At 36.5% G+C, this 144,179-nt stretch overlaps 4 protein-coding genes across 7 annotated transcripts; 2 read left to right on the top strand and 2 right to left on the bottom strand.

Moving 5' to 3' along the window:
• Nucleotides 1–11,504: 11,504 nt before the first annotated feature.
• Nucleotides 11,505–39,855, bottom strand: LOC129283075 (protein henna-like). Its single transcript, XM_054918914.2, has 13 exons — nt 39,294–39,855; nt 38,499–38,612; nt 33,587–33,767; nt 26,281–26,369; nt 25,232–25,299; nt 23,982–24,178; nt 22,582–22,717; nt 20,699–20,768; nt 19,172–19,228; nt 17,951–18,046; nt 16,349–16,482; nt 15,485–15,600; nt 11,505–14,306 (listed from the first exon to the last, which is right to left on the bottom strand). Exons 1-13 carry the CDS (start codon nt 39,381–39,383, stop codon nt 14,263–14,265), a joined length of 1,392 nt encoding a protein of 463 aa, XP_054774889.2. The 5' UTR covers nt 39,384–39,855; the 3' UTR covers nt 11,505–14,262.
• A 524-nt stretch (nt 39,856–40,379) lies between these two features.
• Nucleotides 40,380–65,968, bottom strand: LOC129283287 (protein henna-like). 2 transcript variants are annotated; one of them, XR_010296577.1, is made up of 13 exons: nt 65,554–65,907; nt 57,607–57,754; nt 56,936–57,024; nt 56,420–56,487; nt 55,509–55,705; nt 54,596–54,731; nt 53,627–53,696; nt 52,612–52,668; nt 51,513–51,608; nt 51,084–51,217; nt 49,809–49,925; nt 41,619–42,625; nt 40,380–41,007 (listed from the first exon to the last, which is right to left on the bottom strand). XR_010296577.1 is itself a non-coding variant. In XM_064113773.1 (12 exons), exons 1-11 carry the CDS (start codon nt 65,596–65,598, stop codon nt 49,817–49,819), a joined length of 1,149 nt encoding a protein of 382 aa, XP_063969843.1. In that variant the 5' UTR covers nt 65,599–65,968; the 3' UTR covers nt 40,380–42,625; nt 49,809–49,816. The 2 variants fall into 2 exon arrangements, 1 of the variants encoding a protein (XP_063969843.1); XM_064113773.1 differs by having other exon boundaries at nt 40,380–42,625; nt 65,554–65,968.
• Nucleotides 65,969–91,867: 25,899 nt separating this feature from the next.
• LOC129282389 (uncharacterized) lies at nt 91,868–103,653 on the top strand. 3 transcript variants are annotated; one of them, XR_010296582.1, is made up of 7 exons: nt 91,868–92,068; nt 93,218–93,550; nt 95,493–95,624; nt 96,813–97,045; nt 97,516–97,659; nt 99,247–101,490; nt 102,113–103,653. XR_010296582.1 is itself a non-coding variant. In XM_064113804.1 (6 exons), the coding sequence occupies exons 1-6, from the start codon at nt 91,873–91,875 to the stop codon at nt 99,778–99,780; spliced, it is 1,572 nt and encodes a 523-aa protein (XP_063969874.1). In that variant the 5' UTR covers nt 91,868–91,872; the 3' UTR covers nt 99,781–103,653. The 3 variants fall into 3 exon arrangements, 1 of the variants encoding a protein (XP_063969874.1); XR_010296583.1 differs by having other exon boundaries at nt 99,247–100,636; nt 102,139–103,653; XM_064113804.1 differs by having other exon boundaries at nt 99,247–103,653.
• A 26,769-nt stretch (nt 103,654–130,422) lies between these two features.
• LOC129283170 (uncharacterized) lies at nt 130,423–137,292 on the top strand. Its single transcript, XM_054919006.2, has 2 exons — nt 130,423–130,998; nt 135,280–137,292. The coding sequence occupies exons 1-2, from the start codon at nt 130,898–130,900 to the stop codon at nt 136,433–136,435; spliced, it is 1,257 nt and encodes a 418-aa protein (XP_054774981.1). The 5' UTR covers nt 130,423–130,897; the 3' UTR covers nt 136,436–137,292.
• The last annotated feature ends 6,887 nt before the right edge of the window (nt 137,293–144,179 follow it).

The following is a 144,179-nucleotide window of genomic DNA, read 5'->3' on the forward strand; positions in this document are numbered from 1 at the left end:
TAAAGGGTTAATTAGTTACGCTTTAGAACGCTAAATATTGCTTCACAGCCAAGAGTTCAAAATGACGTTTTAAAATGGTTGAGATCAGTTACCGCTTAAAGGGAAACTCCAGGCTAAAGTGATATGATATGAACAGATAAGGAAAAATCAGTCGAACAAAACACTGAAAATTTGATCAAATTTGGACAAGGAATAACAATGTTTGGACGTTTTAAAAATTTGCAGTATGTCGGTGAATGTCTAAAGTTCACGAATATTAAATGAGCAAATTGATGATGTCATATCCCCACTTGTTCTTTTGTATTTTATTACATAAAATGATCTTTTATTCAGTTTTTTTTTCCTCCAAGAACTGCAAAAATTGGATTGACAGCTGATTCAATGGTATTAGATATCCATTGTTATAACAGGGGCTGTAGAACCGGGGGGAGCAGAGGTGCACACAAAAAAATCCCCATAGGAAAAAATGCCCTTTTTCAAAATAGTAAAAATGAAATGTGCCTTTTTCAAAATGAAATAGCCTTTTATAGTAAAACATAATACAGTTTAGGTTAGAAAAAATTACAAAATTTTTGGCTCGCGGTTCGCGCTCGCATCAGTTATTGGTTAGTAAGTACTCTTCATGTTCATGGTTACAAAAAAACATGAAATGTTCAGTTTTCAGGTTGGAATATCATTTTTTTTGGCTCGCGTTTTGCTTTTATAGCTTTTATGTTGTGTGTAAATCAATTTTGTTACGTGATTACAAGGGAGTAGAGAATAAACCAGTTAGTTTGAAATGTTTATTTGCATCTGAATTTCGTTAGAGGCTAGACATGAACAAATATTTTATAGGTAAACCTTTTTATCCATTTGTTTTATATCCGTATATGAAATCTATTTGTTGTAAGAAAGAAAGAAAAGGAATGAGATAAACAATAAAACATTGGAAACCAAGAAAGACAATCTTCGCTTAATGGTAAATTTGATCAGAATCATGCACATATTATATAATATCAACCGCGCCCGGACACCCAGGGGAAGATCGTGCCATACTGTTTCTAATGACTCAACATAGTGATTGTTGCCTGTACACGACAACAGCGAGTTTTTGCAACACTACGTAGACACTTTCTGGAACGTTGATAATCTATTGAAAATGCTCATCAAAATCACAATGAACGGCTTCGAGGTCATTGTCGAAAATCTGTGAATCGGACCGCAGATCGTCCAAAGATTCGGAGCTTATGAAAAATTGTAAATATGTCGTTTGTCCTGAGTTCTGTCGAAACTAATTTCCGACAAAGGCTTCTTTGTTCTAAAGGGCTTTCGACAATAGATCATCAACGTTCAGGAAAGCGTCTGCGTAATTGTTGCTCAAACTACTTATTATTGAGGATTCTATATAGGGTAAGTAAGAATCTTAGGGTACACGGAAGTGGGGGGGGGGGAATACCCTTTCACCCAGATATTGGCAAGGGGGTAGCGATTGCAATGGTTTTGGTAATTGCACATGCAAGTGCATGCACTCTAAAAAATATTGGGTAAAAATGCTCCATGAGGGTAATTAGGTGTCCAACCAACATTGGGCATTTCTTTTGGGCATTTTTATTTACCCAGTGTGATGAAAATTTTGCCCATTCTTAAGTGATTCTTGCTTATTTTTTAACCGTACTGGACAATATGCTTCCCGCATTGGGTAAAATACTACCCCAAATTGGTTAGACATATAACTACCCTCGTGCTGGTTAAAATTTTACCCAAATTCTTTTACAGTGTGGGCACATGCTGAGAACCCCCCGCTCCTGAACCCGCAATTTTAATTCACTGAACCACGAAGCTTCTAAGAAGGGGGTATATTTTTGAATATTTTTTTCCGTTGATACCTATTATTAATCAGCAAACAATTGTTAAATAGCAATTAGCCTAAGGTCATTTCACGAATTCATAATCGTGTAACCGTTCTTAAAGGGCATTAACGGCCTATGGTCTCCTCTCCTGATTTGAAATTCAAATCTTTTCTTAGTAGCTGCTCAATATAGACAAACATTATTGATTATTACGCAACCTCATTAGATTTGAGTTGGGGTAGCTTTAATCCCAAGAACTGAAGTCAACAACCTTCAGTTGGTATTATTAGCAACCTTTAAAAGTATCCAGAGTAATTGCGAGCTGTCAAAATTGGAAATTAAATAGACTGAATTACACACTTGTCAATGGGAGAAGTAAAAATAAGATGTTGATGTTATATATATAATTTTATCAATGTTTTGTAATCGTTATCGAAGAATGAAAAAGTCATAAATTAACACATTTTTCTATATACATATGCAGTTTTTAAACCATGTTTTTTTTAAATTATGATTGACAGTAAACAAAAAAAAGTATACATAATAAGATGTTGGTGTTATGTAGATTGATATTTTTATATTTATCAAATAATGAAAAGGTCATAAATTTGCACATTTTTCCATACCCATATGTTATTCTTGAAACATTTTTTTTTAATTATGAATGACAAAGAACCCCATAATTTGTACATAACAAGGAACCTGATTGGCATGCTGATCCTTTCAATATTTCCTCACTAGACCGTTGTAAAGTTATATATTATTTTTAATTACACGTACTTTATTCAACTTCTTTTTAATATGTATTGCAATATTATATTTCAAATGTTATATGAATCGAAATTTCCCTTGAAATGTAAAACTCTGTATTTATTTTGCTGTTATTCTGGAAATAGTCGAATTGAAATGAAATGAAATAATCTATAGCGTGGTTTCATAAAGACTTGTTATAATAACAAATACACAACTTCTTTAACAAATTTTCCATCGACCAATCAGATTGAAGAATTTCATTAGCTTTAAACTGTTATTGCAAACTTGTTATTATAACAAGTTTTATGAAACGGGCCCGAACTTTTAAAATAATTGTCCACTAGGCCGGTCCACTATATATAGACGCGTGGAACGCACAATACTCGGAGTGAAATTCTTGAGGCCGAAAGCGACCGCAGTCAACTATAATTACAAGATTCTGAAAAAAAAAACTGTCATCTGAAGAAAAGGTAATCAATTCTATTGATCTTCCAAATGAATTATGCATATACTCTGATTTTTAAACCAACGAAAAATTCCAACGACATCCACACCGGTCTACAAAAACGAAAGTCAAGGATGTTGTTCCTTGAAGTGTTTTATCCGATTCCTCTGAACTTTCCGACAGGGGCTACCCGAATATTCCCGTGATCGTTCAAACCTGATTTCACGGTCTTGCATTCGAATGCCGGTTCGAGGTCAAGTGCAAAGAGGCTCTCGACCACGGAGTCGTGGAAAGCATCCAGAATGCTGCATTATTTAAGCCTACAGGTTCGGAAGACCAGAAGTTCGAAGATCGAGAAGTTGTCGTCAGTAGTTGATGGTGGATTTTCCTCCGGATGGTGTATATGGAACGACACCTTTTCATTTACATTGTTGCCAACGTTATTTTGGGCATCAGGTTGTGTTACGGGCAGGGGCGGAAATCTCTCCCAAAAAGTAGAGGGGACACAGGGGTGGATCCAGCCTTCGCCAATAGGGGGGGGGGGGGGGGGCGGAAATTTGTTTCAGCCATATTTTCCCCGATCGGCAGCTCGAAGATGATTTTTGTTTGTCTCTTTGAAGGGGTAGTCCTCATTAGTCACTTCTTAGCTTTATTCTTATAAATTAATATATAATATCATAATCCTTATTTATATGATGCGAGCGCAAAGCGCGAGCTAATTTTTTTTGAAATTTTATGTATTTTTTCCTAAAATTTGAACATTCAGGGCAATGTTTGTTATCCTGAAAAAAGATGTGCCAGTGTATGCAACCAAATAATTACTACGAACGCAAAGCGCGAGCAGAAATGAACTGATAGAAAATATACCTGTTAAAGACTGCTTCCGTTTAAATTGTTGTCAACGTTATTTTGGGCATCAGGTTGTGCTACGGGCAGGTGCGGAGGGGGGGGGGGGGGTTGTGTATACTATTTTCAAGAAATTGACATGATCAAAGAAGGCATAGAAAGTGAAAGTAAACAAAATATTATTGAAAAGAGTGTGCTGACTCATTTGGTTATCATGATTATGTAATATCCCTATTTTAGCAGTGTTAGAAAAAAAAATCATATTTCGTAACTTTGCCACCCCTTCCCCTCTAAAGATATCTTTGCGTCGCCGTCTCTGCTGATTCCTATGCATTCATTCGAACTTGATGGCAAGTAAGGCAGCAACAGATTGTTTTGATGGGTTTTTTCTTATCCGAAAAGTGGGATTTTTTTTCGTTCCCAAGTAAAGGTTCAATAACAATTTAGTATTCAAAAATCTGTATCATAGGGTTTAGAACAAAAAAAAATCAAACACGTAACTGTAGCAGATACAACATCTGTTACATCCCTATGTTTGGTCAAGTTGTAATAAAGCGGTCTCTAAATGAACACTTTTAATTAAATCGCGTGGGTTTGTTGCAGTTAATAGTTTATTCAATTTTGTCTTAAAATACACCCACAGCTGTGCATATCAGGTGCCCTATATGTTATCGGTTTCGTTAATTAGGGTTACACAAGAGAATATTGCATCATTTTGTGCAGAAGAATTGAGCGGGATCATTAAAGACTCATTTATACGGCTCTGGTGGTTGGAGGAGTTAATCAAGTTTGTTTGTTGGGTGATTTACACCACTTTGGGTTGATGCAACAAAGATTTAAACAGAACCGGAAGTGGTGAACAAATATATATTCGTTACCCAACTTTATAACATCTATCTGTCTATTTGTCTCTGACCCCTTTCTCTCTCTCTATCTCTCTATTTCTTCTTCTTCTACTTTCTTCTTCTCCTCCTTCTTCTTCTCCTCCTTCGTCTTCTTCTTCTTCTTCTCCTCCTCATCCTCCTTCTTCTTCTTCTCCATCTTCTTATTATTATCATTCTCTTCTTCTTCTTCTTCTTCTTCTCCTCCTCCTCCTTCTTCTCCTCCTCCTCCTTCTTCTTCTCCATCTTCTTCTTCTTTCTCTTCTTCTTTTCCTTCTTCTATTACGTCTTCTTTGCATTCGTGAGCATGCGCGTGTGTGATGATAGCTTACACTAACAATAAATTAGTAAAAATTTAATTTTCTTTCATAGATGTGAAGGTGTGCGAAGCAAAACAAGTAAATTCCCAAAAAATGCACACAACCTCTCACCCACAAATCACATACCGCCATACAAAAATATTACATTTCCAGGTAGGGAGATTTCCTGATTCTATCGTGTTAAAATAGTCTTTCTGTAAATGAAGTTCAGTAAAATGGAAATATTACCAAAGGCCACTGATATTATGTGGCAATTATAGCTTTCAAAATAGCAACACGACATTCGCGAAAAATTAATGTTGATCCATGTGTTAGAATCAAATTTCAGAGTAATTACCACATTAATGCATGTCTATTCTTCTCTTCTTACCTTCATTTGTTTGTGTAGTAATTAGTTTTGATGGGTAAACAATGAAGCGATTAAATGGTGAAGAATATCAACAGAAGCTGAGAGTGTGGTGGCAAGAACATGAATGAGGGAATGGACACAAAAAAGAGAGATACTGTATATAGGTTGAAAATGATGTAAGTGGGAAGATGAAACGAAGGGGGGGGGGGGGGGTGAGTCGAGTCAGAAACCGGAAATGAATTTATATTTTTCCATTTTTTTCTCTTTAGGCTTTTATTGGACCTAAAACAAACATGCTTGATACTCAATTTTGCCACGGTAAGGTCTTTTTTAATTCTTTAATCCACCATTCCAACACGTGCATTCATCAAGAGTGATTAACAATAATGACAAATTACACATTGTACATAAATCAAAGTCCAATTTTTGAATATGACACCCGTCTCCAATCAGAAAGGAAAACTTGTTGAATGTTAATCAAGAAAAAATGTTTCATAGGATCTTACCACTTCATCGAAAGACTTGGAGAGTTTCTCAAAAGGAGTCCGCTTGGGTTTTCCCGCCGTAAACCGGGTCTGGGGCTTCACCGCGCCAATCCCAGGAATATCACCATTTTTGGCGCTTTTCGCGTTCTCTTCCACAAGTGACATCTTCAGCTTAAACTTTCACCTGTACACTCGAGGAAATGGCAAACGGTCTCTGATGTAAATATCTGCAACTTCGTCCGGTTCTTTAAGTTTCGTCGATGTACTTTGGAATCCACACAAATGTAGGCCTTATTTCACTTTAAATATGAAATGGTCGATAATCAAAATGTGAACGTTGAAGTTTATACTAATTGGAAGATCTTGGAAATGTTGATTGAAGCTCGAATAATTTGCCTTGTCTGTCAAAGGTTATTCATATACCTTGTCTGTTCAATGAGAATCGTTAAATAAGGCGAAATTATGGTATCGAATAAAATGCGTATTTCAATGTTAAAACGAGATGTTCGATGATCGGAAGGAGTAGAATTTCTTATTTCTGTAAAGAGTTTCCGGAGATTTCTTTTTAACTTGGAGGAGGAGGAGTAAGTTATTGCTAGTGATTCTGGTTTTGAAAGTAAAGCGTGCACCAAAAAAAGAAGAGCGAAAGTAAATTCTGACCGAGCATGCAACAGGTTTGGTGATCATTCGACGAGGGCACACGCGTCATGTAATCGTTTGTCGGCGCGTCGCTCAGAATTTTAATAAAAGCGAGCCTCTTAGCTTGGCTCTTATTATCGCTCTCTCTTTCTCATAAATCTTCTCTTATGTACCTCATCATCTGGCCATCTTCTGAGCTTGTCGCTGAATTACAGATTGGCTTTGGATTAGTACAAGGGGTCTCGCGTGGCGACGATCTATCAATTTATATCAATTAATAACCCGGGGGGCAAGCGCAAATCGATATTGCGCCTATGGGCTGCATCGAGAGACGGTGCTTTACCCAAATCTGGGGGAACCTCGCTATTGGTTGAGGCTTATTATCGCTTCGTCTGGGAATAGTTTGAAATCGAGCGTCTTTTGAATATTCATGGTTGCAAAAATTAAAGTTCGAGAATTCCTGATGCCGTTTTGGCTGAATGCAAGAATGGTACCTCCATTGATTCACATTTGACGGCTCTTCCGGTCACGGGTGCAACGCCATTCTGTTATGTCTATATACATGTATAACATTTTATTAAAACTAGTTAAAATCGAGGAAAACTGTTCGTATTTTCTATAGTCCGGTTTAACATAGGCCATGGTTAAACTCTGTGCTAGAGTATATTATTTATTCAATTTGTATTTATTCAATATGTATATTATTTATTCAATGTAGAACTTTTTGTTCATGCTTTTATTTAAATTGAATTGATTTATCATGTAATTATTTGTATTATGTTGAAGAATGAAAAATAAATTGAATTGAATTGAATTTGAAGTTAAAAAGTCAGATTTTTTTTTCATATTGTACGTTCCTTTTAATTCTTTGTTTTTCGTTTCCCATGTTCTAATGATGACGAAAACTACTTCTATTCCCAGAAAGTTATGAATGATTTGTGTGTAATAAAGTGGCTTGTACATTTGCTCTACGTATGATTTGTGCAAATCTCGTTCTCCGTAGTTAAAGGGTAATTAAACCTTTGGAACAAGTAGGCTTATGTCGAAACAGAAAAATCAAAGAATAAGAACAAAGAAAGTTTCAGCAAAATCGGACAAATAATGAGAAAGTTATGAGCATTTGAATATTGCAATCACTAATGCTATGGAGATCCTCCGACTGGCAATGCGACAAGGATGTGTGATGTCACATGTGAACAACTTTCCCTTTGGACTATAAAATACCCCCAAAATGTGTCTTTTTGCTTTTTCTTACGGTGATACAAACTCTTTATCCATGATGTATTCTTTAAAAATCTGTATTACATGCCCTCCTGTAGAAAGAACACATGAACTACTGATAGATGTGATAAAAGAAGCAGTTTAACTGAAATATATACTAAAGTGATGGGGAGAGTTGTTCACAAGTGACATCACATATCTTTGTCGCATTGCCAATGTGAGGATCTCCATAGCACTAGTGATCGCAATATTCAAATGCTCATAACATTCTCATTATTTGTCTGATTTTTCTCAAACTTTCGTTGATCTGTTTCTTTGATTTGTCTATTTTCACACAAGCTATCTTGTTCCAAAGGTTTCATTCTCCTTTAAACCACAAATTTAGACCAAGGTTTAGATCAGAATAGGGCCTTTGACTTAGTGCTCGGTACTAAATTAGAAAGTACAATCATAATTATTGGGCATGTCTAGCATCAATAGATTCCTTGAGCAATATGATACCAAACTATCTTGTAATAAAGACACACATGTTATCATTAATTCAAACGTATACATATTTTGACAAGAATCGTTCACTTTCTCATAGAAATCATAATGAAGTGGCCCAGTGATCTATTCAACTTTGAATAGATTGTTTCTAAAGTGGATCTCTTTTCCTTTTCCCTCTCTCACTCTCTGAGATTGATTTTACGTCATCTTCAGGTACGTCATTATTATAACATTTTTTACGTAAGTGATACTGGTAAATATGACGTCATCGCGTCCTTGGCATGCTCGGGATATTGTTGTTTTGGCAGGACGTGGAGTCTTTTGTTCCGCAAAATTAACATTTACGCGTAATAATTAACGGTCAGTGTGACAAAATAATTACCTCAGCCAATGTTATATAACATTATGGTTATAGAGCAACCGATAAAATCGACCTCATATCTCCCCTCTCCGTCTGTCTCTCCCTCTCTCTCACTTCCGCCTGACCTTTCATTCTATTTAATTTAAATAAAATGAACAAAAAGACGCGTAGTTTTAAGTCATTCATGAACAATAAAGCTATTCTTTTGATATATTTGTATTTTTCGTCATATATATATTTAAAAATCGTTACTGAATTAGTGTAAAATCTTTATATGAAACTGTAAATATTCAAATTGTTGTTCTGATTGTAAAAGCAAACTGATGGGTTTCTTCAATACCCATTTCGGGTGACGTGAGAACATAGAAAAATCACATTGTCATTGTCAGCTTTACGTCGCGCCATCCCAAATCTGTGAATTATTATGACATCACAACAGACGCAGTCATAGTCCTGTGTCCCTATGGCCTGTTGTGACTAGGTCTGGATAGTTAATATTTATAAATGAATGTTATGATTTTGAAATTAAATCAAAGTAGACCCAACATACTTTCGTAGTGGACTCTTGGCATTCTTGGTGACTTTCTGTCAAATGTAATGCTGTATGGGTGAAAATCGTTGATACATGAAAATGGATCGCGAGGACCGCGGTGCAGTTGATGAAGTTATCTTGAAGAGGTATTGTTCTTGGTTTATTTCCATTCCGTCTAATAACCAGTTGGTCCAATAGCCATTTAGTCCATAAACCATTTGGTCTAATTAAACTGAAGTGTTAATTGTGCAAAATCAATGACAAGAAAATGGGTAGACCAATTGGTTACTAGACGAAATGATAATAGACGAACTGGTGATTAGACGAAGTGATAATTGACCAAATGGTTGTTAGACGAAATGTTGATGGCCGGAATGGCATTGGACTAAATGAAGGTAGACCATGTGGTGTGTGGACGAGTTGGCAGTGGATGAATGGGCAATTTACCATTGAATGTGGTTCTTTTTCCATATAATAAGGTCAATATTTCAACCCCTTTATCTCCCCCCTCTCTCTCATGCACTCTGTCCGGTTCCCTTTTCTATGAAATACATGTATCTCTTCTACGTTCGATTTTAGATTTCATTCTTTCTTTATTCCTTGATCCCTTTCTTTCTCAATTCCTTCCTTCCCTTCTGTATTTCTTTGTTTTATTCTATCCTTTTCTTTTTATGTCTCTCTTAGTCTTCATTTCTTTCTTTCTTCCTTCCTTTCTCAATTCCTTCCTTCCCTTCTTTATTTCTTTGTTTTATCCTATCCTTTTCTTTATATGTCTCTCTAATAGTCTTTGTTTGTTTCTGTTTCTTTCTTTCTTCCTTTTCTCTTTTTCCGTCCTTCTTTCTTTCCTTTCATTCCTTCTTTCCGGATGGAATATTGAATCCCCTCTCATTTCTTTATCATTAAGGAACTAAGTAAAAAGTTTTATACTACATACATTGTACATATACCACTGGGTGGATGGGTAATGATTTAATGCTGACATAAACCCCCAAAATGAATAACATCCATAGCCCCACATAACTGATTCATTTACATTACATACAACAAAAACAGTTCAAAGTGAAACATTATTTCAAAAGTTTCGCATAAAACATAATATAGACAAGAAGTAAAAGAGAAATAAATCACATCAAAGGTAACATGCATAACACTCCATGCAAAATTCATTCCACAATATCATTATATTGAATACTATATAAAATATAGATGTATACATTTATATTGTAAATTGTAATTAGAATATGAAAAAATATATATATTTTTTAACTTTATACCAATATTTGTGCAGTTATTCAGTAATGAATACAAAGGCGGATAATTCATAAGAATACTTGATAGATAAATAATTTATGTAATGAACAGCAAAGTGACAATATAATTCAAATGGTTGAAAATGCAACAACCAGGAGCCTGAATATCAATGAAGTTGCAAGCTACTGCATGTAGAGTAAAAGATGATTTCAAAAATTTTCAGTTACCTACTTAAATTTTTTGTTATTAATTCATTAATCATCATACATGCACATGTATCAAAAACTGAATGGAGTATATTGAATTATGTGCTTTTAATGGGAGCATGGTTGATTGTTACATTTGAAAGAATACAGAAAAAAAAAATGAATGCAATATAGAAGCCCAACTTTGAAGAGGTGGTATTCCATACCAGGAAATCTAAGTCGATTCATTTTGGTTATTCAGTATTTTCAATGATATTCTGTAATATTAGATTTTGAGTTGCATTTTCATTTAACTTTAACCTGGCATTGGAATTGGATTTGAAATTGAAACTGAGTTTAAAGGTCGAGTCCACCCAACAAAAATGTTAATTTGAATAAATAGAGAAAAATCAAACAAGCAAAATGCTGAAAATTTCATCAAAATTTGATGTAAAATAAGAAAGTTATGACATTTTAAAATTTTTCTTATTTTTCACAAAACAGTGATTGTGCACAACTCAAATGAGACAGTCAATGATGTCCCTCACTCGCTATTTCTTTTGTTTTTATATTGTTTGAATTATACAATATTTCATATTTTATAGATTTGACAATAAGGACCAACTTGACTGAATCATTAAACAATGCACATTCCACATGTTCAGGGAGGAATTAATTGTTGTTTCACTTGACAATGAGGAGAAAAATAGGATATTCCCTACTTTGTATAATAAAATACAAAAGAAATTGTGAGTGGATGACGTCATCAGTCTGCTCATTTGCATACCCAACAGGATGTGCATATAACTGTTTTGTGAAATTAAGCAAAACTTTAAAATGTCATAACTTTCTTATTTTACATCCGATGCTTGTTGGATATTTCTCTTTTTATTCAAATCAACTTTTTGTTGGGGTGGACTTGTCCTTTAAGTTCGTATTGAAATGTGAACCTTTTTCATACATGTACACCTTACTATTGTTTTCATATGAAAGTGAATTTGGGTATATTCATCTCCATGTACTGAACAAAATACACCCTTAGTAATGTATTCTCCATTTAGGCAAAAAAATATTTTCTCATGCAGTATATCCTATATCTTTATACACAAATATGATACTATGAATTAAAAACTCTTAAATGAATAATGATTTATAGCTGCCAATAATCATAAACAGCTGCACACCATAATAAAATTAAGCTGCAAACTACAATACTACATGTACATTATCAGCCTGACATAACCACACACAATACCGTCTAAAAACTAAACTTTGTAATACCCTAGTCATATCAATGCGTTGCTTTTAGGAGTAAGAGGATACAATAATCATGAGATCTTTCATATTTTCATCACTTTGCAGAACCAATTTTTCCATGACTAAAAAATCACAATGGACGGGTACATTATACATACTTTAATACAGTCGAGTGTGAATTAGAAGACTTCCATATAAAGTCAAATCGTTTTTGTTTTCAGACCACAAAATAAACCACATGAACTTGCTTTTTAAACTCTAGTAAAGTGTAAATTAACCTTACCAATGTGAAACAGATGTCTGTGGTTGCTAGAAATTTGACTTTTACTTCATAATGGAAAAGTGTAGCTTCCAGGAAAAAAAAGCCAATATGACATAAAATATGTTTATTCTCAATTCACATTTTAGTCAAGGTTGGTCGGAGTGGGAAATACAGTTGATTAATACTGGCAAATGCTGCCTCAGTAGTTTTTCAGGAAAATGGGAATGACTTGAAAATGCAGAGAAATATTACGAATATTTTCAGGTATTACCAAGAGTATTCTGGTATTCTGAAAATTGCCTTTAATATTCTTGTAACTCAGCAAGATAACAGCTTGCCAAAATTGTCTCAAATCGGTATTCTGAAAATTGTCTTATCTCTGTAAGGACGTCCCCTATTTCATGCCCAATATTTTATCATCAACCAATCAATATAAGCGTCTCTTCTGAAAAATAATTGTGCGCATTACTGATATGATGCGTAATTTCCTTGCGCCCAGACGCTTATGCTTGTGCGCTTCTGTGCTAAAAAAACACACGGCTGTTCTCAAAGACATATTTTCTTTGAAAAGATTCATCATCTCAAATGCCAATTTTAATTGCTGAAAAGTCTACCAATCCGTCGTTATGTCCTTGGAATGTCTCCTTTTGTAAAAGCATGATATTCTTGTGGGATGCAGGAAGAAATTACTGTTGCAGACAAAATATTGCATGCAAACATTAAGCTACAATAGCCCCCTACATGTACCTCTTGTAAATTTTCTTGTGTTTTGCAAGGAAGTTAACAGAATGCAAAGACAAGAGAATTTTCAGAATACCTCTTATCTCCATATGTTATCTTGCGCACAGAGATATTTTGCGCCGTTTTAACTTTACGCATAATTCTAACTCTGACATCATACGCGCTCAGCGAAAGTTAGGTGAAAATTTACAAGAAAAGATACATAAATTTTCATAATATGGATTGTATTGTGACTCTGAAGATACAAAATTATTTTTCTTTAATTTTTTTTAGAATACGGCCTTGGGTGTTTCTCAAGCATATTCCAGCATTTCCCTGTACATCTAACATACTTCCCAACCTCTACACGTTTCTTTCCCAGTATCCCCCACCCTGGGGGGAAATACCTAAATTCCCTAAGAATTCGCCAATCCTGGTTTGAGAAAGTAAATCCATCGATTCTGTGAGAGTTAATTTCACGATTCTTACTATTCTACATAGATCTCAATAGAATGTACTGCAACATAATTTGAAATGCATGCACAGCTCAAGATATTTCTCGATTAACTTGCATTTTGTAAGTTTCACAATTGATTCAAAACTCTTTTAAAGAAAATTTTCAAAATAGGAGATAGAGAAATATGTATACACTGTACATATGGCAAAACAAAACAAAAAAGGTAATATTGAAGCACACTGTAGAGTATATATATATGGGGAAATATATAGTCTGTATAATGATTATTTTGATAACATACATTTTTCTTTTCCTTTTTTTACAATAATAAGCATTTGAATACTCCATATTCCCATTTTTATGACAGTATATATTCATGTAGACTTGAATTTCAGCCTATTCAACCAATTTCATCAGGGTTTTTTTCAAAAAATATATGAATATAAACTGAATTAGTAAAAAAAGGAAGTTGTATAGAATGAACTTAATGTACAATCTTACCTCACTCACTTCAACAAAATACATATAAAAATTTAATCGAAACGAGATTAAATATGAGGACATTTGAACATTACTACCTAATTTGTTATTCTACTAAAAAAATGAATCATACTCATCCACCTGATACCACTGATAGCATTATCTTTCGTAACAAAACCAATGAATGTTGAAATAATGAATGTTAAAACCTAACCTCCACCAGTCGTATTGACTGATCGAGGCATTACATTACTATTTCAGGCCAAAACATAAAAAAGGAATGATTGAGGACAAACATAAACTTTTCACAACATAAAATCAATGGATATCTTGATGGGAATGCAAAAGTTGTTCTTGTGAAAAAAAACCTATTTATTACAAATTTTTTTAAGATAAAACAAAATATACATTTTGTGTCATATTACAATTTGTGCTTGTATTAGATGTAGGAATATACAAAATTTGGTCCCTCTGAAAAGGATATCTTGCTCACCCCTCCTCTAATTGATCTTGTCCAAAGCCTCATTCAGGATGCTCAGTTCACCTGATAATAAAAACACATAATTTGAACTATTGAAGTAAAATTCCTGTTGATTCACACATAGAACAATAATAGATAGATTGATAGATTTGTACAATTGTAGAAAATACAGATAAAAAGACAGATGGAAGGAGATGTATATGTAATAATATTAATAGATAGACAGGTAGTTTAACAAATAGAAAAATAGTAAAATAATAGATAGATAGATGGATAGATAGATAGTTTGATAGATATAGATAGACAGGCAGACAGACCGACAGACAGACAGATAGATAGATAGATAGAAAAAAAAGATAGATAGATAGATGTATATAGATAGATATAACAGACAGACAGATAGATAGATAGATAGACAAATGCATGTAGATCCATAGTATACTAATAATCAATGTTGATGAGTGCGATCGTTCCAAATATTATATGAGTGTGCAAGTTAAAAGAGTCTATTCAATGACGTGAAGCGAGTTGAATTCTTGGAATGCACTGAGCACCGTTGAAAAACTGGTAGCTCGAGCTAAAGCCCGAGTAAATGTAAATAATAGCAGCGCTTTGTATCCTCAGGCAAAAAGTGCTAAATAATTGAAGCTATTATTGTTATTAATATTCAATATTATCATTTATATAGTCTTTTAGCAATACATGAAATAACGCGTATTTTGATCTGCATCAATTGCCCGTTCAATACCAGAGCATATCCCCAAAAGGACGAAAATCCGATGAATATCCCATAGGCTCCTGTACAAAACTTCTTGTTGAATATGAGACCGTATTCAACAGTCTAGTGTGCATGCGCAATAGACATGAAATGAAAGCAATGTGATGAAATGCAATGAAAGCAATGCGATGCACAGCATAGAGCACAATGACACTCAATGACATCACTATGAACTACATGTACATGTACATTGTATGCCGCGTGTCAATGACCAAATTTTATCTTACGATGTGGCAAGTGATATGACTTTTTCAGTCAGATTTCTCCCTCTTTTTTGGGGGTGAATGGGATTGATGATAATTATTTTGGATGACTTTTGTCATGGAGTACCAGATATTATTCCACTCGTTAGGGCCAATATTCCACCCATCTGCGATTCGTGGAATATTTGCCCAAACTCTTGGAATATTGCTGGTATTCCATTTGAGCCATCCAATATGATATAAATATTTCTTACAGTTACCTTTAATGCCGGTGATCATATCTTTGAGGGATTCTTTCTGATCAAGCACCTCCACAGACTGGGTGTAGGCGTTGTAGCGAACGCTGAAAGGCCGTTCAATCTTCTTCGCCCAGGTTCTATATTACAAATGATAATAATATAAACATTAATTCGTATAGTGCAGCTTTTATATGGATATGTTTAGCTGCGCTTGTCCAGAGCTCTTTTTACTTATTAACTAAAGAGATATGTTTTGAATTTTGCTTTGAAGAGAATCAATGATGGAGAGCTTCTTATGTCAATTGGCAGGCTATTCCAAAGTTTGGGGGCAGCAAGTGCAAATGCACGATCACCAAGTGTGACTTTTTTGTGTGAAATGGGATCTGGAACAATAATTTATCTGTGGAACTTTGCAGGCTTCGACAGTGTGATTGGGTTTTAAGTTTGAGTAATTCTGGAATGTAATGTGGGACGTCTTGATCGAATAATGATTTCCATACAATGAACAGAATATTTTGAATGAAATTCTTTGATGTACAGGCAAACTTTCGTAGTCACAGAAGATAGTAGAGCGGATAACCAGAACAATTGTGCAAATTATGACTAAAGCATGGAACTTTCACAAGTAGTAGTGTATGCCATAATAATGGAAGTTGCCATGACAATGGATTAATCTCTCAAACATAACATATATTCAATGTTAATGGTAAATAAACATGGTTTAAATTACCCATTTCCTCAATTTCAAGCTACCAGGAGAATAATCAAACTTTTTGTAAGTATGACTATCATTTTCTTTATTATTACTCCATTTTCTATTCTTTGTTAGAAGGTGAAATTCTATCAAATTTATAAAGTTGGAAGGGATCATTTCATTAGCTTTACCTGAGTTTTTCCTTCGCATCTTCAAAACTCTCCGCCAGGTAGTATATGGGCTGGAACTTACAAACGGGATAATCGGTGACCGAGGTCTTCTCGGGGTCAAAAGGTCGAACCTCAGGCTCGTCACTCAAACAATACTGAACAAAAAAAATACAAGATGAAATGAAATGAATGGCTGAATGGAAAGTAAACGCAAGATATGCAACACTGAAAAGGAATTGTAAAAAAAATTATGGATCATATGGTTGAGTGAAAGTACATGGATTTTTTAAATTGGGAACAATTTTTCTGATTCTGTTCCTAATTATAACTTGTATTGAATAATAATTTGAAGGGGCCTCTTTTTAAAACTCCAAGAATATTTGGGATATTATAGCGAAAAATCGCAATTTGTGCCCATGCACTTTCCTTTCCCCCCTTCTTTTTGGGGCCTTCATTTTTCCCCCTCACTGATGAACATGTGCTTGTACTGTATATCTGTGTTTCAATTTAATTGGCTAAAAATATTTAATTTCTTAAAGATAAATGCCAGTTGTGGTAACAATCTCAAAATGAATTTTTACAGAATCCAATATAATGACCACCCAAAAATATGTGCCAAAGGATTCTGGAAGAAATTGTGTAATTGCTAAGAAATAAGCAAAAGAAGCGCGGATTCGGGCACTTCCGTCGAGTCTCTATTCCAGCAATAATAATATACACTGTCCCACGTGTGCCTATATGTGTTGGGGATCTTCAGTGTGATCGTTTTTCAGCTTAGATTTAATGATTTCACAAAGTTCAGTTTATGTAACTGTACCAGATCTAGGTCCACGATGATATAGTAATACTTAATCTTGGTTTTACAGACTTTCTCATGAAATCAGTGTTTTACTGCAACTACTTTCATTTAGCTTTAAAGAAATTTATCATTAGAACTAAAGCAGTTGGAGTAAGGACCCTTCCACAAACATGTACATTATCCCCACAACCCATCTACCCATCCTCAATTACCTTTTCTGCCAAATGTTGTATTACATGGCAAATGAGAGCACTTTAAAATAGGACAGCCTATACAATTCAGAACAAAGAGGGCACTATCACTGCAAACTGCTATCAACAATATGTATTACTAAATATCACCTACATGTTAATAGTGTATTTTTTTAAACTGTAATGAAGTACTACATATACTTACTGCTAATAAAGGTTTCTTTGGAAAGATAATGTGCGGTATTCTGGGCAGTATTCTTGGTTTAACCCTAGTCTAAACTAGAATTCTAAACCACACTTTTATAGAATGCTGGGCTAAATAATATTCATTCCATATTCATTGCAATCATAATGTATCAATTAATTAATTAAATTTCATATTTTTGTATTTCCAATTCTTCCGATTTCATGACTCAGTTAATTTTGTGACAACCTTTTGCCACAGGATAAGATTAATGTTAATTGGTGAATGAGTTGACAAATGGCCCTCAAACCATGGCTATCAAAATACCACCAAATAGGTCAAACATAGTTGTGGTGTACATGTAAATTTGTTCATCATTTATTGAATCATTTTCTCACATAAAATGCAACTTCCCTATCCATTAATCCATTTGTTCATACATGACATACCTTCAATTCTCCAAATGAAGAGAGTAATCCCGCTCCATAAGCTTTGACTTGACCATTCTGTCTGCACAGTCCGAACTCAACGGTGAACCAATAACACTGTATTAATACAAACAAATTGATACCATAATTAATTCATATAGTGAAGAGTGTACATGTATCATTAAGTGTTACAGAATTGAAGAAAAACAAGATAAAACAAAATAATCCTCATTTAAGCTTTAAAGGTCAAGTCCACCCCAGAAAAAATTTGATCTGAACCAATGGAGAAAAATCCAACAAGCATGAACCTGAAAATGCCATCCAAATCGGATGTAAAATAAGAAAGTTAATTATGACATTTTGAAATTTTGCTTATTTTTCACAAAATGTTTATATGCATCACTCAGTGACATACAAATGAGACAGTCGATGATGTCCCTCACTCACTATTTCTTTTGTTTTTTGATTGTTTGATTTATACAATATTTCAATTTTTACAAATTTGACGAAAATGACTAACTTCACTGAGCCACAAAATGTTTAAACAATAGTAATTCCACATATCCAGGCCGAAATAAAACTCCTTTCACATGATAGTGAGGAGAATATTAGAATATTTCTTATTTCATTTAATGAAATAAAAATGAAATAGTAAGTAGATGATGTCACCATCAGTCTCCTCATTTGCATAACAACCAGGATGTGCATATCACTGTTTTGTGAAATTAAGCAAAATTTCAAAATGACATAACTTTCTTAGTTTCCATCCGATTTTGATGAAATTTTCAGTGTTATGCTTGTTGGATTTTTCTCTTTTTATTCAAATCAACTTTTTGTTGGGATGGACTTGTCCTTTAACTTAAGGAATTTGTTATAATTTTATTTAATGATTGCATGTGACGCAAAAAAAACCAACTATGAACATCCAAAATTCATCACCCTGCGAGTACTTTTCACAGTGCAAAGTAACATAATTTGCATTGTCCATGCACTACTTATAGACTTGTATATACTGCTCGACAAATATGCAACGCGCCTCCTTCAGTGCTATATGTATGTTGTATTTCTATGGTGACCCGAACTCTTGCATTATTCTTTTGTAGGTTTTTCCTAACACTTTATTAATCTGTTTCCTTCTTTTTTTTTGGTCGTATTAAAGCCAACTTGGTGTCAGGGTAGATCTTTGGTTTAATGTTGAATAAAAATAGTTATATGATGAAAAGATTTAAAAAACAAACTTACTGTGGCAAGTTTCTGAATGTATTCATCCGGAGCTCCGAGGGACAGAAGGCCAATCTCCTATAAGATTTAAAAAAAAAAATGTCAAGAAAACATCTCATATTTCTTTCTGCAAATGTATACCTTCCACTATTTGTTATTAAAAAAATGTGGGGCCAAACTGGTCCTTAACCTTAACTTACCTGGGCTATTTTGCAAGCTTAAAGTCCGGGGGCTGAAAAGCCCCCCCCCTCCGCCCCCGGCAAGTTAGGGTTAAATAATTAGCCAAATGGAATAGTAGACACATATTTAAAATCGGATCATCTCCACTTACACCAACAGGCCGGTGAGTGTTTGGTGACAAGTTTTGTCAGTACACTTGACTGACTAGTTTGTTCTGAGCCAAAAAACACAAAAAATATGTTTGTGAAAATCATTTTCAAAACTTTTCAAGAAACGCTCAAATGGGGATCATTTCAAGATATGAATAATCAAAGACTTGCCTTTGGGACACTCTCAGGCATTAATAAACTATAGAACACTCATTGGATAATTCATAACTTCTAAATTTGTCGAAACTCTTCACCTAATTTAATACACCAACAGGCCGGTGAGTGTTTGGTGCAAATTTTTGTCAGTACACTTCACTGACTAGTTTGTTCTGAGCCGAAAAACACACAAGAATATGTTGGTGAAAATCATTTTCAAAACTTTTCTAGAAACGCTCAAATGGGGATCATTACAATAAATAAATAATCAAAGTCTTGCCTGTTGGAACACTCTCAGGCAATAATAAACTATAGAACACTCATTGGATAATTCATGACTTCTAAATTTCTTGAAACTCTTTCTTCCTTACACATGCACACTAGAAAAAGACATGGTTTCTTTTCATTCTGCCAGAAAAAAAAATCCTACTAAAAATCAATACATCCTCATGACATAACCATGAATACATTAGAAGTCAATTGTAAGGAGAGAGGAAAAATCAATACCCACCCCCCCCCCCCCCTTTTGATAAATACCCAGGTTCAGTTCCATTATACTAAATAGGTTCAGTTCCATTGTTTGGGGCTATGACTCATGTAGCCCTTGTCAATGAAAAGCTTTTATCAACTAGGACAATGGGGCCTGGTAAAGTTGAACTTTCATTATTGTATGGGGTTTTCTAGTCAGATTATCAAAGATGTTGAATCAATGGAAAGCTTGTCCAATTACCAGTGCAAAAGAACACACATAATTCTTGCCACTGACTAGATAACTCAATAACAGGTCTTTTTTTTATGACAGACGAAATGGTTCGTAAGATGGTTTTGTGCACTTGAGGATACTAATAATATTCAAAGTGAATTTGGTATGATTAGAATTTCCATAAAGCATTCTACAAGTTTCATACACAACAATCTGATTCAAAATATTCAGCACCAAATTTATAGTTCTCATTTTATTTCCAGAAAGGGTGTTCGCTGCTAAAGTCATGCAGCTCATGGGAAGGGGGGGGGGGGGAGGAAGGGGCCCAAACGAGTTCATCAATGCCATTGACACATTTACCTGTGAGAACTGGGCAAACTTAGGATCAGCAAAGAGAGGCACATGTCCAAGAAGCTCATGGCAGACATCTCTAAAAAAACAAGAGAAAAAGTTTATTCAAAACTAAATCAGTGATGTTATCAGGTTAAATCATCTTTTCGTACACAATCATTTGTAGAGGTGTCGTGGCTCGGTGGATAAGTCTCCTAGGCCCGTATTCCATAAACGGGATAAGCTTTTGGCTTAAGTTTGAGCAATTTGTCTTAGCATTTTGCTTGTCTAAGAAATCTTCCCTAACGATATTCTATAAACTTTAAGACATTTGTCTCAAGTCAGACGATATGGCTAAGCCAAAGTCTCAAATTCTATGAAGTCATGAGAAAATTGCAACGTCACGCAACTTTTGTCGCGAACGTAACAGCTGCTCCGCGGTAAAAAGTCTATCCGTTTTAAGTGTTAAAGCAAAAATCGCATCATAACAGATATCAAGATGGATGCTGAGAAAAAAGGAAGGCCAATTTCACTGAAGGAGAGAAAATTACGCTTATAGCAGAAATAAGAGAAAGGGAAGAGATATTGAGACCCAAGCTTAATTCACGTATCACGTTTCAGGATAAAGAAAAGGCGTGGGCCGAAATTGCCTTGAAACTAAAACAATTAAGACAGCTCACAACTGTCTTAAAGTTAGGGCAAAATTCTTAGCCATGTTGAATTTATGGAATACAGACTCTGCACTTTTAAGAAACGTTGCTTAGCCATTCATCCTATCTGTCTTAGTCGCGCAAAAATTCTTAGCCAAATTCTAAGACAAAATTCTTAGCCAATTCTTTAAGGAATACGCGTATTGGCTAAGAATTTTGTCTTAGACAGAAAATAAGACAAAATGCTTAAATTTTTGACATAAGCATGCTTATCCCATTTATGGTATACGGGCCCAGACTTTGAACCACAAGGTCTATGGTTCGAATCCCATATCATGGGACTCGTGACCTTTGGCAAGATATTCATCTACATTTGCCATTCTCCATCCAGGTGTAGTAAATTGGTACCTAATAGGAAGGAATGCTCAAGCACCTGATTGGGATAGCCATGTTAAAGCTGAGGTAATAGTATGCAGCACTTAGAAACTTTAAATGATGAGTATTAAAGACTATATAAATCTTGCATATTATTATCATTATCAGTTGATCAAAACATATACCAGTAGGTTAATGCCACATGAAAGACTACAGGTTTCTCAGTAGAACTATAAGTGAAGCCCCAGGAAAACCAAAGTGCCAAAACAAACTTTTCAATCACTTAAAGTGGGAAACGGTGGTTCATATTCACAAATGTGGCTTTGAAAACCATCGGTTGAACCCATGGTTTATGCAGATTTCCTGTAGGCCTATAAATTACGCTTATTTATTACGCTTATTTACTGCGTACACTAAAAAAATGTCCAATGCTGAACCGTGTTTTTGTCACAGTGCGCCAAATTTACGCCTGTTGCCATGCTTAAATACTTTTTTTTAATTCATGAGTCAACCGTTTCGGATTAATATGTCTGTTGTAACAGTGGACTCATGAATAAAGTAGCATACCACGGCAACAGGCAAAAATTTGGCGCACTGTGACAAAAGCGCGCGTCAGCATTGGAAATTTTTCTAATATATGCAGTAAAAAAGCGTAAGTTATACAGGAAATCTGCATAAACCATGGGTTCAACCGATGTTTTTCAAACCACCTTTTGTGAATTTGGGCCAATGTGACTAAGCCATTGTGTTGAGTACACTGTGGTTAGCCAATCTGTCTGGACTGACACAAATGATAGATATCACAAAACAGAGTGACGCAACTTGCAAGGATATATTGTGAAACACACATCAAAAACGTCTTTCATTAAATATGGTCACAATACTTACGGTTCTGGGGTGTACATAGGCTTGCTAGGATGCCTGATATACTGGGTGCTGTGGAAAACACGGAAAGCCAGACCAGCGAGGAAGTCTCTGGAGGACAGAAGACCTGCTACAGGGCGCAAGGTGAATCCCGTACAGTCTAAAGAAAACAAAAGAATACACTTTGGTTTATAAATTATAGGTTATATGACAATTTTCACGATAAAGACCCACAGTACTCAGGGAGAAACACCGGTCAGACCAGCTACAATGTAGGAAGTCTCTGGAGGACAGAAGATCTGCTACAGGGCGTAGGGTAAATCCAGTACAGTCTTAGAAAAATTAAAAGATTTAATAGAGTTTGTTTTGTTTTTATTAATCATATGCCATTGAAACATTGGCATCTAATTGGTTGGGAGCAGGTCACTCTCATGAAATTCAATATTTGTGATTGGTAATACCAATCACGATCAGACCTTTAGTACTGAGGACAACAGAGAAGGCTAGAACCGCTAGGAAGTCTCTGGAGGACAGAAGATCTGCTACAGGATGCGGGGTGAATCCAGTGAAATCTACAGAAACAGAAAGATTGAATACACCTTTTTTATCAATCATTATGCTCCTGAAACATTGGCATCTAATTAGTTGAGAGCAGGTCGCTCTCAAGAAATTCAATGTTGGTCATTGGTAATAGTATACCATTCATGAAGGAGGACCACATTACTGTGGATGATAAAACAAGGCCAGACCAGCTAGGAAGTCTCTAGAAGGCAGTAGATTTACTACAGGGTGCAGGATGAATCCAGTACAATCTGAAGAAACAAAAGGTTGAATACATTTTGGTTTAATGAACCATATATGCTAATGGAAAAATGGCACCCAATTGCTTGAAGTTTGATGATTGTCATTGATAAAAGGTTTTGTGAAAATGTGCCACGGTAACATGGAAGACAAGGCCGGATCAACTAGGAAGTCCCTGGATGACAGAAGACCTTATGCAGGATGCAGGGTGATTCCAGGACAGTCTAAAGACACAAAACAGATTCGCTTATGTGGTTTACGGTACACCATGTGGAGTATTATAGAAACAGTGGATAGACGAAGAAAAAGAAATGGATAGGCAAGAAAGTAGAAATTTTAGAGTAGAGTAATCTTTCTTGAATGTTGTCCTGAAAAGGACTGTAAACCAGAAGAGATTGATGAGTTGAAACAGCTTGAGTAGTAGGATGGATGAGGAGATGCTGGCTTGAGTCGGCGAGTAGAGACGATGAGCAGAAGCAGTAGAGAGACTCAAAGCAGTAGAGAGACTCAAACAACACAAACAAGATTGGATATACTATTGATTTATCAATCATATGCTAATGGAAAACTTTTGTGAAAAAGGGCCACAGTAACGTAGAAGACAATATACCATAAGGTCTTACCCTTGAGAAAATTGGAGACATCTTCCAGCTGCGGGATATTATTGTGTTGATAGCCGCAGTTCTCCATGAGCAGTGGGAAGACATAGTTGAACTCCTGGCAGGCATGGGTCTTGAAGAGGTTCGTCAGCTGTGCGAAGATGGTGTTCCAGGTCTTGATCTCAACGTCCGTGTAGGTCACTCGGGGAATGGGGTTGCCGCTGGGAAGAGATGTTGGGTGAATACGGCAGTTAGAACAAAAGAAAAGCTTTGCAAAAAAGACTACACGTCTTTTTATCTTGGATGAGTATTGAATACTACTTCTTTCCAATTATAGAATCTGCCAGTGAACCATAAACAGGGAGCTGCATACAGTATTGAGATTATTGCAGATGATGATGATGATAATGATGATGATGATGATAATGGTGATAATGATGATGAGAATGATGATGATAATGATGATGGGGATGATGGGGAGGATGGGGAGGATGATGATGGTGGTGATGATGATGATGATGATGAAAATTCAATTGAATTGAATTGAATAACTTTATTGTCCAAAAAGGAAATTCTTCTTTTACTGGTCTACACACAAGTAGATACAACGTATATACACAGAACAAAACAAAAGATGATGAAAACATGTCAACATGAGGAAATAATTCCAACTCAGCCTCAGGTATGATGATAAGACAATGAGGATGGTGATGATAATGATAAATATGACAATGATGATGATGAATATGACAATGATGATGGTGATGATACTGATGAATATGACATTGATGATACTGATGAATGTGACAATGACAGTGAGGATGATGATGACAGTGGTGATGACACATGGTGAAAAGATTATATTGATATGACTGGCATTGATGATCGATGGTAGCCATGATCCTTGTTACACTCCTATCATCTGTATATTGTCAATATTATTACTACTGTACTGCCAATCAACATATAAACATAGCTATTTCACTAAATAATGACTCCTACATGTACATATACAATGCGCGATAAACGTCTAGACTTACTATTTTTTACGCTAACAGACCGGACTAAAAATGATGATGATGAAACTGATATGACTGGCATTGATGATGATGGCAACCATGACCCTCGAAACACTCCTATCATCTGTATATTATTGTCAATATTCTTACTACTATACTGCCAATCAACATATTAACAGATCTTTGTCACTGTACTTTGTCAATGTACTTGTATACATACAGTACATGTAAAATGTGCTTTAAACCTCTACTTACTAACGGTACTTGTAAGCAATGTCAGCGAAATACTTTCTGCGTTCTCTGTACACTGGATCAGTAAAGCCCTGGAAAGTGAAAAAAAAATGATTTTATTTGTCTATAATTTTCCACATACATGTAACTTGTCCATCTTCTCAACCCTAATACTTATGACCACGTCACTTGCTGACTTTTAACTTTCAAGTCTCAGCCATTTTTTTATCACCAAATTTGCGATACCCAGATAAGCTGTTAGGAAATCAATCAACAATATACATGTCAGACCCCGAAGGGCTAAAAATGTGATTTCATAAACAAAGTCAATACAAAATGTACTTTCAGCTATAATTTATAAATGTGTGATCATTTTAACTTTTATCAACGACAGTCATTTAATTTTCATGGTATTGATGGCTGACGTAATGTCCCCTCCCCCTCCTGGGAGTGACAATAATCAAAATGCTCCAAGATTATTAAGCTCTCCTAAACATATTGATAATATTGATTCTCAAAATATAGAGGGAAGTGCATATGGATTGCACCCACCTTGGTCTACCATGACCAGCATATTACTGTAATATTTATATACTATCATTCATTTATTTAAAGTTTCCTCAACCGTCACGAAAATATCTTTCCGCTTTAGTTTTCCCACTGTTTGGAATTCCATACCACGGAACACACGTTCGCACACAAATCAACATTTATTCAAAAGATGTCTTAAAAGGTCCCTCTTGTCTAAGTACTAATTATTCATTCTTCCTCTTTTATATGCTTTGGATGTATCATTCTATGTAACTATAATGATCTAGATATGCCTGTGTAATATATATTATAATTTCTCTTGAGAACTTATTCTCACAAGGCCTCTGTGCTTTTCTTCTCAAGTTCTTTTTCATTCAATGATAATAATTAATCAAGGCAATTAATGCTTGGTTTATCTATAATTAATATGTTTTACTCTGTATTATTTATGAATTTCTGATAGATTGCAGTTTACAGGGTACATATGTTTTTTAACCTATTTGAATTTGAATGAATGAAGAATTAAATTGAATACTACTCACTGGATGATCCGATTCCAAGTCTCCTCCAGCATTCAAGATATGATTGGCAAACTCATCCAAATCTTTGATCTTCCTGGGAAACCATGGAACTAAAAAAACAAAAAACAATGATTTGATAATGTGGTATTGACAATTTAATTCCAACCTACATAAAGATTTTCCACATACATTTCCAGATACATAAACAGCATAACACATACAATGTGTTCGCAAACAAAGCATTATCTTGCACTTTGCTGATTTGTATTAATGCACAGTATAATTCACATACCGTACGTGCATGCCTTTGCAGTGGCGGACCGTGACCCGGAGGAGACAAAGCATTGGAGGGGCACAGCGTTGTTCACAAACAATACAGTGCCCCTCCAATGCTTTGTCTCCTCCGGGTCACGGTCAGCCACTGCGCCTTTGTATTGATGTGCAGTGTTGTTATTAAATCTAATTAATTAAAAAGCAAAACACTTAACTCTATTGTGTTTTTAAATACATGTATAACATTTGTACACTGTAACCCACTACACCAAAACCAACAAATCACCTTATTAGATTTTCATTGAGCTTGAAAAAGCAGATCCTAAGCTTTAAAATGGAAACTTTTCAAAATCGATAAACAACAACCCCAAGTACTTGAGTGAATGCAGAAGAATATTCTGCGATCTTGAGCTTCAAAATATACGGAGAAAACCAGGTTTGACGTTTGGGGTTCGCTCAAGCATGAGATGTACACACCGCGCATTCTCAGTGAAAAAAATTGAGAAGTCCCCAATGTTTTTTTTCAACTTTACAATCTCAAATTTGACAGTTTGGAGAATTACTCTTTAAAATTCATGTAAGTTTATTTTCTAATTGTTTCTTAAAAAAGATACTGTTTTTTTACAGAAAACCTTTCCTGATGGCTTATTGTTGGTTTTGGGGTGGCTGTTCACATTTTTATTTACCTATACATGAATGTATTCTAACACAAATGCACATAAGGCATACATATTAGGATTAACTTTAGTACTAGAATTTGTGAAGAAGATCTACTGGTATCTTTATTCTAATTGTGCAAGGGTGCAGAAACAACTCTTGATACAAGTACTTCTAAAGCAAGACTCTAAAGGCTCTAATACACATTCAAATGGAATTACATGTACATGCAATGTTGGTATACATGTGTAAAACAATGTAGTTATGATTCAAAGTTCATGAAATTGATTGGAGCTAAAATATTGTTGCATTCCAGTGAAAAAAAGTAAAATATTCCCACACATGTATTTCTAGAAAAATACCAAACTAAAATTCCAAAATACTGCCTGTGGTTAGTAAGTTTCTGAACCATTTACATTTAACAAACATGTTGAAAATCCAACAGAAAGTCAAAAAGAATCTTTATATATCTTAATTTCATTAATTTTTTCTTTATTTATTTTTCATCAATTATCGACCATCATAATCGTTACGATTATCATTATTTTAAATTATTATTTTTTATGAATTCATTCATTTATTCATTTTTTTTTTGGGGGGGAACAAACCATTAAAAGAAGTGAAGGGCGTGTCCCAGAAATGTGCCCCCTCCCTCTGAAATTTATGTGGCTCTGGTCCAGAAACAGAAAATACCCTGACCAGATGTTGGAAAGTGGGGGGGGGGGGTGCATGCACTTTCTTTGAATAACAGTTTTGACTTTAGGCTACTTTTTAATCATGTTGGAAAAAAACTTACTCTCTATAGATGTGATGCATGAATCCACCAATGCACATGGAATGGCGCACGGTGTTCACATATATTCACATCATGCGAGGCGAAGCAATTGGTGCGATACAATGGACATTTTGGATGTTTGGGTGGGTGAGCAATGATATGGGAAAACAATTAAACAAAATATGAATCAATTTTTTTACAAGTTAACTTGATAATCAAACAACAAAAGGAATACGGGTGTGAGGAAAGCCCGGCGGGCCACTTACATTGATGAGTGGATACCATGCGCGACCAAAAAAACACGTAAAAAGGATGTCTTTTTCAAGATAGGTCACGTTACATACGTAACGTGATAAGGGTGTCAAAAACACACAAATAATGAAAAAAGGGTATCTATTTCTTAAACACGTAGTACGTGCTTAGGGTCAAATTTGCGGGGATGATAAAACAAAATTAAATGTTTTATAAAGGATATCCTTTTTGCCCCAACACTACGTGTTTAGAGTCCGATTTGCGCGAGGTGTGGAAGGTGGGGCCGTACTAAACCAAATGGTGTGTAAAGGTAAAACCGCGACGACCGCCGGACCCGTGACATAACAATGAAATATCGCAGTACTTGTTAAGGGGTTCATTTCAGGGAATACTTGTCAAGAGTATCGTTTTGCTTCTAATACTTGTTAAGGGTAGGGTTTCACACGCCAATACTTGTTAAGGGGTGCATTTTCAGAATATGGAAAAAAAAGTGTTTAGGGTGCTTTTCGAGACCCCATGGTCTCGCATGGTATCCACTCGTCAATGGAAGTGCCCCCCCCCCCCCCCGGGGAGGAAAGGCAAATTGATATTACTGTAAGTACATGCAAGAAAATGGAATGAAGATTCATTCCGACGAGTTCAACAACTGGAAAATTATGAGTCAATCAATTTAAAATTGCTATAAGTTTGTACAATGTATTTGAAGTTCCATAATGTTTTGATGGGGATAACTGTCTTTTTGGGATGGTAGAATACATGTATGTCTGCCATGGGCTTCGGTTCAGAATTTTCCTGACCTGGGCCACAAAGAAGCCTCAGAAACCCGACGCAGACACTCACATGTACATGTAACTTCCACCACCTGGAGGCGATAGATCTATCCATGTCCCTGTCAAAAATGTTGTGGAATTAGTGTGTATCATTGATTCCTTCTTTTCCAGTTGTTGTAAATGCAAGAGATAGAGCGAAGAGGAGCGTATTCAGTATTATGGATTGAGTAAACGGCTGGTGGGGGGGGGGGGGATAAAGATGAAGGGGACAAGGAGGGTAAAGAGAGATGGCAGGGGAACAAATGAGGTGGGGGGGGGGGTGTGGCAGGAGTGGGGGATGCATCCAAACATTGACTACACATACTGTACATACTTCAAGTAGATACATAAAAGAAAGAGGCCATCACAGATTGAGATTGGAGGGGGTAAGTAAAGGGAGTTGGGGTGATGGGCCAGGGGAAAGGGGGCAGGGGTTGGAGTAGGAGGGAAAAGGAATGGGTGGCAATCCAGACTCAAGCAATTGTTGAATGGAAGGTTAACATACACTGTAAACATCAAAACCAAGAATGTGAGAATACGTTAAAACAAGAGTTAACTAAAAAGCAAAAGAAACATGAAAGAAACATAATACAGAACATATGGGTGCAGTATTGAACACATATATTCTACTATAAAACATGCTAGAGTGAAATCTTGCACGACATCTAAAATCATTTTTAAAAATGCATTAGTTTTACTATCTATTACATGCGAAGCACAACGAACGTTAATTCTATTTCGAGTTAGATGCAACACAGGGCCCTTTAAGAAATTACTTTGAAAGCAAAAAATATATATATATATATATAAAGCGTCATGGTAATCTTTTAATTTGTTAGCGGATTGCACTCATATTCAATCCCTACTTGGCAAGGCCAAATCCTGAAGCAGGTTTGTGGCTGTAGTTGCTTCAGGAAGACTTGTAGGCCCTAACGCTTCATTTTATAAAAAGGAAAGAAGTGATCTGAGCAGAACAAATGGGGAAAGTAATTGTGTATGAATCCAAGACTAGACTAGAATATGATACTTTGGGTCAGGTAATAAGGCAGCAAGGGTCAAAATAGGTCCTATAAAAGTATTTGGTAGCTTGACCTTCCTCTTGCGAAATGAAAATAAAAAAGAAAGTGAAAAATCATTTCTTCCTTTTTAATAAAATCCTATTTAAAGTTTAGGTACATAGTGTACATGTAAAATGACCAAGAAGTGCTGTCACTCTTCCAATTCACTATGATGTGGGGGATACGTGCACATGTATGTATCTGTTTTTTTTATCTTGTTCGTTAAAGGAGAATGAAACTCTTGGAGCAAGTTAGCTTTTGTGAAAGCAGAAAAATCAAAGAATAAGATCAACAAAACTTTGAGTAAAATAGGACTAGCAATAAAAGAGTTATGAGCATTTGAATGTCGAGATCACTAATGCTATGGAGATCCTCCCATTGGCAATGCGACCAAGATCTGTGATGTCACACACGTACAACTCTCCCATTTGGACACCGAAAATATACCCCAAAACATCTCTTTTTGCTCATTCTAATCATATGACAAACGATTCATCAATGATATAATGTTGTGAAACCTCTGTACTTGTCATCTCATAAAGAGAACACCTCACCTTGTGATAGAGACTCTATAAAAGTGAGAATATAAGTGGAATAAGTACTAAAGTAATGAGGGAGTTGTACGTGTGTGATATCACAGATCTTGGTCACATTGCCGTTGGGAGGATCTACATGGCACTAGTGATCTCAATATTCGAATGCTCATAACTTTCTTATTATTCATTCAATCTTCCTCAAACTTTCAACAATATGTTTCTTTGATTTTTCTCTTTGATATGGATTCAGCTGGTTTCAAGGGTTTCATTCTCCTTTAAAAAAAACTTTAATGGAATGGGATAACAAACTTTCAGGATTATCATCTAAACATTCCAAACTTTATTACACAAGTGTAGCTCACTTGACTATTGAATTTTGTTTCTTGAAATTTCATTTGTTGATAACGTGTTTGAGAGAAAACTAGAATTTTGAATAAAAACATTTAAAGTTCTCCAGACAATGGTCTCCTGTAATTTTCAGCCTATTCTCTACTTGAGAAGAAAAAATATATGCAGAAATTTTATTTTCATCAGGAAAACTAATCAAAACAACATTTTCATGTACAATTTTCAAATTTAAATTTAAATTTGAATTTCTCCCCAATTTCTCCCCCAATAAAATCAAAAATTCATTTCATATCCACAATCATATAATTTTTAGGATAGGGTCATTATAATTGGAATACTGTTGTACGGTACTATGTTTTTCCCCTCTCGGGAAGGGGGGGGGTTACCGAAACTTGAAATAGGGATAATAAAGTTTTGTATCCGCAATCATCTAGAGTATGAATTATGAATCATGATACAGGCATGGAGCTGATTTATAGCTCCATTATACAACAGGGATGGAAGAGGGACGTATAGCCCCAAATTCACACAGGTGGAAAAACCAGTGTTTGAACCAATGGTTTATGCAGACTTTATAAATCACGCTTACATTGTATTGACCGCACATACTGTATTAAACAATGTCCAATGCTGATGCGCGCTTTTGTCACAGTGCACCAAATTGACGCCTGTTGCCATGGGTAAGTATGCTATTTTATGCAAGAGTCTACCCACAGTTTTAACAATGGACTCATTGATTCAAAATAGTGGTGATTAAAATAGTATGGATAACCATGACACAGGTGTCATTTGCTGCACTGTGACAAAAGTGCGCATCAGCTTTGGAAATTTTTTTACTATAAGTGTTAAAAATTAAAAAGCGTAATTTATACCCCTTTCATAAACCCAATAAAACATATCCTCCAATTAGCCGCCTAAGAGTAATGCGGATAATTCAATAAAAATTGCGTTCACAAACTCCATAAATTATTTTTATGAGCGCCCGTCCTGAAAAAGGCGGATAATCGTCATGACAACTGGACACGCCCCCTCCAATGCGGTTGTGTTGGAAAAGGGTGACCTTGTGACCGCACCATGGCAATTATCCGCATTATTTGGAAATACGTTCATAAACTCAAAATCTTGTCCCGATGCCGCTATTATGCGGATAATAGCAGCATCAGAATAATGCGGATAACTCTTGTCCTCCTCTGATTTTACGACCAAATTATGCTTCTATTAGCCGCATAATTGTGTTTTATTGGGTTTATGAAAGGGATATTATACAGGGAATCTGCATAAACCATGAGTTCAACCGATGGTTTTCAAAACTACCTTTGTGCATTCGGGCCATAAAGGGCAAGGCTATATAATCTAGCAATCTATTTTTTTTCAAATCTAAAATCGATGATGCCAATCTATGGACAAAATCTGACCTCTAAACTGCAAATATTTTAAATAAACTCTGAACGAATTAAGATAGAGAATTGGCTTGATTTGTAGATTAGCATGTAATACAAAGCCTATCAATGGCAGATGTTATCTTGTGTAAATGAAACTGAAGTATCGCTGATAATGCGAGCAAACAAATCCAGACAATACAGTTACAATTCTTTGACTATAAATAAAGATGGTTTGTAAAATGTGCAGGTAGCCTGATCTATCATTCTATACCTGTTGAATTTAAGAAAGATTTCTCCAAAAAATTCATTTGATTTCAGAAACGACATGCCCAAAATGATAATGGGAGTGTTGTAGCCTGAAAATCTCGCATACATTCGTAATTCCGACGCTTCGTAATTCCGAAGGTTCGTATTTCCGAAGTTTCGTAATTCCGAAGGTTCGTAATTCCGAAGGATCGTTAATACGAAAACGAAATAAGGTTCGTAATTCCGAAGGTTCGTTAGTCCGAAATCGAATTGAGGTTCGTAATTCCGAAGATTCGTTAATCCGAAAACAAAATAAGGTTCGTTACAAAATTACGAACGTTCGGAACATCGAACCTTATTTTGTTTTCGGACTAAAGCACCTTCGGAACAACGAACCTTATTTTGTTTTCGGATTATCAAACCTTCGGAATAACGAACCGTTGGAATAACGCCACAAATGTTCGGATTAACGAATCCCTTTTTCGTTTTCGGATTAACGAATATCGAGGTATAGGCAATTTACATGGTTCGGATTTACGAACCTACGGAATTACGAACCTTCGGAAATACGAAGTGTAACCGAAAATTCATGCCATTGCATTTGAAGCTATATGGGTGTATTTATCAGATTTTTCTCTTTAATCAAGAAAATTAAATAGGTGCAACATGTACACAGTTTAAATCCTAAGAATGTGTAATGTAATATCTCATCTCAAACCTACTTACGGGAGAATTAGCCTCACAAATGATACTGTACTTTGAGGCACTGGCAACCCGCTCATCTTGACTGTCTCCTGTGTTCCCAAATTGGTTTGAAAAATTCACATCCCTGTGTACATGTTACACCTGCTTATTTTTTTTGATTAAAAACAAATTATCCTTGTATTGTTAGAAATATTATTGAACATATAATAAATTCAATGAATAAAACAAATAATCTACAGAGGATCTGAAATGGTATCTCTATCTGCCTTGCAAGACCTATTCCTACCTGAATCCTTGGTGTCATGAGACCGGGACAGAATCTGATGGTAAGTGACCCTATCCTTGAGGCTGTCGAGGGTTTCCTCAAGTTCCGCCTGTGGTGCTTCACTGGTCACCAAGAACTCATAGCTTCCCGGCATTCTCTTGGATGGCCGAGACTCAATGTGGGTGAGGTTTACCCCTCTCTCCTGCAATGGAGAAATGATCAGAGATTGCAGGAGTTACAGACACTGTCCTGAAATCTTTTGCAGGCAAGGGTTTCCTTCAGCTCCAGTTACAATTAGCCATCTTTACATTACAGTCTTAAACTTTGCAAGGTATAAGATATCAGTAAAAGGTGTCCAAAAATTGGAAAGGTGAAAAACAAATGGGTGGACTACAATTGTATAGTGATCCCTTAACTAGGCTGAGGTATTTTGGGAGACCATACACTACTTCTGGTGGCAGTGGTGAGATATATTGTATATAAACTGACTTATTTTTTATGCGCTACAACTAGTGGCAGTGGTGGGATATATTGTATATTATAAACTGACTTACACACTACAACTGGTGGCAGTGGTGGGATATATTGTATATTATAAACTGACTTACACACTACAACTGGTGGCAGTGGTGGGATATATTGTTATAAACTGACTTACACACTACAACTGGTGGCAGTGGAGGGATATATTGTATATTACAAACTGACTTTACACACTACAACTAGTGGCAGTGGTGGAATATATTGTATATATTATAAACTGACTTACACACTACAAATAGTGGCAGTGGTGGGATATATTGTATATATTATAAACTGACTTACACACTACAACTAGTGGCAGTGGTGGGATATATTGTATATAATTATAAACTGACTTACACACTACAACAAGTGGCAGTGGTGGGATATATTGTATATAATTATAAACTGACTTACACACTACAACTAGTGGCAGTGGTGGGATATATTGTATATATTATAAACTGACTTTCACACTACAACTAGTGGCAGTGGTGGGATATATTGTATATTATAAACTGACTTACACACTACAAATGGTGGCAGTGGTGGGATATATTGTATATTATAAACTGACTTACACACTACAACTAGTGGCAGTGGTGGGATATATTGTATATTATAAACTGACTTACACACTACAAATGGTGGCAGTGGTGGGATATATTGTATATTATAAACTGACTTACACACTACAAATGGTGGCAGTGGTGGGATTTATTGTATATTATAAACTGACTTATTTTTTTACAGTCTACAACTGGTGGCAGTCTATAAACTGACTTTTTTTACGCACTACAACTGGTGGCAGTGGTGGGATCTAAATGACTTATTTTTACCCGCTACAAATGGTGGCAGTGGTGGGATCTAAACGACTTATTTTTACCCGTTACAAATGGTGGCAGTGGTGGGACTTATTGTACGTGTAGGGCCTAGATATAAACTGGTTTATCTAAACACCCTACAACGGTTGCAGTGGTGGAATTTCATTGGTTTATAGCCTATTTACATACTACAGCTGGTGTAGCAGTGGGATTTACTGTATATAAACTGGCTTATTTTTACACACTACAACTGGTGGCAGCAGTGGGGTTCATTTCATATAAACTGACTTATTTTTACACACTACAACTGGTGGCAGCGGTGGGATTAAACCCACCACCATTGAAAATGTATAGGCCCTATACATGTCTACATACATCAATTCATCTGCACGTTTACCCTACTCTGCTGCCATAGGATGTACCATTTAATACTTGTAGGCGTAAACAGGTGTTGGCCTGTAACTTTAGATTTCTATAGATTTTCCAAAAAAAAAATCAATAATATGCCGTGCATCAGACTACCAACCTACTCTGTGAGCCAACAAACTACGTGTTGGCATGTGTACCTTTACATGCCGTGACAGGGATCAGATTGCAAAGCAACGTCTCTGAACCCAATACCAATAGTGTCATTGTACATGGAGTGTAAGCTTGAAAAACATCCTGCTACTGATATATCTGATGGAAATGTGAAACTTAGTTTGGCAGAATCCCAAAATGCAACCCTGGGAACTTTTAACCTGTCACATCCAATATTATAACCTACTGGGTGCTGCACCGCCAGTAGTCTATGTATTGAGTCTTTATTTGATTTTCCTGAACCAAACACTCACCATAATAATAATATGTCCATTTATATAGCGCAGTTACTATGTGCATATACTCAACTGCGCTTTGATACTTGGTATCATATTATTACCCCGGCTGTAGCTGAACCGCCATATTAGTAGGCGCTAAAGCGTTCAAGGAATAAATCCTACCGGGTACCCATTCACCTCACCTGGGTCGAGTGCGGCACAATGTGGATAAATTTCTTGCCAAAGAAAATTACGCCATGGCTGGGATTCGAACCCACGACCCTCTGTTTCAAAGTCCGAAGACTAATCCACTGGGCCACAACGCTCCACATAGACATAAAACATGAAATAGAAATTAGAAATAGAATCGAAAAACATACACAGGGAAAGTCAACTTCAGGATTTCGACCCCCTCCCACCCCCATAAAAACTAAAAATAACATGTGTATTAAAAACAAAAATCTACAATCAACATAAACAAATAAACAAAATGAAAATTATAATTAAATAATAACAATTTACTTAATTAAGATACATGTAATGGCAATAATAATAATGATGACAATGATAATAATAAACAATAATAATGAATGAATAAAAAACATTAAATAAAACAATAGAATAAAATAATAAAAACCAGGAACAATAATGACAAAGTATCTTGAAAAATTGCCCCTTTGGGGACCTATGAGATGTAGTACGGTACTCTTGAATGAAATTGAAAAGAAGTGAATGCACTATTGCATATGTACATCAATGACTATTTCAATCATACTTTAATGATACCAGGAGAAAAAAAATATATTGCTTCCTTTCTTTTTTTATGAGTGGATGAATAATAATAATAATTAGATAGCACCTTTCCCAGGTGACACAAAGTGCTGTAATGGCATAAGACAAGTTATGGCTTATAGATACAGGTGTGTCTTAAGATGTTTTTTGAAGAGGTCTAGAGAAGAGATGTTTCGGAAAGATGTTGGGATTTCGTTCCTAATTCTGGGGGGGGGGGGGGGAGGGGCAAGAGATTGAAAAGAATTGAAGCCAGTCTGTTTTCTAGATTAACAAATGATATAGGCAGGAGCTTAAAGGTCAAGTCCACCTCATAACAGTGTTGATTTGAATCAATAGAGAAAAATCAGACAAGCACAATGCTGAAAATTTCATCAAAATCGGATGTAAAATAAGAAAGTTATGATGACATTTTAAAGCTTCGCTTACTTTAAAAAAAAAATTGTTATTTGCACAATTTAGTCACATGCAAACGAGAGAATCGATAATGTGACTGTCCTTCACCCACTATTTCTTTTGTTTTTTATTGTTCGAATTAAACATTATTTCAATTTTTGCAGATTGAATATAAGGACCAACTTGACTGAACAATAAAATCTTAAGCGATGGTAATTAAACATGTTCAGGGAGAAATAAAACTTTGTTTCACAGGAAAATGGGGAGAAAATTAGAATATTTGATATTTCATATAATAAAATACAAAAGAAATAGTGAGTGATGTCATCAGTTCCCTCATTTGCATACTAACCGGGATGTGCATATAACTGTTTTGTGAAATTAAGCGAAACTTTAAAATGTCATAACTTTCTTATTTTACATCCGATTATGATGAAATTTTCGTTGTTATGCTTGTTGGATTTTCCTCTTTTTATTCAAATCAAATTTTTGTTGGGGTGGACTTGTCCTTTAACGAAGACAGTATGTTGATCTTTGTTGCTGAATAGTGAAGAAATGTAAGTAGGAAGTGTGGTAGACAGAGACTGAACAAGTATTTATATTCTTTATAGTATGTACCTACTCCACTCAACTAAGAGAGAAGAAATTCAGCCATGTACATGTACACACCAAAACCAACTTTGGTAATTTCTCACAATTTTTTCACCAAAAATATTGCCAGACATGCGGAAACACTTTCTACTTTGTACCTCCTTCCCGGTGTGTGTTATATGAAGCTGTTCGTGAGTTAAGACAGACTTTAAGAAAGACTGGTGTACCTTTCTTACGCGCAACGTAATCACCAATGAACATTTAATGGTGAATACCATTTACATGTACCACAAGAAAGGATCACCAGTCATTCTTAAAGTCGCTCTTAACTTACGAACAGCTTTACGACACGGCCCCCAGGTATGAAATCCTGGAGCTGAACTCAGCAGTCAGCACACTTTCATACTTTGTGCAGCACTACAAAATTATACTTCAAATTCACCATAGTAAACCTGTCAATTACATGTATTATTAACTTCCACCAGGGAGCTGGGAGAGATCATACAGCCTACAGATGCATGTACCATGCTAAATCTCTTTAAGATTCAATGAAGTGAAGAGCGCCCAGGTGGTTATCACATACATGTACATGTATGTACAGTCGTAGATATAACTGTGGTAAATGTATGGGTAAAAAAATGAGCATGGTGGTAGAGAGCCAACATGTTGGCTATAGATCCATCCACAAACCTTTTTTTTAATCTGTACATACAAATACCAAGTATTATTTAATTTGAAGACAGCCCTCTTGAAACAATTTGATCGACATTCATAAAATCTTCAAAAATCCGCAGATACGCAGAGAAAAATTCTGCCTCATTAATGTAATTTTAACAAAATCAACAGGCGCTTGACACTCGCATTAGATGACTATGGTGAGATACGTTTACTCTTAATGGATTCCTTAAAAAATATACATGTAGGTCTACATGTACATGTACAGTGTAGATACATTATTTTACTCTGGTCTAAGCAGGGTAGGCCTATGTATTGGATGGCCAATTGGTTTTTTACCTCAAAGAGTTTGAGCGTTTTGGCCAGGACGCCAACCTCCTCCTTGAGTCCAAACATGATGGACGTACAGGAATCAGCATCTTCCTTCCTGTAGCTGTTACTGTTGCCAAGGTACTGTAAAACAAACACAAATATTTATTATTCCTTCTGGGAGAGGGTTAGAGTTTAAGGGGTATGTCTGTACTGTTATAACTTTAGCAAGATGGCTACCAAACCAGTATTTTCCATTCCAAAGGAATTATTTTTATTTGTACTGATAAAGTACAGTCTACCATCTGATATAACTATAGTATAACCTACAAATTACTATGTAATGGAGAATAAAAAAAGTAGGAGAACTTGAAGGAAAGTAAGAAGGAGGGGGGGAAGAAGGGGAAGGAGTAGAAGAAGAGAAAGAAGAATAGGAAGAGAGGAAGAAGAAGAAGAGAAGAAATAGAATGAGAATAATTGAAAATGAAGAAGATAATAATGGAGACAATATGAAACATAAAAAAGTCAATCATTCATAATTCATAGTCTAATGATATTTCATGTTATACCAAGGGCAAAGAGTTACCATTTTAATTTCCTGGTTATACATGTACCTGGGCTCTGGGGAAAAATTATCATACTTTCATAGGCCCCTAATTGCATACAAATAGAAACATATAAGAGGGGAGCATCAAACTATTAAAGTTATCTCCTTTTTTCATACTCCACAAACAATTCAGTCTAATTTCACACATAACGAAACGCAGAAACCATACATATCGGAATAAACTGCACAAAACTGCACAAAATATATGAAGAGCTCACCGCTTTTTTCAGCTTGGTATCAAAATCGCCACCAGCTTCGTCTGGATGAGGCCTTTTGTTCATGTTGCCATCAGTTTTCGTACCATCCATGTTGATGAAAAGGTGATTTTATAACACAAATTTAAGCGAGAAACGCGGGAATGATTCGTAGTTTCGTAAGCCTGGATCCACAAAGTATGCTACATGTACGTGATATGTATCAGCTATAGTTTACGGCGTGCCAAAAATAGGCACTCATCGCACAGCTGATCCTATTGACTCGTCACATGAAAATCCCATTGCAAATCCTGTGTAATTCGAGTGTGTATTTAGTGGGAGTGTTTTGGGATGGAAGTGGGCGCTGTCTCGCATCTAGTCTGCTAAACCCAGGCTCCGATCTCGTTCAGACCTGGGAAGCGTTTCATCATTATTTTATGTCTGATAAGTTGTCAGATCTAAAAACTTTCCTTCATTTTGATTGGCTGAGAAGCACTGTTACCATGGAAATTGTAGGATGAAACAGGACTACGTTGGATAAAAAGCCAGACAGGACCTTTCATGAAATGCACCCCTCATATATGTTAATATCAAGTTTGATTTATTATACTCATAAAAAATGCAAGTTCATGCACTGCACGCATGGCACGATACTAAGGGAGACACTATCGGGGGGGGGGGGGGGGGGGGTTCGCCCCCCACAAAAAAAAGAAAAGCACGAAAAAGGGTTACTGCGGCAGCCCGAACACGTACTGTGTTAAGACGTGTCGAGGTCCCCGGGGCAAGAAAAAGGGATAAAAGGCCACCCATACAAGCAATAGGCAAAAAGGGGCAAACTGGGGAGTTGTCTGGATTTGTGCAACACCCCCCCCCCTCTTTCACCCCGTCTCTCCCCTCCCTCTCTCTCTCCTCCAATCTCGTTCTTTCTCTCTCTCTTCCCAATTGTCTCTCTGTACGCCTATACAGAAAGTCTCTTTATACCCTCTTCTTCTTTTTACTCCATAAAACTAAACGAGCGAAGCAATCAAGAGATGAATAAACCAATAATCACTCATCCAGTAATTCAGAGGGGGGGGGGGGGGGGAAACCCAACAAAGCAACAAACAATCATTCAATGCAAAGAAATGCTTCTTTAATCGGGTTTAAGTTCTTAATTACAATGTTACAACACTACCTGTTCATACACATGTTATTTAGTAATATAGGCTATTACTAGTACTCTATGGCAAAACCAAATGAAGGGGAACAAAAACATTAGAAAGAAAGAAAGTCATTAGAAAGAAAGAAAGAAAGAAAGATAGATAGATAGATAGATAGAAAGAAAAATAAAATAGAAATAAAGGAAGGAAGGAAGGAAGAAAGAAAGAAAAAAAAAAGACAAATTGAAAGCGAACATGAAACACGACATTTATCATATTTTCAAGACACGATTTATCTCGATCAGTTGCAAAATGCATACTATTGCATTGACGTTACACCAAATTATCATTTTTTGTCCCTTTTGTTTCTTGCTTCTCGTTTTTATTTTTATCATTCATTTTCTGCTCGTGCTGCGTACTTACGGCCATTATAATTATTAACATCATATTAAACAGTGAACAAAGTGGTGACAAAACAGAAAACTATCGGCCTAAGACTTAGTTAGGGCCCCCGGAAAAAACACAAAAAACATTGCATTGCGGAAAATCTGTCCTCCGTTACCGCATTTGTCAAAGAGCAATTTACAGTTAAAGGACAAGTCCACCCCAACAAAAATTTGATTCGAATAAAAAGAGAAAAATCCAACAAGCATAACACTGAAAATTTCATCAAAATCGGATGTTAAATAAGAAAGTTATGACATTTTAAAGTTTTGCTTAATTTCACAAAACAGTTATATTCACATCCTTGTCGGTATGCAAATGAGGAGACTGATGACATCACTCACTCACTATTTCTTTTGTATTTTATTATGTGAAATATGAAATATTCAAATTTTCTCCCTGTTGTGTGAAATAACGATTAATTCCTCCCTGAACATGTGCAATTAGCATTTTTTAATGCTATATGGTTCAATCAAGTTGGTCCTTATTGTCTAATCTGTAAAAAATGAAATATTGTATAATTCAAACAATATAAAACAAAAGAAATAGTGAGTGATGGACATCATCGACTGACTCACCTAGTTGTGCATATCACTGTTTTGTGAAATTAAGCAAAACTTTAAAATGTCATAACTTTCTTATTTTACATCCGATTTTGATGAAATTTTCAGTGTTATGCTTGTTGGATTTTTCTCTTTTTATTCAAATCAACTTTTTGTTGGGTGGATTTGTCCTTTAAAGGGGAAGTTGCCCCTGAGAAAAAAATTGTTAATAGGATTTTATTTTGTTTTTTATGTGACGTCATATGCGAGCAGCTTCCCATATATAGGCGTATCGTCAATAAAAAAATAAACGAAATGTCATTTTCTAAAAAATGAAGATTTTTTTTCTACCTTCAGTTTATCAACGACAGACTATTTTCACACTATCAAACATTTAACTTATGCACCTTATATTACACAACATAAAGGGCCGCTGCTGCTTGTGAAGATGTCACAAATCAGACACATTCTTATGACTTTTTAAATCTTTGATGGATTTTCCTCAAAGCATTATGAATAACTTTATTTTTTGGTATATTTGCAACAAACAAAAACTTTTCGTCAAAATGAACCTGCCCTTTAAAGATTATGATAAATTGACAGTTATAAACAAACGAATACATATAAATGCATTTAAAATAGAATGAGAAGAAAATATATATAATAAATGATTTCAAGATCATAACTTTGAGTAAATTATATATTCTGTAACTATAAGCTGAAATATGCAATTGAATGATCATTATATCCCATAAAGGGGCGGCGCAAGAGGGTGGGGATAGCCACCCCTTGTTACTTTCCAAACGATCATAATAGGCGAATGGGGGGGGGGGGGAGGGAGGAAGTAGGACAAACATGAAAATGGTTGTGGATCCCACCCCAATCTATACCTGGGTACCACCGGCCCTTTACGCTTTGGGTTGTTATTACACTGTAATAACGCTGGCCAAAATTTGTTTAACTTGAAACAAGTTGTTTAAACTTAAAAAAATACATATTTAAAAAGAGAAAACAATTGTTCTTAGAGTGACGGACTTTAAAAATGTGGTTGAAATTCAAAAACATGGTTTTACAGTGCATGCATCTTTGTAAACTACAAAAGACAAACATCGAAACGTTTATTAATATTTTTTTTAAATCCGGTGGTCTACTGTTGTCAATTCCAGTTACCATAGTTACTGCAGTGAAGATTACGCTGTTCTCAAATTCATGTAGTTGATACACCATTTAGCTGTTGAATTAAAAACATTAAAATCAGTAACTACAATGAACATTCCGGGAAAATGCACCGCGATGTTCATGTTTAATTGGTTTGCTCAGTAATGGATAAACATGCATGTTTAAACGCAAGCCCCCTTTTCATCTAATATTGATTGTGTATACAGAATCCAATTAAGGTAGTGAAGATCATCAATATACATGGCCGTTCTCACGGGCCCGGGGGGGGGGGGAGGTGGCAGGTGGCAGGTGGAGGAGCCCGCCCCTTGACATTTTGAAAACTTATATCTTTTACTGAAAATTTTTCATTTAATTCATTAAATGGGAACACGGAATCTAAAAATTTCACTTTTTTTTTCTAAAGACATTTTTATGCTTAAAGTTGCCCCCCTTCCTCAGAAGGGGGGCTATGCCTCTACCTCGTAATCATTTTTGCATAGATCGAATTACAATACACGTGCCTGGTATTCCCTATTTACCATTTGAGTAACATGATTAAAAATAGATTCCCAAGCATGATTGCAATTATCCAAATATTTTCTTTTCATAGAAGCCTCAAACTCCGGCAAGGGCAACGAGATGGAACTGGACTAAAGTTTTTTTTTTTCAGTATGATTAATGTCAATGTAGAAAAAAGGATTATGTCAGCAATATTCATTTTGTGATCAAATCTTTGTAGATTTTTTTTGGGTAAAATAACCATTGCTGGTCTTCTTTATTCATCAAACAAAATGTATTCACAGTGCTAACATTTGCCTCCATTTCTGGAGGGAAATTCATGGTTTTCTGGATTTCACATTTTCTTCTATCTGTAAACGATATCTTAATAGGTAAAACAAAATATTTTTCCTTTTAGATTCTTTTCCAGCGAAACATTTATAAATGGTATATAAAGCATAATTCAAAACATCATTTTTTTCTTTTGATCTAAATGAAATTCCTGATAATATATGACATGGCTGGAAATGAAAATTTGGCAAAATATATTTTTGTACATTTTCTTCAACTTTTTTCCAAAATATTATCAATATGTTACAAGAGAAAAACATATGACTGCAATCACCTTTTTTATCACAGTAAAACATTGGTCATTTTCTTTTAATTTCCATTTAAAAAGGTTAGCTGGTGTTGCCAAAATATTATACATGAACTTAAAATTAAAATTGACCAGTACATTGTCCTTAAAGGAGAATGAAACTCTTGGAGCAAGTTAGCTTTTGTGAAAGCAGAAAAATCAAAGAATAAGATCAACAAAACTTTGAGTAAAATAGGACTATCAATAAAAGAGTTATGAGCATTTGAATGTCGAGATCACTAATGCTATGGAGATCCTCCCATTGGCAATGCGACCAAGATCTGTGATGTCACACACGTACAACTCTCCCATTTGGACACTGAAAATATACCCCAAAACATCTCTTTTTGCTCATTCTAATCATATGACAAACGATTCATCAATGATATAATGTTGTGAAACCTCTGTACTTGTCATCTCATAAAGAGAACACCTCACCTTGTGATAGACTCTATAAAAGTGAGAATATAAGTGAAATAAGTATTAAAGTAATGAAGGAGTTGTACGTGTGTGATATCACAGATCTTGGTCGCATTGCCGTTAGGAGGATCTACATGGCACTAGTGATCTCAATATTCGAATGCTCATAACTTTCTTATTATTCATTCAATCTTCCTCAAACTTTCAACAATATGTTTCTTTGATTTTTCTCTTTGATATGGATTCAGCTGGTTTCAAGGGTTTCATTCTCCTTTAACAAACTTAAACTTAAATAACCAAACATATTCTGTCCAAATTGGTAAACAGTCAAATACTAAGCTATAACACCAAAATTCATCTGCTCTAGATTCTTCGGTTTTTACTTGGATCAATTCATAATATATTGTCAATTTACTTAATGAAATAATACTATCAACCAATCTAATATCATTATATACATTAACATTGGATCTAAATTCCGAATACTTCTTTTGTAATAAACTTGTATTAGAAAAAAGAGACACGTTGCCACATAACTGAATAGCCTGTCGTATACGAGCATACTGACTGTACCACCTTCCATCCTTAACTACTATTTTAGCGCTAATCTTATCTGTAGGTAGAAAACCCTTATCATCCATTAAATCCCCCACAAACAAAATATCAGAGTTTATCCAATTCATATAAAATAACATTTTCCCTTTGTATAAGATATCTTTATTTAGCCAAATCATTTCTTTGTGATGATTATGCTGTATATCTGCTTGAATATTTCTTGAATAGCTTTTTAATAAGAAAAAACGTTGATATCAAGTTATAATAGAAATAAGGCATTCTGTTTTCCAAAAAACATTTGTTTTTTAATATTATATTTACAATTTATAATAACTTTTATACCACCCAGTTGCTGAAACCAGTAATCAAACATACATTTTCATCCAGGTTTAACTCATTACTCAAATATTTACAAAGCCAAAATAAATTCAACGACGCAACTTTTATTTCAACATCTAACATATTTAGGCCACCTTCCTCTATAATTGTGCTTACTATATACATTAGTCCGTTTAACCTTTGCGGGTCGTCCTTTCCATAAGAAATTAAAAAATAATTTATCGAGCTCCTTTACTATTTCTTTAGGACAAGAAAGAACTTGTGTTGTATAAATTATTTTCGACATAATCAACGATTTTAATATTAAAATTTTGCCTCTTAACGTAAGGTTTCTCTGTTTCCATATTTGTAACAACTGTTTAATTTTAATATTCTTTGTTCAGACCCACCAATTCATTTCTAAACTTAAATGCTTCTTTTTGCAAAAATAAATACCAAGAGACTTAACATAAACGTCCTCCCATTATATATTTCCAATATTATTTGTCGGATTGTTGTTTCCCAGCCAAATAGATTTTGTTTTGTTTTCATTTAAATGAATTCCAGAATATGTTTCAAAGTTTCTAATGATATAAATAGCTGTATTGCCTGATATAACTGTCCTAACAAATAATGTCATATCATCTGCTAACTGCAGTATCTTAAAAGTATTCTTATTTTCATGTTTGTAACCAATACTCAAACCTATGTTATTATTATTTTGTCTTATCTGATTTGCAAGGGTTTCAATGCAAAGTATAAATATTAATGCGGATAAAGGACAGCCCTGTCTTATACCCCGCGATGGGTTTATATATCTTGTTAACCATCCATTCGTTAATATATTAAGATGGGGATCATTATATATAACTGAAATCCATTTCCTATAAAACTATCTTTAAAACCATAAACATCTTTAAACAAGCATCAATAAACTTCCATTCCAACGTATCGAACGCTTTCTGAAAATCGGCAAATATAATTGTACCATCGGTTTTGTTAAAAATGCTATAATCTATAACATCCTGGATTATTCTGGCATTATAAATACCACTCCCGCCCTTGATATAACCTACTTGGTCTTCATTAATTAAATGGTTAAAACCTTTTGGAGTCTGTTTGATAGTACTGTAGCAAGTATTTTGTAATCAGTATTAAGTAATGTAGTTGGTCGCCAGTTACCTAATTCCATCGAGTCTCCACCTTTAAATAACAAATTTACAACACCCTTTCTCTGCAAAAAAACTAAGCTTACCTTTGCTATAACCTTCATTTAAACTATTTACAACAAGATCTTGTATATCAACCCAAAATTCCCTAAAAAACTCTACTGTTAATCCGTCGATACCGGGTGTTTTATTGAGACTCATTCCCTTTAACGCATTTGTGGCATCTTTAATTGAGATCAGTCCCTCGCATTCTCCGGCTTCACTACCACATAAATGAGGATGATTTATTTCTTAAAGATACGCTTCGATCAACAACAGATCGGGATTTTGTGTTGTGTATAATGGGTGCGTTTATCCGCCACTTTTTCACCCTAGAATCATGATCTGAATCATGATTCAAATCACGATTCTGCAGAATCACGATTGCGTTTAGTCGAAATTGAATATAATCATGATTAGAATCACAAACATGAACTACGAAAAAAGGGGCGTTTGGAAAGACGTTTCTACAGAATCACGTATGAAAATGTTCGAATAAACGATATCGTGATTTGAATCATGATTATATGACCTCACTGTGTCGGGCTACTTTCGGTTTGACTCTTGCCAAGCTCAAGGCTCTCTATATGCTCATTGTATGTACATGGTTACTCTGCATGCATTTCTTGTCATCTCCAAGTTCTGTGTTGGTCATTGCATCGTCCACTACTTTTCATTTTTTGGTCATGTCTTCAACTTCAAGTTCTAGTGAATGAATTAACTGGACAGACAATGATCTCAGTTGTTGTTGAGTATATAGTGTTAATATTAAATTGGATCTACGCTGAAATTCACTTCCGAACACCATTTTGGATAAACTAACAAGATTAATAGAAGCATATGGACCCTATAGAAGTAAACAAAATTAGGTATAGACTGAATTCTGGAAGCAAAAGATTTTTCGAGAGCCGAAACACGTGCGAAAAACTTCCTCTGTCAAACTGCGCACTAGTGATGCGCACTGGATTGGCCCGAATCTGAGGAGAAACAGCATTGTAATGAAGGTCGTCTAAACGCTGATTCTGTGACATCGTGATTCATGTTTGTGTTTTGAATCATGATTCAAATCATGATTCAAATCATGATTCTGGCTTGAGGTCGCATAAACGCAGCCTATGAAGAATAAAACTTTTCTACTGACTTCATAATAGAGTTACTACTTTCTTTCCTATCGTTATCCCTGATATATATTTTTTTGTACTATTCCTATGTTCTAAATTTAAAAAGTATGAAATATTGCTCTCACTTTCTTTAAAATGTGTAACTCTAGACCTAACTTTTGCACCATAGCATTGCTTTTTGTAATACATATTAACCTTTCTTTTAACACTAATCATCCGTTCTTCTATCTCCGAATTACCTGCATAAAGTTGCACATGTAAACATTCTAATTCTTTTTCCAATGAAATTAATTCTTCCTTCTCGGCTTTCCTAAGCTTCTTAGCAAAAGATATAGTAACTATAATCTTTAATTCTCAACCTACATAGGTCCCAAATATAATGAGGATCACATTCTGCTTTAAATTCATTTTAGTATGAGTGATAACATTAATGACACCAGTTTTATAATCGCCGTTTTTCAGGAGTGAGTAATTCATTTTCCAGTATGAAGAGCCACGGGCAGCATTACGTGATAAATGTATTGTCATAATAATAGCACAATGGTCTGGACACATTGAGACCGGTTTAATGGACATATTATAAATGTAATCCACAAACTCATTTTGAACTAGCCAGTAATCTATCCTCGATGACATATTCAGATACATGGCGTAATTTCCTTCAGCAAGAAATTTATCCACACTGTGCTGCACTCAACCCAGGTGAGATGAATGGGTACCCGGTAGGAAGAAATTCCTTGAATGCTTTGAGCGCCTAGGCAGCCCAGCTAAAGCCGGGGTAATAATAATAGCAGGACCCGCTGGGAGAACAGTTTTCGGAACTGAAGCGGCTTCCCTGGGTAAATATACCTGTATTATTATTATTATTATTATACTTCTATAGGTATATTGTTTTTTGTTTTTGTTAATTTTTTCTCCATACATCAACCATCTTAAATTGTTTAACAAATTGCATATATCCATTTGGTTTCTTATATATTGTTTTATTACCTATCACGTCAATACTTGGATCGTTAACACAATTAAAATCACATCCTATGATTAAAACATGTAAACCAGTAGTCTTACAATCATAATTACTCATAATCTTTTCCAACTTTAAGAAAAAATATTCTTTATTCTTCTTCTCTGTCGGAGCATAAATATTAACCAAAAATACATTTTTGTCATTTAGTTTAGTATCTGTAATCAAAATCCTTCCGTCGTCTGATGAGTAAATCAAATTAACAGGTATTTGGGTATTCTTTTTCACTATTTTTTTTTGCATAGATCGAATTACAATACACGTGCCTGGTATTCCCTATTTACCATTTTGAGTAACATGATTAAACATAGATTCCCAAGAATGATTGCAATTATCCAAATATTTTCTTTTCATAGACATGATAGAAGCCTCAAACTCCGGCAAGGGCAACGAGATGGAACTGGACGAAATGTCAATGTAGCGAAAAGGATTATGTCAGCAATATTCATTTTGTGATCAAATCATTTGCAGATAACGATTGTATGTGTGGGGGATCCCCCACCACCAATAGAATAAGTTGTAAAGTAGCCCGATTATCAAGAGCGACCAAAATATCAAGAAATCACCGCGCATCGTAAAAGGAGACAATGACGACAATTGCAAAAAAGCAAGAATGATTTCTATAACCAGCATCAGAAGAAGACCCCACCCACTCCAGCCATTTAATTTGATTGTTATGAAATAATGACCCTAATCCTTATCTCATGCAGTCCTCATAATATAGCTGTATATGCAAATGCCCCACAATTCGGCTTGGCCGCCATGATGTATGATTTTTATCAAATAAACCATTTATCTATCTAAAACTATCTATCTATCTAAAACTATCTATCTATCTATCTATCTATCTATCTATCTATCTATCTATCTATCTATCTATCTATCTATCTATCTATCTATCTATCTATCTATCTATCTATCTATCTATATTTATCTACAATCTATCTATCGAAAAGTCGGTAATCTTTCTCAATACATTATCTGTTTATTTTTAAGCAGCTCTTGTCAGTCATTAATTGTTGAATCTTTTCCTTACTCCATCCATGCTGAAAATAGGGGTGACACGACATTTGCTCCGGCGTCAATTGCTACAGGCTTTATTTCATCTAAGATATAGGGTTGGGGTTAGCGTTGCAATAAGGGTACTAGTTTTAGGCTTAGGTTGGGGTATAGCGTTAAATCCACTGAAATTCGCCGGAGCAAATGTCATGGAGCCGTAAGAGGCGGTGTTCGCAGAACAGTGGGAGGGAGGGGGGGGGGGGGTGGAAATTCAGCCAAAAATAAAAAATATACACAGAAACGTAAAAATGACCATTTGATTGTGTTTTTCATGGTCAGCCCCCGCCCCATTTTTTCATAACCGTTCCACAGCCCCTGAAAGGCATGAATTTCTAATAACAATTTGTAATTGTGCGTTTACTTGCGCAATGTCTAGCCGTATATATATAAAAAAGAACATAAAAACATACACGTACCTCTGTTGTCAATGATCCTTGTCTTGATTGTTGCCATCATGATCCAATATCTTTATAGCTTGTGTTTGCGGGTCGTAATGGACAGAAAAAGGCCTTTTAATACCTTTAGACCAGGCCCTATACATTCGGAGAGAGTATGACAGAGGATGGGGGGGGGGGGGGGTGAGAAGAGGGACGGGATGGAGGTAAAGAGGGTGAGGGGATACATAATTTTATTCATCTTCCAAAAATCCAGACTGATACCATAAGAAATATATTTTGCTGAAAATTAAAATTTACTTGAGAAGGAGACATGGCCAGTTATGAATCTGAGAAGGGCAATGAAGTTGACAAACAATACTTTTATTAAAAAAATTGTCAAGGCAAACTTGGAATTATGGATTGTATTGCATCGAATGAGGGAGTCATTTTCAAAGCCTGTCCAGAAGGAAAAAATAATGGAATTAGAGATGAATGAAATGCTGCCATCTTCAGATCAAAACAGGAAAGCCCATCATGCGCTCTTTCTATGTCAACTTTCCAATGTATTTGCCCCTTCAAACATGCCCTACTGCTCGATCTCAACCTTGATCGCTCCTCCCTCTCGTGGTAGGCACTATATATTTTTGTTGTTTACTTTTTTTCCCCAGCTTTTTTTATAGGGAATGGGCAAGACAACATCCCAATTAAAAAAAAACCCAGGGGAATTAATGCACAGCTACACGACTATAAATAACCCTCTCCTTTTTTACCCTTTCTTATTTTCTTCCTTTACTTATTGCTCTTTTCCCTTTATACCTCGCTCCAACTCGATCCTTTTTACGAAAGATACGATTGTCCTTCCGTTACAGATCGCGACAATTTTTGGACCATTAAAAAAGGTTCTACGATCAATACGACGTGCTACGACTGATCTGATACGATCTGACAAGATCAATACGATTACTCCACGATTAAGTAGGCCTATGCTGTTTGAATCGTGGCGCAAATCATGGCAGTGCAGGGAACTAAATATAACCTAATAATCCAATAATATATAATACGGGGTGTCACTACTTCCCATACACATGCCAAAGCTGCGCCATCCCAACCCTTCATCCTCCTCCTCCTTCTCTTCATGTCCTCCTCCTTCTCCTCTTCCTCCTAATGCCCTGCTCCTCCCCCTACTCATCCGGCTCCACTTTATATCATCCTCCCCCTCCTCCCTTTCATCTTTCTTCATACCTCTATCTTTCCCTTCAATCTTTGCTTCATTATATTTTCCTCATTCACCATCATCTTTACCATTTTTTTTACCTGACTTTTTCCTTCGCATCTTCAAAGCTATCCGCCAGGTAGTATATGGGCTGGAATTTACAAACAGGATACTCGGTGGCTGTTGACCTCTCAGGGTCAAAACTTCGAATCTCAGGCTCATCAGTCAAACAATACTGAAATAAAAAAAAATATAAGTTTATTAATGACAAAATGACGGGACCAATAGGCCTATATATAATTGTTTGTATTAGAAAAAAATATTATAGAATATTATGAATGATTAAATTAATTAAATGCAAAAACATGAATTAATGAATTATAGATAAAAAAAAAAAATAAGTAAATTAATAAATAAATGAATAATCAAATAGATGAATAACCATATCAATCAAATCAACCATTGATAGATAAAAGAATCTATTTTTTTCCAACAAGAACACAAATGATACAGAAATAAAATAGGCCTACCACCAATTCACCGAAAGATGATAATAGCCCCGCTCCGTAGGCTTTCACCTGTCCATTCTGTCTGCACAGCCCGAATTCAAGAGTAAACCAAAGCAGCTGATGTTTTTTAACATATGAATAAAAAAAATACATGCTATAATAATTTGAAAAGGCAAATTGATACGCTTTAAAGACAAGTCTAATTGGCATTGAAAAAGGCTGCCGATGAATTGACTGTCCAATACTTAGCCTACAACATATAAAAAGAGAAAACACTGAAAGTATATGGGGGGGGGGCGTAACAACGGAAACCCCCACCCCCCTCCAGCATGCTGGCAAAAATAAAACAAAAATGACGGCGGTGAATTAAGGGGGAAGGAAGAGACACGTTGTGGGGGGAAAAGTACGGTTACACTTCGTAATTCCGAAGGTTCTTTATTCCGAAGGTTCGTAATTCCGAAACACGTAAATTGCCTATATACCTCGATGTTCGTTAATCCGAAAACGTAAAAGGGTTCGTTAATCCGAACATTTGTGGCGTTATTCCGAAGGTTCGTTATTCCGAAGGTTCGATAATCCGAAAACGAAATAAGGTTCGATGTTCAGAAGGCTCGTTATTCCGAAAACGAAATAAGGTTCGTTGTTCCGAAGGTTCGTTAGTCCGAAAACGAAATAAGGTTAGTTAATCATTTAGTTTTCGGACTAACGAACCTTCGGAATTACGAACCTCATTTCTTTTTCGGATTAACGAACCTTCGGAATAACAAACCTCATTTCGTTTTCGGACTAACGAACCTTCGGAATTACAAACCTTCGGAAATACGAACCTTTGGAATAACGAACCTTCGGAATATCCGGACCTTCGGACTAACGAAGCTTCGGAATTACGAATGTATGCGGAAAAGGTTAATAGTAAGCTAGCTAAAAATTATCACTTTTAAACACAATACGTAAAATTGTCATCTAGATAAGTCAACAGGATATAAAGAACATAATGAATATAATATATGGTTTATAAAAAGAATCGTGAAAAACAGAAATTTCGTTAACAACACCCACCACTCCACCCACCCCCCCCCCCAAAAAAGAACCTACAACACACCCAACAGTACATACTTACATTGGAGAGCTTGTCAATTTGCTCATCTGAAGCACCAAGTGATAGTAAACCAATTTCCTGAAATTGGTTTTAAAAAGGAAAAGAAAACTTAAAATGCTTAACATGTTATTTTCTCCTTCATCTATATTATCACAACTCTCCTCAATAGATCCTATACCCATCCTGCAAATCCGATGTACACTAGTCTTATTGCGTTTTGATAAAACAATTATTTGGAAAAGAGGAGATAGCACGGTGAAATAAAATCGAAACATCATTTCTATGTATATACATACTACTTCCCATCCAATCATAAAATACACGCCTAATACTACGTCTATGAGGCTAAATGAGACGAACCCTTTACATAATAATTTCGGTTCAAGCACAGTAATCCGAAGGATTTTTTTTCTTATTTTTTCTCGAAAATAAGGTTCGATATTCCGAAGGATCGTTATTTGGAAATGAATCAATGCTCTTCATTTAAAAGGTTTGACGATTCTAAGATGAACTAAGGTTTGTATAATCATTTTTTTTTTTCGAACTAACGAATCTCGTTTATTTTCGGGACTATCGAGCCTTTGGACTAAAGAAGCTAATTTTACTGTAGAAATAATTGGCTTGTGACGATCGTCTGCGTTCTCCGAAAAACGCATATTGATTATACCAGGAAAAACAACAACTCATCCTTTCAAGAAAAGTTAGCCCCCCCCCCAGCATGCCCAGTTTTCTCGAAATAGTGCGGCCACCCCCGCTCCTCCCTCGGTCCGCGAACGCAGACGATCGTCACAAGCCGAACTAACCTTTGGAATAAACTATCCAACTTTCTTTTCAGAATAAATTAACTTTCGGGATCGTGCCACAATATTTAGACAGCCGAACATTTTTTTCATATTCGGACATACAAAACATCTTGGTATAATCAATATGCGTGTTTCGGAAAACGAACCTTTGGAATAATGAACCTTCGCTATAATTAACATGATCCATATTATATCATGTAGAGTTAATAGTCAAGAACAAGAAGATAGCGAACCTGGGCAAATTGAGCAAACTCCGGATCAGCATAGAGTGGAACGTGTCCGAGTAGTTCATGGCAAACATCTCTGGAAATCAGATATAAAAATAATAAAAAAATAGCAATCAAGTCAACTCTATATATCAAAATCAAAACCGAAATTAAAAAATTTAATAAATAAATGCCAGAGGAAATATCCTTTTTAATGTGATATATATTTGCTTTAAAAAAATATAGTCCGATTAAAGTTCATACCGCATTATTTCTACCTCTCATTTTTTTTAGATGGGCGTGAATGACACTCAACTATAAACAGAAATGATGACGAAAAATGATGCCGAAGAGTATGGGTACTAAATAACAACCTTGGCGTACACCACTTATGGTCAAGAATAATTTACTTTGCGTTATTTCCTATCAGATACCACTACCATAATATCCCAGTTGGCACAAAACCTCTTTCATAACATTTTTCGAAAGTTTAGTCAGAATAGTTTCTCCCTCAATTGTAAATCCTTTAATAACATTAGTATAACATTCTATTCTTCATGTAACATTTTTTAATGATTAGTCTCAGATTTATGTTTAAGTTTGCACGTTTATGTTTTTCAAATGTAGTAAGGCTACCAAAAATATAAAACAGCAACATACATTTTAATAAAGTTTTAAAATATCATTGCTAAAAAAATTATTTCAGGAATATTCTATGATTTTTGTGAAAACTTGATTTTTCTTGCATTCAGGGGAGAGTTTCATAAAAGAACTTTTCAGACGTTTCATCCGACAATCCTATTTTATCCGACAGTTACCATAGTAACAGTGCCTCTCAGCCAATCAGAATCTAGGAAAGATGTCAGATCTGGCAACTTGTCGGACAAAAATGTTGATGAAATACTCACCAGATATAATTCCCTAACCTTTAGCTATTATACATTGTCATGATTTTTTATAATGTTTTGTCCTGACTGGGGTGCAATGCTTACTCACGGCTCTGGGGTATACATAGGCCTTGCATGATGCCGCATATACTGGGTGCTGTGATGAACACGAAAGGCGAGTCCAGCAAAGTAGTCTCTGGCTGTCAGATGACCACCACCAGGTCGGAGAGTAAACCCCGTTCTTTCTTTATGAACAGAGAGAGAGAGCGAGAGAGAGACAAGATGATAAAAAACTTTTTTTTTTCAAGAAAAAACAGTATACCCTGACTTGAATTCAATTTATTTCCAATGGGGTGGGTGCCGGACATATTAATATTGTTGAAAATCATTCAAAGTAGATGACTTTGTAAAGTTTTGAATTTGTGACACCATATGCTTATTGCAGACCTTAAACTCCGTCACCATGGTCACACCCGACCAGACTCATTCTTAACGACCATCTTTGGCGTGGGTGTTGATCACCATCACTTATTTGCTCGTTAACGTTTATTTCGTCTTATTTTTAGTTAAGCTATTTAAACTTTCAAACAATTGTTAAAACCTTTCAAACAACCAATTTATTTATAAGATTAAACATTAGCTGGTAGAGCAAGTCTTAAAAAACATGAACAACGCATTTGACAGAGTTTGGTTGGTAATTTACTGATTTACTCACTTTTTTTTTTTTTTTTTCCTTGGACAATGTTGGAAAGTGTCCCAAGGCAAAGTTTTGATCTGCTGCTGCCTAGGTTAGTACCTCGGCTCCTAACAGGTTCCAAGGGACGGTTTGAAAGTGGGAGGGGGGCTGACCATGCAAAAAATCACAATCAGATGGTAATTTTTACGTTTTTGTAAACGGTTTTTGGAAAAAGTGGGGAGGGGGGGGGGGGCCTGAAGCCAACTCAGCCCCCTCCCCCGTTTCCGGAGGCGCATGCGGGGCTCTGCCTACCCATCCCGGGACTCCATCCCTCAACACCACTCACCTTTCAGGTAGTTCGATACATCTTCTAACTGGGGGACGCTGTCCGGTTGGTATATGGAGTTCTCGATGAGAAGAGAAAAATTATTGACGAATTCTTGGCAAGCACAATCCTTGTAGAGTTCACATAGCTTGGTGAAGACTTTCGTCCATGTCTCCTTCTCGGATGTGGTGTATGAAACTCTCGGTATACGATCACCACTGATACAGAAAACAAATAAAGGTATACAATATGTTATAAATCGATCACTTGGATTTGCTCCAGCTGGCCGTTACTATTTTGTTTTCTTCTAAATTAATGGGATGGGCATAAGCCCTCTTGACTGTATTTTCTTGGAGATCCTGGATGGAAAATTAAAGATAATTATATGAAATAATTACGAAACATGTTAAATATTCCAAAATACATGATAGAGTCAGAGGTACATAGATTCAGAATCTAAACAGCAAAATATATATTACGAATACATTTGTTTTTTTATATTTTTTTGCTTAGCCAGACGACATAATTCTATGTAAATACGTTTGACAAGGTCTTGCATATACGACTTTGCCTTTTCACATTTCAAATTACTTGCATAAAAAAACATATATCAACGATAAACGTCTCAGGCGGCGCCAAGGTAAATTAACCACAACTGGGATGGCAAGGTGACGTAATTGACTTAATTCTTTTCTCAGTGAACATTTTAGGGGTATGCCTTTATCATATATAGTTCTAAATAAATCTAAATCTAAATCTAAATACACCTACTTCTTTCTCCCTCTCCCTCTTTCTCTCTCTCCATCCCTCTCTTCCTTCTCTTCCCACTTTCTCATCATTTTCTTACAAGTTGGTCACTTTTGAAGGAATAAGGGGTCATCGCCCCCCCCCTTTTGTCTGGTCCAACCCCTTGACTAAGATTTCTTACTTACTGGCGGTACTCATAGGCCATGTCAGCGATCTCGTTTCTTCGTCGTCTATACACTGGATCGGAAAATCCCTTTATGAGACGAAGATATAAAAATAATGATGATTTACCTGACATGAAATAAATTATGTTGAAAAAGCATGCTGTATATTATAAAGATGAAGCCCTAAATATATTCTGTCGAAAGAATAATTACTTAGGGGGCGGGGACCTACTTCAAACGTGAAAATATGTAAGGGCCGGAATTGCTAAATCCCCTGGCCCACAGGCTGCAGCGCATGGAAATACAAACCACTCCATTAATAACTCAAATGTTTAAAAATATGAATACATGTGATTATAATTGATTAAAAATTCCTCGTGTTCAAGATTCTTTATACCCTTATGAAAATATTGACTATTTCGTGAAACAAGAATTAAACAGACTATACATTAAAGCTTGAAAGCACTATTTAATATACATTTGCAGTCGTTGTACGATTTTAATCAGTAGTTGTTTCATTATTATTTTTTTACTTACTGGGTGATCCGACTGGAGATCTACTTCTGCATTCAAATTGTGATTTGTAATTTCATCTAACTCCTTCATCCTCCTGGGAAACCAAGGAACTTAAGGGAGAGAAAAAAAACATATCTTTGTTTTTACAAGCTGAAGTAGTACGTTAAACTATAGAAATCTAGTTTTCTAGTATAATGTTCTAGTCTTTTTAAGAAGTATCCTCAAATCTTATCATTGAAATTGCATGCCTAATGACAAGGCGAAGACCTTGCACATTTACGTTATACATATTGTTCTATTTTTATTATCATTATAGTTAGCATCATTATATCATAACCATTATCATCATCATCATTGTATCATAACCATTACCGCCACCACCACCACCACCATCATCATCATCATCACCATCAACATCAACATTATCATCCTCATCCTCATCATCATCATCATCACCACCACCATCATCATCATCATCATAACCACCATCATCATCATCATCATCATCACCATCATCATCACCACATCATTATCATCATTATCATCATCATCATCATCATCATCACCCCCACCACCACCACCACCATCATCATCATCATCATCATCATCATTAATACCATCACCGTCACCGTCATCGCGATTCTTACAATTTATCGAAAGTTCATATAGATTCTTTAGATATTTCATCATACCTGTTGTTTTGTAGTCTTTACACCTTGGATCCACCTCTAGGGCCTGGTCCCGATAGCCCAAGTCTGTCATCTCACCAATGTTTGAGGATTGGCCATTCGTCACCGAGAGCTCATCAAGATCTCCAGAGTCCTCATCTGCGCACCTAACCTAAAGGTCAGCATCAGTAGAAATTTGCATACATTTTAAAACGGTTAAAAATGCATTTGCTTCTTGAAATCGTGATCGGCATGCATGGCATTACGCAGCAGGGGGGGGGGGGGTAGTTGCCCCCATAAATATGGAAAACTTACTCCTTTTATTACTGAAAATTTTCACCAAATATCACACAAAGTGAGCATGAAATTTTTCAATGACACTTTAGAGGGGAAAAAAGCGGCCCATGATGCGCTCGGTCGCTTTACTCCATCCCTCGCCTTCGATTTTTTTTTCACATGTTTTGCTCCCACATGAAAAAAAAATGCGTACGGCCAGTGGGACCGACGAAGCGGTATATAACAAGGGGCGCATATTTCGGAGTCACTTCAGAAGGTGATGCGCAAAAAGGCAAAGGATGAAAGGGGGGGGGGCACAGATGATTTAATATAAATGAAAGAAGAACAATCATCAAATTCCCATCCATTTGAGGGGGAACTAAAGTTATAATAATCACTGCAATGACGCCAGAAGTTAAAAAAGGGCATGATTATTTCCTTTTCAAAATGTCGAAATGTTTGGCGATATCGGAGCCCCCCCCCCCCGCGCACTGCATAACACATCCATAATTCAAAACTAAGTTAAGCCATTTTGAGCTTTTGGCTTCTATCGATTAAAAAAAAACACGTCTCGGTGTACTGTTTCTTAACAAAATTGCACACTTTCACAACAGGATAGGGGCCTACCTGATCATGCTGATAGTAATTCATTGTGACAAAAATTCGTGGCGATTTTATTTTTGTTTGATCGCTGTAGGAGGTGGGGGGGGGGGTCACTTTAACATAGGCTGCTGTACAAAAAAAAAAACAAGGGGGGGGGGGAGCTGACACCAATCCCCTTAACCTCTGAAATCACCGTCCATGATGCTTTTTCAAACTATCGATTTTACTTTGACGGCGGAAAACTGTTATAAAATAATGAGCAAAATATTTCTATTGATATCGATCGGTTGTTGCCGAATTATGTGAATTGTGCATGTACACGGACACTTCGAATATGATATAATAGAAAAATGCATGGCAATTTAAAGAAATTTTTGGAAAATATTATAATTCCAATTCTTGGTTAAGTAAATAAAATTGGTATTTTTAATGACATTGCATTATATTTCCCCCATTTTTCTTCCCCATTTCTACCAGTAATTCTACCTCTACCAACCATTTCTACCTGTTTGAATGTCTAATTTTTGTTGAGGAATTCAGATCACCATTAACAGTTCTCATTTTTATATTTTATCATAATCATGTCGAGATATAATAATGTAATGCAGCTTTAAGGCTGGCAATCTTGATATTTCCTTTAAGATTTTATGGCTGCCAAATTCTATAACAATGCCAACTGGTATTTTGAATTGCTATGTCTTAAGATGTTTTTTATCTAAACTTGTAGTGTCAGATGACCAAGCATATATCGTGCATATTGGAAATTGTTGTAGTGGAAATTGAAAGGCTAAAAGCACTTATATCTAATATCATCCCAATAAAACATCCATGATGCCCTATTCTCTATTATCCTTTCCAGATCTCAATATATCACTTTGTGAGGCATTTTGAGTCTTATCTGACTTTATCAAGCTTATATTATCTCAATATCTCATCTTAGCTTACCTTACCATAATTTATTTTATATATCTTATCTTACAAAGTTGTATCTTATCTCATCTCATCGCATCGTATCTATTCTTGTCTTATCTTATCGTATCTAATCTTATCTCATATTATCGTATGTATGTTCACTAAAACGATCGCCATTTTCTGCAACAGTAATATGAATTTGAAGTACAATATTAAGATTAATTTTAGTTAAAATTATTGTTTAAACTATGATAATGACATTATTTGGGGCTAACCTCGATTGGCATCTTGCTATTATGTTAGCTCCAATTACCAAATGTTTTGTTTATATGTGATGTACTATTACAGGTAATTGTACCTGACAGTGATATTTGGTAATAAATTCAATTCAATTCAATTCAATCCAATTCAATATTGTGTTATGTTAGATTATCTTATCTTATCATATTTGATATCATGTTTTCTTATCTGATCTTACACGATTTATATTACTTTATAATACTATATATTATGTTTTGATAGAAATGGAATAAGGAATGGAATTGATCCATACCATATTATCTTACCAATCTTGTCTTAGGCTATGTTATGTTATCTTATCTCATCTATTAACTTATCCTATTTTGTTTCATTATTAACCTTGTATCCTATGTCATTTTCTCCATTTCTTATCTTGTATAGGGTGCGTTTATCCGCCACTTTTTTACCCTATAATCATGATTCGAATCATGATTCAAATCATGATTCTGCAGAATCACGATTGCGTTTAGTCGAAATTGAATATAATCATGATTAGAATCACAAACATGAACTACGAAAAAAGGGGCGTTTGGAAAGACGTTTCTGCAGAATCACGTACGAAAATGTTCGAATAAACGATATCGTGATTTGAATCATGATTATATGACCTCACTGTGTCGGGCTACGGCTTTCGGTTTGACTCTTGCCAAGCTCAAGGCTCTCTATGTGCTCATTGTATGTACATGATTACTCTGCATGCATTTCTTGTCATGTTCAAATTCTGTGTTGGTCTTCGCATCGTCCACTACTTTTCATTTTTTGGTCATGTCTTCAACTTCAAGTTCTAGTAAATGAATTAACTGGACAGACAATGATCTCAGTTGTTGTTGAGTATAGAGTGTCAATATTAAATTGGATCTACGCTGAAATTCACTTCCGAACACCATTTTGGATTAACTAACAAGATGAATAGAAGCATATGGACCCTATATGATAGAAGTAAACTTAGGTTGAATTCTGGAAGCAAAATATTTTTCGAGAGCCGAAACACGTGCGAAAAACTTCCTCTGTCAAACTGCGCACTAGTGATGCGCACTGGATTGGCCCGAATCTGAGGAGAAACAGCTTTGGAATGAAGGTCGTCTAAACGCTGATTCTGTGATATCGTGATTCATGTTTGTGTTTTGAATCATGATTCAAATCATGATTCAAATCATGATTCTGGCTTGAGGTCGCATAAACGCAGCCTTATACATATGTCACCTCAACTTTTATACCAGTCTTATCTTGGGTTGTGATCTGTTATCTTATCTCATCTGTTAACTTATCCTATCTTGTTTCATAATTATCTGTGTCTTATGTAATGTTTTCCCTTTCTTATCTTACATATTCTTATACTTTAACCTAACCGAATCTCATATGGAAGCCAGGTAAATATGGCAGAGGTAAAAATGGCAGAGGTAATAATGGCAGAGGTAAAAATGGCAGAGGTGAAAATGGCAGAGGTAAAAATGGCAGAAGTAAAAATGGCAGAGATAATAATGGCAGAGGTAAAAATGGCAGAGGTAAAAATGGCAGAGGTATAAATGGCAGAGGTAATAATGGCAGAGGTAGAAATGGCAGAGGTAAAAACGGCAGAGGTAAAAAGAGCAGAGGCATAAATGACAAGAAATGGAAGATGTGATAAAAGTGGCCGAGGTACACTATTAGAAAAAACAGTAGATTCTACAGAAGAAAAATTTAAAAACAGGTTTTACAGAAAAAAAAATAATTTTGTAAATTATAATAACAGGAGGATTTTCCACAATTTTTCTACAATTTTACAGAACCAATGTTTAAAAAAGGGGAAAACAGTTTTGTAAGGGTACACGCACAAAATACCAATATTCTGTAATTTTACACAAATGCATGTAAGATTACACAGTGCAGTAAGATTACAGGTGTTCTCCAGACTCTGTTGCAGGAATTTTTGATTTTTAAGTATAAATTTTCTCACAGTGTAAACAAATGGCGGAGTTGAAAATGGCAAAGGTAAAGATGGCAGAGGCAAAAATGAAAGAGATATGGGGTGCTGGTTTGTTAAAAAGCCGAGAAAAAAAAGTTTTTACTCCAAAATGAAAGGGGATTTGGTTAAGGGGGAAAATGACACAAATTTTTTTTTCAACTAAATGAAGTTCTTTTAGGTCAGAAAAAGAATTACAACAAAAATAATAAACAATTAGATAATAAACAATGTTTTTTCTTCTGTTTGAAAAATAACAGAGATTTGTATCAAATCTCTACATTTTAGCATATATACCAAGCTAATTACCAAGAGGGTGCTGCTTATGGTGTACAAAATCCCCAACAACACTTCCGCTTCCAAGGCTTATGACCATCAAGGCGTTTATAATTATCATATTGGATGCAGTGGTAAAGGTTCAGGGTCTTCTTTTATGCAAAGAATCTGAACCAGACGGCCCCCCCCCGATCGACCCCAAATTGGTTTACCAGTCAAAACAAGATTATTATTGATTATAATAATCAGTTACATATTCAGTGCCAAGCCTGGGAACGCATGCCTATTGTCATTCAAATATTTAGAAAGAATAGTAGACGACTTACAAATTAGGACATGATATTAAACCACAATCATTCGTGACAATTTCAACGTCTAAGCTTTCCCCGCTATGTTCTCTATGTTTTTCCCCGCCCCTAACCCTCTCTGTCTCTCCACCTCTCTTATGTCTACTCTTCCTCCTTTTTGCATCGGTAAACCTGGCAAAACTTTAGATATAGAAAAAAACAGCCAGACAAAAAGGAATTTATAAAATGATGAATGAGAATAGTGCAGTTTCATTTTGCTCCTGATAAATTGAATGAAAAAATATCTGTCGTTTGATTTCTTATTAAAAAGCGTTCACGGCACACCTCCAACGAATTCGTAAATAGCATTGTTAGGTCGATGAAGACATAATGATGATGAAATGCCTAACCGTGACATGCACTTCTTATTTAATGTATGTACATGCAGGGGCTTTTTGAAAATTCATTGAATGGGGGTTTAACCCTATCTAGGCCGGGGGGGGGGGGGGGGGGGGGCTCGGAGGCCCCCCCCTCAACGATTCGCGCATTTTTTTCGCCGCGCGGAATTTTATGACCGCGCTGCTCGCTGACTTTTTTACTTTCAAGTCTTGCGCAACTTTTGAGACCAATTTTGCGTCACCCGGGTACGTGGTTCCGGAATTACGCAACATTATGTAAGTGTATGTCAGACCAAAAATTGCTCAAAAACGTGATTTTGTGTACAAAGTAAATGCAAATTGTGTTTTCAACCAAAAATCATAAATGTATGATTATTTTTAGTTTTGCTGGTCTAAATGTATTTATTTTATGCTTTTTATTATCTCAGATTAGTCCCCAACAGATTTCATTGAAAAACAATGAAAAACAAAAGGTCAAAAAACAAAGAAATACATAAGAAATTGCAAAAAAAACCAATATAATATATAAGAAACTGATTTGATATAGCAATTTTGTTAATGTACACTTGCTAAGAACACCACAAAGAGTTTCTTTACCAAAAATTAGAACATTTGGAGCTTTATTTAGGGAGTTAGAGGAAAAAGTACGATTTCGCATACTAATTACGCATAAATGAGCATAATCACATAATAGCAATTCGCATGAAATAAATTACTATACAATTTTGTAGATTATGTCCCAGACAACCCGCGTGTCAATTTTCGGCGCAATCGCGCGGTCGACGGCCGAGATCTCAAGGGGGGGGGGGGGGCTGGTAGGCCCCCCGGCCATATGAACTCCCAAAATACCCCGGCCTAGATAGGGTTAAGACTGGTCATATTTTACCTAGAGCTGTCATTTTTACCTCTACCATTATAACCCCTGCCATTTTTATCTCTGCCATTATTACCTCTTCCATTTTTACCTCTGCCATTATTACCTCTACCATTATAACCCCTGCCACTTTATCTCTGCCATTATTACCTCTTCCATTTTTACCTCTGCCATTTTTACCTCTGCCATTATTACCTCTGCCATTTTTACCTCTGCCATTTTTTCCTCTGCCATTTTTACCTCTGCCATTATTACCTCTGCCACTTTTACACCGAGCCCTCATATGTAACCCCAACTTTAATGCCAATCTTATCTTAGATTGTGTTATGTCATCTTATCTCATCTGTTAACTTATCCTATCTTGTTTCATAATTATCATAGTGTCTTATGTAATTTTCCCCTTCCTTATCTCACATATTCCTATACTTTAACCTAACCGAATCTCATCTTATCTTATCTTAGGTTTTGTTATGTTATCTTATCTCATCCGTTAACTTATGATATCTTGTTTCATAATTATCATAGTGTCTCATGATTTCCCCCTTTCTCATCTTACATATTCTTGTACTTTAGCCTAACCAAATCTCATATGTTACGCCACCTTTTATACCAATCTTATCTTGGGCTATGTTATGTTATCTTATCTCATCTATTAACTTATCCTATTTTGTTTCGTAATTATCCTTGTGTTTTATGTAATTTTTTTTCCATTTTTTAATCTTACATATTCTTATACATATTTCACCTCACCTTTTTATACCAATCTTTTTTTAGATCGTGTTATGTTATATGTTCTCATCCGCCAACTTATGCTATCTTGTTTCAAAATTATCAGTGTCTTATGTAATTTATCCCTTTCTTATCTTACATATTCTTATACTTTAGCCTATTATTAACCGAATCTCATGTTACGCCACCTTTTATACCAATCTTATCTTAGGTTGTGTTATGTTATCTTATCTCATCTGTTAACTTACCTTATCTTGTTTCATAATTATCAATGTCTTATGTAATTTTTCCTTTTCTTATCTTACATATTCTTATACTTTAGCCTATTATTAACCAAATCTCATATGTTACCTCACCTTTTTATGCTAATCTTATCTTAGGTTGTGGTATGTTATTTTATCTCATCCGTTAACTTATTCTATCTTGTTCTATAATTATCAGTGTCTCATATCATTTTTTCCTTTACCTTACATATTCTTATACTTTAGCCTAACCAAATCACATATGTTACCTCACTTTTAACAATCTTATCTTAGGTTGTGTTATGTTATCTTATATCATCTGTTAACTTATGCTATCTTGTTTCATAATTTATCATAGTCTTAGCCTAAACAAATGTCATATGTTACTCACCTTTAACAATCTTATCTTAGGTTGTGTTATGTTATCTTATATCATCTGTTAACTTATCCTATCTTGTTTCATAATTATCAATGTCTTATGCAATTTATCCTTTCTTATCTTACATATTCTTATACTTTAGCCTAACCGAATGTCATATGTTACCTCACTGTTTATACCAATCTTATCTTAGGTTGTGATTTGTTATCGTATCTCATCCGTTAACTTATCCTATCTTGTTTCATAATCATCACAGTGTCTTGTCATTTTTCCCTTACTTATCTACATATTCTTATACTTTAGCTTAACTAATTATAATATGTCACCGCACCTACTATCTAATCTTACTTTAATATCCCATCTTATCCTGATAAGCTCTCTTAACGAAAAAAATAGTGAATTTTCACTTACATTGGAATAGTGCCGTCACTCAATTTAGATGGAATTAGAGTGGACACGCGAATATTACACATAAATCTTACTCTAAAAAGGGTGAAATTCACTCTGCAACAGAGGGAGTCACTTTTAATCTGTTGAATGTTATTAGCTTCATCCGAAGAGTAAATTATCCAATATATCTTTTAAGAGATCAATCTTATCTCATTTAATATTTAAAAGAAAAATCTTATCATATTTTATTTGTATTATCTTATCATTATGTTATCACTATCTTATTTTATCATATACATCTACAAAATGATACCAATGTTTTGACTCATGAATCTCAAATTTATTTTCCTTATGCCATCTTACCTTATCCGAGCATGCTGCCTTGCCTTCAGTCCTGCAAACATCCATTTCTTGATCCTAATTGAAGATAGATGTTGAACATATGTATTCTCCTCTCGGACCCTTTGAACACATTGTCATTGATAAGTTTATTTTCTCCTGTGTCTGACATTCACATATTTCCAATGGTGGATCAATATTACAAACGCGGTCTTGTAATAGAAAGAGTTGTGATCTAGTTTTTATGTCTGGGATGCTTGGGGGGAACTGAGTTGGATGCTTAATAACGTTGCCTTCAAAGTGGAATGTAACAAAATTCTTGGGGAGATTGTAAGATACTTTCCTGATCGAACAAGCGTGCAGTACTTCTTTTTTGACATCTTAGTGAACCAGTGAAGTAAAACTTCTTGAAAACCTATTTTGAAACCTCATTGAAATTACAATTCTTCAACATAAAGCCTTTAGCACTCCTTTCATTGTCCTTTTGGGGGCTAATGTGTTCACTAATCACAAGTCAGAATAAAACCAGAAGAGCTGTTTTCCCTATTCATACCGACTGTGCCATTCCAAAAAAGACCCTGATAATGGTTGGCCCATAGACTTGTACAGTGTAGTCAAATTCGACTTCCAAGATTTCTTTTTCCGACTTGGGCATGGGATCTAGCTATAATTATTGATGGACTCATGATTTACATTTCTTTTGTCGCAAGTTGAGTTAAAGCCAACCACGTACAGTTCTGTGATCGTTTGAGCCACTGGTGTTCGGATGGGGGGAGTGACTTTGAGGCTATGCCCCCCAAAAAGAAAGACAAAAAAGAGAAGGTTAAAAAAGCTGAATTATGTTCGCTCTCTCAGAGTAGATCTTTTCAACCTTTGCCCCATATCTGGCCCCTCAAGTCTTTTTAGCTCATTATGCCACTGCATGGTTTGGGCATTCCATAAAACAACGGTTTGAATTTCATCATGTTATCGGGACACTGGTATTATTCGTTGTGAAAACGAATGCACATGTACCATTTTTCCTGGCGCCATCGACACCTTTTTAGTGAGCAGCTGCATACATCAACTAAAAAGGGATGTCACCATTTATGGTATTTCGATAGGGGTCGGGAGCAGTGCGTTAATGAGCCAACGTGTTTTTTTTTTTTTTTTTGGGGGGGGGGGCACACTATGGCTTATGGGGTTGACTTTATAGGAGAAGTCGAAATCGAAGGAAAGAAATGACATTATTTGAAAAAGAAAATCTGATTTTGTGATAGCTTTTAAAAATCATAATCACTCTTTTCCTCTGTTCTATCACCCTTCTTTCTGTTTGGTTTTTACAGAATCGTGGAACTTTTTTTTTATCTTGACTCTTCTAATTAATATTTAGTAATATGTTATATTTTATTTTATTTGTTTTATTCCATTCATTTTATTTTATGTTATTTAATTTTATTTCATTTATTTATTTATCTATTTATTTATTCAATCATTTATTTATTTATTTATGTATTTATTTGTTTATTTATCCATCTATCTATCTATCTATCTATCTATCTAGCTATCCATCTAGCTATATATCTATCTATCTATCTATACTTTCTATTGATTAGTTAATTAATTTACTTATTTATTCATTTATTTATTTGGGGTGGGGCAATGTCCCCAAGCCTTCCGCATCCCATCTAAGCGCCAGTGACTGGAAGCACATGTGCCCTCCTATGAAACAGCAACACATTTATGACTCCACACTGAAATTTAAACAAAAGCAGTGACGGCGACATGGGCGGCAACAGGGGTAAAGTCAGGCGCAGATCCAGGGGGGGGGGCACAGGGGGCACGTGCCCCCTTTTGAGAAGCCAAATTAAAATTTATAATTCAAAAATGGCATTAAAACCGAGGTTTGCCCCCTCTTTTGAAATTGAAGACCTTTTTTTTTTGGATTGTCAATTTTTTTCGGGTATGAAATATCCTTCAAAAAAATTGCCCCCCCCCCCTTTGGAAAATCCTGGATCCACCCCTGCCTGGGCGAAGTCACGGTATTTTGATGAGGGTTAGACAACGTGAAATGAATCTTTAATTACTCAGATCATGGAGCTATTAAACACAGAAAGATATTTAAAAATTATATGTCATGCTCAAGTGAAATAAATTAACATTGACATCAAATTCTTGCTGTTGCTACATACAAAATACAGTATATGATATATATTGAATAATTGCAAAAATATATTTTAATTACATATATAACACCATTGTAAAACAAACCTAAACTACGTTTTAAAAAGAAACAACAACGGCGCTGAACTTCCCCTTATTAATTAATTTGTTCTTCAGGAGGACCACCAAAGCAGAATCCGGTCCAAACATGAATGTTATTCCTCATTGAAAGGCAGTGGTAGACATGGTAGAAGACCGTATGGTGCAACACATTTTCTCCTCCTATAATGATAGTCCGGACCTTTCGTTTGAGGACGCGCACGCTTATTTACGACGTTAGTTGATTTTGGAAGAGACTTTTTGGGCCCGTCATCATGGTCGTCCTGCAATGCAAATTGTGTGACATGAGATTTTTTTTTTCGTTTCGCATCTGCGACGGAAACATTCAATATGCGTTTCGTGTGCAAAATTTTGGTTGCTACTATGGTAACAGCGATATATCTCATTGAGGACGACTTTCCAAAGCCACATTTGACTCCTCCTAGAGCTCGAGAGGCCGCCCGGGGGGCCCACTTCCATTGATTAGTGGATCCCAGGAGCGACCACGCGTAAAAGGGGACAGAGTGGGCAGGTACGTTACGTATAGGCCTATGTAACGTTATAAGGGTGTCAAAACGATGTTTAAAATGCTGACAAAAAAGGGATATCCAATACTTGTAGGGTTTCACAAGCCAAATTCTTGTTAAGAGATGCATTTTCATAATCTGGAAAAGAATTACTTCCCAGCTTGTTTAGGGTATTTTTCGAAACCCCATGGTCGTGCCTGGTATCCACTCATTAGTGGGTTTTCGCCCAGCGTCGTACGACGCTATCTACGACGTAGAACGATCTCTTTGTTCGTGCGTCCGTCGCGCTCAACTCTCGCTTGTAAGCAGTTTCGCAAATCGCTGAACGCGGCCGGATCGACCGGCTGGCATGGTTGGCATGTAATGTTGACACGCCAACATGTGCATTGTATATGTTCCTACTATGTGCACACAACTGGCAGTGCCATGTGTCTTGCAGTCGCGTCGTCGACCGAGCCATGCAACGGCTTTTCAATCATATTTCAATAATCATACTCGTTTAAACTTCTACTGTAACATTTTGAAATTATACTTAGCTTGATTTTAGTATAATTGAAATGGTACTCACCGAAAAACTCGCATTCGAGTCCATGTTTTGAAGCTTTCAGCTATCAGTGTAGTCAGAGTAGAGTACAACATGTGCATGCACGCGATGGGCGAATGTGTTTACATCGATCGGCTCAGCTTGCTCGCTCTACAAGCGATCTGATTGGCTGTTGACGGCTGTTGACAAATCCTACGTTCTAATGCGGACGCCCGCTAATTTGCGGAAGAACCGTCCGTGATTTGAGCTCAAGAACGCTCGGGCCTCCTGTTTCCATGAAAGTTGGCGATTTTTGCACACGTACGTTCTACGTCGTACGACGCTGGGCGAAAACCCACTATTAATGGAAGTGGTCCCCCCCGGAATTTGAATCTAATCCCCATTTCTGGGGGAAGTAAAACATAATGCCCATTACATCGTGTGCGAGAGGCATATCGTTTGTGTAGAAGGAATAAACAAAAGAAGCAAAAGAAACAAAAAGAAACGAGTTCAAATGTATTACATAATGGTGTGCACATATCAACTCACGCGAAATGTTCGGCTGGAGAGGTTGATCTGACCCATGAAATCAATTGCCAGTGATACACCAATAATCCACATTAAATGTAATATCGATTCGATGGACTGTAATGATCTATATCTAAGCCTTCATTCAGTAAGTTTTTCCTCACTCAATATGTACTCGATTTGTTTTAAAAACCACTTTCTTATCCATGTCATAATCTATTTTAGGTTGTAGTAACCTTGCCCGCCATAGTGGAGACGAGGGTTTACCTGGAACAGTCCTTCTAAGGATCCGCGTCTGGTAATCTCGAAGTATCGAAGCTGCTGATGATGACCGATCTGCGGGCGATGGCTACCACTAGATATGTCCTTTGACTCGACGTGCTCATTACTGACTGTACTATTACTGACTGATGACTGACTGGAACAAACAACTGACTGGAAAACTCTGGAAAAACTCTCACTCGAATCACTAGGAGATCGGGGCTTTTATACTTATCGCGTGGTCGCACGCATGGTCCGTCGCGGCACTATTGAGGTCACGACCTAACGTACCATGCGTGCGCCCACGATCCAGCCACGATCTCCATATTCCTCCCAACCATAAAAAACCAAGGGGAGATTAAAAGATTAAAAGGGGAATTAAACATCACCTTTGTCTTGGCCTGTTACAAATTAATGATGCCAATAAAGATCCCCGATCAACAAAACACACATCAAATTTAATTTAAAAAGGTATAAAATATGACATTACTAAACACGGTGTCATCCATTAAAACCTCTATTCCATTTGGCATGTAAATAATGTGTCCACCTGAATAAACTATTGACTGACGAAAACATATTAGGTATCTGTCAGTATATGAGTAAAGTATATATATATGCCCTTGTACAAGTTTTTATTCCATAATCTCACCGGAGGGCATTCATAATCGTGTGGATAATAGTTGCAGATGGACAGTATAGGAAAGCCTACAATGTTACCTGGGATTACCCAATGAGGTTCAACAACGGTCATATAAATGAAAATTATATTTTCCAAAAGTCACTGTTTGGGGTCTATTCTAATTCTGTCATATTGATATTTGTTTAGAAGGTTTTTATTTAAATAGGTCAGATTAACATGATTTCATGTAAACCTCTCCAATACGATTCCAACTTATCGCAATATATGTTTGGGAATACCCAGAATGGCAATATGACGTAAATAGTGAACCTCGTAGGGTAAACCTACGCAAAAAAGGACAATAGTAAAAACAGAGAAAGGACCTTTTTATATACATGCATATTCAGCAAATCAAACCCTGTTTTTCTTGTTCTCTTCTCAAGCAGGTTTGTATTACAAAGATCGAAACCAGTAGAGGATGCACTTGAGCAGACGACCCAAAACCTCTTGGAATCAAACGTGCTGTCAGACTGGATTTCGCAACATGGTTTATGATTAGAATGTTTATATTGTCAGCAGACTTTTAGCTCCAGTATTCTTTAATAGTTTAATTCTTTAAAAGAGGTACGTGGGACAGTCTACTTCTGGTACCTGCACATCGTTCATAATATCTTTTAAACAATTTTCATTGACTGTATTGAAGGTCTAAGTATGACTGTTTGATTAAAAGATGAATGTGCATATTGTATATTACATAAAAATAAAGTCCAATCCCATGTATACAGATTACATTGCTGACAATATTGTTGCCACAACAAACGGCAAGTCCTTGTTTACAAAATCAGCATATTACTGCACGTTTCTTATAAAGTGAGTTAGGGATCTCATTGCAACATTTCAAATATTTCCTATGAATTATATTAATTACAAAAAGGTATCTGTGTATATAAGAATCTTGAAATGTTTACCATGAATTACATTAATTATAGAGTCATGAATCTGTAGCATAAATTTATATTCTAATCAGAAGAACCTTTCCCTCAAACTGTATTCTGGAATTTGTGGCAAGAGGGAAGTTTCATGAAATATGTATGTGCCAGAATTTAACAGACTTCAAATATATAAATGATGTAATTCATATAACTTTGAGCACTAATACAAAAATAACTGGCAATATAATGATTGTAATAATACAATAATTATGTAATATTGCAATAAAATCCCTGTCTACTTTACTCTACTTCACCCTCTCCCTCTCATCTCCTTTTCTTTGTTTTTAAAGGTGGAGGCCAAGGAGGAAGCAGCCAAGGGGTGCACATTAATGATGGAGTATCTCCATAGGAGAATAGATGGACATGCAGAGGAGTCCCTTCCTCGTGAGATGGGGGATTGCTTTGCTTGCCCAGTGCATCCCTAGTCGTCTGCTGGCCCAACTGTTTCAACTCATCACAATCAACCGATAGAAATAATGATAGATCAAAGCTTCTACCTGAACAGGAAGAATTATTATTTCGGACAGATCTTATGTGGTGTGAACTTGAAACAGGGGGAGAGAGTGGGTATTGGTCCTTACATATTGGGATCGGGGTCGGACCCATTCCTCCGATCCCAGATCGTTTCCCTGATATTCTTCAGTTTCAATGGATACTTTATCAGCATGTAGGTCACTGAGTTCAAAAAGATCAAGCCTCTTACACCCCTTATATGAAATACTCTCCTCTGAGGATTTTATCAAGACTGTGGAGGAGTTAGGGTGGCTGAGAGAGGTCTGATACTTTGTGGCCTCAGGAGTATTTTCAGGGGAACCCCTTGATTCTTGTGAAGTTCTTGTTAGTTGCTCAAGTTTGGAAATCTGAGTGGCTAGGTCTTCGACAGAGGACTCCAGTGCATTAATGATTTGTAGGCGATTAAGCACGAAGTCCATCTTGTCTTCCAAAACATGAATTCGTTGTTCAATGGACCTATGTTTAAGAGAATGAGCAGTAACTTCTACTTTAGATTCCTCAGTAGCTTCGGTAGGAGCCTCAAAGGGAGGGGGAAAGTTTTCCCCGCTAGGTCCCTTATATTCTACTGAATCTGGGGTAACCCTGATATGCTTGAGTGAGAAAGTATTAGCGGCAGAGGGCATATTGTTTGTGGTTTTACAATTTTCATAGGTTGGAGAAGATGCCACTAATCTGCAACTATCACTCCGGTATCCATCATTCATATCTTGAAGATGGACAGATGAAGATGAACGAGTATCCCTCGAACGCTCATGGAATGATTGCGGGGTTAGCCGTTTATAATTTTCAAGTGTCCATTCCTCAGAAGATGAAGAAACACTTGGGTACCCATCGCTGTTTGAATGACGAGAAGATGAAGGGGACCTAGACTCACGCCTTCGATGATCATAAGAGGATCGAGGGGGTGAACTTTGGATTCCTTCATCTCTCGATCGTACCCGGGAATAAGATGTGCTAGGGTATTCAGTGTTTACTCGAGAATGGACGGGTGAAGGAGAGGGAGTATTCCGCCGATGAGGATCACGAAATGATCTTCGAGGGGAAGACTGCCTGTGGTCTTTACCCTTCCATTCTGAGTAACGAACGGATGAAGGAGAGCGAGCATCCCACCTACTTGAATCATAAAATGATTCTCGAGGAGGATACCGACTAAAACCGTCATCCTTCCGTTCTTCATATGGTGATCGAGAACGACGAATAGGTGAAGGGGAGCGAGTATCCCATCCTCGCATCCTTGAATCATAAAATGATTCCCTCGGGGGATCCCGCCTGTAACCTTCACCTCTCCGTCCTTCTTCATAAGGTGATGGAGATCGATTTCGGTATCTATGAGAATGGGATTCGCGATCATCGCCCCCACGTCGGTGTGGAGATTCGTTACGATCGTAATAATCATATTCATAATCAACCCTATAGTAGTGTGGGGATTCGTAACGTTCCTCACGACGTGGAGGAGATGGATCGTGTCTTCGGTAATCAAAATCATGGTAATCACCTCGGCCTCGCAGTGGAAGATTGTATTGATTATCATAATAGTTATAATGATGATCCCGATGTTTTGATGGGGACTCACGACGTGACCTACCACTGCGACGGAGGGGAGACCTATGATGATGATCTGTTCTTGATGAGTCATAGCGATGACGATCGCATTCGCCTCGCAATGGAGTCTCGCTAGAATAGCAATTATTTCCCCTATACTTGTGTCGTGGGGAAATAGAGCGATCTCTCCGATTGCGGCGCGAATGGGACCTGTCAATATAATCCCTATTTCGGTTATGATTATTTTCTTCCCCTTGCCTGTCGTCACGACTTACTGCATTGCCACGAGCATTGCGGTAAAGCCGTGAATGTTGAGGGGTGTGATCATGATCTTCCATCAACCTAGGATTCCTTCTTTCAGAGGAATCCAAACGATTATTGTATCTGCGAGAGACTTTACGTTCACTCCGCCAGCGATGGTACCTGTCAATTGTATGGGAAGATTCATCGCTGAACTAGAACTATAATATTCATAGTCCCGTGTCCCAGACATATTATTTCAATTATCATTCAAAATGATTAAACGAATAATAGGAGGGACATATAAAAGATAATTTAAGTCTCTCGGAGATAATGTGTACAGATTACAATTACACCTACAATACTACTGATATACCTACACTACGACATATTATACAGTGTACTCTACAAACTATAGGGTAAGTTACCAGGAGTTCAAATGAACAAACTGCGAATTGGAAAAATACAAGGCGCAAATTGTTTACGAATTGTAGTGAATAGATACAATTCGCAAAAGGAAATTCACAAGTCACAAATTGTAATATATATAAAATTTACAAATATTATGTCCAACTTGTGAATTTGAGTACACAATAACATTAGTACTTGAAATGCTTATAGTTTATGCAACGCGCGTCGCGTAAATAAGCTTTATACAAACCTGAAACTCAGATAAGTAAACTTCGGGCGATCAAATTTGGACAAACGCACGCAATTTGGACTCTAAGTGTACTCATGCATACGATAATTTGTGAACTTCAATCTGAAAATATTTACAAATATTTAAAATGTAATACGAGTAATCAGCACTCGGGATGCTGAATAATTTCAGGATCCCGTTTGTACAAGTGCTCGACCCAAAATATCAATGTGTAAACAAAGTTACAAATTGATACATTCATGCATGGATTCTTGCACTATATAATATCTTGAGTGCCTGCCTGTTCTTGCAAAGTGCACAAATTTTAATACCTACAAGTTATACAGAAATAAATAGACAATGAGCTTTTACAAGTTCGTCTCGAGGACAACAATAAATAAATGAGCTAAATCAAAATCAAGGAGCCCACTTGGCTCTGTGTCAGGCGTCTTCTCGCTAAATGAATTGTAAATATTACTCAGTCTACTTGACTGTATAACAAACACTTGTAATGAACAAATAATCTAATTGCTGCTCAAATTCTTAAAACGGTGCAGCAGTAACGCACTTCAATTTCTTAATCTTCAGAATTTATTTACAGTTACGATCCTGAAATTCAGAAAACAAAACAATATATTCATTTCAATAAATCCTAACGTATTTTTGCAAGATAATCACTGGATTAACTGCAATGAAATAGACAAGTTTATTAAAGCGAAACTTGGATTGAGGGAGTGACTTGCGATACCGCCGCCGGAATTAGCAGTTGGAGATTAAGCTAAGTCCAAACTGAAAATTAAGTAAGAAATACGCTATCATGCCCTAATAATTCAGTGGACAAACCATAAAATCCAACTTGTAATTACTCAGTTATGGCAATAAGATTGCTAAATACTACTTCAAACTTGCTAACGACAGGAGCCCACGACTATCAAAAAGGTAGAGAGGCAACTAAGAAATTCAACACATTTGATTCTCTAACAAATTTAAAGTGAGGGAAGCAATCCTTAATATTAAACAAATCCCTAACAAAATGTATTACAACTATGCTTAAACAATTTTAATTAGGGGAAAGTTTAATATATTTGGTTGAGAGTTTGCGAATTATAGAAGTCCAACTAGAGTGAAAAGCCCTACCTTACAATCAGGGGCAAATCCTCAAATTTAACAAGTCTAACTAAAGTGAAATGCCCAGCCTTATAATCAGGGGCAAGTCACAATCTATATCAAAACAAGTCAATGAACCTTTCGAGCTAATTAATAATTCTGACTCACTCCACTCTCCTCCTTTTCCTTTTTTTTAATCTAAATAAAATGGTAGAGGGGCGCGTGTATATGGGAACTATGAGTGCCTGAATATGAAAAATACCAACTCCTAACAAGCTATATAATTCCCAGAAAAATAAACGCGCGAACTTTTATCAAATATAATTGTGATTTTAATGTTAAGCCTGTAATTTGTAATAATGGACTTAACTAAAAACGATACCGCAATTGATTGCTGATAACAAAGAATATGATCGCGGGTGTTAAAATTAGATTCCAAGAAATCCCGTCTGGTAAATATCTATAGAATAAACGACGCATAAATATCAGCGTTCGTCAAATAATTCTCTCTTTTTTCTTTTAGATTCGCAACAAAATAAGTTAAGAATTTATTTGGCGCGAGAAACCCGTCTTATATTTTTTGCAAGAGGGCAACTCCGTTTTCAACCACGGTCTTCAAAATGTAACTAATCAATTTATTCAGGGCCAATTAGTTACTGAAATCAGAAAAGTAATGAGAACGGGATGGGAATAAAGATAAATGTAAGAGATCAACTATTACGGGATTGAAGTCTTTGCACTGCAATATTTTTTGGTAGCCGTATAGCGCAAAAACAAATCCTTCACAATATAATAAAAATCAGAGATCCCTCTCCCTACTCTTCAGATTGGCAACAGTATACGGCGCCAAAAACAAAACGGACAAATATAAACTCGCTTGGCTCGAGAAATATTTCCCAATAGAAAAAAGTTAAAGACAGCAATTAACTGTATGGAATATCCGCGCGAATTTATTATCAGTCAAGATATATTCAGCTTGCAATAAAATCCCACATTGCCAGCCAGTTTAAGGGAAAATACAGGCTAGGTAAACATGGTAAAAGCAATTAATCCTCCACCGAGAGTCATAAAATCACCAACGGCAAAAGTCAGCTATTGATTTATTTATTACAGTTCTAAAGATTACTCCAATTAAATCCTTACTTACTATTTTAATCAAACCCCAATTATTCAAGAAAAAGGTAAGTGAAATTGGGGGTGGGTAGATTTGTCTACCGCAATCAGCCACAAGCAACAATCAGGCAAGGCATGCACTCCCAACTAACGAACAATAGACGCGGGGAGCGACGGACAAAAGAAAATATGCTTGGATTGTTAAACTCCGCGTGCCTTACGTGGCGTCCCGACACACCCAGATTTTGGTTTAAGGGAATTGTGTAAGGGTAAAACGGTGCACAAAACGGCAATTAAAACCCTAAAACACTAATCTTTTTGGAAAAGTTATGAACAAAGATGTATCGTTACGGTGGCGGCGGGTCCCAACCAAAATGACCTATGTGTAAACTACAAAATTATCTTATAAACCTACGATATTTCCTTCCTTTTCCTTTCCGTTTTTGAAAGTGATAGTATACTTAAATCCACGTTTGGGAAAGCTAATATTTTAAGCGCTGAATTACTTTAATAAATCATTAAACCAGCACAGGTTCGAATTTAGACGTAGCGCCATTGTGTAGTAACCTTGCCCGCCATAGTGGAGACGAGGGTTTACCTGGAACAGTCCTTCTAAGGATCCGCGTCTGGTAATCTCGAAGTATCGAAGCTGCTGATGATGACCGATCTGCGGGCGATGGCTACCACTAGATATGTCCTTTGACTCGACGTGCTCATTACTGACTGTACTATTACTGACTGATGACTGACTGGAACAAACAACTGACTGGAAAACTCTGGAAAAACTCTCACTCGAATCACTAGGAGATCGGGGCTTTTATACTTATCGCGTGGTCGCACGCATGGTCCGTCGCGGCACTATTGAGGTCACGACCTAACGTACCATGCGTGCGCCCACGATCCAGCCACGATCTCCATAAGATCTTCATTTCGAATATCTCAAACCATCAGTCGTAATATACATGCTATGTATGGTGCGAGTGTCGCAGAAAAGGATTTTGCACACGAAAAGCAGATCTGTAGGGCCTGTAACCCCCCTGTAACACAAAGTTTAGCATTGATTGTAGAGCAGTTTTCTACGTTTGATTCTATTGACTATAATGCACATTCAATCTTAAAAATCAAGTGTATGATTAAGCGTTAACTTTTGTGTTAGGGGACCCTAATATTATAGCGTCCGTGAGGATTGCGAAAGGTCCCAAGTTACGCTAAAGGGCGGCGCCAGGGTAATTTTGCTTGTTTTCATTCATTCATTCATATATATATATATATATATATATATATATATATATATATATATATATATATATATATAAGAGATATAGGCCAATATATATATATATATATATATTGATATTGTTCTCTTCATCCATTTTTTTCACAAAATATTTAAATAAAACAGTTGCCAAAGCTGTTGTACATATATGATTTCACACACACGTATATATAGCCTATATATATATATATATATATATATATATATATTGGCCTTTTTTTTTTTTTTTTTTTCACCTTTCTTTAATTTCTTCTTAAATGTTCTTCCATTTTTTTTGGAGACACAAATGTTATATTTCATTATTATATTACATTAATATTTCATTTATTCTCAAAATTTAATGATAATAATAATAATAATAATAATAATATACAATGCATTTCAGGGGATTTTTGAACGATTTGATAAAAAGCACTAATTAGATTCGTTATACGATCTAGAGCATATAATGTACATTAGCGCATTTCCAATACGCAATTCAACCGATGTATTCATTACATTGAACTTTATGATGTTATTATATGGTTTTACAATGCAATGGTAGTGGTAGTGTTGCCAATCTACTTTGCATCGAAACCTAAACAAAAAAAAACAAAAAAAAAAGAGAGAGAGAGAAAAAAAGAAAATCTGCAGTGTAGTATGGTGTGAACAAACAAACATTACTTTTCGGCAATAACTTGGCTGGATATGTCCTCACTTTTTCAGAAAATATTGTGATTGAAAAAATTAAGGATTTAGGGTCCAATTTGGAGTTTTGTAGTACATTTTGGGGATTTTCTCCAGCTCGGACCTGGCAACACTGGTATATTTGAAATTCAGGCGGCATTACGCACAACACGGACTTTCATATAAAATATTAACAATAATTAATATTATTATTAAAGGTCAAGTCCACCCCAAGAAAATACTGAAATGAATAAATAGAGAATAATCAAACTAGCATAGTGCTGAAAATTTCATCAAAATCGGATGTAAAATAAAAAAGTTATGACATTTTAAAGTTTCGCTTATTTTTCACAAAACAGTGATATGCACAATTAGGTGAGTCAGTCGATGATGTCCATCACTCACTATTTCTTTTGTTTTTTATTGTTTGAATTATACAATATTTCATTTTTTATAGATTTGACAATAAGGACCAACTTGACTGAACCATATATTATTACACAATGCTAATTCCACTTGTTCAGGGAGGAATTAATCCTTGTATCACTTGACAATGAGGAAAAAATCAGAATATTTCATATTTCATATAATAAAATACAAAAGAAATAGTGAGTGGATGACGTCATAGTCTCCTCATTTGCATACCAGCCAGGATGTGCATATAACTGTTTTGTGAAATTAAGCAAAACTTTAAAATGTCATAACTTTCTTATTTTACATCCGATTTTGATGAAATTTTCAGTGTTATGCTTGTTGGATTTTTCTCTTTTTATTCAAATCAACTTTTTGTTGGGGTGGACTTGTCCTTTAAAAACTGTAATCTCGGTGTTATGTTTCAACATTCGTCTACGTCTTGAACCAAAACTACCATTTGTGTTGTTTTGTGGCGCAAATATTCACTATGTACTAAACTACTGAATGACACGCGCCGTATAAGCTAAAACAACAACAACAACAATTGTGGAACATCCTCACAATTTTGCCAGAAATCGGTTAGTATTTCTCTAATTTTTTGCATTTTAAATCATGAAATGGTTATAGTTATTTAATAATTTATTTAGCTACCAAGCAATATGCATGTTTTGTTTAATGAATGATTAATTTGTCGCCGAAAAGGTGGTGTTCGGTGACGGTGAGTGTCGGCGCGGAAACTTCCTCCTCCCAAAATCGTTCATTGTTGTCCCATACGTAGCAGTTTTTGCTGGTGATAATTGCAATAGACTAGTCCCACGTCTTTATCTGGATCTGGGGCCTGTTGCATGACGAGATGAGCGATACGTAGGAACGTCCTAGGACCATTCGGCATACTCGTGATATAGGCCCCGCTCGAGAAAAAAATTGTAATCGATCATACCTCAATATCTAGGTTGCTAACTTCAGCTCACTATATATGGTTGGAACTACCCCTTATCGACCACCTAATCTTCTAAGCATCATATCTGCGAAAATATTCATCAATTTTACCCAGTTTTCGTCTCATTTGTGCAGAAAATTGAGCAGATCAGATTCCCATGTTTCGCTCGGCGGCTCCGATTCAATTTGCGTATATATCGACGATCAACGAATGCAACGATTTTCCAATTGCTCATTTGCACCCGTCTTTTGAAACCGACCACCCGCGGTACACTAAGTTTACGGCCGATTCTTGTCGCGGTGGCGAAATATTTTTACTCTTTCAAATCAGTTCTATGACGTCAACATGCTAAATGATCGCCTCACTACTTCCACTGCGAGCTCCGACGCATGATTCGACGATTGACGACGGATATTTGTTCTAAAGCCGTTTCCTATCGGATTTCTTGGTTTTTCAGCGGGTTTTGGGTTTGGTCAATACAATTTTGATTAATTCTACTAAATTTTTACTTTTTGTTGCTTCTTTTTTTCTCGTAAAATCGATTCTTACCGTTTCTATGGACACTGCGCCTACTCTCCCGCGCGTATCGTTTGTAATACGCAATAATTTTAACGCGCGCAAGGTGGTCGGTTTCAAAAGAGGTGGTCGATATGTGGTGGTCTTACCATACTCGTGATATTATAGGCCCCGCTGCTGTGTTGAATGGCTTTGAATGTCCGTTTGCGGGGCCTGTTTCACGAGTATAGTACTATAACCGTTATATAGGCCCCGCACTACGGCACTTCAGACACTCCAACACAGTAGCGGGGCCTATAATATATCACGAGTATATATTAAGCTTGCATCCTAAGATAGTCGCGAAACTGGCCCCGTCCAATGCGCTTTTCACAGCATTCGCACGTGTGTGGGGCTCGGATGACGACTATATAGTATTCTCGAGGTCGGACATCCGGGGATTTTCACTCGCGAAAGTAACTTCTGCATAGCAACCGATCGTGAAGGTGCAAACAAAGCCGGAACAAGCCGGGCGCGCACACAAATGTCCATTGACTCAGCTGGGTTGAGATATACGTTGAGACGCCACCCCTCTTATTTTGATAACAATTGTCACCCCCACTTTCAAAATGAAATGATCGTGAGCATTTTTTTATATTCTATATTTTGATACCAAATATTGGTAACTTGAGCGGGCAGCTTTGGAAACATCGATTGCTTAGTGTGGGCGTCTCAAATCGTCGCCCGAGAAAAATGGCAGCTAAAATGCGCACCGTACAGACCAAGCTTGCAAGTCCGAATTTGACTGCGCTAAACTCCTTTTTCTTTTGCTGGATCTTTTAGCCAAATGTTGCAGCATTTCAGGGAATTACTGAGGATTAATATCAGATGCCACAAGACACTTTTCAACATTGTAAATGATTTCTAGAACCATTTTGGTCATGCAGTGACAGGTGAGTGGCGCAACAGTAAAAAAATTGCACATGGCGACTCACTGCGCATGTAGTGATGTACGTTAAAACTTAGGATAAAGCTGGCCATCTTGCCTTGTTCTTGGAACACCCGTACACACAACATATTTTCACCATTTTCCAGCAATTAAAATCAAAATGCAGTACAAAACGCGATGAAAATATAATGGAGAAACAGTTCAAATCAACGAGTTCCAAAAAACGTCAAGGAAACTGCACAGCCAACACGTACACTCGCACCCTTTGTTTGCACCTTTGCCCTTTGTTGTTAGGGAAATCATGTGACTGTGACGTCATGCCGACCTCGAGAATACTCGTTATCGAGGCCCCTTACACTATTATATAATGGAAAATAACGTGGTCGTGGGGCTTGTTTCCCCGGCCGGTGAGAATTATCATGGGCGGCGCTGTAGGGGGCCGGGGGAGGGGGGGGGGGAGCCTCCAATTTATTTTCCAAATAAACAAGGAAAGAATATCATGGGCGGCACTGTAAGGGGCGGGGGGGGGGAGGCTCCAATTTATTTTCCAAATATACAAGGAAAGATATCATGGGCGGCGCTGTAAGGGGCGGGGGGGGGGGCTCCAATTCATTTTCCAAATAAACAAGGAAAGGATATCATGGGCGGCGCTGTAAGGGGCGGGGGGGGGGGGGCTCCAATTTATTTTCCAAATAAACAAGGAGAGAGAATAATAATTCACATCTTCAGAAATTCATCTGTCGATTTATTTATGTGTTATTACAGTTATTAACTTATTGATTTATTTATCAATCTATATGTATTGATTAATTAATGTATTCATTAATCATTTATTGTTTTCAGTTTTTTTTTCTTATGTGATATAGAGAGTCAGAGGTATCATTTGTTTTAATTATTTTTATGTGCGGAAGTTCATTTATTTCAATCTATTTTAATAGATTAATATGTATGATAAATAAATGTATTTATATTGATAAATAAATATATTTATATTTATTCATTAATCATTTAATTTATTTGTTTTCAGCTTTTTTCTTTTGTGATATAGAGAGTCAGATCGAGTTATCATTCGTTTTTAATTCTTTTTATGTGTGGAAGTTCATTATTATTATAATATTATTATTATAAAATAAATTGGAGCCCCCCTGCATTTCATTTTAATTATATTTTTTGCGGGGAGGGAGGTGCATAAAGGTTATCAACCTCAATTTTAGGGGGGACCGTCCCCCCACCGCAAATTTAGGGGGGACCTGTCCCCCCCCCCCCCGCTTCCGCCGCCTATGGGGAGGTGTCATCAATAATCAAATTACATAGTTCTTGTAAATGATTTTCCCCCAATATTTCACTTGACGTAATGCTGCGATTGAATCCATTTATTCATTCATGTATCATATATCTATTTATAATCACCTGGATGTAAGTATAGTCAATATTTTTTTGAAATCAGCTTTCTTCTCTTATTCAATATTGAATCACTCATCTGGCTTCCTGTGTATATTTGGTTTTTTTTTTCATTCCTTTCATAAATGCCTCCTCCGCCTCCCCACTTTTCATCCATTTAAGTTCGAAAAAGAAAACAAATAGGTATATTCATTCGGGGAAGATTTATTAATTTTCTTTTGGTCAATTTCATTATTGCTTGAGGGATATCTACACTTAATTAAATTAATCTATATTTTACTGAGACTTATCCCCCCCCCCCCCCGGCAATTGGGGATAGGCCTATCATTATGTATATTATTCATTTTGCGTATAAAAGTAGGCCCTTCTTTCAAAGTACTTTTTTTTAACCTTAATAACCTTTTGTTTTTTAAAAAGCTATACCGTTCATTGATATGCCAGTATTTCTACAGCTAACCTATTTTCTCTTCCTGCATTCATTTTAAAACCTAAATGGATGGTCCGGGTTGAAAGTATTTATAGCTTAATAAATAGAGTAGAATTCACTGAGCATAATATGCCGAAAATTTCATCAAAAAAATATTGATTGATCGTCATTTCATTAATTCACCATCCAAATATCGCATTTTTTCTTCGCCTATATGGTATTCATTTATTTACTCATTCATACACCCTTGCCCCCCCCCCCCGATTTCTCGTTTTTATTAAAAGATTTAATAATTTCGGAAAAAGTGTCTCAATGTGTTCTTATAATTTATTTTTATGCACGAATTATTCTACTATTTCCCTTTCTGTGATATTTTATTTCAGGAGTTTAATGTGTCCCCCAGATCCGAGATTTCGTAGCGGGGGGGGGGGGGGAGCTCAAATTTGAGAAGACAGTTGGTGGTCTGTCTGGTTGAATTTGTCAGGAAAAAAATATACACACAGGTACTGACGGGTCCAGTATTTTTAAAGGGGCGGGGATACAGGCTGTTCGGACACATTGCCATTCATGAAATCCATAGTCGGCCAGTCAAAGAGGAAGAAGTAAAAGTGTTTTTTTTTTTTTTTTTTTTTTTGGGGGGGGGGGTTGTGCTATGGAAGTTTATGTACATTTTAATTTAATTTTTACCAACAAGATATGCCTACCATGATTATACGGCCGAACTAAACGAGATAACTGAACATTTTTAAAAAATTATAATCCATGTGTTAAAAGCTATATGAATGGAGCACACTACCCAGTCAGCAAAGTATCTGGGCCAATATGGGCCCCATATTGGGCCAGATACTTTGCTGACTGGGTAAGCTCTCTTTAACCCTAAACAGCAAACGTTTATTCAATATTTAATTACTAAACTGAAAATGGGAAAAGGACTTTACGGTAACGCATGAACAAGATATGAAAGAGGAGCGCGAACTGAATTTTTCACACTTGAAAATAGGATGCGAATGCGATTTAAGTTCGAGAAGAATTTTGTTGATATATATCGACACGAAAAGGGTACGTTTTTAAGCACTGCTGACATGTAGGAGTGAGAGAGAGAGAGAGGGGGGGGGGGACATCTTGTTCAACACTTTATCTGTAAATATCACTATTTTACATTGATTTACATGTAGTTTAATTACCACTCACATAGTATCCTGTTGCTAGGCGACATCCAACAGGCGCTGTTTGTCATGCAGTTGCATCGTACATATTACTTAGTTGACAGTGAGGTCACGATTCGTGGCATGTTCTGAGATTGTTTTTTATATATAAAAACACAAATTTAGAATGAGAAATCAGATAAAGCACAAAAGTATTTCTAATTTCATTTTTCTGTTTTTTTTTTATACAAATGCCAAATGACAACACGTTTTTCTCGTTGTGATTTCGTTTTTGTGTTTTCAAAAACCAAACTAAGGGGGCTGATTTCCGTTTTCGCTTCTACATGATTGGAACAGAAAAACAAATTATCCATTAATACCTTGATTGTGTAGGTTACTGGGCAAGTGAAAGTGATATTCACAATTTATCTTAGCAAGACATTCATAACATAAATGAGTAGAGTACTATTTCATATAATAAACACTAATTAAAGTATGAGAATGGCAATATTTGATCAGAGAATATCGAACTTCTTAACCGAAATGCGTGACAATAAAAATATACATTTTCATCAAACCTTTAGGTTACGAATATTTTTTCTATGTTTCTGCTTTGATTATCATCAACTTTGCGTCAGGGTAAACTGCCCCCTTGAAGGGTAGGCCTATCGTGTCAATTGATAGACAACATCTTTTCCCAAAACAGTGCAAATATGAACGAATAAATGAATATATGAATAAACCAGGAAATGAATAAGTAAGTGAAACAATACGAAGGAGAACTTGAAATAGTAATGCGCATTAGGCCATCTCTCTTTCTCTCTCTCCCTTTCTAACGTTTCGCGTATTGGCTTCAATGAGGTAACAAAATATATTTTGTATAATAATATATGGTACACAGAGAGATCAAATCCATAAGCAAAAAAAGATAAATTAACGATAATGGTTGCAATGGTCTAACATCAAATAAAACAAAAAAGTTTAATACAAACAAATATATCAATTGTTTAATTTAAAGGACAAGTCCGCCCCAACAAAAAAGTTGATTTGAATAAAAAGAGGAAAATCGAACGATCATAACGCTAAAAATTTCATCAAAGTCAGATAAAATAAGAAAGTTATAACATTTTGAAGTTTAGTTTAATTTAAAATAATAGTTATATATGCACATCCAGGTCGGTATGCAAATGAGGAAACTGATGACGCCATCCACTCACTATTTCTTTAGTATTGTATTATATGAAATATATTTTCCAATTTCTTCTCATTGTCAAGTGAAACAATTCCTCCCTGAACATATGGTTCATTCACGTTGGCCCTTATTGTAAAATCTGTGAAAAATGAAATATTGTAAAATTCAAACAATAAAAAAAAAGCGAGTCCGGAACTGTATCATTTGCATGCAAATGAGTTGTGCACTTTTTTGTGAAAAATAAGCGAAACTTTAGAATATCACAACTTTCTTATTTTACATCCGATTTAGATGAAATTTCCAGCGTTATGCTAGTTTAATATTTCTCTATTTATTCAAATCAACATTTTTTTCTGGGGTGAACTTGACCTTTAAATAAATGAAAAATAAATGAAATGTATGACCCTGTATCAACATAAGACCTCAGATAACAAAAAGATGAAAATATAATAAATGAATAAATAGATAATAAATAAATAAATGAACTTCCACACATAAAAAGAATTAAAAACGAATGATACCTCTGACGCTCTTTATCACATAAAAAAACTGAAAACAAATAAATTAAATGATTAATAAATAAATATAAATACATTAATAAAACAATTAAAATAGATTGATAAATAATTAAATGAACTTCCACACATTAAAAGAATTAAAAACTAATGATACCTAGCTCTGACTCCCTATATCACAAAATAAAAAAAAACTGAAAACAAATGAATTAAATGATCAATAAATAAATACAAATAGGCCTACATTAATTAATCAATTAAAATAGATTGATAAATAAATTAAATGAACTTCCACAAATAAAAAGAATTAAAAACGAATAACTCTGACTCTCTCTATAACAAAAGAAGAAGAAAAAAAATGAATTAAATTATTAATGAATAAATATAAATACATTAATTAATCAATTTAAATATATAGATTGATAAATAAATAAATGAAATTTTACACATAAAAATAATTAAAAACGAATGATACCTCTGACTCTCTACATCACAAAAGAAAAAAAAATGAAAACAAATAAATCAAATGATTAATGAATAAATATCCACAAATAAATTTCTGAAGAAGTAAATCCTTATCTCTCCTTAATTGTTCATTTGGAAAATAAGGAGCCCCCCCCCGCCCCTTACAGCGCCACCCATGATATTCTTTCCTTGTTTATTTGGAAAATAAATTGGAGCCTCCCCCAGCCCCCTACAGCGCCGCCCATGATAATTCTCACCGGCCGGGGAAACAAGCCCCACGACCACGTTATTTTCCATTATATAACAGTGCAAGGGGCCTCGATAACGAGTATACTAATAGCCGTCATCCGAGCCCCACACACGTGCGAATGCTGTGAAAAGCGCATTGGACGGGGCCAGTTTCGCGACTATCTTAGGATGCAAGCTTAATATATACTCGTGATATAGGCCCCGCTACTGTGTTGGAGTGCCTGAAGTGCCGTAGTGCGGGGTCTATATAACGGTTATAGTACTATACTCGTGAAACAGGCCCCGCAAACGGACATTCAAAGCCATTCAACACAGCAGCGGGGCCTATATCACGAGTATATATAGTGAGCTGAAGTTAGCAACCTAGATATTGAGGTAGTATAATCGATTACAAGTTTTTCTCGAGCGGGGCCTATATCACGATTTTGCCGACCATTCTTCCGAGATAGGAAGATTGGCGACAAATCAGCGCTTTCCGTTTCACGAAGGCAATTTTGTCTTTCAAGTCAGCGACATCGTTTGATATCGATACAGGTAGTATCGGAAAAATATTTAGTCTTTATCGTCACCTGAACCTTTTATTTTGGAATGACGACTTTTCATAAAATCATATATTTTAATAAAAGGGGATCAAATAATGTTTTATTTATTACTGATTGTAGAATTGATGTATGGAGCGTACTTTATGAGGTAAAAAGAGCAAAAACTTTCAAGATTCACAAACATAACTGGAAAAAAAAAAAAAATCTAAATTTTCCTTATTTCCCTTAAATATATTTAGAAGTAGAACACGGTGTCCTTTTAGAGACACCTTTCATTGATATTTCAACGAAAGAGACCCTTGATTTAACTAAGTAATTTCGACATTTAATTAGTTCAATATACTGATTTTTTATAGAATACATATATATAATGATGATTTTGCAAATTATGCGTGAATATGTTATCTGTTGAGGTAAAAAGAGGGTTTGAATGGAGTAAACAAAATCAACAGTGTCTGATTGTATGAGACTAAAAAGGAAAATATGAGAGGCTGCCTGTGAAAAATCTAATTTATTCATTTTATTTGTCAGATATAACGCAAGATATTACAAATGTGAGTGTTTAGATTATAAACAAATCTCAGTTGCATGATGAGTAACCGAAGACAAGGAAAATATGAAAATTGCTGCAAACATGTCCAAGTGGATAAAGCAGTGCTTTGCAATAACAATTCAAACATATTAGAAAAAGGTGTGCAATCCGCAATGGAAAAAATACTATTTACAGAAATAATGCTAAATATTACAATGATCATAAACGTTGGTCATCTTTAAAGTTGATCACTTATTTATGGAAGCTTATATAAGAATATAAGGTTTAAGAATATAAAAAATATATATGTTCAACATTTCAAAGTTGAGGAGTAGAGACTACATTATTGCTTTAACATTACATAGGGGCTGAAAGGGGCCTACCCTACGATTTAAAATGCACCTCTTCGTATGGACTTTCCATAATCTTTTCATTAATTAACTAGCTTATCTTCACTTGTAATAATTGTGATGGATTCGTAAGCTATAGGCCTAATCTGTATCTTAAATTCAATTAGCTATTTTGTTACTGCAGATTTTTTGTTTTGTTTCACTGTTTCACATCTCAAGTTAGCCATGGCAAATCCGACAATTAATTTTCATTGATTAAAATTAATCTAAAAAAAAAACATTATAATGAAAATGAAATAAAAATAAATTAATGATTTACCATGTTTAACATTTTAGTTTTGTATCGTGTTTTTTTTTGCTGAACGTTATAAACACGTCTTTTACGTTACATAATTTCTTTTAATAAAGAAATTTGTTTTCATGTTGTTTAATTATCTATAACGAGAAAGCATAAGGGGTCAGAGAGATAGTGCCACCCATTTCGATATTTCAAAAAAAAATTAATGGAAATGGTGTGGGGATGGGACGGAGAATAAAAGAAAACATATTAAAAAAATATTTGGGCCTACATTACCCCCGGACATAATGCCCGGAGAAGTTAAAATGACATCTGTTTTTGGTCGTCTTGCCGTGCAAAAAGATGACCTGAAATTGATGACAGCTAGCCCCCATACAAAAAATAACTTGGCGCCATCCCAGATAAAATGCATCAGTGTGCAACCCCAAAAAATGGTTAAAGGTGATATGTCAGTGTGGCTTGCCGTAAACGCATTTTCTCTCAATGCCGACGTTGGCGGGCGGTGTGCAAAGAAGATCATGCCATGTAGGACATGTCTGGAGGTGTCTTTCCAAGGACCATTCTTCGTAGCGCCCAAATCGGCTTTGTGAAACAGTTGGGCGATATCTCGTTCTTACGTAGAATGGTTCTACGAAAGACCCTTTCATGCAACAGGCCCCTGGATCACTCACATTCAGTGGCGTAACACTAACAGGCGCGGCCCGGGGGGGGGGGGGTAGGCTGCCCCCCTCGGGAAAAAGGGGAAAAAAGAGAAAAGGGAGGGAGAAAGAAAGTGAAAGGCCAAAGCCAGGGGGAGGAAAGGAAAAATTGAAAAGCATATTGTCGAGATAACATTGTAGGGTCTTGTCTAGATTCTAGTTATAAAAAAATGAAAACGAAAGGAAAACGGGAAGGAACAAAAAAGAACATGTGAGAATGACCAAATCATTGTGCAATTATAGGCCTACTAATACATTAGCATGATTGTGAAGAAAGAATAGGGTAATAAATTAAAACTGACAAATGGCAAACAAAGTCAAGGGCGGAAACTGAAGGTAGAATGGAATTAGCCAAAAGCTAAATTGGAAAACGAAGAAAAGGGACAAGAAAAAACGAACTTAAACTTAACACGACCGGGCTGCCGAGGATTGAAAATAAACTTAATAAGAGCAGGAAGAAAGATGGACTGGCTGCAACATTGCTAAATTTTATGATGTAATGGTCGGTCGCAATCAGGTTAAAAAAGTCCTCAGCCAAAGGCTTGAAATATTTACCATTAAAAAGTTTCAATGTTTACTTTGGGGTAATTTCAAAAAATATGTACGGTACGTCCGACCCCCTGAATGTGGGACCTTCATGAAATTTTCTGTCTCTGATTTCTGTTGTTGTTGTTGATTTCTGGTTCTTATGAAAGTTTGTAATGTTCCCAAAGGACTATGACTTTGTAGATTTATAGTGAAGTAAAACTTGAGATAAGTGGGGTTCGGACGTACAGTACAAAAAGGTTGGATCATTTTATGGAATTGCCCTTTGGCTAAATCTCTAAAGCTACTGGGGGCTCTGCCCCAGAAGCCATAGTAGGGGCTCTTCATCTATAACCTTCAAAGGGCTCTATAACACCCCCCTCGTATGGCCCTTCCACATTAAGCTCTACATTCAGTCACAGGCATACAGGAGGTGGGGGAGGTCTTGGTTCAACACCCAAGGGGAAATAAGAGAAAATATAGGAGGCAACGTCATGAAATGAATGGAAAGCAATGAAATATGTTATTTGCGGAATATGATGGAAAAATCTACAGAATTTAATTTCCAAAGGCAATTTTTTCCTGGCTCACTTCGCTCGCTGGCAACTTATTACAAATTTTCCCACAGCTATGTTGTGCCTCCTCAAAACATTTGGTTCATATGTATACGCAACTAAAAATAGGCATTTTGAAGTCTTTATGCTGACCTACATGTAGGACTGTTTGAGCCTCTGAGAGAAGCCGTGGAAACATGTCACATCAAGACAGTAGATAATCAACTTGGCTGCCAGAAAATGTGAAGATTTTGCTACATTCAACTACATTGTTCTCTCAAAACATAGAAAGAAAATTTGAGGCCAACGCACCTATTGACTTTTTATACACGTGTCTACAGCACAAATCTAGTGCCATTGCCTAGCCTAACTAAAATTAATTTAATTTTAACTTTTAAATTAAAGAGTGCATTTCATGAAAAAACTGACTCGTTATTCTCGACAGTTGTGACAAATGATAACAAGTGCTACAATCCAATTCAGAGCACGAAATGAAGTTATTGAACAATAGAGGTCTTGATCTACAGTAGGCCTAACCCGTTCTTTTCGTCCACTATCAATTGGTGTGGGGGGGGGGGGGGAAAGTTGATTTTGTCTTTGAGTAATACAGTTTGGATAGTGTGTTTGGCATTTATATTGCACTTTTCCATATTAAATGTGTGAAGCACAGACCGATATTGCTCTCCAAGTGCTTAGAATTATTTAAGAGAAAATGAATAGACTTTCAGTTGGTCTTCCAGGTTTTAAATTGAGTTTAGACCGCGACTACGTTGGTGGCTGAATTCACCTCATACTCACAGAGATTACCCTCACTTCCTCTTCTTTATGTACATGTACATGTAATTCATTTTTGTCTCGCCCACCAGAGGTGAAGCGAGACTTAGGGATCCAAATGTCGTCCGTCGTCCGTCCGTCACAAACCTGTAATAACACATAACTCCACAACCGTAAGTCGCTTTTCAACCAAACTTGGATGGTAGATGGACTTGGGGGACCTGCATGTTATGCTGCAGTCTGAGGTCACATAGTAAGGTCAAAGGTCATTTTCAGGTCAACGTTAAAGTTTACATGCAAGACTCTCTTATGACACCTAACTCCGCAACCGTAAGTCGCTTTTCAACCAAACTTGGATGGTAGATGGACTTGGGGGGACCTGCATGTTATGCTGCAGTCTGAGGTCACATTTTAAGGTCAAAGGTCATTTTCAGGTCAACGTTAAAGTTTACATGCAAGACTCTCTTATGACACCTAACTCCGCAACCGTATGTCACTTTTCAACCAAACTTGGATGGTAGATGGACTTGGGGGACCTGCATGTTATGCTGCAGTCGGAGGTCACATGATAAGGTCAAAGGTCATTTTCAGTTCAACGTTAAAGTTTACATGCAAGACTCTCTTATGACATCTAACTCCGCAACCGTATGTCGCTTTTCAACCAAACTTGGTTGGTAGATGGACTTGGGGGACCTGCATGTTATGCTGCAGTCGGAGGTCACATGGTAAGGTCAAAGGTCATTTTCAGGTCAACGTTAAAGTTTACATGCAAGACTCTCTTATGACACCTAACTCCGCAACCGTAAGTCGCTTTTCAACCAAACTTGGATGGTAGATGTACTTAGGCGACCTGCATGTTATGCTGCAGTCGGAGGTCACATGGTAAAAGGTAATTTTCAGGTCAACATTAAAGTTTACGTCCAAGGCTCTGATGACAAGTGTTATTCCATCCCATTCCATCCATGCGCTATATAAATCCTATATTATTATTGTTATCTTTACAATTCATAATTAACAAGTACATGTACACTGTATGTTGCTAACTGTTAATCAGTATATTTCTGTTTGGAATGATTTCAGGTCAGAGATGGCTAACCTCGCTGAAACCCCACAGGAGTTCAAGTACGAGACAAAGTTTGTTGTCCTCAACTACCTCGGGATCCTACCAAGGTTCGAGGAGATCGGGGATGAGTCTGACGGTGAAAGCGATGACAGGCTGGATGACGACGGGGATGATGCCATGAGCTTTGGGTTAAGAAGTCAAGCTAGTTCACATTCACAAGGTGAGTAAAGTGTAGAACAGGGGAGCGTTTCATCAACATTTTTGTCTGACAAGTTGTCAGGGCCTTCATACTTTCCTTGATTATGATTGGCTGAGAGGTGCTGTTACCAGTGGAGGAGCCGTGGTGTAGTGGTTCTGACTCTCGCCTTGTAAACAGAGGGTCGTGTGTTCGAATTCCACCGCGGTCTGGCGTCCTTTGGCAAGGCGTTAATCCACACTTTGCCACTCTCGACCCAGGTGCTAAATGGGTACCCGGTAGGATGTGAAAGTCATTGTAGCTTGTCCAGTACTGTGTGCGCCTCACCGGCGACTGACTGGAATACTCCCCAGGGAGTGGAGGATGTGCACACATTGTGTGCGGGAATGACTGATTGAATCCGATGACCGGGGTAATAATGTATCTGTAAAGCGCTTAGACACGTCGTTCCGATGTATTAAGCGCTATATAAAAAACGGATTATTATTATTATTACCATAATAACTCAGATAAAACAGTACTTGTCGGATAAAATGTCCGACAAGTCCTTTTATGAGACACTCCCCAGGCCACTGGTGTATAAGACGGAAGGGGGGGGGGGGCTGTGGTAGATTTCATGAAAGAATATTTTGTCAATCCTGATATTAATGATGACAAATAAGCAAGAACTTGTGTTAGAAGAAAAGCAAAAACTTTCAACAACTCCACCGATTTCAGCTGCAGCCTACAGTACAAATTATATTCAGAAAACATAGTACTGTAGGCCCATCTTTATTTTGATCTATGTTTAATCATGACCTTAAAAAAACATTCAGTGCAGAGTAGAAAATTTGATTAGTTTTGACAATGGACTTTGTCTCCCGCAAATTTCATGCTGTACTTAGTATAATTCTCTTCTATAAAAAAACCCCATACAAATGGCCATCTGGGTCCCGTAACACGAAGGGTAGCAATTAATCGTACGCTTGATTTTTACGATAGATTGTACATTGTAGTCTATGGAATCAATCGTAGAAAAATGTTCTAACGCTCATTGCTAAGCTTTGTGTTACGGGCTCCTGTGAATTTTTGCATGGTCACTCCCCCCCCCCCCCCATTTTCAAAATCGTTCCTCATGACCCCTGTATGAAACAACTCTTCAAGCATAATTCTTTATATTTTCTTTCTAAAAAGATACTCCTTCGAGCATCGACAGTGACTCCTGCAGTAGGGATAGTGAGGAGTTCCGTCAGATCCGGCGAATTGCCGCTGCAGGAATCCTTGCAGGGATGCCCCCTCAAGAACAAGAATCTGCGGTACGTAGCATCGATGCTTCCACTGTAGCCTTCCAGGGTCAAGGACTCGAGGTGGATGCAGTGGGTTCCGAGGACACGCTTGAAGGGTTTCACCTCCCGACCGATGACCTGGCAAGAGACGCTGTCTCGTCTAACACCTCGTCGGCATCAAGTTCAAAGTTTGGGGCATCGCCACCAAGCTTCACCTCTCGGATGCCAGCTCTTAAAGTCTGTAAGTATGTTTCCACTATAGCCTCAATCTTGAACTAAAATGAATGAATAGACATGAGTTGAACAGCAGAGTAGTTTAAAAAGATCTCAATTAGCATATTTTTACCTATAATTGTTCCAGATATTTTTTCCCCAAGTGATCAAAACTGCTTGAAAAATTTGGAAAACAAAACATTCACTGTAACAGGATAGTTCTTGTAATAGTTTCATATTTTGAGAACGAAAAATAATAGTATTGAGATTAAGACAAGTGAAGACAAGGCTTAGGTTGATTATTTTAACCATCATGAATGGTCCATAGACCTCACATAGCAATGAACATCTTTTATCGCACCACACTGCAGTGCAAAAAAGACGTGCGCTGAAAATTGACGTTCCACCCTCAAGCAGACAAGCATCTCTTATGACAAAATAGGGAAGCATAAAATTGTACAGTAAAACCATAAAACCATAGACTCTTAATTTCTGGATCCCTCTCTAATTAAAGGCCGGGTTACACCAGAACCGAATTAGCTGCAAATCAATCCGAATACATGTATTCGGGTGGCTTCAGGAGTATTCTGTTCTCCCTCCGCGAATGCAAGAAAACTAAGGAAGAATTCAGGAGCATTCAAATCCACCGAAACCATCAGAATTAGGCCGAATCCGGCTAGAATTGGTCCAAATTTATTTGGGAGAATTCGGTTTTGGTGTAACCATGGATTAAACAAATAAATCTTTTGCTCTGTCATGTACATGTATAAAAGTAAATGTGAAGTAAAAGTAAATGCATGGATAGGTTGATTTCTTCAGATGGTGCAAACTGGATTAAAAACAAACCTCATTTGCATTGCATTTCCACTCACACAGTCAGTTCCATATGTTATTTGGATATTACGAGTTTTGGTTTTGTAATACACAAGACAAAGAATTGAAGGTACTTCCCACGTAGTTTTCTGATTCTAGACATTTACATGTGGATGGAAGTTGAATGGAAGTTGCCTGCAATACATCTCAGATTTGTTCATAAAAATATCAAACACCTACTCATACTGTACCAGAAATGCCGACATTTATGGGATCAGTATACAAACATGTAAAACAGAGAAGGGGAAGAAAAGGATATCCATACATGGTGCAATTCTCTGGAATAATATTCCAACTGTATTAAGAAAAGCAGCAACCCTACATTGCTTCATTTCAACATATTGGAGAACCCGTAGATCCTGGCCCAAGATTTAAGACACAACTTGGCAAACTTTGTCATGTGACTTATCCAGCCAATCAGAGACATGTACCCTGCAAGGTTTCATGCATACGATACTTTGACAGAGTATATAAGGCCTGCTTTGCTCATTCTCCTGAAGATGATAAGAACACACTTGTCAAAACTTCGAGATTGGGTGGTCCTTTTCAGGACCAACACTTGCCCAAGGAAGATACATGTGTACCATGAAACCTATACTATTGGCAAACTTTATTCTTTGATGTCCGTTAATTTTGTATCTGTATGTGATTACATGTAACAGGACCCCCTGGGAGAACAGTGTGCGTCATTGATGAGGCTACCATGTATAAACAAAACTTAATAATGATAATGATAATAATAATGATAATAATTAATAATGATAATCATAATTAGAAGAAGAAGGAAGAAGACGAAGAAGAAGAAGAAGGATGAGGAGGAGGAGGAGGAGGAGGAGGAGGAAGGGGAAGGAGGAGGAGGAAGGAGGAGGAGAAAGAAGAATTACCATTTTTTCTACTAGTAATGAATAGACTATAAGAGGAAAAGACCCTGGAAAATCCCCATACAATGCAATATTAAACGCTTATCCAATATTGCAGATAAATTACACGGTAGGCTGTGAAAATTACTCCCTGAAAATTGATTTATTGCATGATATTGAATAAGATCTTCTTAAATGTGACTCAATTATGCAAGAATTTCTTTGATCCATCCACAGCTCGGGTAGAATCTCCAAGATCACGGACGTCCATGTTGAGGAAGAAGAGAAGTCGAGATGCTTCTTTAGATGAAAGTACCAAAAAGAGGATGAGTAACGTTCTCTCAGAGCTTGAGAGTCAGTTTAAACAAGGTAACCAAAGCAATTATCAGATTTGTTTTTTACTCATCATAGTCTACTTGATGATATTGGAGCTGTTTAAAGGGGTACTCAAGGCTGAAAATAATATGATTTGAACAGATAAAGAAAAATCAGATAAACAAAATGCTGAAAAATTTGATAAAAAAAAACAAAGTTATGGCATTTTAAAGATTTGCATTATTCCCGTGCAACAGTTCAAGGTATAAAACAATAAACTGAAAAATTTGATAAAATCGGACAAGGAATAACTGAGCTATGGCATTTTAAAGATTGCATTATTGGTGAAACAGTTTGAGGCATGTCTTCATGAATATTCAATGAGCAAACCTGTGATGTCATATTCACACTTTTTCTTTTGGATTTTATCATATAAACTTAGGTTTATTCAAATTTGTTCCTTGAAGAACTGAATAATTGGATTAACAACTGATGAGATATTCATTGCTGCAACTTACATGTATTTCATTGTAAGGAAGACATATCATTCACACATGTATGATTGCATGAACCGGCGGCCGAGATCAGAGGGGAGGGGGGGGGGGCATCATGCTTCTCAGTCCTGAATGCATCTCAAATAGCCCCAACAGTTTAAGGTTAAAATGCAGAGTAAAGGAGAATCTGCTTATATATGTACATAACCTAGCATACATTTAGAAGTATGTAACTTTTTTCTTGTCTGCAACCAGCTTGAACACGTGGGTGCAGAGAATAAAAATTGGGAGAGCTACATGTATGTCTTGTAAAAAAAAAAATAGGATTCTAACTGGTGGCCATTTGAAAGACTAAAGTTAACACCAATACAACACTATGGCCTGTATTCTGAGATCGGGTTTAATTTAAACTCTGGTTAGAAGTTGTTGTTTAACTATGGATAGCCAATAATGGCACAAATATGTAATAGTAGAATTTCAGTGTATCAGCTCATTTTTCTGTCAAGTCATTAACTGTTTCGGAAGAAAGGATGATAAGAAAGCTTTCTTCACCATTCACGAGCTAGGAAAGGGCACAGTAAACATAAGAAACATACAATGTAAGGAAAATTTCTACATTTTTGGCTTTCCATAATTTTAGCACAGAAAAATAGACCATGGTCTATTAAAGTTAAACCCGACTTCAGATACGGGTCTCTGTGTCCACCTGTCACGTTGTAATACATTTTGTATTTTTCATCCATTACAGAGATGGTGGAGGGAGGCATGGATTCAGCCGGTGTATTGTGCGCCATCAGTCGGGAGGCCCTCGTGGCCGAAAGAATCGCTCAGATCGGAGACTGCATCATGCTCCACCATCAAGGTGAGCTTGAACAGGCTTACCAACAAGCCATGTCACATGGCGCTGGACCCCTCAACTACGGTAGCTTCAAATCGGGGATGAAGAGCTTGGTCAAGAACTCGGTGCCAGGCTGGTATCATGTAAGTTCTGTGTGTGTAGGCAGAGGGGTGTGGTTAGGGTTGGATTGGGGTTGACTTTCCCCTATGATTTTTCAAGTAGATAAGAAAAAAAGAAATAAGAAAGAAAATAAGGGGAAAAAAGTATGGAAGACAGAAACAAATGAGCATGAAAAGAGAGGTGTAGGATTAAAGGTCATATAACCTCAGATTACTCCTGTAATTAAATCAATAAGGAAATAAGAAAAGAATGAAAAAAATACTTCAGTGCTTCCACTTCATGTAGGCTCAGGATATTTTAAACATGAATTTTGAAGTTAATGAATTTATAAGACTGCAAGCTCTTTTTGTCGTCCCCATTTCTCTTGGCATGTACATGTAATTGTGTGTATTTTGTCGTACAGTTAATTATTCATGATAATTCTCATGTGTAGGTATTGTGAATGAAAGAAATAAATTAAAAGTGGTACATGACTGCAATTTTTTTTTTGTAGGTCGCAGTAATGATGAAGTATACAAGACAGATGGCAGTCAGTGTGTTGGACCAAGGGAGTAGAGGGATTGCTGCTGTAACGGACTTTGCTGCGCAGTACATTGAGGAGAATTTAGCTCAAGCTATTCTAGAACAAGGTGGTTGGGTAAGTCATTGAACAAGTAGCTGTCTTCACAACATCAACATGCTTTAAATCTGTGGGTAATTTCTTTGGTTCCGTGTAAAAAGTCTGTGCTACGTCGTTTTATCAAGAATGTTGCTATAAAGGCACTATGCATCTTTTCATAGCGGCTTTTCTGCATTCCCCATTGTTCTATATATTATGAAGTGTGAGGATTGGTGAAAAAAGCAGCTTGCGGCTCTGACATTTGACCTTAATGGTCAATTCCACTCAACTACCGTGTGAGTCAAAAAAGACTTGACACCTCAAAAATCCCAAATTTAAGAAAAAAATATGGCACGAACGCATAATCATTGTATGTGCCTGTAAAAAGTATCTTCTCCCAAATAGTTTGATACCATATTTATGGGGTACGTGTTAACGGTCGGATGATCAGGAGGTATTCTTTGCAGTGATGTAAATTTTGATTTGTGCCAAAGTAGGGCATGAATGCGATGAATGAACCCCAGATGATGATGATGATGTCATAATCCTCAATGAGTTAGTAAACATATTTGCAAAACCCTTTTCAATCAAATTAACTTGAGAAATGATACTAAACATTATTTATTGAACTATTATAATGTAAACTAGTGAACATGTGTTTCGAAATGGACTTTAATGCAACTCTTGTAGGATTATGACATCATTGATATCTGAATCCATTCATTGCAGCCATGCCCTACTTTGGCTCAAATCTAAATTTACATCACTGCAAAGAATACCTCCTGATCATCCAAGCGTTAACACATACCACATAAATATGGTATCAAATTATTTGGGAGAAGATGCTCTTTCCAGACATATGATTAAGCATTCATGACATATCTTTTTCTTAAGATGGGGATTTGTGAGGTGTCAAGTGATTTTTTTTTTACTCACGCGATATATGTTGCTTTGAGAAATATCAGACAAGCTTACTGCCAACATATTCATCAGATTTTGATGAAAAACAAGAAAATTCTCAAATTGTCAATTCTGCTTTATATATATTCTTATCAAGGGCTGTACCATATGCAAAGAAGAAAACAAATGATGTCAGACACTCACTATATAACTAACAATTTTATTTCAATTTCTATAACTTTCGTGATGAGGAAAGTCTTCACTGATTCATGATACATTATGATAACAATATTTTTTTTTTTAAATAGGAAGCAACAAAGTTATGCATTATTGCAGAAAAAGGTTACATGTCCACTGTGCTCTAAAATGTGGGTTATGATAGCTCAACATCTGATCCGGTCATCCAATCTCTACCAATTTCCTTTCAATGTTTGAATTATCTGTAATTCTTTGTAAAGTCCAATTTGTATGATTCTTTTAATACTTAGCATTGTAATTGCATACAAAGGATGCCATAACTAACCTGGACCTTGAAAAAATAGACAATGAAACAACGGTTATCACACTTGATTTTTCACAATTAATTGTACATTGTATTCAATGCAATCAAGCGCAAAAAGAAAATGTTCTACCATGATCGCTATTTTTTGTGTTACGGGCCCCAGGTGAAAAATGTCCTCCTGTTTGTATTTTTAACTCTTTTTGATTTTTTTTCCACCATCACAGGATGCCATAACTAATGTTGACCTAGAGAAGATAGACAACGAAACCTGGTCAGAAATATCCTCAGGGAATCCTTCACCTCAAGGGATCCAATCGCCTACCCACACCATCCCTCCTCTCTTCATGGACGAAGATGGCTTCCTGTCACCTCGCCAACGCAAATCAGGTAGTGACCAAGGCAACCAACCACCGGACTCCATGTCGGGTTTGAACGCTGCGTCCAACATCAAGCTGGAAACGGAGCATGGAGCTACCAACCGGGATGAGTCGGATTCCGTCTCCGCTGCGGTGTCCAGACCCCAAGGGCTTCTCTTGGATGGTTCTATAATGCAGACCGACATGGACTTGAGCCCTGGCAGGAGACGGTACCAGTCGGAGAGGGTGCCAGACCAGCCTGACCTGCTCGATCCCGATGACTCTCCCAGGAGGCGAGCTTCAAGCTTTGGGTCAAGGCCCATGATTGCCACAGCTGCAGCGTGTACCGCGACCGTTGCTGCTGTTGCGGCAGTAGGTGCATTTGCTCTCCTGAAGAAGTGAGGTTAATGACCTTGGGAGTGTTTCATGCAGTGAATAGTCTGTGATTTTTACTGACAGATTTGCTCTGAGCCAATCATATGCAAGGACTACAGTAGCTTATAACATTTGTCAGTCAAAGCCACAAGACACACTCCCCGGAATGTCATCTGGACTTTGGCTGAGCCTGTCCTAGTGCATGGTGCATTTAATATGGAACTAAAATATTTTAAAGAACTCTTGCACCAAGCATGTCCAATTGCGGTAGTGACTGAATTCATAATCAGAATGATTTATAAGGGAAGGCACTTCTGGCCAATTTATTGGGTTAGGGACAGGATTCAATGTGGCATGGTCATAAGGCTTCAGAAATTACTAGCATATCTTATCATTTTAAGACTCCATCAGAGTTTGAAGTTTTGAACAACTCTTTTATAAGTTCAGTTTCTCAAGGAGGTCTAACCCATTGAGCAACTGTGCCTGGAATATCTCAGGCTAGTATCAGTGGAAACTACATTGATGGAAAGTGCTTCTAGTTGCTAGTATCCTTGGGAGTTTCTGTGTCTTATTTCAGATCATCTTCAGGGAGAAAACTTTTGAAAATGAAGTTTTTTATGCATATAGTGGAAATGTAGACAACAGACCCACCCAATTAAATAACTTATTGTCAATTGGAACCTTTCCAAAGCGTTTGGGAAATGCTGAATTCAGTGGTCAATAGGATTAGTTGCAAATATGGTACAAATAACCCACACTCATGCTGCATTTAGTAAATAAGGTGTCTAGAGCAATATTTTCCATACGATTTACTATCAGGTGGTTACTTGATGAACAAATTTTGTACCAACTGATTAATAAAATATCCCCTCCCTATTGATAAGTAGAACATTCCAAAATATCATGTACATTATTTTCATAAATAAGTATTATTATCATTTGGTGTTAATTTGCATTTTTCTTACTGTGTAGATGATTCCTTTTTCTTTATTTTCCCATAAAAATGCACATGTTCTTGCCTATAAAGCTGCTTATTACAAAAAAAATAACTTGTTGCCTGCTCCAACTGGGTAGCGTTGTTCAAGACCTATGGAAATGGCAGAATTTGATTGGTGTTGAGTTAAGGCCTTGCTAAGATATCTGTGTCAGACATCTTAGCAGGCATTCTACGATAATGGCACTTTATGCATATTATCACATTTTCCATTCTTTTTTTCTACACGAAGATCAACAAAGAAAAGCCACTTTCGTAAAAGATGTGGTTCTGACTATTACTAAATTATCTTACATTGTATTGTAGCCATATTGTCTTGTGCCACTTGTAGTATAGCAGCACAAAGCAGCTGTGCCATATTAGAGTAAAGTAAGACATACATGTATATGTTTATACATGGATTCTCATGTAGTTATGTAAGGAATTACATTAACCTATCATATTAGAGTAAGGTAGAATATTCAAACTTTATATCTGTTTGGTGTTTATATATGGACTCTCATGTAGCTATGTGTGGAATTACATTAAGACATCATTTACCATATGATTAACCAAGGAAATATTCTAATGGTAGTTGAAATTGGTAACGAGTGACCATTATCCTGAATGCAGATAACAATAAGATATATGACTGCCATTTTATTCACTAATAGAACTTGCAATGTACATTTTACAACGAGTTAACCCAGACTATTCAATATATATTTTTTTTACCTGAAAATGCAATAGAGCATTAATATTTTGTTCTCCCCACCCCGCGGACCCTTATTTTTTAATGGAAATTTTATTTGATTTCAGAAATTATAGTTGCTTTCGTTCTTATTTCTTTTTACTTAAATTGAAATATTGAATTTATTCAGTAACAGGGTAAGTTAACATGGAGTAGAAGTGAGCAGTTACAAAGAATAACAATCGATCAAAAACTTGCTTTGAATGCTTGATTTTACACAATGATGAATCAAGGACTAAGATATTTGTAACGTGGCAGAGTATTGCCACTGAAATGAAAATAATTGTCAAATTGTAAAAAGTTCTAAGGGGAATAATGAAAAAAGGGGCGATATGCTGACCACTGGTTTATTATGTACTAGTGAAAGGATATGAACATGACATAAAACAAGCTGTGGAAAATGGCTTTTATTTGCTGAAAGAGTATTTTTTACTCATATATCCTGGCCGATAAGAGAAAGTAATCTAAATTGAGTCATCTTGTCCCAGTCTTGTCCATAAAACATGTATAAAAAAATCAACATATATCATGTATAAGAAAATTAACCAAACCAAGGAATATTTCACCTTTTAACCCTAAAAGAGCCGGGTTATTGGACCCATCTCACAGCCGGGGGGGGGGGGGGGAGGGGGGAGGTATTCCGCCCCCCCCCCCCCCTGAGATCTCAGCATTCAATCGGCGAGCGCCGTGAAAATTTGCACAGTGGTAGTGAGTAATAAATCTACAAGGCTGTATGGTTAATTTTTTGGAATTAATAAGATTTTTCATTTAATGAATTAACTATGCTAATTTATTAATGAAATACTATCCATCCATCCATCTATCTATACATGTCTTTGTTTCATAATAGCGATGATTTTGTTTTTATGCTATACATGTAGAATGAGTATCAATCATTTGTGTTGTATGAATGTAACTCCCTTTTTTTCGCTTCGTCTTTACAAGAAGAAAGACAGAAATCACGATGACAGCAAGGGTGAATGATCTTTAACTGAAATACTATTATCAATATGTATAGATATACATGTAGTTAAATGTCAAAGTCTTAGTGATGTAGAATAATTCTGTGATATTCAATAATTTTTTTAATAGATAATGCAATTTTGGGCAAGTTAGAAATACAAAATTGCATTGTAAAGCTTGTAATCATTGTGAACTATCAGTCTTTTTATGGGACAATTAAGACATTTTATAAAACGCTCCCAGGAGAAGTTTATTGAATTTTGACCAATATTCATTTATGTTAATTACTTTAGCCCGAGTGTCCATTGTAAATTAAATGTAAAAGGTTTTGTTTTAACACTGCAATTTTGAAGCAGAAAGATGCACCCACATTTGAATGGATTTATATACTTATTGACAATTCTATTTAAATTTCTTGATGAATGACCATTTAAAGTGAGAGGTCATACATGTGTCTCCACAATTCATTGTGTTAAGTATTGTGCTTTTGTTCTCCTTTTGTTTTACATACATACATTTAGTCATTTGTGTTCTATTTCTTTCATTTTCTTGTTCAATTTCAAATTATTTTAGACATGTTATGGCATGATTATTGTTTGTTTATTAAAATTCAGGGTCATCCATATAGAATTTATTTTCTGTGTGCCAAAGCACTTATATGTTGGATTTTTATATATTTTTTAAAGAGCATGAAACAGAAGCTTTCAGGACATGACCAAAACTGTCCAAGCTTCAAGCCTTTCTTTATTTATATTTTTGTTTAAGTTAAGTGCTACATACTTTCTTTGTTTTCTGATATGACATTACACAGTGTAAATTGTTTGATTGTTCCATACTGCCCAGATCTCTTAAAAAACATGTGTAATAACAATGGTAGTGAATGTCAACTTCACCTTAATTTTCAAAGTTATATGTCGTGTATAATGACTTGTAAAAATTATGTAGCTATTTCCGTATTTATACTCTTTCAAATTACAATCAAAATATAATAACGAATTCGGATATTATTTTCATTACTTAGAATTTATTCTATCTTGTTTGGAAAAAAATGCATGTATTTTTGTATGCCATGTCTTTTTACTTCTTGTTGTAATTTTGTAAAGATAAGGTGAAATATTGAGATAGTTATACATTGTATATATTTCCAATTTATATATCACGTCTCAGTTCTGTGTGAAGACCAGATGAATAAAATGATATCAATGTACAGAATCGTTTATAGTGATGATTCCTAGAAGTAATTGTTTTACATTCTGAAAAGTGGAAAGATATGGAAAAATGGGGGAGAGAGAGAAAGAGAGAGGGAGATGGTGACGATAATTGGCAATTTTCATGGTGATAAGTAGTTCTTACGTAGGTATAAGTTTTATTTTCGTCTTTTCTTACTGCTATTATTCTTGAAACATGGATTGTAAAGGATTAAAATGCAATACTTATTCCCAACCCCTCCCCCAAAAGAGGTCTTTTAGGAATGTTTGCATATTGCTATGCTATCGATAAAATAGAATAAAGAGAGTAAGTGGGGGAGAAAGGGAAGGGGGGCGGGGTAGAAAGAAGGGCAATGCTAGTGGAGTAACAAACTTGTATTGTATTACTATTGTTATCGTTACTCTAATTTGCATCCTTATTCCCCATTGTTTAACTTTTTACTGCAGTTTCTCTTGAAGCAAAGAAATGAAAAAAAAAGGAAGAAAGAGGCTGGGGGAGGGGGTGTGGTTAAGTTTAATGATAAGATCTATAATGTACTGGTTTATCTTTACTATCTTGATTTATTCATATTCTGATTCATTTTATTTTTATAATACGATTTTTCATCACTCTTTCTTCTGTCTAACTATGAGAGACCCATCTCCCTCGTCACCCAAGATACCCTAATATTTCCTTTTTTTTTGGCCACTTTAACCTCGAGGGAAAAATTTGTGCTCAATCATCTACCGGTCAAAATCTGAGTATCGGCCCTTATATAGATGGAACGATTTCCTATCTTGTTCCACGGTAACCAAGAGGGCAGGATTACCGCCCTAATAAAGAACTATATCTGCACGCAATATTTGATGGGGGGGGGGGGGGGGATAATCATCCTCATACCGTGTTCCGACATCCATGCGTTCCGGTAAACGATGTTTACACATTTTGGCCCCTAAACAAGTGGTCGCCAGAATATGACCCCGGGGAAAAAGCTTGGGAGGGGAAACATACCCTAAACACGTTTGCTAGTCTTAAAACAAAAGCTTGAGAAAGAAAAAAAAACATACCCTAAATACATTTAACCCTGCGATTGACCATTGACCAGTCTTTCAAAACTACCCCTTTTTTTAAATCGGTGTTTTTGATACCCTTAACGAGTGCACGCACGGCCCGCGTCCAAAACTGAAGAAACACCCCTTCAAACGCGTTTTTTTTTGTCACGCATGTGTACAGCAATTTATTTGACTGCCCCCCCCCCCCCCGGCTTCAATCGTTGTGCGGATCATGAGAGTGGTAACTCGGCCACGTTCTTAATGAGTTCGACCGTCATGAATTATAAGGTCTGATTCAGAATGAAACGTATATGATAATTGCGACGTAAAGAATATCAGGAATCGTGTGTGTTGGGGTGGGAGAACTGAGATTTGAAATCTATTCATTTTATTCGTTCACAAATTACACAAAAAATACAACAAAATACAGCCAAATACAGAGAGATGGAGGGGGGGGGGGTGCCGGGCAAAGAAGGGGAAATTGTCCAGTATATCCGACTGCACCATTTTCACTTGATAAGCCATATTGGACAGATTGTGATCATCCCCTTCAGGCAGAAAGATTCTATCTTTTGTTTTTGTCTAATCACTTCAGCTGATGTATTTTCTGGATTAAGATCAGGCAAATGTATTGTTTTCCCCTCGTTTACTGTTTACAGACTCAGATATTTGATCTGCTTGATAAAATTTCAACCATGTCAAAAACTTTCCTTAGCTTGTTGGCTGATCATGTTGATACTTATCAAGATATTTAAAACGCGTTTAATCCCGGATTAAATACAACGTGTACGTGAAGTATGATATATCAAGTCGGTTTATATTTCGTCTAGGTCTTTCTGAACTTGTCATTTTAAGAGATATATTACACTGAATGATTCATAGGGGTTTCCTAATCCACACAAACAAACACACCCTCCCACGCACCCACAAAACACACCCGCATACGCGCGGCACACAACGCACCCCCACACCCACGCACAATTTCGGCCCCTTCCACGTCAGGAAACGGGAATTCCCGAAATCTACCGTGGTATAAAAATGTATAATGCATTGTATATCATGTATGATGTCTACTATTCACCGTTCCTTGTCATCCGTGTTATGCCTCAGACTTCCCTTTGTACCCCACTAATCTGTGTAGGCGTCTGGATAAATTCTGTGTTTCTATTTTTGATGATCCATAATCGGAAAAAAGCAACTGTCAAATCTAAAAACTGCTATTATTACTATCTTTCTGGATTAATCCGGGCCCTTCAAACAGTATTTAAGCTAGAATCGGACACAAAAAATGGAGACAGACTCAAGTGCAATTCAGCATTCACCTTTCTCTCTTAAAAGTATATTTCCCTTTTTTCCGTATTTTTTTATATCGATATTACAACAAATTGACAATACTGACATGACTGATGAGCGATTCCCAGAGAAACTATAAATTAGAAACTCTTCTTTTTAAAATATGTTTCCTTCATATTCTAATCATCCTTAAGCGCTACTCAATCTACAACTTTAAATATTATTACTATTGCTTTATATCTATTGAATTATTGTTTTGTCATTTTTTATCATTAATGTTTTGTTCTTTCTTGTCGAATGTTGTAATGTTTTATATCGAAACTAAAGCTTTATGGTTTGTTCTTAGATTAAGCATAAACTCCCATAAAGTTTAGTAACTACAGGATAATACAGGCTGTAGTATAGATTAAGGACTGGCAAATTACCCTTATTTAATTACGGGAGAATGATATGAATCACTTGCTGTATCACTAGGGCTCTTGTTATTTAGATATCTTGTGATTTATACGAGCAAGTTGAACTTAATGCTTAAAGGCAATGAAACCTTTGGAACAACTAGGCTTGTGTCGAAACAGAAAAATCAAAGAATAAGAACAAAGAAAGTTTGAGAAAAATCGGACAAATAATGAGAAAGTTATGAGCATTTGAATATTGCAATCACTAATGCTATGGAGATCCTCTCATTGGCAATGCGACAAGGATGTGTGATGTCGTATGTGAACAACTTTCCCTTTGATGGACTATAAAATACCCCAAAATGTATCTTTTTGCTTTTTCTTATGGTGATACAAACTCTTTATCCATGATGTATTCTTTAAAATCTGTATTACATGCCCTCCTATAGAAATAAAGTATGCTCTACTGATAGATGTGTAAAAAAGAGGCAGTTTAAGTGAAATATATACTAAAGTATAATGGGGAGAGTTGTTCACAAGTGACATCACACATCTTTAAAAAAAATATTTTACCCAGGAGCACTTGTTTCATTTTATATTGGGTAGTAAACCTTTTAAAGAATGTGTGTATGCAAACCCTGATCCAACGTCCAGGGATATCGTTTTACCGAAACTAACAAGATATTATATACAAACTCGAGTCGGAATTACCCTTTACTTATCCGGTAAAAAAGGGCATTGCACTTCATCATGTTCTTGGTTTGGTAAACAATATTTTGGAAAACACAAGTTTCGCTGGATTATAAAAAATTAGAATATAGTACGGGCGATATTATACCCAACATTCGTTTCGCCTTAACCAACTTTTGGCTAAACTATAAACATGGTAAAAGAGTGATTGTATACGAGCCCTTAAGGAACTTGCAAGGAGTTCCTATTACTGAAACTAACTAGGTACTTAATCAAGACCCAGTCGGTGCTAATAGAGACAGGTAGCGACGCGAAGGCAACATTTACTTCATGTTCCGGTCTTGAATAGAGTTTCTTACCCCTTTCCGTGGTGATGCACCTGCCCAAAGGCGTTGGGTGACGCCCTACGTGATGCCCTAGCTGTATTGGTCAACACCAAGAAAGGGGTCATGGCGTAAGGGTTGTATGATAACCCTCTGCAGGATGGAAATCTAATTAGAGGTGATTGGTTGGTAAAAATACAGAAGGCAGATATTAAAGGGATATTGGTGTTGTTGACTCTACAGACTGACATTTCGAGCTGATTGCCAAATCCACTTTGACCAATTTACTCCACGTTTAAAGTGTTATTTCCCTTTCGTTTTCTTTATCGTCATGACCCTTGTTAAAGGACAAGCATTTAAGTCAAAATAACACAATCCATAATATACATCATCTACATACGTTTAACCTATTTTAAAGGTTCCAACGAACCTGGATTGAAATACGCGAAGATATTATCAATACAGTGTATTTCTTTATCGTCATGATAAAGTTAGAGGACATTGCATCTAAGCCAAAATTACCAAATCCATAATATCATCCAAACACGTTTAACATATTTTAAAGGGTCCAACGAACCTGGATTGAAATAATTTATTATCAACACAGTGTGTCACAGAAAAGCAAAAACAAAATCAAGAATCATCGATGTTTTTTCATAACTTGATTTCTCCCTCAAAGAAAACGATCAAGGAAAAACAAAGTTCTATTCCTTTAAATAACGATTGAATTTAAATGATTTATCAAATGAAGACGTTATATCGCTGGCAGAGGTCTGGCTGTCCGTTGAACGCAGTCAATCGCAATTACCTACTGTGCTGCACCGAGCTTAAAGTGTAAAAAAGAGATGCATACTTTCATTCCTAAAAAAGGTAAAAAATAAATCAATATTGAAAGATCGAAATCTTATTCCATCAGGACTTGTCCTCCATCTCACTCTGAGAAGAGTGTGATTAGCGTGATTAGGGATCAGATTAGCTCCTTTGCATTCAGAGAGTATAACTGTTTATTTCCCCGATAGATCAAATTAAACTCTATATATCATTTGACATGGCCCTGGGAAGCGGGGTAGCTGGGGTGCTGAAGCATCACCAACAATTACCTTGGGGGTGTTGCGTGTATTATTCCCCATAGGCAGCACCATCAGGTATTCTGTAAGATGTATAAGAAGGTGACCAAAACAACCTTCAGTTCGTAGTGTAACTTTTTTTTGCTTTTCAAATTTCTCGGGACCAATTTGATCTCCATTTTGTTGTGAAAATCTTTTAAGTTTTTTTTTTTTTTTTGGGGGGGTGGGGCTATTCAAATTTACTTCAGCATTGTAAAATATGAAGTGCTAATTTAGCACTTATAGTGCAGTAACTATACAAGCACTGTAAGTACTAAATTAGCACTTCATTTTTTATAATGAGCCCCCCCCCCCCCACACACAAAATATCGTTCCCAGTGCCCTGTTATTTGATGGTATTTTTATCTTCGAATAACATGGTCACACTTTGGACACGAAGGGCAATTTATAAAAATACCATATGATACGTAAAAGGTGGAATTCCGATGGTTCAAGATTCGAGTTGATCAGTAAGAAATGAGTCAAGAACGTTGTGGAATATGTTATCAAATAGTAATAAAAACCATGAATATAATTCTTATTTCTTGATTGAATCTAAATTAGCACTTCATTTTTGCAGTGTATCAGCCGCATAAAAGTAAAACATTAATTAGTTTTATTTTGTCACTTTGTATTACGTAGTTACTGTATATATATATATATATATATATATATATATATATATATAATGAGATGAGGCGAGGCCAACTCAACAGATGACGCAGGACACCATTATTTGCTTTAGCTTTCGTCTTTTAATTGAGACTTCGTCAGAAGCGTCTGAAAAATATAAGGAGATACAACATCCAAGTTTGTTTTGCACATCAATGAATTATCACCAAGTTGAATATATTCCATAATGACAAATTAATGAATGAACAGATAAATAAAGTAATGAATAATAAATAATTAATTCAATTAAAATAATAATGATATAAATGAAAAAGACATACCTGTAATTACAGACTATTGTGATAGTTAAGTATGACCGTATCCTATCTCGTTCTTTAGGAAAGTGGCAAAAATTGCAAAAAGAAAACATTGGTTGCTAGGTGGTGAAAGCGCAAAGCGCATTGGTAATGCGCATAAAATTTATGTCACAATGAGTATGAATATTCATGATATTAGATATCGTAAGCTGGAGGATGATGACGAAAACATTGTTTCTTACAAGCATAGTAATCAAATCTCTATGAAACGATATAAATTTTTGAAATCAAATCGAGTAAAGATTATAAATAAAATTGTTGATAATTCGCGTAATGACCAAAAGTCTCACTTCTCAAGCTTGGGTCATCTAGAAAGCACCTAACAAATACATAACAATAAGCATTAAAAAAATCATTTAATTAGTGACACTGATGTAACAAATGTGACCATGCACATCAATGAATTATCACCAAGTTGAATATATTCCATAATGACAAATTAATGAATGAACAGATAAATAAATTAATGAATAATAAATAATTAATTCAATTAAAATAATAATGATATAAATGAAAAAGACATACCTGTAATTACAGACTATTGTGATAGTTAAGTATGACCGTATCCTATCTCGTTCTTTAGGAAAGTGGCAAAAATTGCAAAAGAAAACATTGGTTGCTAGGTGATGAAAGCGCAAAGCGCATTGGTAATGCGCATATAATTTATGTCACAATGAGTATGAATATTCATGATATTAGATATCGTAAGCTGGAGGATGATGACGAAAACATTGTTTCTTACAAGCATATAAATTAAATCTCTATGAAACGATATAAATTTTGAAATCAAATTGAGTAAAGATTATAAATAAAATTGTTGATAATTCGCGTAATGACCAAAAGTCTCACTTCTCAAGCTTGGGTCATCTAGAAATCACCTAACAAATACATAACAATAAGTATTAAAAATAATTTAATCATTTAATTAGTGACACTGATGTAACAAATGTGACCCACGATTGAGGTTAATTAGAAATATCTATTCTTCTACATTGATGCCGTTTGGTACAAGTGTCTTAAGTTTCAGAATCCAATATGACTCTCGTTTGAGTATGATTGATTCATGCTGTTTTCTGATAAGTTCTATTCCTACAATTTGAATATCATCTGTGGAATGATTATCAGAACTGAAGTGGGCAGCAATTGGGATTTCCTTGCGTCTACTCGTGTGATATTTCTTTATGTCTGATCGTGTGTTGCACATTCTTGTGTACAGTGTATTAGTAGTCTTCCCGACATACTGTTTGTTGCAGCGTTTGCAAGTAATGAGATATAATACCCATGAAGATTTGCAATTGATTTGCTGAGTAATTGGGAATTTCTCTCCTGTTACTGTGCTTACAAAATATTTAGTGTTCAACATGAATGGACAGATACAACATTTCTTAGCTTCGCATTTGGATGAGCCCATGTGTTCACTCTGATTGTTTTCAGAGTTGACTGAAACACGGGACGATACTAATAAGTCTTGAAGAGAGCGGCATCGTCTAAATGCGATAAGGGGCGGTTCTGGAAATATTTCCTTTGTCACTTCAGATTGATGAAGAATGTCCATGTGTTTGCGAGCAATTTGGGCAACTTTACGCAGGTTGGGGTGATAGGTGAGCACAAGAGGTGTTCTCTTCATTGTTTTGTCTTTCTTCTTATAATGTAAGAGGTTTTCCCGAGGGATTTCTTTAGCCTTGTTGATGGCTTTGCTCACTGAATGGGGATTGTAATTACGTTTCTGGAGATGTTCTTGCAGATCTGCGATACTAGATTCAAAGTTGGCTTCTTCGGAACAAATGCGCCTTATTCGGATTGACTGGCTATAAGGAATGCTATTGAAAACATGGTGTGGGTGAGATGAATCGGGAAGAAGATAAGCATGGGTGTCCGTCGGTTTGGAGTACAGAGAAGTTTGTAGAACGTTCTCTTTCATGTAAAGTAGAACATCAAGGAAGGAAACTTGAGAGTTAGATGTTTCAAACGTGAATTTGATTGTTGGATGGAATGAATTGGCAGCTTGGATAAATTGGTCAAGAGACTCCCTGTTTCCAGACCAGAGAAAATTAATATCGTCAATGTATCTACACCAGGATGATCTGTAAGGCTGTTGTGAGACTGAGGAGAGGAGTTTCTCTTCTAAGTCTGCCATAAAGATATTGGCATAAGAGGGTGCAACTGGAGTGCCCATGGCCGTTCCTTGGTTCTGAATGTAGAATTCCCCTGCAAACTGAAAGTTGTTCAACTTCAGAATTAGTTCAAGTAATCGAACCATATCACAAGTAGGGGGATCTTTCGATCTCCGTTTTTCAAGAGCTTTCTTACAGGCTTGGATACCATCTGCATGGGGAATGTTGGTATACAGGGATTTGACGTCGGCTGAGACCAAGAATATCCCATTAGGAATTGGGCCCTCTGAGTTTATTTTGGAGATATGTTTCAGAAAGTGTGTTGTGTCTTGTATGAAAGACTTAGTATGTTGTACCAATGGACGCAATACTGTGTCGAGAAAGCGAGATATTTGAACAGTAGGGCAAGAACATCCGGAAACAATCGGTCTTCCTGGATTGCCCAATTTATGTATTTTGGGCAAAAAATACATTTGTGGGCATTCCGATTCGATAGGGATCAGTAATTGCTTGATGTCTTTTGGGACCTTTATGTCATTTACTACTTTTTTCACTTGATTCAAATGCTCTTTGTTAGGATCACTCTCAGTTTTCCTATATGTCTCCGTGTTCAATTGTCTATGGCCTTCAGAAAGATAGTTCTGTTTAGATTGAAATACCACTGCTGACCCTTTGTCAGCTCGTTTGATAATAACATTCTTGTTTTCTTTAAGTTCACGGAGAGCTTGTCTTTCAGAGGGAGAAAGGTTATCTCTGTGTCTTTTGGTGATGAGTGGTTGCAGAGATTCCTCAAGTTTATCTAGGTATAGGGTTAATGCTGGAGGGGGGTTAAACCGGGGAGACCAAGTGCTTTGGGAAGGTTTTCCCTTCGATAATCTTTCCAAGACTTTGTTGTGTGGCATTTGGTCAGAATCGTTATCATCCTCTTGAATCAAACTTGTTTCAGATAATGATTTACTCTTTTGAGAAGACTGCTGATTTTTTTGGTTGAAGTAGCATTTTAGCAGCATGCGTCTGCGGAATGCCCGAAAATCTGACTGAAGTTGCAGCGCGTCAATTTTCGGAGGAGTTGGGCAGAATCCTAAACCTCTTGATAAAAGTGGTTTAGCTCCTGGAGGTAGATCTTCGTTAGACAAATTTACAATAAGTTTCTCATCAGCAGTTTCCTCTTTACGTTCAGCACTACTCTTATCTTCGGTAGATATGCCGTGAGAATTCCTTGAATTCTTCAAATCACGACTTATGAAACTACGCCTACGCTTTACATACATATTACGATTGTATCTACGGTTACTACTTTTCTTACTTGTACTACTATGCTTACATCTACTACTTTCGGGATTGCTGGTCCTTTGATCTTGCACCGACACTGAACTTGGGGTTCTCTGTGTGTCCTCCTCTCCCAGATTGTTGATCGCAGACGGAGTGGCCTGTCGAGAGAGATGTGCCAGTCTGAAGTCCTTCTCTAGTTTCTTGTTCTTCGTTCTAGAAAGTTTCGTGCGTAGGACGCATACCCTTCTGTTGATGCTGTTCAAAGTGATGTGATAATCCTTAGGGGTGCAGTAATCCCGAAGCTGATCCTTAAGGGTTCCGATGTCTTTCGTTAACGTATCTACATGAGATGCAGCGGCGTCAGTGCATATATCTCTTAATGTGGATGATGTATCCTCTAGTGTCTGTTGCCATTTCTTAGAGTACACTTGGTTGATGTTAAATGTGAAAGTAGCATTCTAAAATGCTACTTCAACCAAAAAAATCAGCAGTCTTCTCAAAAGAGTAAATCATTATCTGAAACAAGTTTGATTCAAGAGGATGATAACGATTCTGACCAAATGCCACACAACAAAGTCTTGGAAAGATTATCGAAGGGAAAACCTTCCCAAAGCACTTGGTCTCCCCGGTTTAACCCCCCTCCAGCATTAACCCTATACCTAGATAAACTTGAGGAATCTCTGCAACCACTCATCACCAAAAGACACAGAGATAACCTTTCTCCCTCTGAAAGACAAGCTCTCCGTGAACTTAAAGAAAACAAGAATGTTATTATCAAACGAGCTGACAAAGGGTCAGCAGTGGTATTTCAATCTAAACAGAACTATCTTTCTGAAGGCCATAGACAATTGAACACGGAGACATATAGGAAAACTGAGAGTGATCCTAACAAAGAGCATTTGAATCAAGTGAAAAAAGTAGTAAATGACATAAAGGTCCCAAAAGACATCAAGCAATTACTGATCCCTATCAAATCGGAATGCCCACAAATGTATTTTTTGCCCAAAATACATAAATTGGGCAATCCAGGAAGACCGATTGTTTCCGGATGTTCTTGCCCTACTGTTCAAATATCTCGCTTTCTCGACACAGTATTGCGTCCATTGGTACAACATACTAAGTCTTTCATACAAGACACAACACACTTTCTGAAACATATCTCCAAAATAAACTCAGAGGGCCCAATTCCTAATGGGATATTCTTGGTCTCAGCCGACGTCAAATCCCTGTATACCAACATTCCCCATGCAGATGGTATCCAAGCCTGTAAGAAAGCTCTTGAAAAACGGAGATCGAAAGATCCCCCTACTTGTGATATGGTTCGATTACTTGAACTAATTCTGAAGTTGAACAACTTTCAGTTTGCAGGGGAATTCTACATTCAGAACCAAGGAACGGCCATGGGCACTCCAGTTGCACCCTCTTATGCCAATATCTTTATGGCAGACTTAGAAGAGAAACTCCTCTCCTCAGTCTCACAACAGCCTTACAGATCATCCTGGTGTAGATACATTGACGATATTAATTTTCTCTGGTCTGGAAACAGGGAGTCTCTTGACCAATTTATCCAAGCTGCCAATTCATTCCATCCAACAATCAAATTCACGTTTGAAACATCTAACTCTCAAGTTTCCTTCCTTGATGTTCTACTTTACATGAAAGAGAACGTTCTACAAACTTCTCTCTACTCCAAACCGACGGACACCCATGCTTATCTTCTTCCCGATTCATCTCACCCACACCATGTTTTCAATAGCATTCCTTATAGCCAGTCAATCCGAATAAGGCGCATTTGTTCCGAAGAAGCCAACTTTGAATCTAGTATCGCAGATCTGCAAGAACATCTCCAGAAACGTAATTACAATCCCCATTCAGTGAGCAAAGCCATCAACAAGGCTAAAGAAATCCCTCGGGAAAACCTCTTACATTATAAGAAGAAAGACAAAACAATGAAGAGAACACCTCTTGTGCTCACCTATCACCCCAACCTGCGTAAAGTTGCCCAAATTGCTCGCAAACACATGGACATTCTTCATCAATCTGAAGTGACAAAGGAAATATTTCCAGAACCGCCCCTTATCGCATTTAGACGATGCCGCTCTCTTCAAGACTTATTAGTATCGTCCCGTGTTTCAGTCAACTCTGAAAACAATCAGAGTGAACACATGGGCTCATCCAAATGCGAAGCTAAGAAATGTTGTATCTGTCCATTCATGTTGAACACTAAATATTTTGTAAGCACAGTAACAGGAGAGAAATTCCCAATTACTCAGCAAATCAATTGCAAATCTTCATGGGTATTATATCTCATTACTTGCAAACGCTGCAACAAACAGTATGTCGGGAAGACTATTAATACACTGTACACAAGAATGTGCAACACACGATCAGACATAAAGAAATATCACACGAGTAGACGCAAGGAAATCCCAATTGCTGCCCACTTCAGTTCTGATAATCATTCCACAGATGATATTCAAATTGTAGGAATAGAACTTATCAGAAAACAGCATGAATCAATCATACTCAAACGAGAGTCATATTGGATTCTGAAACTTAAGACACTTGTACCAAACGGCATCAATGTAGAAGAATAGATATTTCTAATTAACCTCAATCGTGGGTCACATTTGTTACATCAGTGTCACTAATTAAATGATTAAATTATTTTTAATACTTATTGTTATGTATTTGTTAGGTGATTTCTAGATGACCCAAGCTTGAGAAGTGAGACTTTTGGTCATTACGCGAATTATCAACAATTTTATTTATAATCTTTACTCAATTTGATTTCAAAATTTATATCGTTTCATAGAGATTTAATTTATATGCTTGTAAGAAACAATGTTTTCGTCATCATCCTCCAGCTTACGATATCTAATATCATGAATATTCATACTCATTGTGACATAAATTATATGCGCATTACCAATGCGCTTTGCGCTTTCATCACCTAGCAACCAATGTTTTCTTTTGCAATTTTTGCCACTTTCCTAAAGAACGAGATAGGATACGGTCATACTTAACTATCACAATAGTCTGTAATTACAGGTATGTCTTTTTCATTTATATCATTATTATTTTAATTGAATTAATTATTTATTATTCATTAATTTATTTATCTGTTCATTCATTAATTTGTCATTATGGAATATATTCAACTTGGTGATAATTCATTGATGTGCATGGTCACATTTGTTACATCAGTGTCACTAATTAAATGATTTTTTTAATGCTTATTGTTATGTATTTGTTAGGTGCTTTCTAGATGACCCAAGCTTGAGAAGTGAGACTTTTGGTCATTACGCGAATTATCAACAATTTTATTTATAATCTTTACTCGATTTGATTTCAAAAATTTATATCGTTTCATAGAGATTTGATTACTATGCTTGTAAGAAACAATGTTTTCGTCATCATCCTCCAGCTTACGATATCTAATATCATGAATATTCATACTCATTGTGACATAAATTTTATGCGCATTACCAATGCGCTTTGCGCTTTCACCACCTAGCAACCAATGTTTTCTTTTTGCAATTTTTGCCACTTTCCTAAAGAACGAGATAGGATACGGTCATACTTAACTATCACAATAGTCTGTAATTACAGGTATGTCTTTTTCATTTATATCATTATTATTTTAATTGAATTAATTATTTATTATTCATTACTTTATTTATCTGTTCATTCATTAATTTGTCATTATGGAATATATTCAACTTGGTGATAATTCATTGATGTGCAAAACAAACTTGGATGTTGTATCTCCTTATATTTTTCAGACGCTTCTGACGAAGTCTCAATTAAAAGACGAAAGCTAAAGCAAATAATGGTGTCCTGCGTCATCTGTTGAGTTGGCCTCGCCTCATCTCATTATGTTTAATATTCACAACTCAACAGCGATTGGTAGAAGTAAACTTATCATCACACTATATATATATATATATATATATATATATATATATATATATATATATATATATATATATATATATATATTATTTGCTTGGTACTTACAAACAAAACAAACTTCCTAGAATTATAAGATTGAAGTGGGCTATTATGTGATAGTGCACGAAACGTTCTAATTCGTGCAATGCTTGTACAAACATAATTCTTGCTCTTGATTTACATTTGTTTTTTTGAAAAAAATATATCACTTAAAGGTTAAATTGTAAATGACTCTTTGAAATTTCCACGTAAATTCAGCGTTATATGAATCATAAATGAAGTAATGAGACTAGGTAAAGACGAAAGTGTGTTGATATTTCATTCTATACATGTTTCGAGCTGACGGGTTTGACCTTAAAGACGGTGCAGAAAATAGCGCTATAAGCTTTATCTTTCCTGTCAACGCGCAGGGGCGTCACATTTTCTTAAACCTTTCATGATATTACAAGAGGTCCCCGGGAAAAGCAAACTCGACATATTTGCTTGATCAGTGGGCTATCCTCTTCATGTTTTTCCCCTGGGAATGCGGAAATCATTAATAGCGATATTTTTGAGGTGTGTGGGAGCTTATCACAACGAGAGTAGTACTACCTTATCATAAGTCACATATTCAAATTTGTATTAAAAATGCGATCTGTTAAAAGGGTAAATATTAACCCTTCGCTTTAGTAGTCGTAACCTGTTGCTAACTACCCTACGTCTTCGAATGTTAACAAGGGAGAAAATGAAACTAGTAGTCATTGAGAGAAAATCGAAAAGTTGTCAGAGTCGTAAATTTTATTCCGGGTTCTCGAATTTATTTCAATTTTTTTCTTTTCAAAACCATTAATTGAACGTAATTTATCATAATCGTAGCTGTGAATTTTCATAATTTGAGGATAGAAACAAAATCATCAGTGTTATTTTAAAGGAAATAATGACATTTCCTATGAAGCAAACTTGGTATTAGTCTATGTGTGTGGACACTAATTGATAAGTACACACATGGATATGGTGAAATCGGAATAATTAGGGACTAGCGCTATATAAAAGCGGAATATCGTTATTATTTCTATTCTTTTATATAACTATAGAGTTATGATCTTTTAATCAACCTGTTTTACAATAATTTTCATCATCTTTTGTTGATTGCTTGAAAGTTTTGATTTGACACTTATTTGTTTTTGTCATTTAATGTATCAAGTTTTACAATTCATCTTGTTAATATAGTGGTCTAGGCTTAATTGATGTAGTTTGTAGATTTTCATAGGTGTTTTTCATAATTGTACTTTGTCATCAATTAGTTATGTTAGGACCCGATTGGAAATAAGCCATCTCGGCTTTCATGGGCTATCCTGTCAATTTGTTTTTTATACTTCAGATCATTCATGATTTTACCTGACAATAAAATCAATCAATCAATAGCTGATTTAACCTGTTAAGCATTGAAGTGTTTTGAATTTGAATATTAAACACTTTAAGTAAATGATAGCTTTTAAATGCCTTTATATAGAATACGATTTCTTAAAAAAAAACGATGGTGAAGGATAAAAAACAATAACCGATAGCCCAGTGTACATCAGTTACCAGAAACTCCCTATTGGAAAAAACACAGTGTGTGCCTATCACAGTGTGTTCACAGCGTGCAACACAACTTGAAATCACTTTCACATGGTTAATTTGAGCAATTCAACAGTGTGAATCACATATTCACATAGTAGACCACGGAACACGCTGTGAACAGTGAACAGTGTGAACATATCTTACACTTTGAGCATTTTAACAGTGTGAATGATATTTTTACATCGACCACTATGTGAACACACTGTGATAACACTGTGTGACACTGGGTTCCTTCCAGAGGGATTCACTAGTACCGAAATGAGATACCTTTCCTCCTATATACCCCGGATATATGCCATACTGGTGAATGGATTAAGAGCCAATGATGTGACCAACTCATCCCCACCTGTTCACTATCATGTATGTAGGCAGCGAAGATCAAACTTGATATCAATTATATTTTACTATTAAGCTCACCCAAAGACCAACATACCCCAATAAGTATTATAATCCGTTAGGATAATTGAGCGGGGAAAAGATGACCTTATTGAGGTGCATGTTAGGTGAATACACAGCAAAAACTGTGGTGTTAACCGGTGTACATAGAGGACCACACCAGTTATTTTACACCGGTGTTAAATTGACAGTGTTAGTTTAACACCTACATGTGTTATTACAACACCTTTGGTTGTCACATCAACACCCTCTGGTGTTATGTTCAATCCCTAGGGTGTAATTTTAACACCTCAGGGTGTGGTCCTCTATTAACACCAACTGGTGTCAGTTTTAACACCTCAGTTTTTACAGTGTACTAGTGACTAGAAAGGAGTGTGTTAAGGGGAACTAAAGAATGACGTCACATCTGATAATGAAAGAAATACAGTAAAAATTAGTAACATGTCGATAGAATTTTGGTGAAAATCCATCAACGGGTTACAAACCTTTTTTCTAATAAATGTGACGTAAATTTTGAGCTGACTTCAATTATGTTTTTAAATGCTATCTTAAAAACATTTTTTCATGAACGGGGACATGAAACGTGTCATTTTGTTAAAAACAATGTAATTATGACAAAAGACATTTTACAGATGGAAGCACGTATTGTATAATACGTACCCAAATGATGTGTCAGGGTGTGTTTGGGTGTGTATGTGCGCGTGTGCTTCTGTACACTCACTCACATTAGCAAGCGAGGGCCTTGGCCTACACCTATACCATTGTACACATATATATAGTTCACGTTTAAGTGAGGACACCGTGACGCAGCCAACCGAGGATGTCCCAATGTCTGCAGACCATGTCCAAAATCATAACCCCCCAAAGTCCTCGATTTACAATGACATAAGACGTAGAGATTTAATTTGTTGACGATATTTTGCTTGTTTGCTTGCATTTATTTCTGCGTTCAAAAACACAATACAAAAATATTTACAATTACAATATACAAAATAATTCACAATATAAACAATGTAGTCATATTACATAATAAATACAAATAAGGATGTGAGTATAAATTAATCTTTTATAAATGTAAACATATATATATAATTTAATAAATGAACGCAGGAGACCGCCATCGTGAGCGGTTAGGCTTGAATTGATGGCGGCCTCATATTCCTACTGAAAAAGTCCTCGTTTATATACTTTTCTGTCCACGCGGTCAGGAGGGTGTGTGTGTTTGTGTATGATATTCAATACCATTTACCACAAGAAAGGATCACCAGTCGTTCTTAAAGTCGCTCTTAACTTACGAACAGCTTTATGAAACACCCACCTGGTTATAATAGTAGGCCTAATGCAGTGGCTCAGGTGGATACATAATAACATATTCTTCCCCGATCATCCTAAATATTATTTGTTCCGAACTTTTTATATTCATTATATTATGTTCTTTTACTGAGCACACATTACCTTAATACTCGTCTCTCTCTATTTCTCTTTCCCGCCTCTTTCTCTTTCTTTTCAACACACACATATCCTCTCTCTATCTTTTCCATAAATGTACTGGCACCGTCACACAAATAGGCCTACAAAAACCTCACGCACTCATCGTACTAATTTGCCTATTAATATATAAATACAGACATCTGAAGTCATTTATCACGAAGCTTGGTAAGCGGACTCAGCTATCATGCGTAACAGGCTTAGAGGAAAAGTCGAAATTCCACAACTAATCAGCCTTCACGTTTTATCCCGAATCATACATCCCCCCGTGATCGAGAGCTTAATTAATGCGATACTCATTTTTTTATTAGTAATATCCCTCTCTCTTTTGATGCAAGGAATGCGCCATTTGGACATTTCTTTTATTTTCTTAAAAGTGGATATTTTTAGACGGCGGGTGAGAGAGCCGGGTACGTGCTTGTCTGAACGGCTCTAGAGCAACACAACCTACTGTTTACTGTACCTTGCACTGAAGTGCCAGATTGGTACCTCCTCCCCAATAAGTTCTGGGGAAGAGAGAGGGAGAGAGAGAGAGAGAATGGGAGAGTCTCTAGGTCTAAAATTTCATTAATCTACATAGTTTGAAGAAAATATACAGGAATCTTGCACCTTTCAAATGCAACAATATGAGCTCCTTTTCGGCATTCTACACTGCACCCAAAGACGCCCCCTTTTTACGGTACCTATAAGGATGCAATTAGATAATTATATTCCAAACTCTATTTCGGTGCAAAGTTTTACCCTTTCTGGAGGGTGCAAATGCACCTTTGGATAAAGGACCCCCCCCCCGAATGTATATGCACCTAAATGGTTAGGTATTACCACCATCTAGGGTGCAAACGGGTGTTTGTGTGTGAAAGAAAGCAAACGAAAAGGTGCATTTTTTGTATCTTGCCACACATGGTGCAAAATTGCACACCCCGGCTAAAAAGGGTATGCCAGTGCTGCATAAGCTTATATAGGGTGCAAAATCTCAGTTTTTATTTCTTATGAATGTGTCATGTCTTGAGATGACTCAACCCATACAGTATAACGAATTTAATGCATTGTTTTCCTGTATTTAAATCACCAGACGAATTTCCTATAATGTGATATACCATGAATTAGTCGCTTGATCTGGTCACATCCTGGTGTAATATCAAATACTATTCCCTGCTTGAGTATTCCAGGTTCGGGCTCAGAGGGAAACAACTATAGGATTCCGCACTTCAAGTGCCTCTTTCTTCAGAGTAGTTCGTTTGATCCGACATAATTTTATGGAACTTTAATTTAGAATGTCAAGGTTATGAGGTTTTAGACGAAAATACAAGTCAAAGAATTTTTTTCTGTTTAAGCGAAGATTCGATTATTTCTGTAGTATCAGACTTGTTAATCTGCTTGATCAATATGGCGCTACTGTAATGAACAGGCCTCTTAAATTGCTAAGTAAAAATTTGATATGTTTCGGATTAGAGACAGCATGCCCATAATAGTGCCAATTCATTTGAAGTAGTATACTGTGTATTATATATATATATATATATATATATATATATAAGCATTTGGTACTCTTATTGACATATATTATGCTTGAATACATCATGACTAAGTTCCACTCTAGACAGCTGATACTATAGCGAATTCCCGATTCAATGCTTTGATGGCAGATTGGATTGTATGTCCTATCTGGATTGTAAAAGTTGTAGAAGATGAAGACGAAGAAGAAGAAGGAGAAGGGCGAAGAAAAAGGTCGAAGAAGAGAAAGAAGGAGAATATTAATGATAATAATGATGATAATAATAATAATAAGAGCAATAATGAGAAGAAGAAGAAGAAGGATAAGAAGTAGAAGAAGAAAAAGAGGGAGAAGAAGACGAAAGAGGAAGTGAAGTACAAGAAGAACACGAAGAAAAAAAACGAGAACGAGGATAAGAGATGGAGTAGAAGGGGAAAAGAGAAGGAGTAGAAGGACGTAATGCTATCTTGGATATCAATGCCCAGCACTCTTAAATTGACCTGTTCCTCGATATGCAAGGTCAACTCGTTGTGATAGCATATTGATATCAATTACACGGAAAGGGTATTCCACTTGTGCCTCTAGTCTTACAATATTTCAGTGGTCTGACTTCAACTTTTGACCTATACTTATTAGTGAGATCTCAGAGATGTTTTGTGCTATGAAAAACAATGGAGATTACCTCTAACAGTAGTACTAAATTGCAATACGAATGAAATAATTCTTGTATACTATTGAACATATCATATTTTGATATAACGTCTCCATTTGTTTATTATTTATTTATTTATTATTATTTTTATAATAAATGATTAAATTATTATCTTTTTTAATCTGCGATAAAGACGTATTTCGGGGGTGCTGCACCCCCCGTTTGAATGAAAAAAAATTGCCCAATACTGTGCTTGCATTGGGAAACGCAATGTGAAAATGTCTTCACAATGTTAAATTTGAGCAATTAAATTTTCAAATCGCATTTACGGCATAGCCAAATATGTGATCACACCAACATCACCCATGTTATTGAGTTGTCAATACCTTGTGGAACTATTTCCCCCTTTTTAATGTTGAATTTGAGAATTATTTGATATTCATTATGATTATCTATTTAAAACAGAAGCAAGTCATATCATTACACTGGCTAATGTCAGGGTAATAATATCCAAGTCCTTGGGAAGCCCATGAAGGCCCGCTGGGAGAACAGTTTTCGGAACTGAAGTGGCTACCCTGGGTAAATATACCGTTATTATTATTATTTTTATTATTATTATCATTATTATTATTATTGTAATTACTATTATTATCATTATTATTACTACTATTATTATCATTGCTATTATTATTATTATTATTATTATAGTATAATGAGGTATGAGCTAAAACAAGAACTGCGTTATTATCATAGTGTCTTCAAATAGTCCACTATGCGAACACACTGCAAAGACCCGATATGGCACATTCAAGCACCCCCCCCCCCCCCATTTTCCCATCCACAGGTTGCACCACCCCTGACCTGATTTGGATCCGCCGTTGTATGTGACTAGACTATGTCAGTTGCTCCCAGCTTATCAAAATCACAATAATTTGTTTATCTTAAAAGTGATGCGTGTGCGTGTGGGAAGGGGGCATCTCCCAATGATCCAAACCAATTTTTGGAAGACATGATCGTCATATTATGAATTCTTATAAAATAGAGTTATTGTCTTTTGTGACCTTAAAGGTTAATCGATATTCTAATCACGAGTCATTGTTTGTCTTAATCCCTCTAACACAAGGTCTAGACGATAGCATGCGTCATGGTGTCATTTCTTTCGATACTTGGTATCGTGTCTTAATGACGGAGTGAGGTTCATAACCATTATCATATATCATATTTGAAGAGGAACAGAGGGATGTGAAATTACTATCATAGACCCTGGAAAACGGGGACAAGGCAGCAAAGTTGATCAAGGGCGGCGCTACATTGAATGGCCAACCCCCTCCTGTCGATTTGCATATAATGGAATGCAACAAAATGAACAAAATATTAATAAAGGGGGGGGGGAGAATAAGTAAAATGACGGCAAAGAGAAAAAGAGATGTGTGCGTCCTGCAAAACAGAGGAAAAAAATCAAGGAAAGAAATTGTGTTACCTTTAAAGTTGCCTTGAACCCTCCTCGCCCCGCTATTCAAATACTATGGCGCCATCCCGATGATAATGTACCTTTTCGGTGTACTTCCAAAATAATACATTGGTAACGTATTTAAACGTATTTAAATGTTAAAGCAAAACAGAGACAAATCGCAGCCATTTCGATTTTTCAATTGGCACACCACAATGGCGTAATGAGGCAAAACAAATTGGGGGCGAGATATGGCGTATCGGAGCTTTATTTATTAAAAGAAAAAGTTGCAAGCGAGCGAAGCGGGCGAGCAAAAATTCGACTTTCTTATTACAAAAATCAAATTTTGTGATAGATTTTGACATAATATAAAAAAAAACTATTTATATTTCACCATTTTCGCTTTCCTTTTCTTTCCTTTTCTCTTTTTTCCTGGTCGGAATTTTTTGGTAGGAGGGGGAAATCGCCCCCACGCCCACAATCTGTACGCCACTGGCACACCATCGCTTTGTTTGAAGTGAATTTTATTGGTGTGATACCAACATGATAGAAACAAGATCATGATATTAGGGAAACATTGAAAAGGACCATATATTTGCCATTATCAGTATTAAAAAAAATTAATAATAACAAACAATAGAATACACACACAAATATAATGAAAACGGCTGTTATGAATAACAGCAATTAAAACGCAATCACATAATTATATAGTTACGAAACGTCATCTATATTTTTATTAATTTAGAAATATGTCGCTGTGCCACTTAGTTTATTTTTCTAACGACAGCATTTATGTTAAGGTCTCTTAAAAACACTTTAAGTTTACTAATTTGTACCTTCAGCTTCAACCCGACTTTGCATCAGTCTCGGAAATTTCTCTTGAATTATTATAGTTACGAGGCATGTGACCCCGTTTCCCCCATCACGTCTAAGCCTCCATAATTTCCTCAAAATACCTATGAATGGCCATGGGAGTGGAAAACTAGAAAGTAGAATAATTACGGATCAAGTTATTTTTATAACTGCGGAAATGATATCATGGTCAAGTCATGCTTCAAAGTTTGAGCTTGAACTTCATAGTGATCGAAAGTTAATCTGAAACCCATGACAATGTTTGTAGCGAATGATGGATGTCGTTCATTGGACCTTTGACTGTTTATTTTTTTATTCGTTTCATTTTAATGCATACCACTCATCACCTTACCCACGTCTATGAATGATTACTAAAACGGACAATACAAGTGATTCGACCCTCCCAGTTCTCGGTCATCAATAAGGGCGGATCCAGCACCTCATAAATGGGAGGGTGGGGGACTGACTTAATGATAATAATGATGAAGTTGACTGCTGTTTGCAGATTTGTATTTTTTCAATGTATTTATTATCATTATTTTCATTATTACTGTTATTATTAGTATTATCATTATTATTATTTTACTTAAAGTATTATTTTTTCTTTTGGGGGCAATCAAAAAAGGGATTTTCCTCTCAAGGACACCCCACCCGCCCCCCAAAAAATAGCAAAGGGGGAATAAAGGGGGAAAATGATTATCTGAAAAAAGAACCTATTTTCCTGTCGAGCACATAAAGGGATTTCCCTGTCTAAACAAATCTGACTAGCCAACCCAATCTTCACACTGAAAAGTTGACCTAATTTGCACATTCCCCGAAAACAGAGGATCGGCAATGTCATTTGTGCTAGGCAATCTCCAATGTAATAACTTACAAATTGTTGAAAGGGGAGGGCGTATGGTCCCTATGGATCTCCGTCCCACTCCCCTCCTTAGCTCCACCCATAGCTTCTTTTAATACAGTTTGAACAATATATTATCCTGTATTCTGTCCATTTAACATTTTTGATGCCACATCTTACCCAATTTGTTATCTAACATGACGGAAATAATACACTTTATCTAAAACATGATTTAAAGTTTTAGCCAGCAAGCAAATGTTATCACAATATGATGGTATCAAGAGTTCTTGAAATCCTGAATTTGCATTTTCTAACAGCACGAATGAAATTCCTTACATAAAAATGACTTTCCGGTAAGTTATCTAGGATTACATTGATTAATATCTAGGAATAGATAATTGGTATCAGGAAATACAATTATATGTTAAAATGGCCGCGTAATATATTCGTTGGCGTAGGCCTATACTGGCTTAATGGCCAATTCAATATCCCTTGAAATTGATGCCGATTTCCATGATATAGATCCATCTAATTGCTAGCCTGGACATAAGCAAAGAACCCCGGATAACGTTCATAAAATGGACATGTCTTGACATTGAAAGTAATATGTCCCATATCCTGAATTCCCTGTCCACGTGCTCTTAGAGGTATATTTACTTCAATGCTAAATCGCCAAGCCCACCCATTGGGTGTTACCTAAACTGTTCGTAAGGTTACGAGCGATGGTTCGAACGACTGGTGATCCCTTCGGAACTAAATCGGGTGACACGACATTTGCTCCTGCGACAATTGCTCCGGGCTTATTTTCGTCAAATATATGGGGTTAGGGGCGAAATAGGGTATAGGTTTAGGGTAGGATATAATGTTAAACCCAAGGTTAGAATTTAGAGCGGAGCATTTGTCGCCGGAGCAACTGTCATGGAACCAAAATCCACACCATTTGAAATATGTTTTTTTTTTTTTTTTAATCTCAAGAAAGGATCAACCGTCGTTCGTAAAGTCACTGGTAGCTTATGAACAGCTCCATGAAACACCCACCCGAACCATCATCATCTTTCTCAACATATTACTTACCCCTCCTTCAACCCTCTCGTCTCATGTCCCATCGTTGACTTTCGTTTCCCCCCAGACCGTCCGCCCAGCATCCGGTTCTTGGCCTGACTCATCCCAACTTAAACTCTCAAGTCAGTCTATTTGACGTTGATAAAGTATGCACGCACATCCTTAACTGTAGTTTTCAGATTAACATATTTTTTTCTGCTTGTTTATAAATAAATTGCACTATTTTCCTTGTTCTTGGTCTATTTATGGCACAATTCTGTGTGTCTTAATTTTGAACCAATTTTGAATTTATTTCCACTTTGATATAGGACAAACGCAATTTCAATGGATGCAACATGCATTTCATTGGTCTATACTTTTGCGTTAAGTAGTATCTCATAATCATGCTAACGTGGGAATCAGAATATTTTTTTTCACCATTCAAACGCATTTTCAATTTATATCTAGAATGTCTTGTCCTTTTCAGCAAGGTTTAATGAGGGTTAATTGTTTTTTTTTGGTATTAACAAATGGATGATACTCGAAAGACACAAGCGCCTGTGCCAACTTGAAAAAAAAAAACTTCTTTGGGTACGCGGCCTACTATTTTGTCTTTGAGATTTGCAAAAAACAGCAGTTTTTAATTTGGTCGCATAATCAATTTAAGGGATTAGGGGATGATGTTTTGCCAAGATCCTAATCTTCATTCGGCAACATCCCCTTTTCACTCTATAATGAAAATAACAAATCAACCAATAACTTGAGGCTGCCTGGGTGCTATTGCCTAAATCGCTTTCCTGGCTTGTCAGCTAATGTACAGTTGCTACAAGTAAACGTACTTTTTTTTTCAAAATGATATTGGTTATCATGTTTCATAATTGGAAATGTAATATACGAGTGAATGCAGTGATGAATATGCAAACTTTCCTCTGGCTGTACGTACAAGTCAGACTTCTAAATGTGTCATAACCTCCGTGTATGTTACTCCATTGATGAAGGGTGTAAACAGGTTCAATCGAACCCTTTGCCCCAATCATTGCAAATAGTAGTCATTCCTTGCCCCATTTCACACAGGATTGAAAGGGTGAATGGGGGTAAGCAAGGATGCAAGTTGCCTCCTTCACCCACCCACCCACACACACACACACACACACACCCTTACGCACTCACTCAGATATATGATTTTCACATGCAGAATCTCTCTATGCATGGTGGATGACGAAGGTACATGTAAGTGGTGCATGTAGAGGTTTATTTTCATTTGGTTCACTGTCAATTCGTCCAATTGCCAACTCGTCTACTATCATTATGTCTACCATCAGTTCGTCCAATATCCACATGGTCTAATTGCCATTTCATCCACTCACCATTTCGTCTAATCACCAGTATTTCCAATAGCCAATTAGTCCATTTGGTCTAATTAGACTCAGTGTTAATTGGCCAAAATGAATGAACATGAAACGAATATTAGACCAACTGGTTATGAGACGAAATGGTCAGATTCATAGACGAACTGGTGATTAGACGAAGTGATGATTGACCAAATGGTTATTGGATCAAATGGTTGTTAGATGAAATATTGATGGACGGAGTGGCATTAGACTAAATGAAGGTAGACCATGTGGTGAGTGGACGAGTTGGCAGTGGACGAACTGGCAATTTACCCTTATAGATCCTGATTTTCAGCATTCCGATCCTAATCATCCCATCCCCACTCCGTTAACTTCAATATATTGACGAGTGCTATGCTCTTACTATTGTATCCATTCCTTCTACCCCCCCCCCCCGCCACCCTAATCTTGCCACTCCCAAACCCACTCTATTGCAAGTCTCTCCATTCTCACAGGGCTATTAAATCCAGCGACCGACACTTAGAAATGGCATATATTGTAAGCGCCTCTGAACCAGGGGCCACACCTCAGGGTTTGAGTGGACGATGATTATAGTTTTTATGGAGTAAAAATAATCAAAAAGGGAAGTAAGAAAACGAAGAAAAGAAGTAGAGTATAAAATAAAAGGTCAGGTTCGTGTCACTCTTTATTACCCCCTCTTACATTCAACTGAGAGAAAAGTGGGGTCATCTTCAGGTCCTGAACATCAGATCCTATTATAATATCATGGCGTTGTCGCTGTTCGAAAACTGATTTTCATTTCAACCCTTTTTATAAATCTTGCCTAATATTTGAACACTATCAATATGTGAACTTGGTTATATAGACCATCGCTTTGTGAGTTAAAAATATGCGGAGGAATGGATGTCTTCTACGACGAACGTCTCTCCTCACTTGGACTTAAGAAAGGACTAGCTGTTTTGTAACATTAATCAACAATAATTCAGGCTCTGGCGGGGTTATCGTAAGGCTCAAGATAATTTTAGATGTTGCTCTTACTCATGATCACGTGACTTTTTAAAGAATGTATTAATGATGTCCGATCACGTGAAGAAGGCGGGTCGCAAACTCGGTCTGTCGTTACTGGGCTTAGATAATGTAGCGATAATGTAGCGAATGACGATAACGGTTTAATAAGCTAAAAATGTTAATTTAATCCCATTATCCTACCTCTTTATGTCTGAGTCTTAGGGAAGAACGTTATCCAAAACGGGCATTTTAAGGGCAGGCAGAATTAGCTTGATACACGGGTCACGTATCCTCCAAAATTTAACATGACAGGGAAGCAGTGGAATGGGAGAAATTCTTCTCTTGGTACCATGAACTCCATTTCTTGAGAAGATCTAAGTTTCTGGTCGTGTTTCTGGCTAACATTGATATCGTAACATTTTCTTTCAAGCTTACGTAGATATGTATGCAAATAAAAACCATCCAAAAGAATAATATCAATGAATATATAATTTTTAAAACACCGCCTAAAGGTACTGATAATATCTAAACATTTACGTTACTTTACTCTTTACTTAAAAAAAAATCGCAAAGACTCTCTCCTGCTCTACTTTATTTCGTTTGCTTGATAAAAATGGGGAACGAAGAAGGAAGATTATTATAATGTGAATTTGAATTTACAAATGAGTAACAGGCCAAATTGTTTTGAAACTAAAAATGCTACCGGCTGTCTTAGAACAAAGGATTATTTGTATTAATTAAATACCGAGAGCTTAAAAAAAACAATGAGCAATCAAGGTTTGAGGGTCGGGGAAAGCTTAAGGTGTGCACACTGTGTAACTTCGGTGAAACGTCCACGTAGCTCCCAAAAAATGGTCTGAAAGAAACTGTTGTATCTTGTCTTTTATTCAACTTTAAACTTCAAATTTTGAAGGTGTAAAGATGATAAAATAACCTTTAAGCCAACCTTTCTTTAAACAACTTTTGTAAACCAAATTATGGCCTACTATTTTGGCTATTGCAGAGACCATTTCCTGGCGACCTACTGTGGGTTTTGGTTTGGCTGGTCGCAGCTACAGAATCTTTCTGTAAATTGTTATAACATGACATTTTCTGCTATTCAAGAGTATTATCTCTACTGCATTCCTTTGGCAAGAAGTATTTCCCGGTATGAATGCTTCGTATTTGAACAATTGATTATATCATTATCCCTTAATTATGTTAAATGTCATTACATCTAATTAATGAGGTTACACTAATTTCCTTGATTGCGTTTAAACGATATGCATTGCTTTCTCACCACGTAATTGATACACATGTGTCAGACGACGAAAATCTTGATGAACCCTTTTTTCACAAATTCTCGCTGGTCATGCCTTTAAGTGGGCCGAACGAGAAGACGCAGTGATTAAGGTCTAATTTAAGGGCAGGCTGCTCAAGCCTATTCACCAGAGGGTTGCGAACTTCCTGGGGCTGTGTGCGTCATTGTCAGTTCCAGCGGAATATTGTAGTTCCTCTCCCTTTAAAGAAGGGAGTGAGCGCAAACCTGGATTAAGTTCCAATCTGAACTAAGCCAGGAAATAGCTCGACAGACGCACCTAACAAGTGCAAGGAGGCGAGCTCACACCCATACATTTTGCGCGCGTAAATAAGAGAGATCCCGAACATTAATTCGAGAGCGCAGACGACACCCATCAGCGCACTTCTGTCCAAAGCGGGAAAGTCTCAGATGTTTTGGGAGTGTTTCGGGGATAGGACACTGTGAGGTTCGGATCGGGTCGTAGTAGGACAACCAGTAGCCAGGATACTGTAGCGGCTCCTGCCCGGCTTTTAATACATTCTATGTAATAGAAGAGCTAAACTCTTGCAGTAATTTAGGTTTTTATTTTTCAAGACAGACGGAATCAAGCGGAGATTTGAGGATGAAGGTGCTATTGGCGATCCTTCTAGGCTGGCTAGCAACAGCAACGGCCCTAAGACAGTGTCCGGAGGGATGGACGTACGCTCTCAAGAAATGTTACAAGTGAGTTAATTCTGAATTTCACTTTATAAATACTACTTTCCGTCAGTGATACTGTGTGTACAGGCCTACATCACGATCTTTGATTAAAAAATAAACCCTGCAGCAAGATATTTATATAACATTGGTAGCCCTTATCGGTTCCGGTGAATACGCGGGTAGAAAAAAAAAGGAATTGGAATATGATAAGCTTCTCCATTTTCATGGGGTCTTCCATTTCATAGAAGACCATTCTCTTACCATTATGACCTTAACTCAATAAGTCAAATATTTATGTGACAAAACCATTCACTTTTCTGTAATATAAAGTAAAAATGTATACATGCGTGATTCTCTCACAAGGTCATTGAAGCTCTAGGGCCTTGCTTCTTGAGAAACGAAGAATTTTGTCACATTTTAGTATCTTCCACTTTTTTTTCCTGATGTTGGGTAATATGAAATTTTTGCAATCATCGTTGCGAAAATCGGTAAATCAAAACAGCAGTTTCGTCCTGGACTCTGGATGAACGACATAATCATTTGCCATTTTCGTCCGATCCGAATCCTCGGACCCTCTGCTGTCCCGGTCCACCAATTTTCGAAAAGCTTCTCTCAAACCATTGTTATTTGACTCGCATTTTTAAAGGAATTTGTGCGCAGTAGAAAGCGTCTTCGTAGGTATTGCGAAATAGCGCTAATTAATAAGAAATATCTGGTACGCGTTCATCAGACTTGTATTAAAAAAAAATAAAGAAAATGGTTTCCCTATTCCGAAATGACATACAAACTAGTGAAAACTAAATACGATTAAAAAATGGTAATATTTTACAATTCTTTACAACAGATAAAAAAAAGTTCATATTCATCCATCTCATGCATTATAATTGGTGAGGGGAGTGTGCAGGTAATTTCGTCTATGTAGGGGGGGGGGGGGATTGGATCGGCCCCTTCAGTGTCAGTTGAGTGTCCCATAGCAAATGCTGAAATATGTACCGAGTAGGTCAACCAATGAATTCAGAAAATGTTGGCGAATCAAAGAAACCGTTTAATTATTTTGTTATGTTAAAAACTATTTTTCAGCATTGGTTCGACATTTTGGATTATGGGTAATAGATGAATAATTCACTTCTAAACATAATTAATATACTTTATATGCCATGATATTTTTTTCGAAAGCAGTTATAGCAATGTAACAATAGTCGAGATAACACAAAATACATGCATTCCAAGTTCATTCGGAGCGGTTTCTTGAATTTTTCCCCGACGGCTGGTTAGTGTGCGAGTGCGGGTGCGCGTTTTTGTGTTGGGTTGGGAGGGGGGGGGGGTGGAGACACTTTCCCATAGGCTGTCGTACAAAATTCAAATTCCGGGGGGGGGGGCGTGGACGATATCCCACTCGTCCTCCCTCGGTCAGCTGCAATTCCACTGAACAAGAAATGAACGAATCATTCAATTTATTCTCCCATTCATTTTATTTACATCTTTTCTTTTTCATTTATCCTTGTATTATTGTTACTTCATTAGAATTTATTGATTTATTCATTAATTATGTGAAAAGCAATTAATATTTCATTCGTTTTGTAATAATACTGATTTTATTTTAATTTTACTTAATCACATATTCATTTATATAATTTAGTTCTCTATGTTTCTCTTCTCTATATATAAATATAAGTACATACATAACATATATATTTGTCATCTGTAGGTTGTATCTATTTCATACAAAAAGTAAAGTCACATTGATAATTTTCATAATACAAAAATTGTTTTGGAGGTGTCGTTAACCCATAAGTGGACAACACGAAACTGCAACCTTTTTCTACAACATCATTACGTAAAAGCATTATCCCTATTAACAATATTACTAAATTGTACACTAAAAAAGTACACGAATTTATGATCCAATGCTTTAGTCGAGTCAATAAATTAATGAATAATTATTCGGTGGATTTCACTGGCATATCAGTGTGATTGATTGATGAGGCCGCCATCAATTTCAAGCTGAACTGCTCACAATGGCCGTCTACGGCGTTCATTAATTATCTTTTGTTATATATATATAAAAAAGTAAAGTTTATGCACACATTGTTATTTTGAATTGCATTCCCATTATGATTCAGTATTATCATACATATTTATTGATTATTTTGTGTATGGCATATGTAAAAACATTCATATTATATTGTATTATTTGGAACCCAATAGTAAAAACAAAGCAAATAAATAATGCAAGCAATATCAGTTAGAAATCCAACATGGTTTCACATGTTTAACCATTAAAAAATCAGGTATTAGCCATGATATATTATCAATGGACAAAGAAGCTGCACCACATAATTTCTATTATGTTATCATATGAACTCAAGCAGAGCCATCCTCTAAAGCTACCCTCAGAGGAAGTGCAGATATTACCAACGACGAATTCTTAATTTCTCTGTGATTGACGAGCGGAAATACCCCTACTGGTTACATCAAAATAAGTCCCCCCTTACAAAGGTGAAAGAGTGTATTAAAATAAGAAGTTGACACCCAGCTCCCTATATTCGTAGAAAACCATCTTAAAGACGTTTTCTTTTTTGTGGTAATGCTATCTCGAAAGGAAGTTTGCATAAGCACCGATAGATGCTTAGGTATAAACATTGGGTTCCATCCTGACTCTTGCTGCTTAATAGATTTTGTTTAATGAAAGATTATCTTTATTTTTCATGTTTTGTGATAGTATTATTTTACATATTTTAAAATAACACTTCCACTGAAAATGCAAATTTGCTTAATATCGTGATTTTGTCTCTAAGTCGTGCCATTTTGATAGATCATATCAAACTCGGATATACGTGTTAATGAATTAGTATTGCAAGTTTTATGAATTCTAAACAAAAAACGGCATTCGGAGAAAGTCGGCTAATGCGTGAATCAACAGGCCATACATACGGCCCAATGACAACATCACGCTTGTTGAGGTCTTTAACAGGTATTTCAGGGTTTTGCATTGACCTCAATATTCCTTGACTAATTTTACCCCTTTTTTGGCCATAAACTCGAAAACAGGTGACCAAGGTCATCAACGTCACACATCTCCTGTTTCCCCCGTGAAACCGTTTTAGATTGAATCACTTCTGGTCTTCATAAACGTCTAATAAAAAACTTGGCAGACACGAGAGAAATCTCAACCTATATTGGTCCGTCTGTGCCGAGAATAAGTATTTACGATGGTTGACAGCGCTTCCTTCGTCTTCCAAATTTAGAAATTGCTCTGGGATTTGCGGTCAAGTTTGTGATTTTAGCACACTGACCGTATTAAACTGACTCTTCTCCTTTGAATAGGTTTGTCTTGAGTTTCTTTCCACGTGTGTAGACTGTGTCAAACAATATCAAAATCCCCGTACTATAACTGCATGTTCGGGGCGCATCCAATTGAACTTTTCCTAGGCAAATGCTAGGGAACGAATCACAAGCATTCATTGGCCCGTTCCCTGCAATTTCAGACCCCGGGGTATTGATATAAAGGATTTGCTATATTGAGATCAAGATTTCGCTGTATTGAGAAAATGTGTTCGTTATATGAATGCGATAATATATATAAATATATATATATATATATATATATGAATTCACAAAGAGAGGAATATAACAAGTGCATTGCGTCTATCGGTCGTATAATCAAATTTCACTTTGTTGATGGATAACGCATGTACATAGGAAAATACCATAGGGGTATTCAACTGTTCATGAAATAGTTTCACTAGACAATCGCTTACTCGCCAGCTATTTTGGTTAGCAGGTTAGTCTAAATTAAAGTTAGGTGAATGATCATCTGTAGATATGAAAACATGTCAATACCTAGGTAATCCTAACACGCATGTACAATCCAACCCCATTGGCTCACTGCATATCTATACGTTCCCACTATCGTTAGACAACCGATAATCCGATCCCGAATGTTCAGTTATTTCATCCTGATCTCTGTACGGTCCCTGCAATCATACGGTTTCCTCACGATCTCCGTAAATCCCCTGTATAGTATACTCCTTTTGATCCGTTTATGCTGCAGTAACATTTCCCTTATGGTGCACGCACGGCGAGTCGAAAACAGTCGTTTTGATCATTCTTAATAAAAACACCTACATGTAGATGAAAAAACATGTTAAAACGACTCGCCGTACGGCCACCGTAAGGAAATGTGACCGCGCCATATATTAACTTCTGCAATTAGTGTCAAATAACATAATTGTTGGTGAAAACTGCTCATTACATGGTTTCTGCAATCGTACTAATGTGTTCGATTTGTCTTGTTTGTTTCAGATACTTTCCTTTGCCTGAGATAAAAGAAGACGCTATGGTAAAATGTCAAGAGGCCCCTGGCGTTACAGGAGGAAGACTCCTGGACATTACAGACTATGACACTTTTAGGTTTATAAGGAACATGTACACGCACACATTGCCTGGCTACCAACCACCAGTTGGGCAACAGCTTGAAGTCATTCCACCGGAGCGTGCTCTTTGGACATCCTTGTATTTCGATTGGAATCAGGAGATATGGAAAGGAACTAATGCAGCAGAACCATTCGCCAGATTCAACAACTTTAACAGCCAGCCAATAGGGAAACCACCTCCAGAACCTTTGGAGACCCTCTCCTGTACCGTCTACCCTGCAGTAAATTTTCCCCAGAGTGCAATGCAGCAAGAACTCACGCCACTAGAGCTCCCAAAGCAAGTCATTGAGTTCATGACATTAGCACCCTGCGAAGAAACACTCTCCTATATCTGCGAAGCTCCAGAGGTTGCACCTGTCGTAGAGCCGACGACCACTGCGGTTCCCGGGACTACTACCCCTGTGCCATGGGGAACTACTCCAATGCAACCTCAAACACCAGGTTTCCCCAATCGCCCTGGACAACCCGGTAGACCACAGATCCCTGGAAGGCCACAGTTCCCCGGAAGGCCACAAATCCCCGGAAGACCACAAATCCCAGGAAGACCACAGATTCCAGGTAGACCACAATTCCCTGGTGGAAGTCCCCACCAGCCTCATCTTCCCCATGGTCCCCACGCTCCACATGGTCCCCATGGACCCCATGGTCCTCATGGCCCACATGAACCTCATGGCCCCCATCAGCCACCACACCAACCCCCTCACCAGCCTTACCCGGGATTTCCGTCCAGGCCCAACCAACCAGGAAGACCTAACGCTCCAGGATTTCCCAACCGACCCAATCAACCACAATGGCCCAGTCGACCCAATCAACCACAATGGCCAAGCCGACCCAACCAGCGACCTGGATTCCCTAATTCACCTATTAGGCCCCAATGGCCTAGCCGGCCCAATCAGGGCGGTCCCAACAGACCGAACCAACCAGTCAGATATGCAGACAATCCAACCGGAGTCCGACCATATGAATACCGATACAACAACTACGTTTTCTCTAGTAAATTTGGAGGTCTTGGTATAAGACTTTGAAGCCGCTTGGACAATATGAACAATGTGTACCACTTACCCGACCCTTTGTATATTTGGGCTAACAATTTTCACAAAACTTTGGGTAATTTGGACCCGAACATTCGCATTTTTAACTGAAATTTTCACCAAGCTTTGGGTAAACTAGACCCGACCTTTCGGGAATTTAGCGGTCCTTTTCTCGAAAGGTCGGGTTACGCAATTACCGGACGCGACAACACGCTGTAATGGTCCAAGCCCTTTAGAAACATGTAAATGGTGTGTATTAGATACTGGACATCATAGTCTCTGCAACTGAAGGAGTAAAACCAGGTTCATGATGAAAACAAATGTATTCTAAAACCTAAAAGAGAATACAACTCGGTATAATGAATAAGAAATACTTATGAAATTTACTGAAATCCCTTACCCCCGTATACATATTACGATGTTGTGGTGATTGACGATGGTAATCCTAACTAAAACTTCAGTAAATTATTTAAAATAATATAAATGCTGAAAGTACCCCCAAAAGGCAATGCGCACACGAATTTCCACACCTTTTTTCCTTGCGCTGTGCGTGTTGTTTCTTACGCGCTTGTATCTGGCCCTCAATGTACTGTTATTTGTCTCATGGATTACTTTTACTTTATCCTTAGCGCTAATTAGTCTCCTTTCTGCCACAAAATCCCGGCAGAAGAAGCCTCAAGCAAGCAAGTAAGTCTGCCACAACGCTGCATTGAGCATAATGTACTTTTTCATGAGGCCTTATGTATAAATAAGGCTAGACGAATTGCTAGACAATGACTAAATTCTGGGATCCCACCAGAAACCGTTGGTACTTTTTAATTAGTCTTATATCCGTTAAGAATAAAGGAAAATTGTATTCTGCTGATGTATATAACAAAATTTTCAACGCTCGATTATTTGTGTTCTTTTCTTGATATTTTAAAGCCATTTGAATAACCATGCAGAATACAGCTGTGCCTTGCAGAGAGATGTATACTTTTATATTATTTGTTAGAATTGAAAAGAAATATGCAAAAAGTATTTTACTATTTGTCTTTCAAAGTGTTTCGCAGTGCAATTTGTGTTTAATTTCTACGAGTGATGTAAATATGATTCAAATTTGTAACTGAATGTGTATGTATTCCATGTCAAGCTTTCTATAAGAAACAACCAGATATCTTCGAAATAAAAGTAATGTACATTTAACTGATTTTATTGCGTTCATTTTTTCCCGGAATTTATTTACTGTACTGCAATAATGAAAAGGGGAAATATAAAACATCACCCCTAAATGTTTTTCATGATTAATATCATGTTTGAGATTGACATGCACATATACATTATATCTTTTTTTTCAGTTGATCTTTTAGATGTGGCACGAACAAGACTATATGCTAAAAACACATTCAATTTTATGGAAAAAAGTATAGGAGAAAAAATAAGAGGAAAGGGAGGAGAAAAGCGCAAGTGAGAGAGAGAGAGAGAGATAGAGAGAGAGAGAGAGAGAGGGGGGGGGTGCAGTAGAAGATTATTATGATTCATGAAAAGACGCGCTACTCACTAATGGGTATTTGCAAAAAACACTGCTCGCAGTTGATGATATCAGATAGGAAAAATCACGCACACCTAAGGGGGGAGTACATCCTGACTTCAATTTTATTTTTATAAAAGCATAAAAATAATTACTAACTTATGGGTGGAAGTTTTTCAAAATCCACCAACGAATAAAGCGAGTAGCTCCTCCGCACGTCACGTAATAGACATTTTAAAAATATCAGAAAGTTGAAAGTAGTTTTAAGAAAAAATATAGTTTCTAGTCCCCTGTCCAACGTTATTGTCAAGGTGAACTTAATTATAAAAATAATAGTACATTTATATTGCGCTTATTACACTTTGTTTCGGCGCTTTACATTGCAATTATTATTACCACGGTCATCGGATCCTTGCATGCCAGCACACAATGTGTGTACTTTCTCCACTCCCTGGGTAGCATTCCAACTAGAATTCAAAGACTCAATTGCTAGGTATACTGCATATAGACTTTCGCATTCTACCGGGTACCCATTTAACAGCTGGGTGGAGAGTGGCAAAGTGTTGATTGACGCATTGCCGAAGGTCGTTAGGCCGTCATCGCCGCGGTGGGATTCGAATACACGACCCTCTGATTGCAAGGCGCGAGTCAGAACCGCTACACCACGACTCCCCCCCCCCCTTTGAACTACATAGAGAGTTTTCGCATTTACTACGAAGTCGCTCTCTGTGCACGTACAACGCACTAATTTCTTTGAAATTTCAAGTCAAATCACATTGGAGAGCTGAGAGGCTTTTGTCGATAGTTGGTGGACCGGGACAGCAGCGGAATCTCTTGACTCTGGACAACATATTTGCAATTGTTCGTCCGGTGCATATCTTCGGATGATCTGCTGTCCCGGTCAACCAACTTTCGATAAAAGCCTCTCAGCTCTCCATCGTGATTTTGATTGCATTTTCAAAAGAATCGGTGCGTTGTAGAGAGCGGCTCCGTAGTAAATGCGAAAACTCTCTATTATAGGCGGAGGTATAATTAACACCGAACACGGATGCAGTGAAGCGTTGGAGACGGATGTGGAATGGCTCGCAATCTCTCTCTCTTTATCGACGATCCCTAAAGAAAATTGCACAAATGAGTTTATATTGGCTTCATTGGGACAATACACCAAGAACAACAGATTCGAAGAAGAAAAAATAACAAAGTCAGATCAGAGGGCATTTGACCGTGTTGAGAGTGACGCTAACTCGGGCACAAAGAAGAGGAAATATAAGGGGAATTCTGGGAAGAACACGTGTGACACAACGTAAAGTCACCTTCGCACTATTAAATTCGAGCATTTCAACAGTCAAATTACATATTCACATAGTTGACCATGGCCGTGAACAAGCTGTGAACAGTCCAACTATCCAGGTGTCCACAGTCCACATAAAATTTATTCACACTGTTGAATTTGAGAATTTTAACAGTGTGAATAATGTTTCAATGTACTAGTAGTCCGCTGTGTAAGAACGTTGACCACACTGTGTGACACTGTGTTCTATTCAGCAGGCAGATGGAGAAAAAATAGCGAAATACACTGGATATCTTATACGAAAAAAATTTCACAATATAAATGTTTTGTGAAATTAAGCAAAACTTTAAAATGTCATAACTCTCTTATTTTACATCCGATTTTGATGAAATTTTCAGTGTTATGCTTGTTGGATTTTTCTCTTTTTATTCAAATCAACTTCTTGTTGGGGTGGACTTGTCCTTTAATAAGTAGGCCAGCCCTATAGATTCGAGATTTTTACTCGCAGTCGACCTGTGCATATAATTTGATAACTATATTCAGTGGCGGGTGCAGGGGAGGAGGGCGGGAGGCACATCCGGCTCGCGCCCCATCCCTTTTGAGAGCCATTATCAAAATTTCTAATGTAAATATGCCGTTTTGACCGAAGTGTGCCCCCCCTTGAAAGTGGGGACCTTTTTATTTCCCCCCCCCCTTTGGAGAAAGCCTGGATCCGCCCCTATGTATATTTTAATGATAATCGTTCTATATTATCTCAAGCCTGTACCAGTAGAGGAATTTCTCCAACCAGAAAAAAAGTTCTATAATGCCAAGGCCTACGTCTTTCCTCATAATTAGAACAACAGTTTTCGAAGTGATCATGATATGTAGGCGTCAGGCTACCCCCATCTAATCGAAGTGCAAATAAATGTTCAAAATTTAGAATTCCAACTGTTTATCAAAGCTACCAATAATAACAACAACTCTTGATTAATTAAAAAATACCTGAAGACGGAAGCCGAGAGCGTTGTTTGATTCTAATAACGATAGCAATAATAATAGTAGTAATAATAGTAAAAAAAATAACATTAATAATGATATTAACAATAATGATGATAATAATAATAACGATGATAATAATAGTAATAATAGTTACATTTTAATTAAATTTCAGTTCGGCAACTACTAAACCAGCGGGTCCTGCATAGCATAATATGTTGTTATTACTATTTCCCGGACAAGAAGGTCCCATTTTTATAAGTCTCTTGTGTGACTCGGTCGAGGATCGAACCACTCTCGTTCACGAGGCAGACGCTCTACCACTGAGCCACCATACTGGTTAGGCTGATGACGTTGTAAAAACTGTGTTTTCTAGTTATGTGGAAAGAGTTGTATTTATACATTGCCAAGGAATACTTTGTATAAAAGACTAAATACGCTACATGTACAGTTTTGGGAGATGTCAAATTTGGGCGAAATTTTTCACCCATTAGACGGTTGCACTCACGTATACAGCGAATTGATCAATGGGCGGAGGGGGAGGGGGTATCCTGATTTTTTTCCCCCACCTCATCCCTCGACTTAGTGAGGGGGTGTGTATCTGGGGAGTGTGTCCATGTTGGGTGGGTGGATGTGTGTTGCGGGTGCGCTTTGGGTGGGTTAACACGCCTTTCTTTCTCCTCTTCCATCTCTCTTTCTATCTCTCTCTCTCTACATTTACATACAAAATCTCCCTCGACCCTTCGCTCTCCTACTCTCTCCGTATCTGTCTCTGCACCCACACCCCCCTTCTCTCTCTCTGTCCCTATCCCTCTCGCTTTGTCAAGGTAGTCTGCAGGCACAGATCCTCCGTTTTTGCAATTCCCATATCAAAGTGTTTAATGTATAATGTAGAGTCTGAAGCAGTGAGACTAGATTCACTATGTACTGTGATTGGCTCTTATTTGACACAGAGAGTTTGGCGTCTAGTCTTCACTCTAGACATGGCATAATTGGTTTAAGTTTCAAATATTATTATTATTATTGTTACTTATCATTTGTACTGCGCTTTTCCCATTAGGCCCAAAGCGCTTAATATGAGTCTGTGCTTCCAGACTATTTACAAGGATGGATGTTGCTGCAGCATCTGCGAACCATTATTGCTTGCATCCGTGTCTGGACCAAGGGAGGGAGCAGGAGCTATATAATCTTGCGTAGTCGAGGCTTTCTTTACCCCCCTTCTCCGTGTGTGACGATGAATCACCAATGCAACGCTTCCTGTGCCTATATTTAGCCCCCCTCGAGTATCAGTTTCGAACCCATGGTTCCCTTTCCATCGATTTCAATCAGTAGAAAAACCTTGACAATGGAAATGAAATGGAAACTTTCTGTTGACCTGGTTATATCCGACGCGTTTAATGATGTTGTTTTAAGCAATACGCAACGTGCACATAGTGATGCCTAACTTGTGCAAAAAGACATAGGATACTTGCTCAACCCATCTAACCCTTGCATTGTTATATTTCAAATGTCCTCACAACTATGACAAAGGTCGAAGTTCATCCCCATATCCTGAATCAAGAGTCCAAAACGGTTCTGACAATATAAAAAAATATAAAAAAAACCTGAAGAGTTAAACAAATCTACCCCTTATCTCCCCCTTCAATTATAATAGTGGGGTGTCATTACCTGTGGTCGATTGTAAATTCAACAGCAAAAGAATTACAAAAGAAAAAGTATATAACTGATACTGCCAAATCATTGCAATTACAGCAAAATTAAGATAAATGAATATCTGTTTTATAATATAGCACGGTCCAACATCTTGATTCCGTGTTAATGAAATTATTATAATTTGTGGAGGGCCCGAATTATTTCAATTAACTTTGTTCTAAACAAACTTTTTGGCGTATAAATAAACACTTTAGGATTGCTTCAAGCTATTTTCTATCGTTAATTTATATACAAGATTGATATACTGATAAGTAAAGGAACATGAAGGGGTAAACCAGGTAAAGTAATAGTTCATGCTTCGTGAAAAATAGGTATTCACATGCAATTTTAGAAAAAAAATATACCTGTGCACTATGTATATGAATTCGATATGAATTCCCATAACTGTAAAATACAGTGCGTATCAACAAAAGGTTAAAATTAGAAAAAATCCTGTAAAATTATACATTTGTAATATCCTGAAGTTTTTTCCACATTTTTAAAATTGGTACAGATCCATTTAAGCAAATGACGATATAACAGTCGAAAAATATTTCCGCTTGAGTGAGCACCACTTACTTTTGAAAAGTTAGTGAAAAATGATTTGCGCAGAACTTTGAAATAGTTATGCGAATAAAAGTAGACCTTAATCATGAAGAACACGTGGAATTTAGCTAGTAAAATTGATTTGAAGATATTTTTTACCTTTTTAAACTTGTTTCCTTACCGAAAACACTTCAAAGAGTGCATTGCGCCCCACCCCACTCCCCCACACACCGAGGCCATCGTGACGATATTTGCTTTACACTGAGCTGTGATTTACATGAAATGGCTTAGGCTTGATTTTCATTTTGTTAATCATTGTCAAGCTTGGAAAATGTGTGGAGAAACAAGTATTAAATGAAAAATGAAATGCAAACCCATAATAAATGATAAAAACTTAGTGAAAAAATGCTGGAGATGTCTGATATCAACCTTTGTTCAGATTTAGTAATGTCCTCAGATCCAGCTGGCACAAAAGGGTAAAGTTTGTACTTACTAAGTGTTAAAATTTCAATTTGGGTGGCAAAATTGTTACAAAATGTTTGAATGTATCCTTTTATTTCAATTGACTAAAAGTGCAAGGGAAATGTATGAGAAATGTTTTGCAGGGTACGTTTGATTTCGCCCTTTCCCCTTGACACAGCGTGAAAACAAACATTTCTGCGCAAAAAGATTTCTGCGAGCTTTACAAAAATGGACAGTGTTCACTCAAGTGTAACATTCTGTCAAAACTTTTACTTTCATTGGATAGATGAGACCCAAACCCAAGATTATATGTAAAAAAATTACCCACATGTTGTATATTTTTTAATTCCCAGGGCTTTTTCAAAGTGTAAACTTTTTTTTGATACGCACTGTATAACGCAAACCAAACAGTGATCTTCGTGATACTACGGCTGCCGTAGATGGCGTGAGGACCTTTTCAAGAGAAAGCCATTTCAATTATGATCAAAATTAAGATAAAACCAAGGAGCTTCTTGAAGCTCCTTGGTAATACACGAGAAAATATTCGTAAAATGTGACTCTAATAATACAAAATAGTAGCTACATTTTATATAGCACTTATTGGATTCTGTTTCTAAGCGCTTTGCACTGTAATATTTCCCCGTCATCGGATCCTGACATGCCCGCACACAAGGGGGAGCATTCCACCAACAGTTCTAAGACTCATTTGTTAGGCATGTATAATACGTATGCGTTTACATCCTACCGGGTACCAATTTAACACTCCGGTGGAGAGTGGTAAAGTGTGGATTGACGCCTTGCCAAAGGACGCGAGGCCGCGGCGGGATTCGAACACACGACCCTCTGATTAGAAGGCGATATGATAAAAGTCTGGACCACGTCGCTTCCACTAAGCATTTTAATAAATGCTCGGGTTGATATACCCGCCTTCTTTTACTTTTACACATTGCATTTTGTAGAAAAAGTATTTTCTTTTATTAATTAGGTTTCCTCCATAAATTCCCAAGCAAGTATAATTTATGTGAACCTTTTGAATAGTTTGATACGTTTAAGGGTCTCTTGCAAATTTGTCATACTTACCCGATATTTCTTACATATTTTTTCGATATTGGCGTACCTAATCTGGATCATTTGAAGTTTTTTCTGGGGGATATTTAAAAAAAAAATCAATTATAACTCTTTATATCCATGTACATAAAGCTATGCTGTCTTGATAAACAATGAAATACTTTTTAGAATTTACTTATAATGATAAGAAC

The sequence above is a fragment of the Lytechinus pictus genome, chromosome 19 (assembly GCF_037042905.1).
Source record: "Lytechinus pictus isolate F3 Inbred chromosome 19, Lp3.0, whole genome shotgun sequence".
In the NCBI taxonomy this organism is placed as follows: Eukaryota; Metazoa; Echinodermata; class Echinoidea; order Temnopleuroida; family Toxopneustidae; genus Lytechinus; species Lytechinus pictus.

Excerpts from the sequence above, each read along its gene's own strand:
- LOC129283075 (XM_054918914.2), bottom strand. The coding sequence starts at position 39,383 with ATGGATGGTACGAAAACTGATGGCAACATGAACAAAAGGCCTCATCCA. Across the intron at positions 18,047-19,171 it reads ACATTCAGAAACTTGCCACA|TGTTATTGGTTCACCGTTGA; the intron begins GTAAGTTTGTTT and ends GTATTAATACAG. Across the intron at positions 14,307-15,484 it reads TATGATCACCGGCATTAAAG|GTGAACTGAGCATCCTGAAT; the intron begins GTAACTGTAAGA and ends TTTTATTATCAG.
- LOC129283287 (XM_064113773.1), bottom strand. The coding sequence starts at position 65,598 with ATGGATGTTTGCAGGACTGAAGGCAAGGCAGCATGCTCGGATAAG. Across the intron at positions 56,488-56,935 it reads ATCTCCAGTCGGATCACCCA|GGATTTTCCGATCCAGTGTA; the intron begins GTAAGTAAAAAA and ends CGTCTCATAAAG. Across the intron at positions 52,669-53,626 it reads AGTTTGCTCAATTTGCCCAG|GAAATTGGTTTACTATCACT; the intron begins GTTCGCTATCTT and ends AACCAATTTCAG.
- LOC129282389 (XM_064113804.1), top strand. The coding sequence starts at position 91,873 with ATGGCTAACCTCGCTGAAACCCCACAGGAGTTCAAGTACGAGACAAAG. Across the intron at positions 92,069-93,217 it reads AGCTAGTTCACATTCACAAG|ATACTCCTTCGAGCATCGAC; the intron begins GTGAGTAAAGTG and ends CTTTCTAAAAAG. Across the intron at positions 97,660-99,246 it reads TTCTAGAACAAGGTGGTTGG|GATGCCATAACTAATGTTGA; the intron begins GTAAGTCATTGA and ends CCACCATCACAG.
- LOC129283170 (XM_054919006.2), top strand. The coding sequence starts at position 130,898 with ATGAAGGTGCTATTGGCGATCCTTCTAGGCTGGCTAGCAACAGCAACG. Across the intron at positions 130,999-135,279 it reads GCTCTCAAGAAATGTTACAA|ATACTTTCCTTTGCCTGAGA; the intron begins GTGAGTTAATTC and ends TGTTTGTTTCAG.